We start from the raw sequence: 144,179 nt of genomic DNA, 5'->3' as shown, positions 1-144,179 counted from the left end.
AAGAAATAAATGAAATAAATTTTTTATTGACTACAATTAAATTATGTTTAAGTTAGTTGGTAGAAATTCTCGGCTAATTACATTATCCTCATTTATATTATTTGACGATTTTTAAGTGTTCGTGATACTATCAACCTATAAACTAGTTATAAGTTCTCATGCATGAAATTGACTCAAGTACTAAATTGTTTATTGGATTAAAGTAGGTTTACAAAAAAAATAAAAACTACCGTAAACAAGAAAAAAAAAAAAAAAAAGAGTTGTTTTTTCCCTTTAATTTAAGTTTCTCATTTCTCTCTCTTGTCTCTTGCTCTCTCTCTCAATAATAAAAAAGAGGCCTTTTGGCCATAATAAATAAAAATAAATAAATAATTATTAAAATAAATTAAATAAAACATTATTTACTAAAATAAATTATTTTGGCCACGTAAGATGATGAAGATAAAAAAAAGGTCACCCTATATGACATTTTATACTTGGAGAGAGAGAAACTGAAAAATGTTATCTCATTTGACGTTTTCTTCATAGATAAAAAAGAACAAAAAACGTGATGGAAGAGCATGGACCAAGGGTCCAACTACTAGAGTTATGGTCAGAAGATTACTAGAAGATTTGACTGCTTCAGAGCTTAGTGGGTTCATTGGGCTTGGTGGGCCCATGGTACTCTTCATTTGGGCTTTATATGGATTACACCTTTTTATTGCATCTTGAGTAGTGTAGGATTTCATATTATTTGGTCTTGATTATGGACCTCTAGTATAGGAATTTTGGGCCTTAGGCTTATTAGGCCTAGTTTTGGGCTTTATGGGCTTTTGGGCTTTTGGTACCCAATATTGGGTTCATTTTAATTCTTGTAATTTTTCCTTTCCATTATATTTGGTTGACCATTATATTTAGGCCATTAGATTAGGACTATAGAAGAAATACATTATTAGGTTCATTAGGCTAAATTCAAGTTTCATTTAGGAGTCATTTGGCATGAATTTGGATCACATGTTTTAAGCATGGATGGGCTAAACATGTGTGCACCAAATTCACTTCAAATGAACCTTAAATGAAACTTAAGATGATGCTAGTTGCCTTGATTCACGGATTAGCACATGGCTCACCAAAATTTGAATTTCAAATTCAATTTGAACTTCAAATCTAGGTTGCTAACTTGAATTAACGCCAATTAGCTAGCCTATCCAGATCTATATAATGCCTGCTTCATTCACTTTGTAGACATTTTGAACATTAATGAGAATTTCTGAAATCTTATTCAGTCAAGTTCTCTCTCAAATTCACTTGATCGCAGCCTAAGTTCTAAGAATTTCTCTAGGCTTAAGTTCCTTTTTGTGAGTATCCTTTACTCACTTTGGCAAAGGTGCTTCCCTCCTTTGTTTGGTTCGGATCATCCTTCTTCCCTTGCTGGAATCAGTGTCTATTCATCCTCAAAAAGAAGATCAAGTGGGCATGCAAATCAAGAATAAAGAACATCAATCTTCTTCACTAGGATTTGCCATCAAAACGTTATCCCTTTTGACTTTTTCATAGCCTTGTCTTTCAATTAATTTCGTGGCTCACTTCTCCGATATGCTTAGCTTGATCTCGATGGGTTCGTGGACCAAATCGGATTCCACCATCATGACCTGGTTTCGGCCCACAAAGCATGCGCTTAGTAATACTTGCAGGGCTGCTCAATTAGAGGCTAACAAGGCACTTTTTTTGGTTAAATATAAAAACTAGAAAAAATAAAAATGGACTAATTCTGAAGAAAAAAAATCATACCTTTTGAGTCAAAATATACTTTCAAAACTTTAAAAAAATTATAATATTAATAAATATTTTATATTTAAAAATAACACATACACATATAAGAATAGTTTATGTTAATTTTAAATTAAAAATGGAATAAGTAAAAATTAGTAACTAATCTTTCAAATTATCTAAAAGCATGTAGTAATGACCATTATCAGTATCAATTTTTTTTATCATCATATCGTATATACCTGATAGCTTGTAGTTTAGGAATATATCTGCACCATATATACGCATTTTTGAATGATATCTTTAGCAATAATACTTGATATTTCATTAAATTTTATTTTCTGTAAAATCGTTTCTTTTAATAAAATATATTTTTTTGAGTTTATTTTAAATATTTTTTTAAATAAGCAATTTTTAACTTTTTTTTAAGAAACAACTTTTATTTAGAATGAAATATGTACCCCGTTGTCTCATTCTCGTATGAGAGAAATCAACGGAAATTAATGATGATTTGCTCAGAAATATATGTAATTGCTTTCTTGTGTTTTATTTCCCTCCTTCTTCAAAGTTTGGCTTTTTTTATATTTTTTATGAGAGAGTAGTTTAATACTAACTTTCAATAACAAATTAGTATGTGTGCACAAAACGTCAGGATTGTAACGTAGTAAGTATTTTAGAAGGTCATGGGTGATTTAGTAGCTTAGAACGGGTCGTTCCCAAACTGGAACGGACCGTTCCAAACTACTAAATATGCCTATGAATCTTGGACTAGAACGGGCCGTTCCAAAATGGTCATTGTGAGTTAAATTTAACTCCAGAACGAGTCGTTCTAATTTTAGAACGGGTCGTTCTAGAGGTTTCAGAATGGGCCGTTCTAGTTTCAGAACGGGCTGTTCTGCATGTGAATTTTACACATGATGAAGGAGCCCAGAACGGGCCGTTCCGGATTTGAAACGGGCCGTTCTGGCCACCTCAGACTTCTATAAATAGAGGTTGTGCAGTTGAGGAGAAAGAGAGGTTTTTAGAGAGAATTTTTAGAGAGAAGGACTCTGGACTAGGAAGCTTGCTTTGGGAGGATTGAAGTTTCGGGTTGAGGTTCGGAAAGGAAATTCCACTTCTTTTCAGTTCTTGACTATTCTGAGCCAATCTTCAGGTAAGGGAGCTAGATTGTATGTTGTTTGGTTGTATGTGAGTTTAGGAACTCATATGTAGTTGTATAATTACATTGAGATGTAATGTGAGTAGAATGTGAAATGAAGAGATGCATGTTGAGTATAGCGTTGTAAACTAAATGAGTAGTTGTGCCAAATAGAAAATGCGTTGAATACATGGTATGTTGCTAAAGTTGCTATATTTATGTGTGGATTATTTATATGTTGTAAAATATGATGAAATGATAATGTTGTGAGTTGTGAGAAGTATGATGTGAAATGTGTAGACATGTTGAGATTTATACAAAATTTATTAGTAGACCATGTTGTTAAGTTGTTAGAGAAGAGTTGTATGTTTCTATAAAGTTGTATGTTGTGCCATGTGTTGAAAAGATATTATTTTATGATGATTGAGTTGTAAATTATGAGTTGAGCTAATAAAATGTTGAGTTGATTGTGTTGTTTAAAGTTGAAATGAGATGTTGTGTTGTTAAAATGTGTTGTTAAATAGCGTTGATGAGTTGTGCTGATATACCATGTTGTTTAAGTTAAAAGTTGATTGAGATTATGAGTTGAAAAGTTGTACGTTGTTTAAGTTGTTGAGTTGAGCTGTGCTGTTGAGTTGTAAGCTGATTAAGCTGTGATGATGAGTTGTTGATCACTAGGACTAGGGGAGATGTTTTCGAAGTTGTTCATCCCATTGTGTGGATTGAGATAGTTGTGGTGCTTTGAGAGCCCAATTTGTTGAAAAACCCTCCTTGGGAAGTTGTCCCTTGGAGTGGATGTTGTGTTGTTCTCCTCTAGGACTTAGTTGATCTCGTGTAGGGGCAAGGTCGAACTATACCGATTACAAAGCGATCATGGTATAGGGGAAAGGTCGAGCTATACCGATTACAAAGCGATCACGATATAGGGGCAAGGTCGAGCTATACCGATTACAAAGCGACCAATTTGAGTAAAGTACGAAGTCCGGAACTTAGTTCCTAACCGAGTACTATACTTCCTTGTTTAAGTGGAAAAGTCTGAGAAATCATTATCGTGTTGTGGATTGATATCCAAATTTGTTGTTTACCTAGCAAGCCCAAAAAGGTTATGTGTTGTCGGTTCGGTAGGACCAAGCCACTTAGACTACTCACCACGTTGTAGGAGATCTCCGAGTTGAAATGTGTGACGACGCATAAGTTGTTAATGAGTTGATTTGTATTTGATATGAGTTGTACATATGTTGTTGTGTTGTTAAGTTGTGATTGTGTTGTAGGTTGACCCTGTTGAGGATGATGATAGTGCTGTTATGTTTTAAGTTGCTTAATTGTATACAAGTTGATGATGATGCTAGTGTCGCTAGATTACCTGTGTTGTAAGTTGTTTTAAACATGTGTTGTTGAGAGGTGTGTAATACATGTGTTGGTTTTTGTTATGATGAATATGATAACTATTCCAATGGTTTGTACAGTAGTTGCGTTGAAGTGTTGATATAACGTTGATATGTGGAATCAAGTTAAAATGATGTTAAGATGTATAATATATATGTTGTTTGTCTTATGTGTCGAATGCGAAGATGATTATATAGTTGTTGTATTGCATATTAAATTATTATGAGTTGTTTATTGTCTCTAGCTTACCCTTGCATGTTTCCATGTGGTTTGGACTGTGATGATCATACGTTGTATGGGAGCAGGGTAAGGATAGGCTGGGAGATAGCTGCTAGAAGTCATAAGAGGTGCCTGGAAATGGATATTTTTTTGTAGGCTACCTTATAATAGTATATTTTGTTATATATATAACTAGTTGTTGTTGGTTGCTTGATTAACAACCTATGTTGTAAATATTTTATTATATTATTCTAGTATATATTTTTTAGTAGTGTGTAGTGTTGTTTCGTAGTGTTATAGCTTTGAAGATTTCTTCACTCTGCAGGTGTTGTAGCTTTGACCATGGCAGGAGAAAAATTTGAGAAGAAAACGTCAAATGACATGACGTTTTTATGATGTATAATGTCATACAAAAAACATTAAATGGGATGACGTTTTTCATTTTCTCTCCCTCCATGTATAAAACGTTATATCGGGTAACTTTTTTTTTTCATCTTCGCCATCTTATGTGATCAAAATAATTTATTTTAGAAAATAGTTTTTTATTTAATTTATTTCAATAAATTTTTATTTTTTATTATTTATTGTGGCCAAAAGGCCAATAAAAAAAGGTTAATAATATATTACTTAGAATTCAAACTTTTTAAGATTTTTTAATTAATTTTTTAACTTAAAAAAATTGTAAATAGGTTCTTTCATCTATTTAATTTTCTAAATTTAGTTCCTCAAGTTAGAAATTTGTTTATGATTTATAAAAGTTTATGAAACATTCTTAATACATATGGATAATGTCGTTGAAAAATAATTTAACAGTTCAGATATGCGGATATTAAAAAAAATTGTGAAATTTTATTGATTATAGATAAACTTCTAACAATAGGAACTGAATTACAAAAATATAAAATAAAATAATAATTAAGGACTTAATTACAAATTTTTAATTTAGAAAACTAATTTAAAATTTAAAAAAATTTAGACCAAATAATTTATTAAATCTTAAAAAAAACTACCAATAATGAATCACTAAACTTTAACATTCTCAAAAAATCAATTCAATTATAAATAAATTATTAAAATTAAAAGGTCAAATTTTAAATATACTTAAAAATAATAAAGACAATACACCTTTTAATAACCATCTTCTATGTTTGCTTTTATATAAACATTTTTCTTCCTATTTAGAACTAATTCTAGTGTAGACCAATATTATAAGTGGTGGATGATGCACTACTTTTAATCATTTCAGATTTATCTTATCTATACAAATTTATAGAGCAATCTTTGTATCAAATTATTTCCCCCCTCTTTCTTCTCTCTCCATGATGTTCTCCTTTTTCCCACCTATCTCCAGTCTCCACTGCACAAATGAGATAAAATGAAGAGTTTTTTTTTTTTTTTTTCCAACATTAACATGTAAGTTAGCCATTAAAGGGTCCCATTTTGCACAAAAAGTAGATTGCAAGTGGAAAAGCCATTTTCAACCAAACATAAATAACAATAAAAAAACAACTAACAGCAATTTCACTAACTCTCCACCATAATGTGATTCGTAAAATGTTAGCATTCATGTCTGGTGTATATATTATATAACCGTTAATCAAATGATTTTTTAAAAAAAATTCTAAATCTCCACTAACTGTTCCCTTGATTTACATCTCAAACACTTGAGAGTCATCAAAACATTTCAGCGATAAGATCTCAAATTTCTCATTTCTGTCAATTGTAAAGAACAAAACATGATTATAAAGAAGATTTGGTACTTTATTATCAATAGGGTTTGGAATAATTGAAAATAGCTTAGTAATTTGAACATATCTAGGAGCAAAATTGGTTTTGGAAGTGGCATTGTTGTACATATCTCTACCTAAGTCTTCTATTTAACCTAACTCATAGGTCTAGTAAGATTCTCTTTATGTGGTGGTGTGATGGAAATGGGTCGAGAAGAGAGAACAGTGGAGAGAGAAAGGTAGAAAAGAAAAGTAAAATTGGAAAAATAACAATAAATTTGGTACAAAGGGTGCACCATAAATCTATATAAATGAGATAAATCAAAGGTGGTTAAAAGTTGAACACGGTATACTACCTACAAAATTGGTGGACCCTAAAATTCGTCTCTATTTATTATCCACTTTCTCGTCCAATTTTATCTCTTCAACCGCTCAAAATTGATGGATTCTACCATGAATCGTAGTTTTGGTGATTTATTGATGCACTTTTAATATTTACGGGTGAACTATTAATTGAATACCTTTAAGTTAATAAAATTTAAATCAACAAACTAGATTTAACAATTTTTATTTAATATCTAAATTAATTTATTAAATCAAATATTTGTTTTAATCCTTATTCACAATACCATAGTCACTACTTTTTTATCGAACTTGGATTGTAATTTTTGCACAAGTTTTCATCATATTTCATAATTATGTTAAAGATTTAGACGAAAAAAAATGTTTTAAACTAATTAATTTTGTTTTGTTACAATCTTGTGTTGTGGATTTGAAATTCTTTTTTACCACAAAGTTTCATATTCAAAGCAAAAGTAGCAAAAGTCAGAAAGATTTGAAACCCCTTTTTATGCATACAAATACCATGGAGTAGTAAAATCTGATTTAGCAAGGATAATTGCAGTACTATGAGCTAATGGAGATTAAGATTTCGGTAAAGATAGTGACATGGAGAGATTATGTATACATGGGGGATAGGTGCCTAGTGGTTTCTGCATAGGAAGAGAAAACGAAAAAGAGATTTGAGAATAATAATGAAAACAAAGAGGTAAAAAAAGCATAAAGGGTATAAATGTTAGTATCATTTTTTATTTTTTTTTTAAATTAAAAAGTGTACCGTCCAGGTCGTAATCCGACATGATCTTCCTATCGGCAATAGGGCGATCACAACCTCCTACTCGGTCCTAGCTCGATTCCTCTCGCCTATAAGGGGGCTACTCGGCATTCGCCCGACTGAAACCCCAGTATGGACCTAGTCGGTCAGAACCCGACTCGACTCACTAGCTCGATTCCTCTCGCCTATAAGGGGGCTACTCGGCATTCGCCCGACTGAAACCCCAGTATGGACCTAGTCGGTCAGAACCCGACTCGACTCGCTAGTTCGATTCCACTCGCCTATAAGGGGGCTACTCGGCGTTTACCCGATTGAACCATCAGTATGGACCTAGTCGGTCAGAACCCGACTCGACTTGCCCTCACTCACCCCGCGCCCTCGTGATAAGAACGGTTAAGGAAATCCCTTCATTCTCAGGGCCCAAGAGGCCCATGAATGAGGTACCATAAAACCCAAAACCCTAGAGTTGAGAAAGGCAGATTACACTTTTGAATGCTCTGGCTCTAAGGCTTAACCTAGGAAGAAACCCTAGTTCACCTTTTGGTCGGAACATTTTGGCGACCACCGTAGGGCTACGGTAAAACTTTTCCCACACCCCAAGTCATATAGAAGAACTAGCACTTTACCATGGCGAGAGGCGGCAATAACAACAATGACTCACAGCACCCTACCATGGAGGAGATGATGGCCATGATCAATGGCTTACGGGAGGAGAATGCGCGCTCCAGGGAGAGAGAGGAGGCCATTCAACGCGAAAACGAGGAGATCAGGAGGTGCGCGGACGAGATGCAGGCCAGAATCGCGGCCAGTACCAGGACGCTGGAGGAAGACGTCATGATGGAAGTCCCTAGGGATTTTCGACCTTTCTCGGAAGCCATAGAGGCCGAGATCATCCCTAGGGATCATCGGATACCCCAAGTCGAACCTTTTGATGGAACACAAGATCCCAGCCAGCACTTGACGGATTTCTGAGCCTAGATGTTGATTTGCGAAGGGAGCATGGAAGTCCGCTGCAAATTATTCATGGGCACACTCAAAAAGGCAGCCCTCGATTGATTTAGTGGTCTCCCTGATCGATCAATCACCGACTTCGATGTCTTCAGTCGGCTCTTCATGGCACAATTCGCCGCCAACAAGAAGAAACCGCCGATCACGTCGGACCTATTCGACCTCAAGCAGCAGCGCGAGGAGTCTCTGAAGGACTTCCTGCAAAGGTTCAACGAGGTCGCCTTGAGGATAGCGTCGTTGGACGAAAGGATGGCCGTCATTGCATTCCAGAAGGGCTTGAGGTCTGGAGCTTTCGACATCGCGTTGGAAAGAACAAATTGCCAGACGATGTCAGAGGTGAGAGCCTTCGCACTGAGCCACATTAAGACGGAGGAAGGACAGATTAGCAAACGAGCAGCGGAAAGCCGAGAAGCGGGGGGGCAGCAATAAGGAGGGAAATAAGCATCTTCGACCGCGAACGAATTGGAGTAAACGATGTGACCGTTACAACATGAAGGAGGGCAATTACCGACAGGCCGATCATGGTGGTCGGACAAGGGGCGAGTGGACACGCAACAATGATGAAGAGAAGTTTACTCCACTCAATGTTCCCAGGCGAAAGATACTTCACGATGTCAACAACGCATCGTTGTTTGAATTTCCAGCGGCGACGGAACGACAATTGGGGCCCTTTAAAACTGATTGGTGCGAGTTCCATAGAGCTCATGGACACTCCACTGAAAATTGCTTCGTCCTAGGGAGGCAGATTGAGCGTTTGATCAAAGAGGGGCGACTGAAAAAGTTCGTGGCAAGAAAGCAAGAGGAAAGCTCCTCGGAGAGGCGACGAAAACACATTAAAGGTGGATCAAGGAGAGAACGCTACGAAGAAAGATCTCCTCCCAGGGACACGCCAACGAAGGTGTCGGGAACCCACCAGCAACCCATCCACGGGGATTTCAATACCATCGCAGGGGGTTTCGCCGGCGGGGGAGCTACCTCAGCCTGAGATTTTGTTCTCAAACTCGGATTATGAAGGAGTAGCCCCTCACGAGAACGACCCCGTCGTCTTATCGGCAATTGTTATGGGGTACAATGTGAAGCGTGTGTTGATCGACCAGGGAAGTTCCGCGGACATCTTATTCTGGGAAGCTTTTGAGGGGATGAAAATACCTGACGACCGACTCATTCCTTATGCAGGGACTCTAGTGGGTTTTGCAGGAGACCAGGTCATCGCGAGGGGATACGCCGATATGGAGATGACCTTTGGCCAAGGAGCTCAGATGAAAACGGTGGTCGTTCGGTATTTGGTGGTCAACGCTCAGTCATCCTACAGCATCCTGATCGGCAGACCGACCCTGAACAAGCTAGGAGCGGTAGTGTCCACTTCCCATCTGAAGGTAAAGTATCTGTTGCCGAACGGTGTTGTGGGGGTTCTTAGAGTTGACCAGGAGGTTGCTCGGAAGTGCTACGGGGATAGTTTAAAGGCGCGAAGGCGACTGTATACGGCGCAGGTAGAGAAGGAAGTCCACTCCGTCGATTTAGACCCCAGAATAAGCCATTTCGATCGTCAACCAGCCCCTGCCGAGAACGTTAAAGAAGTGACGATGACGGAAGGAAGGAAAGTAAAGATTGGTACATCCCTGAGCCCGGAGGACGCAGAGAAACTGATAGAGGTATTAAAAGCGAACATGTCAGCATTCGCATGGCACGCCAAAGACATGCCTGGGGTAGACCCCGACTTCATGTGCCACAGGTTGGCCATAGACCCAGGCGCGAAACCGGTGATCCAGAAAAGGAGGAAATTCGGGGAGGAAAAATGAAAAGCCATCGCCGAAGAAACAAACAAGTTGTTAATGGCAGGACACGTACGAGAAATACAATACCCGACCTGGCTCGCAAATGTGGTAATGGTACGTAAAAGTAATGGAAAGTGGAGAATGTGCACAGATTTCACTGATTTAAATAAAGCGTGCCCAAAGGATTCGTACCCTTTGCCGAATATAGATTGCCTGGTTGATGGCGCGTCGGGGTATGAATTTCTAAGTTTCGTGGATGCGTATTCGGGTTACAATCAGATCCGAATGCACTCGGCAGACGAGGACAAAACCGCGTACATCGTCGATCAAGCCAATTACTGCTACAAGGTCATGCCCTTTGGTTTGAAGAATGCAGGCGCAACGTATCAGCGTTTGATGGACAAAGTGTTGGTGAACTAGATGGGTAGGAACGTTGAAGCTTACGTGGATGACATGGTGGTAAAATCAATGAGTCTGAATCGGCATGTAGACGACCTGCAAGAATTATTTGAGACCATAGGCAAGTATCAGCTCAAGTTCAACCCCGAAAAATGTTCTTTTGGGGTCCAAGCGGGAAAGTTTCTTGGTTTCCTGCTAACTCATCGTGGCATTGAAGCAAATCCTGAGAAGTTCTCGGCGATCATCAACATGAGGAGTCCAGCAACGGTGAAGGAGGTGCAACAACTTGCAGGACGAATGGCATCTTTGTCGCGCTTTCTTTCAAAGGCAGCCGACAAAGCCCTCCCGCTTTTTCAATGCTTAAGGAAGAATGATCATTTTACTTAGACGACCGAGTGCGAGGAGGCTTTGCTGGAGCTGAAGAAGTCGCTCGCATCCCCACCGATCTTGACGAAACCATGGCCGAGTATCCCTTTGCTAGTTTACATATCGGCGTCCGACCGAGCTGTCAGTGCAGTTTTGGTCAAAGAGCAGGAAGGCTCTCAAGTTCCTATGTATTTTGTGAGTCGGGTCTTATAGGGAGCAGAAGCGAGGTATCAGAAGATCGAGAAATTGGCTCTTGCAATACTGGTTACAGCGTAGAAGTTGAGACACTATTTCCAGAGTTATGAGGTGGTAGTCCGAACTGATCATCTGATTAGGCAAGTATTACAGAAGCCCGACCTGGCAAGAAGGATGATGAAATGGTCTGTAGAGCTATCAGAGTATTCCATCAAGTATGAGCCGAGAGGAGCAATCAAAGCTCAAACGCTAGCTGATTTCGTGATGGAACTGACCTCACCTGCCGATGAGGGCAGTGTCGGAGAGACGCAGTGGATCCTATCAGTGGATGGAGCCTCGAATCTTAGAGGAAGTGGAGCAGGGATCGTTTTGGAAGGACCAGGAGGAATTTTGTTGGAACGGTCATTACGTTTCAAATTCTGAGCAAGCAACAACCAGGCCGAATACGAAGCATTGTTGGCCGGCATGGCGTTGGCAAAGGAAATGGGGGCGACGAGTTTATCAGCGCGAAGTGACTCTCAACTGATCACGGGGCAGTTAGCTGGCACTTTCCAGGCAAAGGACCCTCAGTTGGCTAAGTACCTGGAAAAGGTAAAGCTCTTATCAGAAAATTTTCGAGAATTTACACTTAACCACATACCACGAGAGGAAAATTCGAGGGCCGATCTACTCTCCAAGCTTGCAAGCACAAAGAAGCCAGGAGCCACTCGGTCGGTCATCCAAGAAACCCTAGCGCAACCAAGTATTAATGAGCCACAGGGGAGTGTTCTTTTCATCCAAGAAGAGCTCGATTCATGGACGGGACCGTACATCGCATACTTGACTCGGGGGGAGTTGCTAGAGGATAAGAAGGAGGCGTCACTGATATAGAGAGAGTCACCCAGGTTCGTAGTCATCAACGAGAGATTGTATCGAAGGGGTTTCAGCTCTCCCCTTTTGAGATGTTTGACCACATCGCAGGCACAGAGAGTGATGGATGAAATACATGGCGGCATGTGTGGAAGTCATATCGGAGGACGAGCACTAGTATACAAAGTTGCGAGGGCATGGTACTTTTGGCCGACCTTGAGAAACGACTGCGTCAATTGGGTTCAAAAATGTGACGGATGTCAAAGACACGCAACGTTTCATCACTCTCCAGCCGAACGACTCCATTCAATCTTGTCTCCTTGGCCATTCAACAAGTGGGGTATAGATATTCTCGGCCCATTCCCGATCGCGGTGAGACAGTTGAAGTTCTTAATTGTGGCCGTAGACTACTTCAGCAAGTGGATTGAGGCGGAGCCTGTAGCAACCATTTCGGCCGAGAAGGTAAGGACATTTTTATGGAGGAATGTGGTATGCAGATATGGTGTCCCCCAAGTACTGGTATCGGATAACGGGACGCAATTCGCGAGTGGACGAGTTCGTGATTTCTGTCGGGAGATCGGCATCCGAATGACTTTCACTTCCGTTGAACACCCCCAGTCTAATGGTCAAGCGGAGTCGGCCAACAAGGTTATACTCTTGGGTTTGAAAAAGCGTGTCCAGGACTCAGGCGCTTCGTGGGTGGAGGAGCTTCCCCGAGTGTTATGGTCATACCACACAACTGTTCATTCGTCGACCCAGGACACTCCTTTCAATCTAGTGTATGGAACAGACGCCATGATCCCGATCGAAATTGAAGAACCCTCAGTACGTACTACAGCTTTTTCTGAGGAGGAATCCGACCAGGGAAGACGAGTTGATTTGGATCTGGTCACAGAAACAATGGAGAGAGCAAGGATAAATCAAGTAGCAGCCCAGAGAAGAGCGGCTTTCAAGTACAATACAAAGGTTGTCCCAAGAGACTTTGTTGTAGGAGACCTCGTTTTGAAGCGCGCTCAGCTAACTCAGATGAGGAACAAGTTGTCACCTAAATGGGTCGGCCCTTATAAAATTGAAGATTTCGTCGGCAAAGGAGCTTACCGACTGAGGACCTTGGATGGAGGGATGATACCGAGAATGTGGAATGCTGCAAATATACGCTTCTATTATAGCTAGTCTCTTTTTCCATTTGTATTAGGTGCACTCTTTTCCTAACTCAGTATTTTTTCCCCGTAAAAATAAGAGGGGTTTTTGCTGAGAAGGTTTTTAACGAGGCACCACTTTTTCAATTCTAATAAATATCATCCCATTGTTTTATCTCATGACTTCTAACATGTATTGTTTTAAAGGGGACAAAAACTCGTGATTGATCGGTAAAAATCCGACTGGGCGAGTATAAATAACTCGAAGACCAAACTCGTGATTGATCGGTAAAAATCCGACTGGGCGAGTATAAATAACTCGAAGACCAAACTCGTGATTGATCGGTAAAAATCCGACTGGGCGAGTATAAATAACTCGAAGACCAAAACTCGTGATTGATCGGTAAAAGTCCGACTGAACGAGTATAAATAACTCGAAGACCAAAACTCGTGATTGATCGGTAAAAGTCCGACTGAACGAGTATAAATAACTCGAAGACCAAAACTCGTGATTGATTGAAAAAAATCTGACTGGGCGAGTATAAATAACTCGAAGACCAAACTTGTGATTGATTAGTAAAAATCTGACTGGGCGAGTATAAATAACTCGAAGACAAAACTCGTGATTGATCGGTAAAAATCTGACTGGACGAGTATAAATAACTCGAAGACCAAACTCGTGATTGATCGGTAAAAATCTGAGTAGGCGAGTATAAATAACTCGAAGACCAAACTCGTGAATGATCGGTAAAAATCCGACTGGGCGAGTATAAATAACTCGAAGACCAAACTCGTGATTGATCGGTAAAAATCCGACTAGGCGAGTATAAATAACTCGAAGACCAAACTTGTGATTAATCAGAATTTGGCCGACTAGTTTGGTAAAAATTCATTAGAAAATTTTCCATTCAAAATTCAAATCGGAGCTTAGGCGATTCGACTTGTTAAAGTCCATTTTACTTAGAAAATTTTTTCACCCGTTATGTGATTCGGAATTTGGCCGACTAGTTTGGAAAAAATTCATTAGAAAATTTTCCATTCAAAATTCAAATCGGAGCTTAGGCGATTCGACTTGTTAAAGTCCATTTTACTTAGAAATAATTTTCACACATTATTCGATTCAGAATTTGGGCGACCACGTGGTTAAAACTCGTTTTAACTTCTCACATTATTTCGATCGGAATTTAGCCGACTAGTTTGGTAAAAAATCATTAGAAAATTTTCCATTCAAAATTCAAATCGGAGCTTAGGCGATTCGTAACTTGGTTGTCTCATTGCAACTTAGAAATTTTTACACTTGGTTCAAAATACACTATCTTATCATTGAGAGTTGAGAACGAATCCCTAAATTTAATAAAGCACAGCGTTAACCAAAAGAAGATATTTCATAAAGTGTTTCAAAACAAGAACAACAAGCTAGTAATGGAAATGTAATAGAAATTGAAAATATAAAGGCAAGTACAAAAGTTTGAAGGACGAGATCAATCGTCTTCTGGGGGGTCCACAAGTTCCCCATCCACAATCTTCTTGAAGTAGCCGATTCCACCAAGATCGATGTCGGCGTGGAGAAACTTCACTTGAGCAGTGGCAGCATCAAAACCTTGCATGAACTTCTTCAGCGAATCCATCTTGACAGCATCAAGATCGAATTGCAACTTCTCAATCTCCGTCTTCATCACTGCCACGTCATTTTCAAAGACTTGAGCGGCGTCGACATGTTTGTCTAGCGCTAGGCGAGCCTCTTCAAGATCCTTCTCCATGACTGACTTCTCGGCCACCCAAGCTTTCCGATCATCCTCGAAGGCACGTCAGCCCTCCAGCAGTTTATCTCGCTCGTTGGCAATCCACTTTAAATCAGCCTTACCTTTGTTGATACTCTCCTCAAGGGTACTGATCTTCTTCCCTTGCAACTTGATCTCCCTGGCCATTCCACGAATCTTGTCCTCATTAATGAGGGACAAGGCCGAGAGGCGATTCGTTAGAGACTCCACACCTTTGGCAATAGAGAAGGTGCTCATCTTCTCTAGGTCGCCCTTGTCCCCTTCTAGCAAATCGGTATGGCGGGTGTGGGAGAAATGGTTGAACTTCTCATCCCAAAAAGATGGGACTCTACCCTGCTCATTCCCATGGTCCACGGGCTCCCAATTTTCAGCTATACACATGCTTATGGTGCGCTCCGCCGATTGAACCTCGGGGTCTTTCTCCACCTCGTCTCCCCCGATCTCGGTTTCCAGGTTCACGAGGGTAACAGGTACCTCGGTCTCCCGGCGACGCTTATGGGGGTTTCGCCAACCACACCCTTCGGGAGGGAGATACTAGTGTCTCTCGCTTTTTCATCGACCACCACAGCCCCGACCTCTTTACAGGCCTCTTGCAATTTCCACAACTTCCTCAATTCCCGATTGCTCATGCTGGCCATGTTCTCTGCATCAATATACATTAAGCATTAGCGAAAAATGAATATAAACAGTGCAAGTTAAACAATTCATAAGGTGATCGGCGAGAAACCGATTACCTATATAGATTTTCAGTTCATTAGGCCTATTTTCTAAATCAAAAAGTTTGGCAGTGCTGAAAATGGTTTTGAGATCCTCGATTTTTTTTATCTCCTCTTTGTCTCTCTCAGAGAACTTCTCGGCCTGGAGCCCACCATACGACACGGTTTGTTGACTCCAATATAGGGGGTACCCTTCAAGGATGCTCTCATTACCCGGAGTACAACGGATCCGGAAATACGCCCTCTTAAAGTCCTTATAGGACGACTGAAATAATGTTAAGAGACCCCGACCAGAAACCCCGTGGACCGATACCCAACTACTCCGTTTGGTAACTCAGCCCTCAAAGAAATAAAAAAAAAAATTCAGAGGTCGGGATAATGCCTAAAGAGTTACATAAAACCTCAAACCCACGAACAAATGTCCAGCTATTTGGGTGAAGCTGAGTGGGAGCCACGTTTAATGATCAAAGCACCCCTTTCTCATAATCGGTCAGGGGCCACCTCACCTTAAGTTTAGAAATCAAGGTGGCATAGCAAAAGGTAAAGCGCTCGGTAGGACCCCCCCCCCCCCGACTCACACAGGCTCGTGGTCTACGCAAGGCTCACACACAATAAGATTACCCCCCCTCACTGCAAACCACATGTTCGCTACAGAAACTATCCATGGCCGCCCAAGAGTTCAGTGAAGACTCACAACAGAGCACATCATCCCTAACCCACCTATATTCTTCCCCACATTGTAAGGCTGCCATTTGAACAAAGATTCCCAACTTTCTAACTTAAAGGGGTACCAAAATTTCTCTATAAACAGAAAGGGGCAAGCAGTTAAGATAGGCGTACCTAAAGCCACAAAAACAACTCTTTCTCACTCAACAAAGGCCACCAAAACGCTGTACACCACCGTGCACCACCGTAGTTCAAAACGGAGCAGAGAGGCTCACCGGAGAAGAGAATGCAAGCAGAAGGAAATGCAAAGGAGTTAAAAAAAAATGAAGGTCACCCCTATTTATAAGAGGCCAAGGGTCGCGCGTGGGGGGGGGAGACCCAAGGGTCGCAGCGCGCGTGGGATGTTGCAACCCTTAACCCAAGGGAAAAAGGGGGGGGGGACACCATTAACTTTAGCAGCAGGTTTCGCCACGTGGCACAATCATTATTCGCACCCCTGCAACGCCGGCTTTGCAATAAATACATGTCCTTTCTCGAGTAAGGTGAAGAGACACATCTTTTCAGGCTCTGGGAAACCACGGTCCTATGTGATGACATGATTCTCGGCCTACTCCCGATACCCATTCTCGGCCTATTGCTAAGGTGACTCAAAGAGAGCAATCACTTTAGCCTTTTTGCCTCATAGGCTTAAGGCTGGAAGGCAAGTGTATCGTCCAGGTCGCAATCCGACCTGATCACCCTATCGGCAATAGGGCGATCACAACCCTCTACTCGGCCACTACCCGACTTGGATGCCAGGCCCTAAGCCCTCTCGCCTTATAGGCTCAGGGCTGGAAGGCAAGTGTACCGTCCAGGTCGTAATACGACCTGATCTTCCTATCGGCAATAGGGCGATCACAACCTTCTACTCAGCCCTAGCTCGATTCCTCTCGCCTATAAGGGGGCTACTCGGCATTCACCCGACTGAAACCCCAGTATGGACCTAGTCGGTCAGAACCCGACTCGACTCGCTAGCTCGATTCCTCTTGCCTATAAGGGGGCTACTCGGCATTCGCCCGACTGAAACCCCAGTATGGACCTAGTCGGTCAGAACCCGACTCGACTCGCTAGTTCAATTCCACTCGCCTATAAGGGGGCTACTCGGCGTTTACCCGATTGAACCATCAGTATGGACCTAGTCGGTCAGAACCCGACTCGACTTGCCCTCACTCACCTCACGCCCTCGTGATAAGAACGGTTAAGGAAATCCCTTCATTCTCGGGGCCCAAGAGGCCCATGAACGAGGTACCATAAAACCCAAAACCCTAGAATTGAGAAAAACATATTACACTTTTGAATGCTCTGGCTCTAAGGCTTAACCTAGGAAGAAACCCTAGTCTACCTTTTGGCCGGAACAAAAACAAATATTTTTTTTATGGTTCACGCATGAACCATTTGAAGCAGTTCTTCACCGTGGAAAGCACCCTCAAAGCTATTTATCAAACTTTCTTTGATTATTAACTGACCACTTGTATTCATTTCCATTACTTTTTATTATTTAATTTACTTTTAAAATAAAGGTGAAATTGTATCGACCTCTTCTAAAGTTTGTCTAAATGACATAAACCACTTTTTAGTTTTTAAAAAACAAAGATCTTTCTTGATGTTAATTCTACTTAACTTCTTAAATTATATATAAAAGTAAAAAAAAAAATTGTCTAGGTAAAAAATAATAAATCATTAATATGTATGACTTTCTTCTTTGTTTATTAACAAACTCCCTCTTCGTTATTATCTCTTCTTTTCGGTATCTTTATTTAAACAACTCTTTTAAGTATTATTTATTTATGCAAACAAAAATGTAGTTTTGTAAATGTTGCATAATTTCTCTTTTGGTAGTTTTAATATTTAACCGAGAAACATCCTATTGGGACTATAAAGTCACATCTTTAATTTATACATCTTTAATTTTTAAGTTTCTTGAACTTAATTGTAAGTGATCAATATCATTAATAAGATTTTTAGATGAGAATAACTAATCACTTGTACTTTTGTGTAGTTCACCAGTAAAAAACATTCCTTTTATGTGCGTATCATGTAACAGGAGAATGAAGCCAAGAACAAAAATATGCACTAATAATTCTATACACTTTTTCAATTGTAGAAAAAATTCAAATAGTAAAAGAGAATGAGTTTTAACATGTAAATGAATTAAACCATGAAAAATATAATATATAAAAATAAATAAGAAAATAAGAAAAAATAAGTCAACTAATGAATAGAATAGAAGTTGGTGTAATTTTGATAAGCCTCATGCGAGGTTATAGCAATTTTTCCTAATTATAAATTTACGTTTAACAAGTTGGAGATACTTTTAAGTTTTACCACTCCAAACATTAATTTGGATCGATTTTGTGCCGTTGACAACAGATCATAAGGCCCAATCTTTCCCTCATGGAAAAGGCTGCGTCCCGCTCCTTTTTTGTTGGGCTATATTTCCGTTTATATGACCCACCAAAAAAAAAACGAACGTCCTCAACAATGGGCCAAAACAAAACAAAACAAAGAAACGGTCTAATAATAAAAATAATTTGTAAAAAAAAAATAAAAAACGTTTAAAAACGCCGTTGCCGGGGATCGAACCCGGGTCACCCGCGTGACAGGCGGGAATACTTACCACTATACTACAACGACTTGGTTGATGTTCAAATTCCTACGTAAAGTCTTATTTTTAGTTTAAGGTTATTTCAAAGTTGAACACAACAATGAAAATCACCTTAATTAGAGTAAAACACTACGTAAATTTATCAACGTAACCATTCTAACCACTTTGCAGTAGGATTAAGTGGTTAAAATCAGGTTTTGATGGTTAACATAGAATGAGAAGCGTTTTTGGGCATAAATTAACAAAAGGGGTGAGTTTGATTTGATAGATACGTGACTGCTAAGTGTAAAGTGTTTTTATAGTATCATGGATTTATAATTAGTTGAACTTTTATGGGCGAAAATAATTTCGCATACTTAAGCAAATCATTCACGCAATTATTTCCCCTAAGTTGTAACGTCTCTTTTATATAATCTGTAATGATTTGAGAATAAAGGACCAAAAAAACAAAAGAATTGGGGAATATGATACTTTACATAACAGGCACACACTCTTCTCATCACTTCCATACCTGTGTGTTTGAGATTTTCTTATTATAATCATAACTACACCCATTGATTATATATAACCCGTTATCAATTCATGAACTAATTAATAATATTGTCTCACATAAACATGAAATAGACTGTTAAAAAAAATTATACGTTTTATGTGTATTAATATTTTTTTTTAATGGTGGATGATGATGCATGTGGGTGGGAAAGAAAAATTAAAGGATAGTAATTAATATGGCTATATCTAACACATTCTTTTAAAAATCATGAATTTATGTAGTGATGTTGTAATTTTTAATTGATAATAAGAAAGAGTTTTGCTAAGAGATGTGTTCTTAGTTACTATTCGTCATGAAAAGGAAACATGGCTAAAAGGGACATGTCCTCTAGTGTATGTACAAGAAAACGTGCCTAGTTGATAAAGGATATAGGGGCATCCCAATTATACTGATCCTCTTCCATTAAAATTCACTTGAAGCACATGCAAACTACTTTCTTTTCTTTGGCTTGCTAAAGGACGCAGTTGCTAAATTCTCTCCTTTTTGCTTCTTTAGATTATTATATGCATAACCATGGTACACTGAAACGGTAGTAGAAGGGGTCGCATGTTATCTTCCACTCACCACCACTATAATATTTTGCTAATTGTTGAGGGGAACCAACTGCCATGCAAACCAAAAACTGTCCCTCTTCACCTATAGAATGTGCTTCATTAAGAAAATATTCCTCATTTTTTTCCCTCTATTTAGACTTTACATTAAACACCCGACAAAGGTAGATGTATGATATTAGAACTCCCATTCTTTTTCGTGTCTTTACCTAACAAACTATTGAAGATGAGTATACCCTATATATGCAGTGATACTACGATGTCCATCAATCTTTGCACTGTTTAGACTAGCCACCGAAATAGTAGAAAAAAGTAGTCATATTCATTTGAAGAATATCATAGAATATACTGGTATCCATGACTAAAAAAATCGGCAAAAGAATGAAACAAAGCAATCAATGGGCTTTAGTTGCTTGTCTAACAGGAAATTCACTCCCTTTCTATTTCATTTCCACCCCCAGTTGATACCTTAAATTATGTCAAAGATTCCTAGTCAACAAGTAAAATGGTTAAAATAATATATACAAGTGAATAACATTCTTTACTTTACAAATTAATTTTGTAAAATAATTAGGCTAACACATTTTTTAAAATAGTAACAAAACTTATCTTAGTAATTATTAATTGTTGTTAAACTTATCAGATCATTTACAATTAATTTGTTATTTAACCACGCGTAAATATTTAGTTCTATAAATTTTATGTTTAAAATATTAATTCTTACAAATTTTATGTTCAAAATCTGACATCAATTAGTAATATAAATAATAATATTTTTACGTGAAAAATATTTTATTTTGTCAAAATTAATTAAAGTGGCTTTTGGTAGGTAACGTAGAGATGTTGTTATAGTTATAACTTCTTCCAAGTGATATTAGTTAAAAAAAAATATATAAAAATAACTTTTGTCATAGTATTATCATTATAAACCCTCGATTCAACAAATAACGTGGTAATTTGTATGTATTATTTTCCTCTAGCTAGTTATGTTATTCAATAAATCATATACATATAAGGAAGCTAATCAATCTATAACTCACAAACCCATATGCATTGCTTAATTATGAGAAATAACTCATTGTGCAATGCGACAACGATAAGACCTGTGCATATTTAATTCTGTTAAGTGTCTAGGATCAAAGTGATTGAAGGCTTTGATAAGCGACGTGGGTGCATTAGGGTGGGAGAGGGAAAGAACAAATTCATAGCCACAAACATAGGAGCTATGTGGGATGATTTGGCAATGATTTTCCACGTACTAATCACTCATTAGTCCACCTTGACGACACTAATTTTTTCTACAACATTCATGGAAGCAACTCTCAATGCCTTTTTGGCCTTCCATGCATGTGCGTGTCCAAAATGACTTCGCCGCAGTGCCGGTGTCCGGTAACTTTCTAATCCCATTCGTGGCATATGCGTTTTTCATTCATCCTTCGTCATTAAGCTAAAGCCATCTTCTTGAGGACCCCATTATTTTACCATCACCAAATCAAAATCAAAAAGATATAAATCCACTAAAATCAATCCCCACCACTAAAGTTTGCATGGAGTTAATTGAAGTACTCCATTGTTTTAGTTTTTACTAAAAGAATGACACTCACCCATCTGAAAAGTCTCTAACCCAATTCTAATTTTATATTCATTTTTAGTAAATACAAAAGAGACTATTGAATAGACCAAGTGTCTAGGCTATCTCAATCTCTATATAATATATATTTATGTTTTTTAATTTACTAAAAATTAGTATTCTATTTTTTTTTTATCAGAAACAAATAATAGTATACAAATAAAATAAAAAATAGAGATAATACATAATTTATTTCTTATAAAAAGGCTAAAAGAAATAATATATCTAATTACATATTATATTGTATAAAAATTCATCATATATGTATTGTGGAGACAATTTGTTTAAAGTAAAATATTTATTTTAGGAATGAATTCAATATTTGATTTGTGTCCTATACAAGTTTCTTTGAGTAGGTTAAAAATGGGCATGATAAGAAAAGAAGAAAAAAAAAAGATAAACTCGTATAATTTTCTGTGATGCCCTACTTTTTCTTTTCTTTGGACAAATATGCCATAGCTTTCCAATTTCTTTTGCCGTGGTGGGTCCCACATATTGTCGCGTTTTTCACTTTTTCACACCTTAAATACCCATCCCCTACAATGCAGTTCTTCCCTTTTCCCCTCCTTTCCTCCCTCCGGTTCATCTTTGAAACAAACCGGTTCAATCATTTCCCTTCTAATTTTCCGCATTGCAACAGCAACAACAACAATGTTCTTCCACGAAGGCGAAGCGGTTCAGCCCTCATATTTCCCGGTTCTCGAAACCACGTTCACGCCGAGCGAAATAGAGGAGCTGTTTTCCCTAGTTAACGAACCGGCCAGCTCCGGGTCCGGTTCGCATGGCTCGAACCGGGCGGTTCGGTCGACGCACGAGAGAAAGCTTAGGCGAAAGGAGTCGAACCGGGAATCGGCCAGGCGGTCCCGCTGGAGAAAGAAGCGGCACTTAGAGAACCTCACAAACCAACTGAACCGGTTCAAAATGGAAAACCGGGAATTAAGAAACCGGTTATGCTTTACCATGCACGACAATCTTCTACTCTCCGTGGAGAATGAACGCCTTAGCTCCGAATACGTTACCCTTATGGCTACACTCTCGGATCTTTATCAAATTTTAGGCACCATGATTTCACAATAGTTGATTTACATAGTCATCACTTTTAATTTAACTAAATAAACTTAACAACATCAAAAAGAGACTATGTGTATAAGGATATCGTTTTAGTTCACTAGCTACGTTTAATAAATTAAGCTCTTCATAGTGATCAATATCGCCCTCACCCCCCATCAACCATTAAAATTGAGATAGTTCTAATTTCAAGCTTTTTCTTTCTCTTTTATTATAAGAAGAGGAAATGTATGTGCATGGGGTGGTTTCGAGAAACCCCACGTTGTTATTGGAAGGAGATTTGGGAGGTGGTGTGTTGTCACTTTTGTCTTATGGTAGCTTTTGTAATTAAATTGTAAGAGATTAGTGGTGAGTGAGGGACAATTATTTGAGTCTCGATGGGTATGTTTGTGGAATATGCTGATGTTTGTGTCGATCAGAATTTAATGTAAATACGCTAGTTATGGGCCAAGGAAGTGTTGTTTCTTCTTTTTGTGTCTTTTGGATAATCGTCAACTATATCGAATTGTTTGGTTGAATTGACTATATATGACTTGATGGGGACAAAGATATTTGGTTGATCATGCCTTCTGCCTTGTCCCTCTTAAAATAAAAGAAAATAAACAAAGCTGCCTCAAGAAAGAAGTGATTAAAGAAAGAAAAGAGACGTGTGGCCAAATTTTCGGTAATGAGGTCACTGGACCCACACACATGTGAACAGCTCTGTTAATCATAAGTCATGGAATTACCTTACTCTAAAGAAAGAAAGAAAAAAACTAGGTAAGGTTTTTTCTTTTCTTCATTCAATTGTATGAGTGCATTGAGCCATAGACTAATTTATTTATCCATCGATTCATAAGTGACAAATATTGAATGAGATTTTTCATTAAGTGAATTGTTCTGATAACATTTAAATACATGATACTTAATTATTTTGTTAACTTAGAGATGATAAAATAGATTCAGATTCTATGAATACTTGTATAGAAATGGATACAAGACAGATATAAATCTGTAAAATTTAATGAATATGGGTGCGAATGTGGATAATATGGTACCCAATATGCCTCATCCCACATTTATATATAAATATAATATAATTATTTAATGATAATTTATTTATTTATATATATAAATATACATTAATTAGTATAATAATATTGTTATTATTTTAAATCCAAGATACAAGTTAAAGTTATTAGAGTATTTTTTCCTTAAGCTTTATGATAGCTCATTTTTAATTTTAATTTCAAAAAAATTATCTTACTCGTTATTTGAAGAGTATCAAACTAAAATTAAGATAAAAATGAAATTTTCAACTTTACGAACAGATGTCAATAAATCAAACTTAGATAATCTAAGTATTAGAAATTTTCTTAGTGATTATAAATTATTTGTGAATGATACAATTGAAACTCAAACAAATTAAAGTATGAAATAGAGTTCTACTTGGAAGAAAAAGATTTGCCTATGAGTGCAACTTTTGACATTCTTGGATGATGAAAAATAAATGGAATCAAGTATCCAATTTTGCAAAAAATTGTTAAAGATGTTGGCAATCTCGATTTCAACCGTAATTTCAGAATCTGCATTTAGCACATAAGATAAATTTTTGAGTCACCATCGTTCTAGGCTCCATGAGTTTACTCTGAAGGCACTTATATATGTACAAAGTTGGTTGAAATATAGATAATAAAATAATAAATAATTAAGCTGTTTACTTAATAAAAGTTGTTTTTATTTTTTATTATATGTTTTAATTATTAACTTAAATTATCTAATCAAAAGTTGTTCATTTATTTTTTGAAATTTATAGTATATAATTTAATCTATAATTTTAATCTAACTAATTTTTGTATATTTTTTTTCATGTCTTGGAGAATATTGTTAACACATGATTATGATGTTAGATGTTTACTTACAACTTTTTTATGTTAATTTTTTAAAAAGTTTATTTACAGTAATAAAATATTTTGTAATATTTATTTATAAGAATTGTTAATTTAAATTTTTCTAATGTTAAAAACCTAACAAATTAATATTATGTTTACTTATGTAAAATATTATCTCTTTTATTTATTTATTTATCTTATACACAAGTAAAATACAAGTTGCAAGTGTGGGTATAAATATATAGATACCAATTAAGTATAGAAATAAATATTAAAATTATTATTAGTACGAATATGAAATTAAATACGAATATTATTTTTAAAAATGGATATGAGACGCAATCGCCAATTTTTATATTAACTTGGATAATGTAAAAGGAATTTTCATCTTAAAGATGGGTATGAGACGCCATCGCCAATTTTACTAGTGGAAAATTAGTATATTACGTCACCTATTTAACGTCGAACATACTAAAATCTGACGTAAAAAAGACGCGGTAGCATTTTTGTAATTTTCGTGAACTTTTTTTCGTCGGACCTAGTAGGGTCCGATGTAAAATGTCAAATCTACGTCGGATGTATGTTGTGTCCGACATAGATTTGACATTTTACGTCGGACCCTATCAAGTCCGACGTAAAAAAGTTCGCGAAATTGAATAAGAGAGTGCGAGGCACACCGCGCGCATTCACTCTTCATCACTTTTCATTTTTTTCTCTGTAAACCATCTCCCTCTCCTTTGTTACTGAATCATTTTTTTGTCTTTTGCAGAGTGGGGTGAACTCTTTGTTACTCATTCGCACACTGTTGCAGCTCATCAAGTATGAATCAAGGTTTCATTAACACCTTTTTGCTTCGCATTGCTATTGTGGCTATCTGTTCTATTCGATTTTTTGGTTGTTCTATTTGTATAGGTTGTTGGCCTTTTCTTTTAGGTTGTTCTACGAAGTAGAACGACCCGTTCTCCAAGCAGCACGGCACGTTCTCCATTCAAAACGGCCCGTTCTCCTTGCAGCACGGGCCGTTTTGAATGAAAACGGGTCGTTCTGCTTGGAGAACGAATCGTTCTGTAAGCACTCGTTATGTTTTTTTTTACTACTTTTTTACGTCGGACCTTGGTAATGTCCGACGTAAATTTACGTCAGTTTTACAAAGCCGACGTAGATTTACGTCTCCTGCATTAACGTTGGTATTTTTTCCGACGTAAAAAATTTAAAATAACCGACATAAAATACCTCTTTTGTACCGGTGTTTTCATATTAACTTGTATAATGTAAAAGGCATTTTCATCATGTAAAAAGAATTTCAGCAACTATATTCACTTACGTATCTAAGGATGGTTGCAACTTGCTACACTATTATTCAATACATATCATTAGATGCATGGATAACCCACACACCAAAGAAACAAAAAAGAAGAGTGTGGAATCGCCATTTTAAAAAGTTAATTATATTCTAATAGTTATGTGCTTTTTAACACCTGAATACTCACAGTTACTAAATTTTTCTTTTACGTTTTTAATTAATTTGGCGTGATTTATTGGCTGCACAAAGTGTTTTCAAACACAGGCTCTTTCACTTGGCAAAAGGAACATATCTAAAGGGAGGAATAATTTATTGCAAGAGGTTATAAGAGCAAATCTTCAATATTAAATGGGATATGAGTTCTAATATTATAATTATTAGTATTTTAACAAGTGTATTACACATATTAAATAAATATTATGTTTAAATATATAAATTATATTTAAAATTTATGATAAATAATTTATATTATAGTATAATATTATTTTTATTTATTAATAATTTATTTTAAAATTATTATAATTTAATTCATAAATAATTAAGATAAATAAAAATTAAATTATATACGAGAAGTTAACAAATTTTGAAAGCTCTTTCATTGAGAAAAAAAATCCCAAAAATATTTTAGATATTCATATTTAATATGTAGGAGTTGATTAAAATTTATAATAAACTATATATATATAAATATTATATTTGAACATATAAACTATATTTAAAATTAATATACATAAATATATAATTTATTAATTAAAAATTTATTTTAAATTGTTAATATTTAATTCGTAAATAATTATAATAAATAAAAATTGAATTAGGTAAGATATTAAAAAAATTCTTACAAATTCTCCTGTTGAAAAAAGTCCCTAAAAACATTATTGGACAAAACACAGGTTTGTGTTTAACACGTAGGGGTTGATTTTTAGGATTTTGCCCTCTACATTAAAAAAAAAAAAGGTTGATTTAAATTTCATTTAACCTCTAAAAAAAAATATTTAGATTTATGTTTTAAATTATTTTAGAATAATAATTTATTTGGTATAGTGAAACAAGCATGCATCTAAACATTTTGTGTTGGATGATGTTCTATGAAAAATTTCGTCAGTTAATTTACCACATAATACTTGAGATGTATTAAAATTACGAGACAGCCAACATTATATTAGTCGTTGACATTAAATTAACACTAGCCAATATAAAATCATATCGTTTATAATTTTCTAATATACAATATAATTTTATATTATATATATATATATATATATATATATATATATATATATATGTAATTCTTCCAAGTTACACTTACATCAAAGATGCATCCCAATCCTTCTAAAGCAGGATATATCCTCTATGATATTTCCATAAAGCAGTGTATTATTCTATGAATTTCATCCACGAATCCGCTCCCAAATGAAGCTTATCAAGCGTCATGCTGGCTTTTCAAAAAATGTACAAAAGGTTTTCATTTTAAAGAGAATTATACTAAAAAAGTATCAATGCTATTTTAACTCTTATATACAGAGAGAAATCTTGTGATCATTTAATCTTTATTACAAACTTGCATCGTACAAAGTAGAAGATGACTTACTAATTTGAAAAAAGAGTAGTAACATCACTTATTAAAGTTGAGACTTGAGAACCAAGACTAGGACATAAACTTCACGATATCTTTTAATCCTTTCTCATATCTTTTTTTTTTTTTTATTAATATCTGTACAATTACAAATTGGTGAATTTGTATTTTAAAAAATTGTCTTATGTAACGATTATGTTTTGTCCACAATAATTTTGTGGACCATAATTTAAAGATGTTACCTACTATTTGTGTACGATTAAAAAAATGATGAAAATATACTATTAAGAAATTAGCGACAAAATTTTAAAGGAAAGATCAAATAAAACAAAGACACGCAAGGATTAATGGTTTGACAATATGTCTACGTTCTCACGAATAGAGTAATTATAAAATTCTTATTCAATCAAAATTAGAGTTACAAGAGTACAATAAATGTCGGAAAAATATTATTGTCCTAGACCATTGCACCCTACACTAGGGTGTTCAAATTGCTAAACTAAACTAAACTATAATAAATAGTTCACTAAACTAAGGGGGGTGTATTGGTTTAGGATTTCGTAGGATTTTAAAAGACTTTTTTTGAGTAAAAAAGTCCATTGGTATTCAATCAGGATTTTATGTCACTTAAAAACAATCTAGTGGTATTCAATCTGGATTTTTAGGATTTTTTAAAGAGTCCATTAAAATTCACTGGTATTCATTTGAGATTTTTTACAACTTAAAAACAATCCATTGGTATTCAAAAATTTAAGGATTTTAAAGGATTGTTGTGTGAGAGGGATTTTGAAAGACTTTATAGTGTTATCTATAAATACTAGATTCATAAAACAATCTCATCCAAACCCATCGGATTTTGAAGGATTGTTTGAAATGATTTTTCAAGTGTTTTAAGAATTTTCAAGTGAGTTTTTCATCTTTTTTTTCTATGCTCCTGTCTTCTCCATTTTTTCTCTACTAATAATACTACACTATTGTTCATTGCTCATATATAATACTATTCTCATACCATTCTCCTATTTTGTGAAACTCTAATATGTAAATGATAGTGTCATTGACTTGTTTTATTTTTTTGTTCGTTCTCTTTAATTGACTTACTTTATTTTATTCTATGTAGTTGAATTTGTTCCTTTATATAACACAAAAAAATACTTGAAATTTTAACTTTTAAGTGGTAATTTTTTTATGACACACGTTAAGAAAAGAAAAAGGTGAAAGATGAAATTGATATCATAATCTCAACAATATATATATATATATATATATATATATATATATATAAAAGATGAATTTGTTAGGGTTTTTGTGAGTAGAATGAGATAAAAATGGATCTTAGTAGGGGGAAGAACCCTCTTAGCATAAAAATTGCGAATTCTCTATTTCCCTTGAATTTGTTACTCTTATCCCTCCTCCTTTTATGACTCAACAATTATTTTATTTTTTTTACTATGAATTTTTCTTTTTTATTTTTATATTATGAAATTAAGATTTTTTATATTTTAAAAAAAGAAAATTAACATAAGACATTGCAATATCTAATTTTTTAGGGTTTAGGATTTATGCCTTCATTAACTTATTTTTTAAAAAAGAAAATATTGTTAAAATATTTGTTAGAATAATTTATATTTATAAATATCGTTAAAAATTATCATATATATATATATATATATATATATATATATATTCTCTATATCTAAATACTTCTGTTTATATAAAAAAAATTATATATCTAAATATTTTTTCAGTATCGAATATACTAATTTTTTTATATAAAAAATTATCTTATGTTTCTATATTTTCGTTTTTACATTTTTTTTTATAATAACTGAGGTATTTGATCTATTTGGATAGCAAAAATATATTCGATCTTGTATGATGTGTGCTTCTAAAAATAATAATATAATTTTATTGATTTTGTCTATTATCCGTAATTATTTATATAACTATTTTTTAACATATATTGTTTTAGTAATTCAAATGGGAGATTCACAAGGAAATAATAAAGAAAAATGAAAAGAGAAAGAAAACTATGAAGCTTGGATTAAGGATGATTCCGATGAATTGTTACAATTGATAGTGGATGCTATAAAAAGAGGATAGAATATTATAGAGAATTATTATTATTATTTATCTAGACATTATTTTTTTTATTTATTATTTTTATCTTTGACTCTTTTTAAATTTGAATGTATAATTTTTTTTAAATCTTATCAAATGTCAAAACTCCACAAAATCCCACAGAATCCATTAAAATCCTAATTTAAAAGTCTTGCAGAATCCATTAAAATCCTGATTTTAAGTCTTGTAGAATCTTGCAAAATCTTAAAAGTCATGAAAATCCTGCAAAATCTTTTAAAATCCGCAGGATTTTTTTTAACTAAAAAAGTCCTTTAAAATCCTAATCCAATACACCCCCCTAAATTGAACTAAAATAAATATTGACTAAACTAAACTAAATTATTACCTAGATTAGTGCACTATAGTTCTAAAAATTTGAACTAAACTATAATATCAATTAAATTAAATTATTATTAATTATAAATTAAATTTATTAATTATAAACTAAATTAAACTACATTAAAAAAATAAATTTAAAATCAATATTTTTAAATTGAGTTACCAAATCATTGATATTAATTATAAATTAAATTTAAAATAATTTGAAATACAAAACAAATATTACATTGACATCAATCCCTTAGCTTTAATGCTGATATGTAATTTATTATTTGCTTTTGGAAAATAATAAAGATATGTTGTCAGTAATGAGATAGAAATAGAATCAATTGGTAATATTTGCATCCTGTGGGTGTGAGAGCACTGTTACCTAAAAAATCTCCTACTCCTTCACATTAACTGGCTACCATGGCATTTGGTTTCCGTGAATGTGCTTCAATGCTTTAGTCCGAACAGAACACCTTACGTTTTCGCAAGTCCGTACGAAGAATGTGGTAGTCTCCGTGAATCAGTGCTTGTATTTGATTTTAGTGAACTAAACTATTAATTTTAATAGTTTAGCTTTATAAACTACACTAAAAGTAATAGTTTGGTTTAAACTATTAAAAAATAATTTAGTTTATTTTAGTTTAGTTATTTAAAAAGTTTAGTTTTAAATAGTTTTGTGAACACCCCTACCCTACACTCCCAATCCATTTATTTCGTAACCGGACTAAAACAAAAATCATGGGCTAAATGTCCACTTATCACAAAAATATAATTCATCCATGATAACCTTTGCCTTCACAAATATCAAACCCACAAGAAAATAATGTAACACGGTTTGTTTTAAAGTTTTAATTTAATTATATTTGGTAATTGATTAAATGGTTGAATTGTTGATTTAACTGTTGTTTTAGAATTTTGAGAGTTAAGGGATTTTGAAAAATTAAGTTGTCTCTAAGATAGTCTTAGAAAGAGTTAAGTTATTTCATCTCTAAGAAGACTATATAAGATTTTCTTAAAACATGAATCTCGTAAGTTCATTTTTAAGAAAATCTAGAGAGAAGTTATCTAGAATTTGAAGAAATTCTCTTCTCCTTCTTCTACTAAAAATCATTTCTCAATCTTTCATATGATTGATCCGTAGTGATTAAGCGGGAGATTTTAGCCTCACGGATTAGGAATCTCAAAGTTGGAGTCGTATGGAGTTCCCTTCTTTCTCCACTTCTCAATTGATTGACCAGAGGTAAGAGAAACTTTGAGAATTGAATTGTTGTGTTGTATACTTGTTGCTTTGATGTTTAATTCATTGTTGCATAATTGAATTGGTGAAAATAAGATATTTTAAACTGTTGTAGAGAAGTGCTCTAGAATGGTGATGTTAGGCGCACTTAGAATGGTGCCAGACATGTGTTGTTTGATGAAGTATGATGTATTAAATTGTTTAATAGTGAAGTATGATGAATTATTGATACGAATGGTGATGTTCAAAGTTGTTTATGATGAGAATTGATGAAGTTGATTAAGTTGTAAGATATATGATGTTTTAAGTTGTATGTTGATAGATGATAAAGTTGTAAAGTGTTATGATGCTATGATTGATTAAGTTGTTAAGTTGTTAAAATGTGGTATAGATACATGTCTTTGCTAAGATACATAAAAATAAGAAAAGAGTAAAAGATGTTTTAAAAATTAAAATATCTCATTATATGAATATAAGTTATGGTGCTCCAAGAACTAAGTTGAGAACTCTTCGATAAGTAAGCTGGCTTTTAAATGAGTATTTGTTTTAAGTTGTCTCTTCTAACTTTTAGCTGAAATCTGTGTATAGGCAAGGTTGAAGCATACATGTATAAAGTGATCAATCGAGTAAAGTATAAGGTCAAGGACTTAGTCTTTAAGTATCAGAAAGGTGTAGTATTTGAAGAATAGTCAATGGATTAATCTCATAAAAGTCTTAATGTTGCAAGCTAATGGCATGGTAGGTTCAAACCCAAGTTGTTTTACCTTGACAGAAGTATTAGACTTCATATTTTAAGTGACGACACTTGAAAAATCAATAAAGTTGTTTAAACAAGTTTTTTGAAAGACCTAAAGTTGTTTATACTTGACCTGATTGCAATAGGTCAGACAATGTGATTTGGTAAGGTTTAGTCATTTAAATTGTTCACCTTTGTTGTAGAAGATTCTTAGTAGTTCATATGGGTGACGATGCATTAGTTGCTTATTGTTATCTATGTTGATGATGTTGTTATGTTGAAGTTGCATATGTTGCTATTTTTATGTTGTACATGTTGAATTATTTCACAAGCTTATCTTGTATTTTTCTTATGGTTGAAATTACTATAATCATACTTGGTAAGAGCATGACATGATTAGTAGGAGGGTTTGGTTAGCTGGTGAAGGCTCATGCTGAGGGTGGCCTGGTTTTAATAATGTTACTTTGATGTAGTATTTTTTTTGTATAGATGCTCAACTGACAATTAGGAATCTTTTGTAACATTTATGTAATTGATGTAGAATGTATATGTGTACAAGGTATGTATATAACCTCATAAGAGAATTTTATATTTTTGAAGTTATGTTTTCTACCCTGTACATGTATAACTTTCATGAATGACTAGATAATTGTTATATGGGAACTCTAGGATTAATTGTATTTATTTAATTATTTCATTGCATAATAATTAAACTATATTAATTGTAGTGATTTGTTGAATCAAAAATAATAATGAATGTTACTAAATAAGTTAGGGTTACAAACATGTCTAAACATTGAAAGACATTCGATAAGTTCAAATAATGCTCAATTTATTAATGATAATTAGCTTGATTAACATGTTAGTTACATTTTGTAAGGTGTAAGTTTTTTTAATTAATATCTACTACTGACTTGATGAATATATTAGTTATATTCTTTAAGTTGTAAATATTTTGAAGTAATTAATTAATATTTGACCAGATGCAATAAACTTTCTAATTGTGTGAAATCTCGCATTAATATGTTTAATTTTTGCAAGATACACACGATTCTTTATTAAATAAATGATATTTCACTATAAGAAATTTTAAAATTATAGACGATCAAAATTCGAGGGTAATCCAAAAAATTCGTGGGTAACACTTTATTTTTAACAGATTACAAACGGATAATAACTCATCGATAAATTGCTCGTTTGAAATATTTACTGACGTATTATAATCCATGGGTAACTTTCCGAAAAAATTACCTACAGATAAAATTTTCCAGAGATTTATCCGTGGGTAATTATCGATGGATAAATCCGTGGGTAAATTACCCACAAATAAAATTCGTGCTGCATCGAGCGATGGGTCGCGGTGATGGTCGACGAGAAAGTGGAAGAGGTCCTCGACAGGCTTGGAAAGGTGAACGTCGGAGTGCGATGGAGGCTATATCTTGCCAAAGAAGAGGATGAGCACGAGGAAGAGCGCGATGGAGAGAAAGAGCGGTCAAAAATAAAGGCTAAGATGTTGAGGAACCTCAGCACAAGGTAGAAAAAAGAGAAGATAGTCACAAAGGTGTAAAAATGAGAAGAAAGGGCGCTCTAAATGCCTTAATATTTTCAATTGATTCACAATCAACCCTCGCATATATTATTCATTCCCCACTAGGAGAGTTTTTATTTAATTTATTATTTAATTAAATATTAAATAATATATTTACTTTTATATAAATAATATAATTATATACAATTTTGTTCTTAAATTTATTTTAATTTTTAATATATTATGAATGATATATTTTATTATTTATAATATTAATATTACATTTCAATCTACTAATTGAATTTTAACATTAAATTTTTAAAGAAAAAGTTACAATTGACTTAAACACTTAAAATATATTTTAATACACAACTTTTATCTTTAGAGATCAATTTTAGGAGCTGAAATTAATAAATAATAATAATAATTAAAAAATAATAATTTTATCTTTATAGTAAAGAATTTAAAATAATAAAATATCATGATCATATTGTAAACTTTCAACTTTAAAATAAAAATATATTAAATTTATAAAAAAATTATTTAAAGAACTTAATTTCTTACATTAATAAATATAATTAACATAAATTATTTAGAAGAGAAGTCTTAATTTATTTAATTAATTACAATTTTTTATACAATTAATTCAATTTTTATTCTTGTTAGATATTTTAAATGATTTAATTTCAATAATAAAGTATGTAATTTCACCATTTAAATAAAATTAACTATATATAATATTAATATATATATATATATATATATATATATATATATATATATTTTGATAGTAAAATATTATTTTATGCTATGTAACAACCCGGCTGGTCACTACACACAGCACAACACCACAACACCACACAGATAAGAGCGAGCATATATATATGAACAACTAAAATATATACACAAGGTCCAATCTAGGGCTAAAAGATCCAAATATACAAAATACAGCCCAATTGCTACACTAAGTAGCTAAAAACAACAAATAAACAAACTCCTTTTGCCAGCTGCAGACCCACTTCAGAACACCAACCTAACCCTGCTCTGCTCCCATACATAGTATGATCATTGCAGTCCAATCCACATGAAAACAACAAAGGGTAAGCTAGTGAAAAGAATCAGCATATAAAACATATATAAGAAACATGAACAGCTATAATTATCAGCACATCATCAGCATACAACTCAGCACATCTACAGTAGGAACAACCATAAACACACAAATGCATCGTCACGCATATCAGCTAGATTTTGTCGCTTGTAAGCGGTATAGCTCGACCTGGCCCCTGTACTGTGGTCGCTTTGTACACGTGTGCCTCGACCTTGTCCACACACGGGACCACTAAGAACTTAGAGGAGAACAGCAGTTACAACTCCAAGGGTCAGCTTTCCAGGGAGGGTTTTCAACAAATTTGGGCTCTAAGAGCACCACATCCACTCAATCCACACAATTGGATGAGGAATTTCGAAAAACATCTCCTCTAGTCCTAGTGATCAACAGCTCAGCCTTACGGCCTACAACAGCTCAGCCTTACGGCCTACAATAGTTTATATCAGCATGCAGCACAACACAACAAATCAGCATACAATAATAACAGCATACAACAATAACAGCATACAGCACAGCTCAACATTATATTCAGCATTATCATCTAACAGCACAACAATACTCATCATTTACAGCTCAACTCAGCATCAATCAACATTTATCAGCAATCCACACTCTATATCATCATATAAATCAACATCTTATCCGCGCCCAGCGTGCTAGGAGGCAGAGACTTCAAAAGGTCTCACACGCCCGGCGTGCAAACCCGCGCTCAGCGCAGGATAAGCAGAGACTTCCCCAAAGTCTCACGCCCGGCACAATACCAATTGCGCCCTGTGCCATCTCTGGCAGAGACTCCCAAGGAGTCTCCACACCCGGCAAGACATGGTCACGCCCGGCGCAGCACCAGTAATCCAAAAAAACATGTCACATACTGATATCACGCCCGGCGCGGTCCTTCCACGCCCGGCGTGCGCCTTCTAGAGGCTCACATTCTCAAGCACGCCCGGCGCACACATCTTTGCGTCCGGCAGATTGCCCAAATGGAGCCCTCTGGTGGTCACGCGCCCGACGGCAAGAACTGTGCCCGACGTGATGCTTAATAGCAACTCACCAAGTTCAAAAATTTCCTTCAAAACCTGCAAAAATCAGCACCCCAAGCACATGCAATCCATCCAAAGTACCATATTTTCACCAAAAAGCTCAAAAACATTTATTTCAACATGCAACCATAAACAAGGAGAATCTCAATTTTCATCAAAACCCCGGAAACCCCGAAAACCCGTTTTCATCAAAACAGCTCATCAATCATCAGAAAATCAGCCACTCAATGAGTTTATGAACTCATTTCCAACAAAATCAGCCAAAGAACTAGCTTCCCTTACCTCGGTACGAAGAAATCTGAGCTCCAGGAAGAAGACAAGCTAGAAAGGGAGAAGACGGATGAAGAACGGAGAAGAAATGGAGAAGAAGGGGAAGCTTAAGAAAGCTCCGCACGGCTCAGCAAGAATCAAACACCTACTCTGCACCTTGAATCCAAGCAACGAGAGTGAATCAGCAAAGTGAGAAGAAGAGAGTGAGAGTTGAGAGTGTGAGGGAGAGTTTAGAGAGAAAGAAAGTTTTGGGGAAAAAGAAATCCGTACGGGTGTCTCACAACCACCCCAACAACAGGAATTTTTTTCCCCGAAAACAAACTTACTTGGGAAGAGAAACGGATACCGCTCCCTGCATTGCTGCTCCACCTCCCAAGTAGCCTCACCAGTAGCTGCATCCCACAACACCTTTACCAGAGCAATGGACTTGCCCCTCAGCTCCTTCAGCTTATGATCAACCACAGCTACCAGCGACTTCTCAAACGTCAGATTCTCCTTCACCCGTACATCATCCAGCTCCACCATATGACCGGGGTCATGAACATACTTACTCAGCTGGGATACATGAAATACATCGTGTAGGTTTGAAAGAGACGGTGGCAAAGTCAACCGATAAGCAACAGGACCCACACGCTGTATGATCTGATAGGGACCAACAAACCTCGATATCAACTTCCTTGCCTTCAGCGCTTTACCCGCACCAGAGGTCGGGGTCACCTTCAGAAACACATGCTCCCCTTCAGCAAACTCCAAAGGCTTACGCCTCTTATCAGCATAAGATTTCTGCCTACTTTGAGCAGTCTTCATCCTCTCCTGAATCAGCTTCACCTTCTCAGTAGTCTGTAGGATTAGCTCCGGTCCCACCACCACTGACTTACCAACTTGATACCAGCACAGAGGAGTCCTACATCTCCTGCTATACAAGGCTTCAAACGGCGCCATCTGATGAAGATTTTCGCAAACCTATCACTTGGCAAGTGAACCAAGTTTCGAAGTAGTATTTAAAGATCGTCCTCAGGGATTTGCGTGTTTAGTAATTCTCGCTCAAATGATTTAAAAGAGAATGAGTTTAAAAATTCAATTGAGTGAAAACAGATTCAAACAACACAATAAAGCAAACGTAGTAAAGACAATGATTAAGAAACAAGGATTGGCTCAGATGTACTTGCTAACTCATAGATCTTCTTAACATAAATGCAATTCTAATTTCATTATTTCCACGTTCATTAAATAATCCAACAAGATTCCTCAAGGTTGAATCCTAAAGTCATTAAGCTCAAAACATGATTCCTCAATGTTTTGAGTCTAACACTTCGCATTAAGAACAATAACTTGAACAATGTGACTAACCAAATCAAGTCTATTCCTAGAACAAGAGGTGATTAGGTGCAAGATTCAGTTCGGGTTTTCGAAAGCATTTTCCAACTGGATTCAAAAGCCAAAATTCATACAACGGTTGATCAAGCCGATATAAGCGTTAAGCGAAGAATCAATACACAAATAATGAGATCAAAATGCATATATTTAAGAAGAAGAGGAGTTAGTAGTTACATCTAACCAATCCTTAAGAAGTTTAGCCACCCATGGCCATTACAGAATCAAAGAGTGAAAAGAAGAAATTACAAAGCAAAGGATGAAGAAATGGAGTTGATCTTCGTTCCCAAAGGATCCAGCTTCCAAGTCTCTGTTCTTCCTTCGTTCTTCCTTCTTCACAAGCTTTTCCCCTGTTTTTCTCTGTTAAATTCGTGCTCTATATGTTATCCCCTGTTTTTCCCTTTTATATTGGCTTCAAAACAAGATCAAAAAGTAACTTTTATTTCCACGGCTGCAGCTGTAGATCCACGGCTATAGCTGTGGAGAGTCCTTCAGGGTGAAGAAACCTCCAAGGCTGCAGCTGTGGGTTCACAGCTATAGCTGTGACAACTCCTTCAATCTTAAGGAACTTCCAACGCTCAAGCGGTGAAGCCACAGCTATGGCTGTGAGTCTCTGGAGTTTTTATTGGGTCCTGGGTGCTTCCACGGCTTTAGCTGTGAGTCCACAGCTTTAGCTTCAACTCTCTGGAGCTTCAAAGTACATTTCAGATTTCCACAGCTATAACTGCAGATCCACAGCTATAGCTCCAACTTTCTGGACCTCTATATTCTTCCCAGACTTCCACAGCTCGAGCTCCAGATCCACAGCTATGGCTGTGGATCTCTGCCTAGCCAAAAATCCTGCAAAATTTGAGGAAATTCCTTAAGATTGCTACTACTCCTCTGCTCTTATAGTATAACTTAATTCTATAGATTAAAGGGGTGAAATAACATATATATTATCTACAATTACCCAAAAAAAGTGCCAAAAGTTGAGTGTAAATCATACATAAAAGACACTCAACACCATCCCAATACTAGCATGAAAGTTATTATTGTAAGTAAACTCAACCAGCGGTAGGACATCCTCCCAGCTTCCCAAGTGGTCTAACACACAAGCCCTCAGCAGATCCTCCAAGGACTGGATTGTCCTCTCTAACTGACCATCCGTTTGCGGATGATAAGCAGAACTCAGCTTCAGCTTCGTGCCTAAGGCTTGATGTAGACTCTGCCAAAATCTGGAAGTGAACCTTGGATCTCTGTCTGAAATAATACTGGAAAGCACCCCATGCAACCATACTATTTCCCTCACATACAACTGCGTCAGCTTCTTCAAGGACCACTTGATGTTGTCAAGCAAGAAATGCGCACACATGGTCAACTGATCAACAATCACCCAGATGGCATCACTATTCCTAGCCGACCTAGGCAACCCCACAACGAAGTCCATAGTGATACTGTCCCACTTCTATTCCAGAATCTCCATCTCCTGCATCAACCCACTAGGCTTCTAATGCTCCATCTTCGCCTTCTAACAGGTCAGACAGGCCGCCACATATTCAGCTATCTCCCTCTTCATACCAGACCACCAGAAAGTCTTCTTAAGGTCTTGGTACATCTTAGTCATACCAGGATATATGTTAAGTCTGGTCTTGTGGCCTTCCTCCAACACAGCTCTCTTCAGCTCAGCATCATGAGGTAGGCAAATTCTACCCTTGAACCTCAAGATTCCATCTCTGCCCAACTCAAAATCAACAGCCTTATTAGTACCCAGCAAACCAAGAAGTTTCACTAGCTCAACATCTTGCAACTATTTCTGTCCAACCTGCCTCAAGAACTCACTAGTTATGGTAATCATCCCACAACTAATGTGATCCTGAGCTAACTCCACACAAAGATTCAAATCTCTAAACTCCTCTACCAGCTTCAGCTCTCTCACCATCATACTAGACATGTGGATGGATTTCCTACTCAGCGCATTTGCCACAACATTGGCCTTTCCAGGATGATACATCAACTGGAAGTCATAATCCTTCAGAAACTCCATCCACCGCCTCTGCCTCATGTTCAGCTCCTTTTGATCAAACAGGTACTTCAGACTCTTGTGATCACTGAAGACGCTGAACCGAGCACCATACAGATAATGCCTCCATATCTTCAAGGCAAACACAACTGCCGCTAACTCCAAGTCATGAGTAGGATAATTCCTCTCATGGTTCTTTAGTTACCTTGAAGCATATGCCACCACTTTCCTATTCTGCATCAGCACACACCCCAAACCCTGGTGAGAAGCATCACAATACACATCAAAAGGTTTACCAGAGTCAGGCAACACCAGCATAGGAGAAGTAGTCAACCTCCTCTTCAGCTCATCAAAACTCCGCTCACAAGCATCAGTCCAAATGAACGACTGCTCCTTCCTTGTCAACTAGGTTAGAAGTGCTACTATCTTGGAGAATCCCTCAATGAACCTTCGATAGTAACCCGCTAAACCCACAAAACTCTGAATATCAGTGACAGTTCTTGGACGCTCCCACTACAACACAGACTCCACCTTAGCCGGATCAACAGCAATCCCCAATCCCCTCAGCTAAAATCACATGTCCCAAGAACTTTACCTCCTCCAACCAAAACACATTTTGAAAGCTTAGCGTACAACTGCTTCGCCTTCAAGATCTCCAGCACCAACCTCAAGTGCTCTCCATGCTCCTCCGGGGTCCTTGAATAAATCAGGATGTCGTCAATAAACACCACCACAAATTTATCCAAGAAGGGCCGGAAGATCCTGTTCATGTAATCCATGAACACTGTCGGGGCGTTGGTCACACCAAATGACATCACAACATACTCGTAGTGACCATACCTAGTCCTGAAAGCAGTCTTTGGTATGTCACCCTCCTTCACCCTGATTTGGTGATAACCTGACCTCAAGTCAATCTTCAAAAAAACTGATGCTCCCCTCAATTGATCCATTAAGTCATCTATCCGGGGAAGTGGATATTTGTTCTTAATGGTCAATTTGTTCAACTGTCGGCAATCAAAACACAGTCGACTACCTCCATCTTTCTTCTTCACCAACAGCACGGGAGCACCCCACGGCGATACACTCGACCGCACCAACTACTTTTCCAACAGGTCCTCCAAATGACCTTTCAGCTCAACCAGCTCAGCAAGGGCCATCCTATAGGGAGCCACCGACACTGGCCCCGCACCTGGAACCAATTCAATGCTAAACTCCATCTCCCTAGTAGTAGGCAACCCAAGCACCACATTAGGGAACACCTCAGCAAAATCCCTCACCACATCTGTCTCAGCAATAACCCTCTCGGTCTCCACACTCATGGCAGCAAGCAAAAGACATCACTCTGCTCCATTTCTCAGCAAGGATTCAGCTTGAACAACTGAAATCAACAGCTCCTCCTCCACCTGAGAAAAGATCAGCCTCCTATTGGCACAATCTATAAGGATGCGATTGGCAGACAACCAATCCATCCCTAAGATTATGTCAATATCCACCAAAGGTAAACAGATCAAGTTCACCTTATACCTGATAGACCATGGGCCAAGGGCCTAGTTACCAGAGCTATGGCTAGAAGAATACAAGAAGAGTTGGACCTCTTGAAGACTAATGGGCTTCTCAAGCCCAAGGTACTCTTCATTTGGGTTACTCTATCATGAAGAGAAGGCCTAGTTCTAATTTTGTATATGTTGTACATAATTCTTTTGTATAGGTTCACTTTTTGCCTTTGTATTTGTGAGACACTTTACTTGCTTTTAATTAGTGATTGTAAATTGTTTTTAGGGTGGGTTACTTGGAGAGTTTAACTCCATTTGACCTCCTTTGATGTTACATTCATTTTATATTTTTTCAGTAGGGAAAAAGGGGTGGCATTTAGCAATTCTTGAGGGTCTGATTAGTAAATGGGCCAGAACTGGGCCTAGGCAAAATTTTGCATATTGGACTCATTTTGCTCCTAATTTTTCATAGATTTGATTTAGCTAGGTCTCATCATCATATGATGAACCTAACTAAACCAAATCAAATATTTTTGAAATAAAACTTGGAGCAATTTGGAGACTTGGCCGCCTAGCATGTTGTCTTGTTCTTGGCCGAAATTTACTAAGCCTTCCTTCTAGTTTATGAAGCTTCCCTTCCAAGTTTCTAAACCTTGGTAGGTTGGGCTGACCTTACCATGGTTCTTAAGTGAACCATGGTCAAGGATAGCTTCTCCTACAAGTTTTAGAAACCATGGATGGTTAGCTACACCTTACCATGGTTCCTAGTGAACCATGGTTAAGGTTAGCTTCTCCTAGAAGCTACCTCTCCCTATATATTTGTAAAACCCTCTCTTGTATTCACTTTTGAGCATTTGAGAAATAAAACTTCAGATTTCTCTCCAAAAGTCTCTCCTAAAAAACGTAGAGAACTCTCACTCTAAGGTTTCTCACCAAAGGTTTTCAACCTTTGCTTGGTTCCTCAAGCTTCCTACACAAGCTAAGGAGAACCGAATCTCTTCAAGGCTTCTACTCCATGAAGAACACTTCGTGGAGCTTCAAGTTTCTTTGAAGGTTACCTCAAGAGAACTCACGGTCCTTTGCATGGAATACTTGAAGAACATGAACCTTCTCCAAGTAGTTCCATCATTTTTGGTATCTAGAGCCTAGTGCTCTTGAGGTTTTGTGTTCTAACTTTTTTGTATGAATCCGTGTTGTGTCTTCCTTCTCCTATGTCTAAACTTGTGTTTGCTGCATGAATCTAGTTCTAATGCAATGTTTGATGAATCCTATATGTCAAGTATGACTTAATTGATTCATTTTTGCTTGTTTCCTACTCTTGTGAATCAATTTCGATTTTGTGCTTTTAGGACTCTTGTTCTTGTGCGTTTTTGATGTTTGTTTGAGTCTCTCCATTCATTCACATGTGTCCGTGATTGGACAACATTCATTCTACATTAGATTTGTTTTTGAATCAATTATTTTGTCTTAGAAGTCATGTGTAGTCCTTTTACTTGTTGAAACTTCCTAGACTTGCTTGTTTGACCTAAATTTTTTGTGTTGATTGTGTCCAAAATTTTTGTGTACTTTTCTTAGTGAATCTGAACCTTACCTATATGTGCTTTTGTTTTACATATTTGAATTCATAATTTGCTATTAGTTCTAGCAAATTTCCTAGAGTTAGGTTTCTATTATGTCTTGTTAAAAGTTTTGTCAAAAAAAAAATTCATAAACACTAATTCCTATTAGATTTTCCTTGAGTCTTATGTGTGACTGAAACCTATTGCAATTTTTAAAACATTAAAACAGAGACAAAAAAGAGGTGTAAGTGTTCTAAATGCATGAGAAAAACAAACGAATGAGTGCTTAAAAATTTGACCTATAAACACTACAAAAATTGTGAAGCACTAGTTACAAAATGCATGTGAACACCTCTTGTTTTGTGTGAAATTTTGCTGCAGTTTTTAGTAGCCTAAAACCGAGACTTATATGTGTTAAAAAGGCATTTGAAATCCTGATCATTAAAAGAAAAAGAAGTGAAAAAATATTTTGCAAAAAGAAAAGAAAGAAAATAGCAAAAGAAAAGCCAAAAGGAGTGAAAAACCTAGTGAAACTAGCTCTCGATTTTGGTGAAGCTTTGCCTTAAAAAATTTTCTGTCCAGCCACATATTTTGTGTCTTATTTTTGTTTCTAATCTTAGCTTTGTTTTTGTAATCCATTCTAGTGCCTTTGATAGGTTATCCTTTGTGTGCTAGTTTTCTAAATTTGTCTTAATTTTTGCTTGTCTTTTTTGTGGATCTCCTTCTAGTTTGTCTCATTTCATTCTACCAATTGGTGTAGCCATTATAAATTGTGCCTTTTCAATTTTAGCACTAATATTCCAGCAATTGAAGGTGGTTGAGTGCTTCTTAAAAGGTGTAGGAGGCCAAGTCAAAGGAAGTCAACTTGAAGGCTTTGGTGATTGCTTAGGGAGCTTGTTCTCTTTTGGTGGAAGGCTTCTTGAAAACACCTAGGAGTAACCATCATCAAGGTTGCTTCTAAAAGAGGAGTGAAACAAATTGTGAGGCTGCAAGCTAGGTGGCTGAATTGGAGAAAGAAGGAGCAAATTTTTTGTGTGAAAATTTTGTGAAGGATTTAGTATCAAATTTAGTGACGGAAATTTTTCTTCAAAATTTTCTATACCAAATCCGTCACTAAAGTTGTCACTAAATTAGTGGCTGATTTTTTTGTTTCTAAAACTCTTGGTGCAGCCACTAAATTTTCTTTAAGTGAATTTACATTTCATTTGGTGTAAATTTGCATTTCATTTGAATGTGAATTTGCATTTCATTTGGTGTAAATTTACATTTCATCTTTGTAATCCTTTATTAAGGAGTGTCTTGGAGTGCCTTTGGTGTATCTCTATCTCTCCTTAAGTGTTCTAATAGTAATTTCGTTTAGTACTTGTGAGAGGGTCCCTGAAGGTCTTTGGTGCCTTTCAAGCTCTCACCTAGGTTTAATTGCTTTCAACGCCTAGTTTATGTTTTCTTGTCTTTAAGTTTTCATGCAATTTACGTTTTAAGCAATCTATGTTTTCAGCAATTTAAGTTTTTAAGAAATTTATGTTTTCTTGTCATTTATGTTTTCAAGCATTGTTTAAATTGTACACTTAGGCACTTGTTTGTTATTTTTCTTTGAAAAATATCTTTGTGAAAATTGCTTTGTGAAAGGCAAACGTACAAGGGGATTTAGAGATTTTTACTTGAAGAGGCTTGGTTATTAAGTGGCTCTTTAGTAGCTCACTCCCTCCAAAGTTCAATTTGTACTCTTAGACCTCCAAGTGTCAAGTCTAAGCACTTCCCAAAAATCTTATTTTCTTAAAAAATATTTTTGTGTGGAAGATCTTTTTGTGTTAAAATTTCTCAAAATTCCTCCAATAGTGAAAGTGATGGACTCCAAAAAGTCTTTCATACATTACAAAAGAGCTCAAATCACTTAAACTATAGAAAAAGCAAGAGTCTCTTCAAAGAGAAAGAGATAAAATTGAAAGAGAAGGACAACTTGCTTACCTTGAGGAAGAATTGAGAATTTTAAGACAAGAAGAAGAAAAGTTGAAAGAAGATATGAAGAAACAGAGAAAAAAAAAGTAGGAACTCATAGTCCCACTATACATCCCCTAGTGAAAGCATGAATCAAGGGGATCACTACCAACCTCCACCTAGAAGGTCCACAAGACCTAGGGAAGTCAAAGTTGACCTCCCAGAATTTTTTGGCAAAGATGATGTGGAGATATACTTAGATTAGGAGATAAAAGTTGAGCAACTCTTTGCTTGCCACAGGTAAGTGAAGAGAGAAAAGTCCCTCTAGCTACCTTTAGCTTCCAAGGGCATGTCATGTATTGGTGGACAGCTCTTGAGAGAGAGAGACGCCTCCACAATGATCCTCCAATTCAATATTGGAATGATCTTAAAAAGTGCAATGAGAAGGAGGCACATTCCCATTTACTATGGTAGGGAGCTTATGAATAAGCTCCAAAGGCTCCAACAAAGGGGTATGTCTGTAGAATAGTACAGGTAACAAATTGAGCTTTTAATGATGAGGGCATGCATTAGGGAAGAAGAGGCTACAACTGTAGCTAGATTCTTAAGTGGTCTTAATTTAGAAATAAGAGACCAAGTGGAGCTACTACCCTACAGGGACCTAAATGACTTGGTCCAACTTTGTGTAAGGGTAGAACAACAAAGAATAAGAAAATCTTATAAAAAAGATAGCTCCCACTCTTCATTTCTAAAGAAAGATTCCAAGAAGGAGGGAAAAACTTTTGAGAAAAAGAAAAATTTTGAACCCTCCAAGAGTCTAGCAACAAAAAAAGATAAGGGAAAAGGGAAAGACACTTCACACACTAGTTCTAGGACTAGTGATATAAAGTGCTTTAAATGTTTAGGGGCATGATCAATGCCCCACTAAAAAGGTCATGATCATGGGGGGGCATGATATTTATAGTAGCCAAGATGAGGCTACTACTTCCTCTAGTAATAGTGAGGAAGAAGCAAGTGAACATGAGGAAGGTGTGGAGTTTACTTTTCCTTATAAGGGGGAGCTCTTAATGATTAGGAGACTCCTCAACAACCAACCTAGTGGTACTCTATCACAAAGGGAGAACATCTTTCACACTAGATGCAAAGTATCAAATAATGCATGTTCTCTCATTTTTTATAGTGGCTCATGGTGCAACTGTTGTAGCATTAGGCTGGTTGAGAAGTTGAGTCTAACTACTAGTCCACATCCTAAACCTTATCAACTCCATTGGATTAATGAGGATGGTGACTTAGTAGTTGACCAACAAGTAAAGGTCAAGCTTTCCATTGGGAATTATGAAGATGAGGTGCTATGTGATATAGTACCAATGGAAGCTTGTCATATCTTATTAGGAAGGTCATGGCAATTTGATAAGAAAACCATGCACAATGGCCTTACTAACGAGATTACCTTTACTCATAAAGAAAAGAAATTTGTGCTTCATCCTCTTTCTCCTCAACAGGTGGCTGAGGATCAAGCACAAATGAAACTCAAAAGAGACAGTGAGAAAAGATTTATAAAAAAAAAAGGAAAATAGTGAAAAAAAAAGTCTGTGAAACCTAAGGATAGAGAGGAATCTAGGGAGAAGGGAGTTCCCTCCATAGAGGTTGTTGTTCAAGAGAATGTCATTTCTAAACAAACCCTTTTGATTCAACAACCCTCTTATATCCTTCTCTGTAAAGGAACTCTCACTTGCACTGCCACAATTAGTGGACATGAGACTCTACCTAAGGGGGTAAAAGCTATTTTAAAAGAGTTTGATGATCTATTTCCTCCCGAGGGTCCAATGGGCCTTCCCCCTTCAAGAGGAATAAAACATCAAATTGATTTGGTGCCTGCAGATAGCCTACCTAATAGGCCTGCCTATAGGACCAACCTCCAAGAAACAAAAGAAATAGAATCTCAGGTCCAAGAGTTTTTGGAGAAGGGCTGGGTTCGAAAGAGCTTAAGTCCTTGTGCTGTTTCAGTGTTGTTGGTTCCTAAGAAAGATGGCAAGTAGAGAATGTGTTGTGACAGTAGGGCCATCAACAACATCACTGTGAAGTATAGACATCCTATCCCTAGACTTGATGACATGTTAGATGAGCTTCATGGAGCCATCATATTTTCTAAGGTTGATCTTAAAAGTGGTTATAATCAAATAAGAATTAAAGAAGGTGATGAATGGAAAACCGCTTTCAAGACCAAGTTTGGATTGTATGAATGGTTGGTGATGCCTTTTGGACTCACCAATGCTCCTAGTACTTTTATGCGTCTCATGAATCATGTTCTAAGGGATTGTATAGGTAAATTTATTGTAGTTTATTTTGACGATATTCTCATATATAGTAGGAGCCTAAGTGATCACATAGGACACTTAAGGCAAGTTTTCAATATTCTTAGGAAAAATCAACTTTTTGGTAATTTAGAGAAATGTACATTTTGTGTAGATAGTGTTGTGTTCCTAGGTTTTATCATTAGCAAAAAAGGGGTTCATGTGGACCCCGAGAAAATCAAGGCCATCCAAGAATGGCCCACTCCTAAAAGTGTTGGAAATATTAGGAGCTTCCATGGTTTGACAAGCTTCTATAGGAGGTTTGTTCCTAATTTCTCCACACTTGCCTCCCCATTAAATGAATTAGTCAAGAAAAATGTGGAATTTATATGGGGAGAAAAACAAGAAAAAGCCTTTCTAACCTTAAAGGATAAGCTTACCCATGCACCACTTTTAGCTCTACCTGATTTTTCAAGAACTTTTGAGCTAGAATGTGATGCCTCTGGAGTTGGCATAGGGGCGGTTTTGTTACAGGGTGGGCACCCAATTGCTTATTTCAGTGAAAAACTCAAAGGTGCGTCCCTTAACTACCCTACCTATGACAAAAAGATTTATGCTTTGGTTAGGACCCTTCAAACTTGGGAACACTATCTTATTCCCGAAGAGTTTGTCATTCATAGTCACCATGAGTCACTTAAATATTTGAGGGGCCAAGGCAAACTAAATAAAAGGCATGGTAAGTGGGTAGAGTTCTTAAAAAAATTCCCATATGTGATTAAATACAAGAAAGGGAAAAATAATGTTGTGGCTGATGCCCTTTCTAGGAGACACAATTTGTTAGTCTCCCTTGGATCTCAAATCTTGGGATTTAATCACATTAAGGAATTGTATACTAATGATCTCGAATTCAATGAAAATTATACCCAATGCTTAGCAAAGCCTCAAGGAGGTTTCTATATTTCTGAGGGGTATTTGTATAAAGAAGGAAGAATTTGTATACCCCAAGGATCTATAAGGAAACTCCTTGTGAAAGAAAGTCATGAGGCTGGTCTCATGGGGCACTTTGGAGTTGAAAAGACTCTAAGCTTTATAAAAGAAAAATTCTTTTGGCCCCATATGAGAAGGGATGTTGAGAGGTTTTGCTCTAGATGTATAGCTTGTTTACAAGCAAAGTCTAAAGTAATGCCTCATGGCTCCTATACACCCTTACCTGTTGCTAGCTCTCCATGGGTTGATATCAGTATGGACTTTATTTTAGGCTTGCCGAAGACCTAGAGAGGCATGGATTCTATTTTTGTGGTAGTGGACAGATTTAGCAAAATGGCCCACTTTATACCCTGTCACAAAATAGATGATGCAAGCAACATAGCAAGACTCTTCTTCAAGGAAGTGGTTAGACTTCATGGTCTTCCCAAGACTATTGTTTCAGATAGGGATACTAAGTTCCTCAGCCATTTTTGGAAAACTCTATGGAGTAGGTTAGGAACTAAATTGCTTTTCTCTACTACTTGTCACCCACAAACTGATGGGCAAACAGAAGTAGTTAATAGATCCCTATCTACAATGTTAAGGGCAGTCCTTAAGGGTAACCATAAGTCTTGGGATGAGTACTTGCCCCATATTGAATTTGCTTATAAAAGGGTAGTCCATAAGACTACCAAAATCTCACCTTTTGAGGTTGTGTATGGTTTTAACCCTCTTACTCCTTTGGACCTAATACCCCTACCAGATTCTTCTCACTATTTTCATTAAAAAAAAAGGGTATCTAGGGCTGAATTTGTTAAGAAATTACATGAGAAGGTTAAAACTCATATACAACAACAAAATGAGAGAACTGATTTGGAAAGAAGCAAAGGAAAGAAAAACCTCATTTTTGAGGAAGGAAATTGGGTTTGGCTTCATTTGAGAAAGGAAAGGTTTCCTTCTCAAAGGAAGTCTAAACTCAACCCAAGAGGAGACGGTCCCTTTCAGGTCCTCCAAAGAATCAATGATAATGCCTACAGGTTAGATCTTCCTAGTGATTATGGAGTAAGCAACACTTTTAATGTGAGTGATCTTATTCCCTTTGCAGGTTATGATGAGGAAGATGAACCTATGAATTTGAGGACAAATCCTTCTCAAGAGGGAGGGGATGATAAACCATGGGCCAAGGGCCCAGTTACCAGAGCTATGGCTAGAAGAATACAAGAAGATTTGGACCTCTTAAAGACTAATGGGATTCTCAAGCCTAAGGTACTCTTCATTTGGGCTACTCTATCATGAAGAGAAGGCCTAGTTCTAATTGTGTATATGTTGTACATAATTCTTTTGTATAGGTTCACTTTTTGCCTTTGTATTTGTGAGGCACTTTACTTGCTTTTAATTAGTGATTGTATATTGTTTTTAGGGTGGGTTACTTGGAGAGTTTAACTCCATTTAACCTCCTTTGATGTTACATTCATTTTATATTTTTTCAGTAGGGAAAAAGGGGTGACATTTAGCAATGTTTGAGGGTGTGATTAATAAATGGGCCAGAACTGGGCCTAGACAAAATTTTGCATATTGGACTCATTTTGATCCTAATTTTTCATAGATTTGATTTAGCTAGGTATCATCATCATATGATGAACCTAACTAAACCAAATCAAATATTTTTGAAATAAAACTTGGAGCGATTTGGAGACTTGGCCGCCTAGCATGTTGTCTTGTTCTTGGCCGAAATTTACTAAGCCTTCCTGCTAGTTTATGAAGCTTCCCTTCCAAGTTTCTAAACCTTGGTAGGTTGGGCTGACCTTACCATGGTTCTTAAGTGAACCATGGTCAAGGATAGCTTCGCCTACAAGTTTTAGAAACCATGAATGGTTAGCTACACCTTACCATGGTTCCTAGTGAACCATGGTTAAGGTTAGCTTCTCCTAGAAGCTACCTCTCCCTATATATTTGTAAAACCCTCTCTTGTATTCACTTTTAAGCATTTGAGAAATAAAACTTCATATTTCTCTCCAAAAGTCTCTCCTAAAAAATGTTGAGAACTCTCACTCTAAGGTTTCTCACCAAAGGTTTTCAACCTTTGCTTGGTTCCTCAAGCTTCCTACACAAGCTAAGGAAAATCGAATCTCTTCAAGGCTTCTACTCCATGAAGAATACTTCGTGGAGCTTCAAGTGTCTTTGAAGGTTATCTCAAGAGAACTCACGGTCCTTTGCATGGAATACTTGAAGAACATCAACCTTCTCCAAGTAGTTCCATCAATACCGCTTCTCATTCACAACAATCAGACAACCAGCACACAGCTCAGAAGCAACTACCGAAATAGAAGCGGGCGTCGACACTAGCAGTCTCAACCCCAAATCACACACCGACACACCCAACATAGCAGCATAAGCATAAGAAATAAATGAATGAGAAGCTCCAGAGTCGAAAAGAATCATCACATCCTTACCAGCAGCTCCACCCTTCCCCTTTACAAGATTTGAGGAAGTAGAAGCTTCAGCCCCAGTCAAAGCGAACACTCTGCCAGCTATAGTAGGTCTGTCACCCCTCTAAGCGTTGCCTCTTTGAGTATCTCTCCTCTGAGCACCCCTCTCCGGTTTGTTTCTGGTGGGACAGTTGGTCGACTCATGACCCATTTGATGGCACCTGAAACACTAGCTCTCCGTGTGTGGACAATCCCTAACAAAATGGGACCCAGCACACTTGTAGCATCTAAGAGTGGCACCTCCACCCTGTCTCCCACCTCTGGCAACATTAGTAGGTTGCCTTATGACAGGACCCCCCTTGCTATGGTTGAGGCCTATCATATGGCTTCCTCTGATTTCCTCCTCTCTTGGACCCAGCTAGTCCCTCAACAGTCTTCATCACACGGTTGTCACCTTCTAACCGCTCAACAACCTTCGCCTTCTCAACTAAGGCCGGAAACTTAGTGATGGCCATAGGCACCACCACCCTCTTCAGCTCCTGTCTCAAACCCTCAGCAAACTTCCTGCATTTCCAAGCCTCAGAAATAGCTTGCGAGTAGAAATGAGCCAGGTACTCGAATCTCATCGCATACTCTGATACAGACAACCCACCTTGGTGCAACCGCATGAACTCAGCCTCCTTGGCATGCCTCACGCTTTCCAGGAAGTACTTCTCCAGAAACACCCTCTTGAAGCACTCCCAGTCAACAGCAACTCCCCTAGTAGTTAGCATGTGATGGGTACCTCTCCACTAATGCTCAGCCTCTCCAACCAACATGTATACCGCATATGCCAGCCTCCTCTCCTGAGAATATCCTAGCACAGTGAAGATCTTCTCCAGCTCACAGATCCAGTGGTCAGCTACCTCTGGGTCTATATCTCCCTTGAACTGTGGAGGATGGCATTTTCGGAACTCAACAAGATCCTGGCTCTCCTATGACCCCACGGGCCTTGCTGCACCAGCTGCAGCTCTATCAGCGTCCATCCTAGCAAAATAAGCATTTTGCTGCTGCATAGCCATAGCCATTATCTCCATGGCACGGGCTATCTGCTCATTGGTTCTAGTCATTGTCTACAAAAGTAACAGCATCTTCAGTACACAATAACTAAACCAAACAACAATCAACAACACAACAAGCAACAAGGAAATCAGCACAACCCAGAGTTCAGCACAACAAAAGCCTAAAGGAACCACCCCCAAAGAGTGTCCACTAGACTCGAACTGCTCTGATACCACTAAAGTGTAACGACCCAGCTGGTCACTACACACAACACAACACCACGGCACCACACAAATAAGAGCGAGCATATATATATGAACAACTAAAATATATACACAAGGTCCAATCTGGGGCTAAAAGATCCAAATATACAAAATACAGCCCAATTGCTACACTAAGTAGCTAAAAACAACAAATAAACAAACTCCTTCTGCCAGCTACAGACCCACTTCAAAACACCAACCTAACCCTGCTCTGCTCCCATACATAGTATGATCATTGCAGTCTAATCCACATGGAAACAACAAAGGGTAAGCTAGTGAAAAGAATCAGCATATAAAACATATATAAGAAACATGAACAGCTATAATTATCAGCACATCATCCGCATACAACTCAGCACATCTATAGCAGGAACAACCATAAACACACAAATGCGTCGTCACGCATATCAGCTAGATTTGGTCGCTTGTAAGCGGTATAGCTCGACCTAGTCCCTATACTGTGGTCGCTTTGTACACGTGTGCCTCGACCTTGCCCACACAAGGGACCACTAAGAACTTAGAGGAGAACAACAGTTACCACTCCAAGGGTCAGCTTTCCAAGGAGGGTTTTCAACAAATTTGGGCTCTAAGAGCACCACAGCCACTCAATCCACACAATGGGATGAGGAATTTCGAAAAACATCTCCTCTAGTCCTAGTGATCAACAGCTCAGCCTTACGGCCTACAATAGCTCAGCCTTATGACCTACAACAGCTCAGCCTTACGGCCTACAACAGTTTATATCAACATGCAGCACAGCACAGCAAATCAACATACAACAATAACAGCATACAGTGCAGCTCAACATTATAATTCAACATTATCATCTAATAGCATAGCAATATTCATCATTTACAGCTCAGCTCAGCATCAATCAAAATTTATCAGCAATCCACACTCTATATCAGCATATAAATCAACATCTTATCCGCGCCCAGTGCACTCATGGTCGCGCCCGGCGTGGCCCAACCAGAGAGCATCAGGGCTCAAGCGCGCCCAGTGTAATTTCCATTGCGCCCAGCATACTAGGAGGCAGAGACTTCAAAAGGTCTCACACGCCTGGCGTGCAAACCAGTGCTCGGCGCAGGGTAAGCAGAGACTTCCCCAAAGTCTCACGCCCGGCGCAATACCAATTGCGCCCAGCGCCACCTCTGGCAGAGACTCCCAAGGAGTCTCCACGCCCGGTGAGACATGGTCATGCCCGGCACAGCACCAGTAACCCAAAAAAAACATGTCACATACTGATATCGCACCTAGCGTGGTCCTTCCACGCCCGGCGTGGGCCATCTAGAGGCTCACATTCTCAAGCACGCCCGATGCACACATCTTTGCGCCCGGCGGATTGCCCAAATGGAGCCCTCTGGTGGTTACGCGCCCGGCGCCAAGAACTGCGCCCGGCGTGATGCTCAGCAGTAACTCACCAAGTTTGAAAATTTCCTTCAAAACCTGCAAAAATTAGCACCCCAAGCACATGCAATCCATCCAAAGTACCACATTTTCACCAAATAGCTAAAAAACACAATCTATTTCAACATGCAACCATAAACAAGGAGAATCCCAAATTTTTATTAAAACCCCGGAAACCTCGAAAAATCGTTTTCATCAAAATAGCTCATCAATCATCAGAAAATCAGCCACTCAATGAGTTTATGAACTCATTTCCAACAAAATCAGCCAAAGAACTAGCTTCCCTTACCTCGGTACAAAGAAATCCGAGCTCCGGGAAGAAGACAAGCTAGAACGGGAGAAGACGGATGAAGAACGGGAAGCTTAAGAAAGCTCTGCATGGCTCAACAAGAATCAAACGCCTACTCCGCACCTTGAATCCAAGCAACAAGAGTGAATCAATAAAGTGAGAAGAAGAGAGTGAGAGTTGAGAGTGTGAGGGAGAGTTTAGAGAGAAAGAAAGTTTTGGGGAAAAAGAAATTCGTACGGGAGTCTCACATGCTATCATTTAATTATAAATTTTATATATGTAATAGTTGGTATGGAAAATTAATTAGCATGATAAAAATTGTTAAGTATTTAACAATTTAATTTATTAATCTTTTATCATCATATTTTTTAAAGTTACCGACGAACATTTTTAAATTTTCGATGAATGACATTTTAGACGAATAATCCATGAAAAATATTTGCTTGAAACATCATAATTTTCCCACAGAAAAAATTCGTGAATAATATCTATATAAAATTTTATATGGTAAAAATTCGTGAAAAATATCTATCTGAAACATCATAATTTTCTAAAGAAAAAAATATGTAGGTAAGACCATCCGAAATTTCAGACGAAAAAAATACGTGAATGATATCTATCAGAATTATTTATATTTTAGACGGACACATACTCATCAAAAAATTCCGTCAATAATATCATTTTTCCCACAAATATTTATTTGTGAAAAAAATTCTAGCAATAATAAATATTTTTTTGTAGTGTTTAATGGTGACAAAGCAACTGAACTTCACCTTAATCAATATATGATTCCTTTAATAACGTGGAAGTCATACAACTTCTTTAATGACCTCCACTACTACCATGTACTTTACTTAAGTAATGGTATTGTTACTATAGATTGAATTGTTGATTTTCAAGAAATAATTCCTCTTGTAAGAAAAAAAATGCTTTTTACTTTTATTAATAAATTTATATTTTAAAAATAACATTATATTCTTGTTTCCTAATATCGATCATTGACTAGATAAATAAAGATGACCTAGTGAAGTCCGTCTCGCAAAGTTACAATCACTTTTTGATGATTGGTTGTTTTTTTATCCAAATGCAAAGAATCTATTAGGAATTCAGATTTGTAGCCCCCATGAAATCCACAAAGAATCAGTATCCAGAAATTTAAAAAAATTAAGGAAAAAAACATTAAAAAAAACTCGTGTATGATAAAATAACATGTGTATATTTAAGTGAACGTTGCCAAATATTATCATCTCCTAATTTTTTTTCTCCTATTTCTTCATAAGCAAGTTCCAAGAACTTACCATAAAATCTTCGTTTTGTTGGAAAGATTAAAGAAAGAGCCGTCATCTTTTGACCTGCAGAAATGCAGATTAGACACATTAATTAATAATAAGACAACTTTAGTTCTAGAAAAAGGATAAACAACACAATAATATCTTATATGTGCATGATTGTGCATTATTTATCTGTGGTATAAACTTTCCTTCTTTCAAATTTCCTATGGATAAGAGATTATTTTATTGTTATTTTTTTTGCCTTTCTTGTGTGTTAAAAAAACTGTGTATATAGAAATTTAGTTGAAAAAAAGAAAAACTACGCTGTGAATAAGAGAATGTGAAAAAAAATTAGCAGCAAAAAAATATTAATATCAAGGGATGGCTGTACCTGCAAAATCAAGCTAGTTTTTTTTCTTCAACAATAATAATCCGGATTTAGGATTTATAAATTTACAAGTGGAAAAACTTTGTTGAGCTCTTATTTAACAAATTATAAAAACTAGTATTTTAATTTCCATAATATAATAAATATTTTTAAAATATCTAAATTACATCATATTAAAATTTTTAATAAATATTTTTTAATATTAATTATATTTTAAATTTATAATAAACTATTTATAAAATAATACATGATCATTTTAAATATTGATAATTATGATTTTGGTTTGTGTAATACACATGACACATTTTTATTTTAATATTTTTGCATAAAAATCATAACAAATATATATATATATATATATATATATATATATTATCATATAAATTATATATAAGTTTGATTTATGTTGTCACCAAATTTTGAGAATGTTGCAACTTGTAAATTTCCCTTTGTCAATGTTTGCTAAAATAGAAATACAACATTATATTTAATTGTATTTTATCATGAATCTTTTACCTAACATTTTTTTTGTGAATTATAATTCTCTCAAAATTAAACTAAACTTAATCTTAAACCCTAAATCATAACTTCTAAACCCTAAATTTTAAGTCATAAATTCTAAATTATGAACCCTAAATTTAACACGATTTTAAATAATTATTTTTAAATTATATTAATATTTATATAAAATATATTTAAAATATAATAATTAAGAATTTCAACACCTCAATGCAATGATAATTTATTTAATTATTATTCAAATTGAATCCAAAAAACTTTAATTTTTTTTAAAAATAATGATAGTCTTCTATAAACATTACACCCCTTTACAAAAAAAATTAAAATTTTAATATAGTTTAACACTTATAGTGAGACATTGTTTTTTCATTTGTAATATTCCTTCTGACACTTTTATTTCAAGAGAAAAAAAAGTCATGATCATTAATATACAATTAATACAATACTTTTTTAATTCAAAATTTTTATTTATCAAAATTAATATATAAATAATAAAAGCTCGGAGAGAAGCACATTCATCTATTGGTATTTGGTCTTCAACAATGACTATTATGATAAATTTAATTGTTATCATTATCATTTCGTAGAATAAAATTTAATTTTATACACCAAAGAGTAAGATTTAACCCCAAGCGTGTGGTTCAGCGGTAGGGGTTGATCCACGCTTAAGCAAGGTCAGGGATTTTAAATCTTGGGACCAACTATCCCACCCTTTGAAGTGCCTCCAACGTAGCGAGAAGATTAGTCACTGCTATCGGCCCTGGATACTCCAGGGACGAAAAAAAAAAGTATAAGATTTTAAATTATTCTTCTTATTATTATTATATAACTCACACGATTATTATTATTTATATTAAATAACATTATTATAAATAATAAAATTCTTCTTTCAAATATTTAATACAATTCTATTTTCAAACTTAAAATTCATTTGTTTAGTCGAATGATCCTACATCAATCCAAAATCGGGGATAATTATTTATCATTTTATACACTTAGTGAATAATTTTTTGAGATAATTATCATAAAGTTTCACACACACAGGTAACATCGTTGATTTTAAAAAAGCAAAACTGAAAAGGCAAAACGAGGAGTGCCAGATGTTACATACATTAGTGAGGGGAGAAAAAACCATTCACAACAAACATCCAACAGCGAAGTTCTTAAGGCCAAGACAAGCTGTCAACGTTAACAAAACAAACAGGGACCGCTCCTTGTAGGCCCATGAGTTGTTAGAACAAGGCCCAGATATAAAATAGAGCCGTTGGGCCAAGATCCGCGAGGGCATTTCCGTCAATTCATAAAAATTCAAATGTAGTAAAAGAGAAAAGGATTGAAGCAGAGCCCGCTGCTCTATCTGGTGCAGAAGAACCACTGAGAGAAAAAGCAAATGGAGAAGATCTGCGTCGCCGTTCGTCTTCGCCCTCCGGTTTCCGAAGACGCTTCTTCTTCTGTTGGAACCTTCTGGAAGGTCGAAGATAACCGCATCTCTCTCCACAAGATCCATGGCACTCCTCTCTCGGCCTCTTCTTACGCTTTCGGTACGTATTCAATTCTCACGCCTCTTCGTGTTTCTCTTTCTTCAATTCTCAACTGTTAATCATTTCGCGCTCTTTCAGATCACATATTCGACGAAGGAAGCACCAATGCTAGCGTCTACGAGCTCCTCGCCAAGGATATCATTCACGCGGCGCTCGACGGCTTCAACGGTATCTAAATTCGATTCTCGCGTCGAATCTACTTCATGTTGTTATTATTTTAATTTAATAATAATCAGTTAAACACTTTGTCTTAGCTTTTAGCTCAAGTGCTAACTCACTAAACAATGTGACGAGTATTCAGATTTATTGTATGTTTGAGTGTAGGAAATATTTTTTTTAAGAATTAAAAAGTTTGTTAAAATATTCATTTTCTTCTTATAGTTGTTTTGATTTTAAGTTTTAGTATCTGTACATGAAAATAGTTAGATTTAATTTCTACTCATAGAAATTAAGTTTCAGTCTCTGTAGATTTTTTTTTGACGGTATAAAACCATTACAAAAACTTTTTGGTAGAGATAAACTTGTATAGAGGCTAAAATATTACGATTTTCTTGGGACTAAAACTTAAAATTGGGATGAATATTGAGACCAAAGTGAATAACTAAAATTCATTTTAAAGTAGAATGATTTGTGTTTAGATGTTAAGTTAGCAGTAAAATTCATTATCCAAATTTATTTTCAATTATTTAAACTCAAAGTCAATTTCATTGTCCATTAAGAAAGTGAGATTGGATCTGACTCAACCTTAGGTTCCTTAATCCACTTTTTTAAGATGGTATCGTTATGTTATCTGGTCATCTGTAGATGTTTAGTCTTGCAAACTTCACTCCCAAGATGTTTATGTGTGCGGGAGTGTGCTCGAGATCTCGCACCAACTAATGAGATGACCATATTAATATATAAAAGTGAAGAGTAATCCTTAAAGTTGGTTTTGTAAAGTTGAGTTGGGCTCCATAATCCACTTTCTTAGGAAATGTGTTAACATTTACTTAAAATCAATGGTATTTTAATGATAGTTTGGATGATCCAGCGCATGCACTTACTATCAGAATTTATTATTTGCGTTTTCTAAACATAAACGTTGATATATTGAGATTGTGTTGCATGCTATGCTCAGGAACTGCATTTGCGTATGGGCAGACCAGTAGTGGAAAGACTTTTACCATGAATGGTTCTGAGACTGACTTGGGAGTGATTCCTCGTGCAGTTAGAGACATATTTGCGACAATTGAGACGGTAGGTGTAGGGTTACAGTACGAGGTTGTTTTATTTTGTGGTTATTCATGTAACGCTCGATTCCATCAATTTGGTGCTTCAGATGTCTGATCGAGAGTTTCTGATAAGAGTTTCCTACATGGAGATCTACAATGAAGAAATTAATGACCTTCTTGTTGTTGAAAATCAGAAATTGCAAATTCACGAGAGTTTGGAGGTTGCCTACTTGCTATTTGAATTCTTTTTTATATTTGATGTGCGTGTATATTGTATACAATACATGTATAATATAATGGGCTAATTTTTATTTTTAATTTTAATTTTTACCAGCGTGGAGTATTTGTTGCCGGACTGAAAGAGGAAATTGTAAATAACGCTGAACAAGTACTTGATCTCATTAAAGCAGGGGAAGGTTTGTGTTTATACTGATACATTATTATAATCTTGTCTGTAGTTTGAACATACATGCACGCTAAATTTAAGTTGAAAATGGTTCTTTGATATTTTTACAGTTAACAGACACTTTGGTGAGACAAATATGAATGTAAGGAGTAGCAGATCGCACACAATATTTAGAATGGTATCATTCAAACTTTTTGTTTGCGATACATATGTTTCTTAGAAAACCTTTCCATGTAAAATTACACCTAAATCATATGCTACAATCAAATATGCAGGTGATTGAAAGTAAAGGAAAAGATTCCATTTCTTCCAATGATTCAATTAATGATGTTGTTCGAGTTTCAGTCTTGGTTTGTATCCTTTTCTTTCACCTTTCTTGTACACTAGAATTTCTTTTGAGTAAGTTGAATGCTTATTGTTGAGTTTGTGGAATTAGAATTTAGTAGATCTAGCTGGTTCTGAAAGGATTGCTAAAACTGGAGCTGATGGGGTACGTTTAAAAGAAGGGAAATATATTAACAAGAGCTTGATGGTTTTGGGAAACGTTATTAACAAACTAAGTGAGGGTTCGAAGCAAAGGTATATTTTCTTTCCCTGACTTCTGTAAAGCATTTTAATTTTAATAGCTTAATGGCTTTAAAAGGTAATAATGTTCCACCCTTTTTGTTTTATGGCAGGGGGCATATCCCATATCGTGATAGTAAATTAACTCGTATACTCCAACCTGCTCTTGGTGGTAATGCCAAAACGTCAATTATTTGCACCATAGCCCCAGAAGAGGTAGAGGCTGTGATTTCGGTTGTGTTGCTCTCTTTTCATCTTTGGAGATCACTAATATTTTAATAGCAATATTCATCAAATCATTTAGATTCACATCGAAGAAACAAGGGGAACTCTTCAGTTTGCTAGTAGAGCCAAACGCATCACCAATTGCGTTCAAGTGAACGAGGTCCGTGTATTTTTGTGCACTTCAAATTTACCATCTTGTTACCCTATTTTATTTTATTTTATTGCCGTAAATTTTTCATATTGCTTAATGCTTAATTGCTTTATAAATATGAACTTGATGCAAGTTTTGTAGGTGCATGTGTAGCCACTGCTAGGTTCCATTAATTGTGGCAGATCAGTTTCCACCTTGCATACAGAGCATGCACGTTGGCTAATAAGATAGTGATTTGTGTTCTTAAATCTAAATAAATTTGAAGAAAATTGAAAATAATTTATACATTCTGGCAAGACTTGCCCATCAGGATATATGCAGCAGATTAAAGTTTTCTGTTACCTAGTATCAGATGATTCACTTGAGTGAATATTCTTTGTAACTAACCATCAGAGAATGAAATAATGGAAATTGAATATTGAAAATGAGAATAATATTACGAGGCTTAGTCAGATCAAAAGGTATTTAAATTTAATGAAGAACGAACAAGAAATTCGGCTAAGCCTCTGCATTTTACTTGTTTTTGTTAGGAAATAGTTAACATAGGTGGTTCAATAATTAACCATCAATCTATCCCTAGCTAGCTTTATGCGTATATGGTTGCTTCCATTTGCATGATGGTACTTCATTTCTAGCCCATATTTGGCCAAACTGTGTCTTGACAGTAGGAATTTTACAGATATTGACGGATGCAGCTTTGTTAAAACGGCAACAATTAGAGATAGAGGAGCTACGTAAGAAGCTTCAGGTAATAATCTCCTGATGATAATGAGTTCATTCAAATCAGAAAACATTACATAATAAAAAATTCTTTTTAGGGATCCCATGCTGAGGTGCTCGAGCAAGAGATTTTTAAACTCAGGAACGATTTGCTCAAGGTAGGTCTTACCTTTCAAGTTTCTATGTAACTCTGAAGATGTTAGAGCCGTTAAAATTCATTCTAAAGCATCAAATGGACTCTATTTTATCTTTTTGTATTAATTAATTATCTTTTCATTTTCCACTGTATAGTTTGAAATGGAGCGTGGGAAGCTTGAAATGGAACTACAAGAGGAGAGGAAATCTCGTGATCAATGGATTAGGGAGCAACGGATGAAAATCGAAAATTCCACTACTAAATCTTTCTCAGACTGTGGGACGAACGACAGTCAGGTGCACCTCATTTATTCATTGACCATTTTTGTTCCCCTGGAATATTTCACAGTTTTCCTCTATGTAGTCAACTCTTTCCCACTCTTGCTGATTTTTATTTTTTACCATTTTCTCCATTAGGGACCGGGATTTTTGAGGCACGGATTTATGGAAGAATTCAGTGACATTAGTAGTATATCTCAAGGAGGTATTTTTAAATCTCCTAAGGTAGATCCCAGTGCTTTTGTAGCAAGGCGATCAAAGTGTTCAACATTGCCAGATTACAGCCCCCTTCCCGATGCTTTCAGTAATGTGGTTGATGAAGATATGTGGTTGAAAATGAACAACGGTTATGTTGCAAACCTTGATTCCCTTCAAGATACTCCCAATAGAAAAGTTCAGTCATTCCCGACAAGTGATGCTACTGCTGTGAGTTCATATTTACTAATTTTTTACCTAAGTAACTTTCTTTTATGTCTTGCTCTTGCATTTCTGTTATTTCACATCCATCCACATCCCCCAAAAGAGACAAAGATAAGAGTAAAGGAAGAGTGGCGCTAAGCACAGGTCTCCACAACTGAAGATACATAATATAGAAGAGAAATCGGTGCCTTAGTCGAGATTATTTTTTTCTTCATTTGGCTTAATGGATTTTGCAACATTTCCTCTATTGTTGAGCTATTCTTTTCGCCAAATGGTATTCAACTATTAGAAACTCACCTTACCATGATCATGTATTAAAAGGTTTTACGAAAACTGGAATTTTTGTAAACCATTTTTATAGTTCAATTGTTCAATGTTTTGATCACAGTTTATGCTCCTGTGGCTTGTAGCCTTATACGTGGTTATCCCTTTTTTTTTCCCCAATTAAGTAGTATATGATGCATTTCTTTGTGGTTGTTACTTATTTTCATTTGGATTATGTTTGTCAGGGTTGTACAAGTGAAATTGAGAAGTATGAACGAGAGGTTCATGATTTGAGGAGACAACTGGAACTTGCTAAAGAAAGGATAAATGAACTCGAGGTCAGAATCTGATAGATTTCTTCTTACATTTGTGAAACTGAAATTTTGACTTTGTAGAATTGTGATCAATCCCGAAGATCACTAAAAGAAATTGTTTAACTTCTATGAATAAAAATGGACACTCTTTTTCTAGTATGAAGTTACTACTTTCAATTATGATAATATGAATTATACATAGGGATGGCAAAAATACCCGCACCCGCGGGTATTTGTGGATAAAATCTGCTACGGATAATAAATGGATAGGCTAATTGGGTACCTGCGAATAATGAGGACGGATAATTTTTTACTCGTTTATAAATGGGGCGGGGGCGGGTATGATGATATCCATACCCGAGGGTACCCGCTTAATATTATTTCTTAAATATCCTAATTATCCTTGTACTACATAACCCTAAAATTACACTCTCTCATCTTATTTTCTTATAAAAGTGAGATTGATGAAGTTACCGACATGTGTTAAGCATGTTATAAAATTATGTTAGATGTAATTTGATTAATTTTCTAGCTTTGATTGGACCAATAAGATTTATGTATTTTAAGTTGTTTACTTTCATTTGGAATTATGAGATTGAATTATTGTAGCTTTGTGATGAGACTTTAACTTACTTGTGAGATTGATGTATTTTAAGTTATTGATTATCTTGAATTTTTATTATTATTTCAACAAAATTAACGTTAAATAAAAGTTCAAAATTAACATTGAATTTTTATTTTTAATATTTCAATGACATTAAAATATAAACTTAAAATTATTTGTAATTAATTTTTTTAATTTCTTAAAAATTTTATAAATATCCATAGATATCCGTGGGTATTCAAGAAATTCATGGATACCCGCTTAATGGATACCCGCGCGGATATGGGGTGGGTATGAGGCTAATTTTCATTCAGCGGGACGGGGGCGAGTTTACTATTACCCGCCCTTGTAACGACCCGCCCTAGGCCGTCACATCAATAACCAACCAAAATAAAATATATAAAATAAAGAAAATAGAGCAAAAGCCAGCTACGCTAGAGTGTAATTATACAATAACATATAAATTGTTTCCAAAATATATAATATAATCTGCTATAGCAGAGTCATCATCCTTAGTAAAGTTATACAGTAATCCAAAAGATAATATAATATAGACACCCTAGGTGCTGGTCAAGCTCTAAACCTTGCTACTACTCAAAGCAGCTATCAGAAGACTTCTTGCTATCCCAAGCCTCACACCTGATCTGCTCCCCCACAAAGTGAGATCATCATAGTCCAAACCACATGGAAACATGCAAGGGTTAGCACATATAAAACCAACCATAGTACAATAAAATGAAATATCATTAAACAGATATTTATCCATAATATATATATATATCCGCACCAAGGAAATAAACCTTATAAATAGTTATTTCCATGCCAAATATAAATCAAATCTAAAATCCAATGCATACAATCCACACCATTTGTATACATATTCCACATCCAGAAACAAAGTCACACCACTGTATAATTATTCCATGATCTCACACCAACATATCCTCACAATGTTGGCCTCAACACCATCCACCAAGTGTTGACACGCACGCTGAAACATATCAGCAACCCAGGAATCACACCTGACCTCTCATGGAAATATACAGCTGGAATTACGTCGTCACGTAACCCTGGTGATCATGGCCACTTCATCCATCGGTATGACTCGGCCTGGCCCCCATACCGGTAGCAAATAGAATACTTAAAGGAGTACTTCAGAATCCACCTAACATCTGAAGTGGTTTATCATATAACCTTTGGAAAAGTTCCACATTGGAATCCTCACCATGGGATTCCCAATTTCACATTTTTCCAAAGATTATATCCTGATCTCACCAAGAGATCTAATCCATACCATAACCTTACTCCTTTAAGTCCTATTTACTTTTCCAAACCACATACACAGCATATTCCATAATTAAACATAACCATAACCATGCCAATTTGTCAATATAATAATAATATAAATATCCAAAACAACCATCAATTGATCCAAATTATACTATATGAAATGAAAATCTCCACATAAAATAGCATATTAAAATTATACTATTCCTATCATGGTCATACGCACTAGATTAATTTTATAAGCACTACCCTTACTTGTATAAACCTGAACTGAAACTCGGGCAGAACCTCCACCTCTCTCCTTAAACAAGAACCGAAACTCGGGCAGAATCTCCTCTACTGGATTCTTCTTTCTCTCTCTTTCCTCTTTTCTTTCCCCTCTTCTCTCTTTCTCTCTCTAGGAATTCTTCTCTCTCAAGGCATGCATTTCCAACACCCCAAGGCCCCTATTTATAGAAATTTTCGCCACCTAACCCAGAACGGCCCGTTCCGAAAATGGAACGGCCGTTCTGAATCCTTCAGAACAACGTAAAATTTTCGACTGGAACGGCCCCGGAACGGCCCGTTTCGAAACCCAGCAGAACGGGGCGTTCTCCTTGCAGAACGGGCCGTTCCGAAAGGAGAACGGGCCGTTCTGCTGGGTTTCGAAACGGGCCGTTCCGGGGCCGTTCCAGTCGAAAATTTTACGTTGTTCTGAAGGATTCAGAACGGCCGTTCCATTTTCGGAACGGGCCGTTCTGGGTTAGGTGGCGAAAATTTCTATAAATAGGGGCCTTGGGGTGTTGGAAATGCATGCCTTGAGAGAGAAGAATTCCTAGAGAGAGAAAGAGAGAAGAGGGGAAAGAAAAGAGGAAAGAGAGAGAAAGAAGAATCCAGTAGAGGAGATTCTGCCCGAGTTTCGGTTCTTGTTTAAGGAGAGAGGTGGAGGTTCTGCCCGAGTTTCAGTTCAGGTTTATACAAGTAAGGGTAGTGCTTATAAAATTAATCTAGTGCGTATGACCATGATAGGAATAGTATAATTTTAATATGCTATTTTATGTGGAGATTTTCATTTCATATAGTATAATTTGGATCAATTGATGGTTGTTTTGGATATTTATATTATTATTATATTGACAAATTGGCATGGTTATGGTTATGTTTAATTATGGAATATGCTGTGTATGTGGTTTGGAAAAGTAAATAGGACTTAAAGGAGTAAGGTTATGGTATGGATTAGATCTCTTGGTGAGATCAGGATATAATCTTTGGAAAAATGTGAAATTGGGAATCCCATGGTGAGGATTCCAATGTGGAACTTTTCCAAAGGTTATATGATAAACCACTTCAGATGTTAGGTGGATTCTGAAGTACTCCTTTAAGTATTCTATTTGCTACCGGTATGGGGGCCAGGCCGAGTCATACCGATGGATGAAGTGGCCATGATCACCAGGGTTACGTGACGACGTAATTCCAGCTGTATATTTCCATGAGAGGTCAGGTGTGATTCCTGGGTTGCTGATATGTTTCAGCGTGCGTGTCAACACTTGGTGGATGGTGTTGAGGCCAACATTGTGAGGATATGTTGGTGTGAGATCATGGAATAATTATACAGTGGTGTGACTTTGTTTCTGGATGTGGAATATGTATACAAATGGTGTGGATTGTATGCATTGGATTTTAGATTTGATTTATATTTGGCATGGAAATAACTATTTATAAGGTTTATTTCCTTGGTGCGGATATATATATATATTATGGATAAATATCTGTTTAATGATATTTCATTTTATTGTACTATGGTTGGTTTTATATGTGCTAACCCTTGCATGTTTCCATGTGGTTTGGACTGTGATGATCTCACTTTGTGGGGGAGCAGATCAGGTGTGAGGCTTGGGATAGCAAGAAGTCTTCTGATAGCTGCTTTGAGTAGTAGCAAGGTTTAGAGCTTGACCAGCACCTAGGGTGTCTATATTATATTATCTTTTGGATTACTGTATAACTTTACTAAGGATGATGACTCTGCTATAGCAGATTATATTATATATTTTGGAAACAATTTATATGTTATTGTATAATTACACTCTAGCGTAGCTGGCTTTTGCTCTATTTTCTTTATTTTATATATTTTATTTTGGTTGGTTATTGATGTGACGGCCTAGGGCGGGTCGTTACAGCCCTCATGGTGCCTCATTGCCATCCCTAATTATACATATCTCTTGTGCCTTCTTCTAGAATATTTTCAATTTTTTTATATTTTGAATCCATTTTGAACTACTGATACAGAGATATAAAGCATCGTTTCTATAGAGTTTAACTATCTTGAGCTTGCTTCATAATGAGAACTATAGACATACTATATTCTTCTCAGTCCTTGTTGGGGCATGATGTTATGCATTTCTAGCATTTGCTGTTTGAGCTTTTTTTTTGTAACCTGTTATCTGTATTATGCTTGGCTCTGTGTTAATCCAGCAAAGGCATTTAGAGGAAGTGCCATCAAACAAGCAATTAATGAGCGAGCCACCAAATAATCAACAAGAAACATTACTAAATCATGAATTGCCTCTGAGGTTATCTGAATCTGTGGGAAACTTCAAAGATAGCTTTGAAGAGGTTTTGTCAGTAATGCAGGTTGAATCAGTGCACCATATCAGTTTCCTTCAAATTTTATTTGCCATGATCATTTCAAGAAATAGTAAAATATTTTTCTTGTATTTTTAACAGAGATTTGCATCGGGTGGCACATTATCGACTGCCAAGATACTTTCAACCATGAGTGAAATTGGAGCTCATCTATTTGCAACTTTGGAAGGTCATGTTGCAGTGAATATGAGTGGTGAAAGGTCTTCCACTGGGAACTGTACTTTAATCAATGAGCAACAGAAAGTGTTTCGTGAGAGGATTGGTAATATAATTACATCGCTGGAGTCATCGGAAAGCTCAATAACAGAAGGACAGGAGAGGAAACATAAGTGCAGCTGTGAACACAAGGTAGTTGTCTGCTCACAAATATCAAGATATCAATCATCAATCATGGTTTTATTCTTTGTCTTATTTTTAGGGTCACTTGTGTCGTTTTTTAGAACTTCATTTCCACTAGTACAATAGTAACTGAAGTCTTGACCGGCACTTGTCAATAGCTGAAATTGAGCAAATGATTAAGAAATTATAGACAAGTAGCTTTTCACGTGGTTTCCTTTTTAATAAAATGAAAAGAATCATTGATGATTCATTTCGTCCTTCCTCGTGGAATATGCGTGTATCATAAGAATTGTAAGAAATAAAGTGTTACCTTGTTGCAAATAGCACATGGCCTTCAAATAGTACATGATCTCCATATGGCTGATTTATTTTTAGCAGTAAATTATTTTACTTATAACAACCTCCAAATGATGGGACCGGTGCTTGGCTTCCTTTGAAAAATAAAATGATTTGAGAAATTTGAAATAGCTTCTTTTGAAAAAACTTATTAGGAAGATTACAAAATTTCATTCCCTGAATGTCACTTGTAGGTCTCTAAGAGTCGAGTTTCTTATGCTTCATATTGTGCTAGCTTGTCCTACCCTACCCATAAGAATTGTCAGAACCTCCAAAGTGAACTTATTGAATGTGCGTAAAGCTGAGGAATTTCTATTGGGTAGGAGTAAACAGTGAGGAAAATCACTTTATGTAGTTACAGATTGTATTGAACTATTGGTTTCTCTCTTCAATTCAGTCTTTTATTCTTTTCAATAGCACCACAGGTAAAGCCAATGAATTTCTATTGGGGGTAGGAAAAAACAGTCAGGAAAATCACTTCATACAGTTACAGATTGTACTGATTTCTCTTTAGCTTTTTATATAATCAAATGCCATTGAAGAGAATAAAAGATTGAAAGACTACAAGATAATTTTCACTAGTTTATGCACAGATCTGTGCACTCAGTTAATAAAAGCACCATTAGTGGAAAATATAGAACTGCATTCTAGCATAAAATTTGAGACAAAGCATAGTAGGTTGTTCTTGATTATCCTAAACTAAATTTTTGTGACAAAGGGCTCTGGTTTGGGAGGAGAAACTGCTTACTCAAAGGAGGATTTAAATGAAAGATATGAAAACCTGGAAAGGGAGTTACTACTTTTGAAGGGGGAAAGAGACTCTTTGCTGCAGAACTACTCTGAATCATCGGAGAAACTAGCCATGGTTTCCAGCCAAAAGGAAAATGTTTTGAAAGATTTAAATTCTGAAGTAGAGAGAAGGAAAAATCTAGAAGGGGAAGTTAAGAAGTTTACTGCAGCTTTTGCTAGTCGTCAGAAATCACTCATTTCTTTCCATAGTGATCTTAAGACCAAAATTGAGAAATGGAGAGCCCAGACTCCAATCTCAGTGCCCAAATCTTTTGGGTGTCAGGACTAGATATGTATGTTGTATCCCTTGAATGTTTGAGTCTTCAGTGGCTAATGTGTTAAATTTATTATACAATTATTTAATTCTAGCCAAACCTAAACTATTCAGGATTTAAGTTTGTACTTATTCCACTATTTATCAATGATTAATATCACAGCACGTTTAACAAAGAAGAATCATTTCTCTTCTGCAAGTAATGCCAATAGCAGAAGGAAATGGATTCCATGCATTCACGAATTCGGAATTTATATTCTAACTGTATTTCAAGTTGAATTTACCGAGATGTTCTTATTGACTAAACTAAGAATATGTATTTAAAAATGTGATGAAACTGTCTAATGAGTGGATATGCTTTCTCTTTGTGCGAAAACTGATCGTGGTTTGCATCGATCAAGTTCAAAATTGCTGAGTTGATTTAGCTGAAGGCAAGGAAATTAATATCATGTTTGCATATATTTTTGAATAAAGTGGAGTGAGAAAACCCCACATAAAAATGTACCTAATGATCTATTGTCAAAGCCCGTGACTGAGACAAAAAGTAACAGACAATGGTTGGATTAGATTTGGATTTGGTAGGCGATAGTACAAGATTAGTGGTTGGATCCATCTCGAAAGTTGATTCCATTTAATAATTGCATAATTGCATTGCCTTTGATCAAGCTTCTTCCACTTCTAATTAAACCAAATGCACTCCTATTCTTTCAACTTTTCCTTAAACAATCCCAGCTAGTTACACCATTTTCCTACTATTCTTCATGTTCCATTTTCGTACTCTTCGATTGTAAATCTATACTTATATATAAAAGTAATTTTCTTATTTTTATGTATTTATTTTTAAATTTTTAAATAATAAAAATAATATTAAAAATTAACTATTCGTACAAATTTAAAATTTTAAAATTTGATGTAACATTAGTTAATTTAATAAATATTAGTAATTTTTAGATATCTTTTAAACAAATATAGAAACATCTAATACTTTAACACCATTAGTAAAGAGAAAGGGAATGGAAAATAATGGAATTGGAATTTTTTTTTAAGAAGAAAAATACTACCTCTATCCTCATCCTTACGTATAACATTTTTTTAACTGTTTTGTATGTCATTTCTATAAGACCTTGCAATTTCAGTTATATTAATTATATTTTTTTAAAAATATATTTTTATTTAATTAACTTTTTTTTATATAAAAGATAATAAATATTTGAAATTAAGTGGATAAAAAAATTCTCTCTCTTGTTAAGATTAGAGAAGATAAATAGACATATAAATATATATATTTTTTAAAACATTGATTAATTAAGTGAAAAGGGAGAAAATTAATTTAAGAGATGTCAAAAGTAATTTTGTAAATATAGTTTAAATTATTGATAAATTTAATGTTCACAACTAAATTAACTAATCTCGTTAAATATTGTAAATTAGTTAAAAAAAAGTCTTATAGTTAGGAAACACGGATGAAAATATTTTCTGCGGGTATGCTGTATAATTTTTTCCCCTTAATTTGTTGGAGAAAAATATTAATTCTTTCATTTTTTTTTGTTTTACTTTTTTAAATCATATAATTTTTATAACAAAAATTCATTAAAAAATTTATTAATAAAAAATAGTACAAGTTTAAATTTCATAAGTTAAATTTATTTACTTTTAATCATAAAGTTTGTATGATTTATTTATTTTTATCATTCTTTCACTCATCTATATGTGTGTGTATTAATAAATGATTTAATGAATAAGCATGTTTAATGACACTATAATTTAAGAAATAATATTTATTTGTATATAAAATAAGTTAATATCTCGTTTAATTTTTGAACAATTCAACAATTTCGTAATTGTATTTAAATAAAATATTTGGCAAGTAAAACATTAAAAAAACTGTTAATAAGAGTTGGTTTTAGGCATTGGACTTATAAAATACTTTTGTATTTATGCTTAAAAAGTAATTTTATTAAATCATATATTTAAACAAAAATCTGTTCTTCTGAAATATTTTCAAAATATCATTTTTAAATTCAAATTAATTTTTTGATTTTTTTGAAAAAAATCAATTATACCAAAATCTAAAACAAATGGACTCTGAGTAGGGTTCATAACTTTCATTCTCCTCAGAAATTAACATTAGTCTCGGAAGAAATTAATATACTTATCATGGGAATAAAAGAATAAGAAATAAAACTAACAAGTGGTTAATTTTAGATGTTACATGTTTATTTTGTTTAAGTACAGTTTCTAGTTGAGCATCATATGTAAAAGAAATTCATTGCAAGAATTACTGAATCAGCCCCACTTTTTTTTTTTTTAGTTCGTCCTTGGAGTATCTACTGCCGATAGCAGTGACTAATCTCCTCGCTACGTTAGAGGCACCTCAAAGGGTAGGATAGCTGGTCCCAAGATGTAACCCACCTCAAAGGGTGAGATAATTAGTCCCAAGATTTAACGCGACTGCATACACAAGGCAGGATTCGAACCCCTGACCTTGCTTAAGCATGGATCAACCCTTACTACTGAACCACACGCTTAGGGTTAATTAGCCCCACTTTGTGGAGAATACATGTGGTCCCAAGTCAAGGGGGGAAAAAATTAAAAATAGTCAAATAAGAGCATGTTCCTTTTTAAGTTTTAAGAATAAACTCTCATGTCAATCCTTCATTATATTAGCTATCTAAAAAGTTGATTAACCGAAATAATCTTTTAAATATTTAAAATATCACTAAATTAGTCATTTAAAAATTACTATTAAATTTTTCTTACAAATATTTTTTAGGTCACAACATCTTTTATTAGGATGAACACATAATATTTTCATTTTTTAAAAATAACTTGGTATAAAATTTTAAAATACTAAGATAATAACATCTTAAGTCGTTAAAGAACTTCTACCAAACATATGTGTCATTTCTAAGTTCACTTTTTCAAATGCTGGTAAACAAACTATTAATTTTTAATTTAAGGAACATGCTAAATCCAACCAATTATTTTTGCAAAGAGTGGTGTACATGGGGCCATGCTACTTGTTGATCTTGAGAGTGAAAATAAAATTCCAACAACCCTAACTATACAAATTGACCAACAGCCAAACTTACTCATCGTTCGTAAAACAATGCATGATTAGAAAGCACTTTTTTTTTTCTTCCATTAAATTTATTTTCAATCCACATTTGTTGACTAATTCTTTTTCACCTGTAAAACTTACCCAATTTATCTTATCTCTTCTAACAACTTTTTCTATTCACAAAATTAAGAGAAAGAACAAACTTTAATCAACATACTAAAGAAATTATTCACTATTAACATATTTTTTTAATCAGTGAGAAAGAGTTACCACATGCCTCTATTATTTAAAAAAAGAAAAAAAATGAAATAACAGATTAATCGGAAATTTACAGAAAGTAGAAAAATAAAATATTAGAAGAGAAGAATGTGAGAGTGGTATGAAAATAATTATAAGAAAAAAAAATAGTCTATAAAAATTTGTATATACAAAAATAAACAATCGTCTTTATATATTTATATAGATACTAATTATTGAGTGAAGCTTAATACTCTCTAAGATTACTAATACTTTGAAAATTTTAAAATGTTTTGTAAGTTTATAATTTTTTGTTATAGATTATGGTGTAAATTTTCAAATAAAACTAAAAAAGATGTTAGGAATAAAAATGAACTCCAATGACTAATGATATATACTGAGGTTAGCACATTATTTTATCTTATTATTTTTGGTGGTGGGGGGGAAATTGTGATAATACTTATTCTGAAAAAATGCTACAATTTCGCTGGAAAAAGTTAAAATGGTAACAAGTTTCAATTATTAAAGTAATTTGGTCATGTAGACAAGACCAGTAAAAAATTTCTATTAAAAAAGTAGATCATAGTCATATCGCAAGTGGCAGAAAAGGACAAAGAAAATCACAAGCATAAAAAAATCTTATTGTTTGTTACTTTGTTACAATACAAAATTACAAACTTAAAATAAAAAAAAAAAGGTAATTATATTTTATTTGTCAAACTATTCATTTAAAATTTACAATTTTCTTTAGTTTTGATACGAGAAAATTGTAAGTATTAGTCTTCATGCAATTTTCGCAACAATTGATTACCATTAGAAAGTTTTTGAAGTGATTTTACACTGCCTTTGGATAGGAGTTCTAGACTCTAGCACATCCTTATAGATAGGAGTTTGATTTTCTGACCGAGTATTAAGAAGACTATGTATAATATCCAAGTCCTAAAAATAATTTGTTTTTGACTAAGAATATCTTTGATGCAAATTAAAAAAAAAATAATAATAAAAAACTTGCAGATTTTTTGGGTACGGAGAATAAAACATAAAAATGAGTACAATTGTAAGAGGAAGCAAGTAGAGTTATTTTTAATTTATGTGTGTTTTGTCAGTTGTAGAATTTGTATCCTATCTATGAATCTGTGTGGTAAGAGAGCATCCAAGCTCAAAAACTGCCAAAGCTTCCTTGTATGGCTGCTCTCAAACATGCTAACTCTCTCTATCCTCTTTTTAACTTCAACATCTTCCTTAGTCCTTACCAATTCACACCAACTTCAAACCCTTCAACATAGACACCTCAAATGGCTTCAGCAACACCAAAACCACAGAAAAGACTAACAGATTTTCTCAAAGAGCAACAAGAGCCTTTCATCCTAGAGCTTTTCCTTCCAGAAAGAGGGTATTCAAAAAGGTGGAGTTTGAATGGAGATTCAGAGACAGCTTCTAAAAAGAAAAGGGCTCTACTCCCATTTTACCAACTTCTAAAAGCTCTATATAACAAGCTTGCTATCCACAAAGAGACGAAAAATATTCTAAGCAAGGTTCATGACCAAAGGAACAATCATGAAGCCTTGGTCGATCATATTGTTCAGTTTTCATCTCATAGAAGCTCGGATACTGATGAAGAGGGAACTTCCATATTGTCACGTGAAGACCAGCACTTGTTTTATTCTCACACTTTATGCAACATGGGACCGCACAGGTACGAACTCAAATTCTTAAGTATTTGATAGTCCTCAAATCTTTACGATGGGAAAAAAAAAGAGTATTAATTTGCTCTTACTAATTATAGAAGGCAGCGGCAGAGATGCATAGAGGGTGGTCCTGAATTACTGAGAAAGATTCCTGGATGCAGAGTTCCAAATGGTAAGTTTTTATGTTGTAATAAACATTGCTGAGAAATTATTGTCTGGTCTTGTACTGTTTATGGTCTCAATCAATCTTTGCGTGTGAAATGTAGTCGACTTTTGTTAACATTTTCTTGGTCTTGACTACATGTCACGTGGAGATTAGCCGAAATCATGGACATGTGAGAATAACATGGTTTTACAAGTGAGATTATTGTGCTGATGGAACAGTGAGGGAGGATGTTAGGAGAATGCAACAGAGAATACGGAGCTGTGGTGTTATTCTGCCAAAGAATATCAGAGAGGACTCATTGTTATCAGCTGCTATCTGGAGTGGCTTACTTGATGAGTCAATAACGAAAGGGAATTGTACTAGGGAGTTGGGAGTGCTTCTTCGTAGGACTAATGATGTTTCCCGTATGCTGAAATCTAAAAGGGTATTGCATAGGATAAAGAAGATGGTGTTTGATTGTGTGAAAGATATTGCGATAACTCTTCCAACAGAAGAAGACAGAACGAAAAGTTATAAACAAGTCATGGGGCCTCCAGAGATTCGTCAGAGAACAAAAGAATGGGACCAACAAGCCTTTGGTGGAGGAAACCGTACTAACTTATTGACTTTGGATTACTTGAATTCAATCATGGAATGGAGCAACTTCGAACCGCACGTGAAGGACATTAGCGTTGAGATCACCGATGCAATTTTGGATAACATCAAAATTGAAATTGTAATAGAAATGATTGGAACTATGACACCAATAACCCCCTCAGAATTTGGATTTTAGTTATCATCTGGATATTTTCTATTTTTCGCTTGACTCTTCAATTTGCATATTTAGCTTCGAGAATCTTAACCATTCACTGGATAAACAGCCTCTTTTCACATCAATAGACGATCCTTTCGCCATCATGAATATTTATGATATAAATAATTTAAATTTGTAGATGCAGTATTCTTGGTACAAATTAAGGGCCATAAAAATTGTCAAAACTATAACGAGAACCCAAAGATTTCTTTACATTCAAGGATCCTGAATTCACAAAGAAAGAGAATATTGTCCAAAAGATGCAGGTGAAGTTTTGTTTGTTATGTCATCACTACAAAAAAGGTTAGGGAAAGAAGAACTAGTTCTCTGCATCATCCCCAAGCTCCCCATCTTCAAGCTCCTCAAGCCCCCCAATTTTCCTGGAACCATCCCAGTGCTCCCTCTTGTGTCTTCTATGCCGACTTTCATTGTCTGATTCAGGAGAGTTCGCATGCTGCAATACCCACACATTTCAGATGCCTATTCTGAAGCATATAATGGAAAATTTAACTAAATAAAAAATGAAAAATATCTATATACCTTCCTAGACTTCTTGCGTTCACTGCCATGCCTTCGTGATTTTTTAGATTCTTCCTTCTCTTCCTTTTCGGAATCCACATCCTCCATACTGCTCTGATGTCTTTTCCGATGTTTCCTCTCCTTGTCCTTTTCTTTTTTCTTCTCCTCTTTGTAACCATGGCTATCAGTTATGTCCTGATTATCACTATCCGTTTCATCCTTCCTATGGCGATCCTTAGACTTTTCCTTTTCACGTTCTCTATCCTTTTCTTTTTTCTCCTTCTCCTTCCGTTTCTCTTTCTCTTCTCTTTCTTTCTCCTTTTTGGCCTGCAAACAATTATTTATAATTTAAAATGTTGTTCCCAAATTAGTACTAAACTGCAAATAATAATGAATTTCAATGCAGTTCCCCACTAATTTCAATTGGTATTTGGTAATATGAAGGTGACTGGAAACAAATTTTTCACAAAAAAGGTTCAAGTAGCTATGATTGTCTAAACCTGCAACCTATTATTTTCAGTTTCTAATAAGTAAAAAATTGCTACAGAAAAACCAACGGCAACCAAAGTACACGGGTGTCAAGAAATAAGAGTTGAAGACCAATGGCCATATGGCATAATTGTCTGGCCTAACAGCCAAACAGTTATAATGATAAACATAAAGAACAGAACTCACAATTCACAAACAATAAGTAGAAACATATTTAAATTTTAACCTCATCTATTCATATAGTGAAACCAGTATCTGTAGGGAAACTTTTATAACCATATCTACTAAGACATGGAAAGTGTATTGTAGTTGTAGGAATAAAAGAATGAGTTCTCTATCTATTCACTAGACTTCTTTACAATCATCTCCTTTTCCTTTACTTTGTTCTTCCTGTTTGTTCAGTACTCTTTTATTTGATTTTCATCTGAATGTACACTGTTAAAATTGGACAAAAGATTCAATAACTAACCTAAACTGTAAATAATACCACCACTGAGCCGTTTCAACAACTAAACCAGATCATCAGTGCAAATAAAATTCGGGCTTATGAAACCAAATTGTCTTAGAAAAAGATATCAAAACATGTATGGATGTTATTATTATGAAACCAAAAACTCTGACAAATAAATTATGGACCTTCTCCTCTTCTCGCTTGCGTTCCTTCTCTTTAGCTTTTTCCTTTAAGTATGTGATGTATTCCTCAAAAATTTCTCTACTATAGCTTTCGTCTCCAATTGACCTATAGGGCAGTACAGTATGTTAAACATCAAGCAAAATTTCCTCCATCATGGACACACTGTGCTAGGAACATTGCTTCCGGTACGACGGTACCTAAGCCTAAAAGTAATAAATATACCTGTACTCCTGAGTCTCCTCAAAAAGGGGCTTGCAGTCCTCCCATTTTGAAGAAGTAGTAATATCCTACAAAAATAAAATATAAAGCTTAATATCAATTTTTTAACCAAACAATGTGAAACATAAATCAGTACTGGAAGAATATTGGTTTACCTTGATTGTATATAACATGTTAGTAAAGTCATCAGCAAGGCGTTGGCGCTTCTTGGCTTCTTTCTCCTCCTTCTCCTTAGCTCTCTCTAACAACTCTTCAAATATAAGCTACAAAAGATAAACAAATAACCAAATTCTGATAATCCATGTTTCAAAGGCATAAACAACATTAAATAGGACATAGGGTTAAGAAGAAACTATTAATAGAAATTTGCTCCAACATGCACAAGCGACTCCATATTTTTGAAGTTGATCAATAACATCAGAAGGAGACAAATATAACAATTGATAGAATGAGAATAAATTTAACATTGAAATTACAAACTTGAGTAATAACTACAGACTTTATATTTGTCAATAGATATAATTTTATATCAATAACCTGTCAAAAAGAAAGCCTCATATAATTATATCCAAAATGTTGAAACTAATGCAACAAACTGTTCTCTTTTCTTGCTGATATATTCTATCGGAGCTTAAGGAATGTCGTTTAAGAAACTAACTGTTAAAACACCAAGAGAGTAACTGTTAATTAGAGATGTCAAAACAAATAACAATTGTCTACCATTGCCTTGCCTTGTAATAAATTAACTGTTAAAACACCAACAGAGTAACTGACAGTCGGTCATTTGTATAACTACTCTCATACATTACATAATTTATACTTTAAGAGCAAGAAATGTAATAAAATGAAAGATTACAACAAAATTATATTACCTTCAAATTGATTTCAGATATTGTTTGGCATGCAGCTTCTTCCAAGACAGCAACCTTAAAGTCCTCAAATATTGATGTAGTCACTACAATGATCTGCTTGAATGAGACAGGAAGCTTGGGTAAGCAGAGTTTGTCACCAAACATGCTAAATATAAAATGCAACGAAAATCTTTTTGATGCCTACCTTGCCTGACTTAATTGTATCTTTTATGAGCGTCTTGTCTTCATGATACTGTAAAAAAATATCATGTTAAAAAATGAGATTTCAGCAATCACAACACTCTATAGCTTCACATTACTCAAAATAATATCAAAATCTAAAAGTTCAGTACATCATTACCTAAATCCAGGTCATCCAAGAAACATTCAATCATAACATTAAATTTAAAATATAAAAGCAATCTTACTTTCTTGAAGTTATTTTAAATCATAAAAACAACAAGCTCAAAATATAAATGGACATAATTTACTTTTCTGTTGTCTATAGCCCAAATCCTCAGAACAAAACATGTAGGATGTAGTCAATGTCAAAACACAATTTCACCCCAGATAGGGATGTTGCCTGAAGACAGATTGCTTCAAATAAAAGTAATCCAGCAGCACAATAGCATAGACCATAACAATATCCTTCTAGTTTCCAACAGCAATACACATCTATAACAAACACATCGTCAACATTTAAAAGAAATTACTAGACACAAATTAGATAACCTGTTTTTCAAGTTCCTCAGCAACATCCTCAAATAAATCCTTTGGTGTGGAACCAGATGTATTTGACGCAACAGCTTGATATTGAGGTAAATCCCTGACCTACAAGTAGAAAACACAAATTATTTCTCTTTCCATATTATTCCAGCTTTCATTGTAACCAATGCAAAGTTTTACTACCTTCAAGCAATATTCTCTCCATTGAGTTTTAGCAGTCAGATTTCCAGCAGCAACATGTTCTTCAAGCAACTTGCGAAATGCATCACGGTTTTTCCTTTCACCCCGGCGGATTCGATCCTATATCATAGTCATAAATGCATACACAAAAAAGGATATGGACTAAATCATAACCAACAACCATACACTTAGGTTCTACCTTCTGTATTCTTTTTTGTTCCTCTTCTTCTTTCTCCAAGTCCCGAATATAGTCCTGCCAAAGCAAATATCAGCTCATACTAGATCCATCTAACATGACAAACTAAAAAAATGTACCTGGAAGACTAGCAAGCGGTCAATTTTTTCAAGTCGCAAGTATCTATCGTCATCCTCTAGCCGATCTTGGATTTTTCGCCAATGACTATTCACCTAAAATAAAATGAAAATAGTAAGGAAAAGGTTCGACAGCATAGCAACAATAATGACAAATGCAGAAAATATACCTTCACATAATCACAGGACTCCAGAAATTTTCTATATTCTGCTATATTTCGACGGTGCTCCTCTGCAGCATTTTCTTTTTCCTAAATTTTGCACAGAAAGGATAGCATTAAGAATGTAATGAAATAAAATTTGGCATACGTCTATTGCAAATTTTAGCTGATAAGTTAAATTTAAAGAGGAACTAGAATTATATTGTTAGTTTCATCTAACACGAATTTACATTAAGTGGTTCAGCCAAAACTTTAGTGGCAATAATGATATATTTAATAAACTTAATGTCCTCATGCAATGTTACAGCCAGAAAAATAAAGTAACCATAATATTGCACACAAAGTCACAGTTCCAAGAAAAGGGGCAATCAAATAACAGCCTACCACTTGCCTGCCACTACCCACCAAATAAAAACAAGATTTTCCCAAAATAAAATGCAAAAAAATCCACAATTCTAAGCAAAAGGTTTTGTAGCTTCATTGGGCACAAGATCTAGACTTAATGATTTGCCGTGATTGCAAAGGTTCATAAGAAAGAAAAATGTAACAACATATCACCTTCCTCTCAAGTTCCACCATATAGCTTTCAAATAAATCTTCTCGGTCTCTTGGTCTTTCGACAGCATTGAATCGTTCATCATTCTCAAACATACTAATAGCTTTGCTGATTACAGTAAATAATTATTTAGAAATTTTAAGATGGATTATTTCAACCTAAGGAGACCAACTAAAATCAAATTCTTCACCAAACAAGCAAAGGCATACCTCCATCTCATGGATGATGTAAGTTCCTTGCACTCCTGTAAAGATAATATGAGTAAAGAGTTAACTAATAAAGCACAAATTAATCAGGTATTTTATTCAACATACTTCCAACATCTTTGTGAATTCTTCACGGGCTTTTTTCTGCTTCATGCGCCTCTCTTCAGCCTCCAGCTTCTTCCTTTGGCCCAAATACTGAATGAAAGATTAAATTGATTCAATGTTGTTACAGAGCCACACACGACAGTATAACAAACAAATTCATAGAAAATCATATGCAACCAAGGTTATCGATAACAAATAATGGCCTATGGCGGTGAGCATAAATATGCCATAAACATATGGCTGATGGCATGGAAGATAAAAAGAATAATGTGTAAAAATAAAAAAATAAAAACAAATAATAAATAAATTAAAAACAGTTTGAGGATGCATGACATTAATTTTGGGTGCTTGACATTGTACTATAAGTGAATAAGAATTGACCGACATTATAAGTTTAACAAAGAAAGCAGAGTACGCAGAACAGAGAACATGATTCTGCAATTCTAAAAAACAAAGAACAAGGACAGTCACACAGAGAATAAGAGAGAAAAGAAGATGAAAAGCATCTGAAGAAATGAATAACAGAGAGAAAGAAATAAATAGAAGGAAGAAGAAAAAACTGTTACAGCCACCGACTTTGTTCACCGGAAAAACTGTCACCAACAAGGGTGGTAGCTTGAGAAGACTTGCCAGTGCAACTTAGTAGCATTACAAGAGAGAAGACAAGAGAAATCCTAGGCTTCCCACTTTGTCGACAATGACAAGAGACCGAGAGAAAGTGCAAATACGAAATTGGGGCCGATATGTTTTAAGATTGCAAAAACCTTTAAAAGTGTTTTTTTTTTAATGGAAAAAGAAAGGAGGAAATTTATGCACGTCCCAAAACACCATGGATCCATCACCCATAGCAGATAAGGTGGCCAGAGCCATAAAACGGGAAATAACAGATGGCCAAAAACACCACATTGTACCTCTGGCAGTGCCACAACAGTTATTTGATAACATTGTATGCAACTATATCATGCCACTGAATTAGGTGATGCAAACTTAAGTAACCACTTCAATGTATTGCATACAATTTGCCCTGTAAAGCCTGCTCCTCACCTCATTAAAAGCCTGTTTTCGCTCACCAAGTGTTTTTAGGGCATTATATCTTTTGTCATTGATGATTTCTCTCATTGCCTGAATTACAATTAAAAGACAATAGTTAGCATTTGCAGCACATAAAAAAAGAGCGGAAAAGTTTTAAGGTGCAACATCTACCTGTTCCCATGTCCAATCAGACTGAACATTCACAGATTCCAAAAGCGCTTTAAATGCATTTTTTGCTTCCTAAAAGAGCAATTTAATGTGGCATTATATATAATGATAGAAAAGGATAAGATACCTTTGATTTTTTAATAAGAGACTTTCCATGAAATGAATTCTTACCAGCTTATTTGCATATACCAAGGTTTCATCTTCATTGGTTTTCTCCTCCGTTGGAATCACATTGTTTTTTCCAACCAAAGGCAATCCTCTTTTGGCTTCCTGCAAGAGTTGCAAGAAAAATTAATATGCAAATTAAATACAGGTTCTTAATTGGACAAGTTAATGAGATTGTGAAATGGTTTTTCCATGTATATTAACAGTAGCGCAAAAAATAAATCTTGATGTCATAAACACTTCCATGAAAATTAGAATTTTTATTGGCACATATCCTACTACCCATGGTTGATCCATTTTCTTAACAGTTTAGTTTTTTAGGTGGTTGAATATCTGACATGGTACTGAACCAAAGTTTAAAAAGTGATCAACCATGAATTAAGACTAAACATTACAAAGTTATTCTACTATTCTGTTTCATGAATTTGTTCTTGTAGGCTTGTTTAAGTGCATGGATGTTTATGTTGGCTTAAATATGCACAGTAGACCAGACTTTTGGAATGATTCAAAATACAAAAAAGATGGATAGATTTCAGATTCAGAAGCAGAGCCTCCGAGATCAGGAGCTTTAATACCAACTTGAAAACTAAAATGATTTGAAAGAAAGAGATTGAGAGTATTTTTTATTGTGTTTTTTAATTTTAAATTTTTAAGAACTATTTTATAAAACAGTTCTCAAAAACTATTTTTTAGAGAATAGGAGTGAGGATGGGAAGATGTGAAAGTGCAAGGAAGAACACTAGTAATAGAAAATTGAAAGCAAAAAACCAGAACATCTCTGTTGTTTTTAAAACTAAAAAGGAAATATTAATTTTGAAAACAGATTTCAAAAATTACTCTTTGAACAATTTTGTTTTTAAAAGCATTAAACAGTTTCCAAGCTTAGCAAACTAACAAAAGAGATATTAATCTTGGAAACAGTTTTCAAAAAATTACTTGTCAAACAATTTTAATTTTGTCAAGAATGTTAGACATCATTTTATCTTTAATATTATCTTATCTTGATTTTAAATATAGTATGTAGAGATAATATCTTAAAGATTATAGGAAATCATATCTTTTATATTCATGTGTAATCTATGAAAAACCTATATACACATTCACCTAGTGTGTATTTAGACACACGGTTTCAATCAATTATTTTTCTCTATTCCCTGATTCTTAATATGGTATCAAGAGCCTAAGAGTGGTTCACCTTGAAACCTTATTTTGCCCAATAGACCCAATATCTCCAGAGAACAATTTTTTTTTTCAAACTGTGTTAATTTCCAATTTGCTTCCATTTGGTGAGAACCCGGCTCCGGTAATATTTTCAACGACCACTGTTGCCACTACCGTGTCCACACTTTTCTCTCTCCTCTTTTTGAGGTACCATGGCTATAGCAAGACCCCCTTCGTCTACCAAGCCAGACCTGACAATTTCCTCTAATATTCCACTCCCTATTGAGAAATTAGACGGAACAAATTATTCCACTTCGGCCTCTAAAATCACTTTGTGGATCACTGATTTGGGCTACAAAACTCATCCCACTACTAATGTTGACTCATTACCTGCTACTGAACGTGGTTCATGGAAGAAGGTCCTTGCACAACTATGTAGTATTATTAAGTCCACCATTCATTCTTCTCTCAAACCGATATTTCTCCTATACAACACTTGTAATTCAATTTGGAGTGAGGCGCGTGCGTGCGTTGTACACCAATGACACGCAATGCTTATATGGAGTATGTAAAGACTTGATAACATTGGTGGCATCGCAAGGACTTGAAGGCACTATGTCTCCATACATTGGGCAGATACATGCAACTCTCCATGCATTCAATAACCTCCTTCCACCTACTGCACTCCTTAGGGTTCCCTCCAAGCAGGTGGTTGAGGCCTCGCCTTCTACTAGAGATACCTTTGTTATGGTCTCTCATAGCAATAACTCTAGTCACTCCGCACAGGACCCTCTAGTTCTAAGGGACATCATAAATGTGACCATTGTCATTGTATTGGCCACACCATTTATCGTTGCCACAAATTACATGGCAAACCACCTCGTCTTGCTAATGTAGCACATTCACCTACCTTTGATTCTCCATCGCAAAATCAAACTCGGGCTACATTGGCTTCCTATGAGGACTTTCTCCAATGGTTTGAGAGTCACCAAACCTCGAAGGCTCGAACACTACTGCCTCAGTTGCATAATCTGGTAAATCCATTGCTTGTGTATCCCAATCCCTTTCCTTGTGTCCTTGGGTACTTGACTCGGGGGCATCTAATCATATTTCCAATAATCATTCTCTTTTCTTTTACTACATCTGAGTATTTACCCACCATTACTTTTGCTAATGGATCTCAAACCCAATCCAAAGGCATTGGCACTACTCATCCCCTTCCCTTCCTCACCGTTGACTCTGTTCTTTATGTTCCTAATTGTCCATTTAACTTGTTACTATGTGTCGTCTAACCCAGTCCCATGACTTAGTTATCATCTTTACTAAAAAAATTGTTATCTTGTAGGAACAGATTTTCAGATGGACAATTGGTATTGGATGTGAGTCACATGGCTTATATTATCTCTCTGCAAAAATATGTTCATCCACCATATCTCCCTTGGTAATGCATGCTCAATTAGGACACCCTAGTTTACCAACACTTTAGAAGATGGTACCCAATCTTTCCAAATTAGAAAATCGACATTATGAGTCATGCCAATTAGCAAAACATGTAAGAGTTTTGTTTCCTAATCGTGTCAATAAAAGGGATGCATCCCCATTTCAAGATGCACATGGCTTTATTTGATGAAGAATAGATCCGAATCGTTTCTTATTTTTGAAAAATTTTATAATGAAATCAAAATGCAGTTTGGTATTCCTATTTGATCCCTTTGAAGTGATAATGCACGTGAATATTTATCTCGTGTTTCAGCGCTTTATGGCATCAAAGGGAATTCTTCATCAAACATCTTGCACACATACCCCAGAACAAAACAGAGTTGCTAAACGCAAACATCGACACCTTATCAAAACAACTCACACCCTCCTTATAAATGGTCTTGTTCCCACACACCCTCCTTACGTGCATGGTTCGACCATTTTCGCACTATAGTACAACAATTTGGCATGACTCGCAGTGAAGCTGACCATTCAGTCTTTTATCACCATTCACCTAAAGGATGCATCTACTTATTGTTTATGTGGACAACATTGTTATTACTGGCAACAATCAACAAGGAATTAGAGACTTGAAATAGTATCTTCGTAAGCAATTCCAAACTAAGCACCTTGGCAAATTTTGATACTTTCTGGGAATTAAAGTTGCTCAATCCAAGGACGGTTTGGTGCTATCTTAGAGAAAGTATGCACTCGACATCTTGGAAAAAACTAGCCTTCTCAATGCTAAATCAATTGACACTCCTATGGATCTGTTGTGATTCAGGAATTGTGTGTGTTGTTATACGCACACCAATCTTATTTATAGAGTGAATACAATAAATGATAGAGATACTAATCTCTTATATTATGGAAACTAATCTAATCATATCCCTAATTGATAGTAAGGATAATAATCATAATATATGTATCCACAATATTTGTAATATATTCACAATATCTGTAACACTCCCCCTCAAGCTGGAGCATATATATCATATGCACCAAGCTTGTTACAAATATAATTAATCCGTGGTCCTTTAAGCAATTTTGTGAACATATCTGCTAACTGGTCACTGGAGGCAGCTAGAGGCATCGGTCAGAGACGGCGATCGGAGGCAGCGACCGGAAGCGACGATCGGAGGCGACGGCCACCTGAAGCGACGGTCGGAGTCAGTGACTGGAAGCGGTTGTAGGTGGTGACCGGAAGCGACGGTCGAAGTTGGCGACCGGAAGTGGCAGTCAGAGGTGGCAATCTGAAGCGGCAGTTGGAGGCGGTGACAGGAAGCGACCACTGGCGGCGGTGTGACGACCCAAGGTGGCGGTCGGAGGCAACAACTGAAGGCAGCAACCAGAGGCGACGGTCGGCGGCGTGGCAACTGGCAGCACGACGACCGGAGGCTGCAGTCAGAGGTAGCAACCAGAGGCGGTGGTCGGCGGTGCGACGACCGGAGGTGGTAGCCGCCGGCGCAACGGCCGACAGCGGTCAGAGTGGGCGACCGGAAGCGGTGGTCTGCGGCGCAGCGATCGGAGGCGGTAGCTGCCGGCGCGGCGGCCGGCGACAGCCGGTGGTGGCAGCAAGGGCCTTTGCAAGAAGAGAGAAAAATATATCCTAAAAGAAAAACCTAAGCTCTGATACCATGTTGTGATTCAAGAATTGTGTGTGTTGTTATACACACACCAATCTTATTTATAGAGTGAATACAATAAATGATAGAGATACTAATTTCTTATATTATGGAAACTAATTTAATCATATCCCTAATTGATAGTGAGGATAATACCCATAATATATGTATCCACAATATCTGTAATATATTCACAATATCTGTAACAGGATCCAAGTGTAAAATTGATACCTGGTCAATGGGAGCCATATGTAGATCCTAGAAGATATAGAAGGCTGGTTGGAAAGCTAAATTACCTCACAATCACTCGACCCGACATTATCTTTGTTGTTAGTATTCTTGAATTCTCCTTGCCAAGACCATTGGAATGTCATTATTCGGATTCTTAAATACATTAAGAAATTCCTAGGCAAAGGTCTCATTTATGAGGATAAGGGACACTCTAACATAGTTGGATATTCAGATGTTGATTGGGCATGTTCACCCAGTGACAGGAGATCCACATTTGGATATTGTGTGTTGATTGGTGGAAACCTAATTTCTTGGAGAAGCAAGAAGACAAAATGTTATAGCAAGATCAACTGCTAAAGCAAAATATAGAGCCATGGCATTAGTAACTTGTGAACTCATATGGTTGAAACTTGAAACAGCTCCTTAGAGAACTCAGATTTGAAGAAAAGATAAAGACGACTCTCAGGTGTGATAACCAGGCTGCACTTCATATTGCCTCTAATCCCGTTTTTCATGAAAGAACCAAGCATATTGAAGTTGATTGTCACTTCATCAGAGAAAAAGTCGAGTCAAGGAATATTGGTACAAGATTTGTCAACTTTGCTAAGCAACTGGCAGATGTCTTCACTAAACCCCTAAGAGGACCTAGAATTGAATACATTTGTAACAAGTTGGACACATTTGACTTATATGTTCCGGCATGAGGGGGAGTGTTAAGAATCTTAGATATCATCTTATCTTGATATTATCTTATCTTGATTTTAAATATAGTATGTTGAGATAATATCTTAGAGAGTATAGGAAATCATATCTTTTATATTCATGTGTAATCTATGAAATAAATCTATATAAACATTCATCCGGTGTGTATTGAGACACACGGTTTCAGTCAATTATTCTTTTTCTATTCTCTGATTCTTAATAGTTTTTAATAACATAAAATGATTCCAAATATAGCAAACAGACAGGCCCTCAAAACTGTTTAGTTTGAAAAAAAAAACAAAGGAAAAAGGCACACTCACCAAGCCCATGTCTCACCACATGCAGCACCACACACTCACCCTTGAGCTAGGACCATGAAACATCTACCATGTGTTTCTGTTTTTTGGTTTTTAAAACATTTGTCATGGAAACTGATGGAATCACACTAAGGCCAAGAAGACCAAGAGGTGATATTTTGAAAGAGATAAGAGGAATGGGTTAGTTTTGAAAACCCTAAGAGGAGTGGGCCTACTTTTGGGCCTTAGCTCCTACGTTTTTATTAGCATAAAATTTATTCCTATTTTGCCCTTATCTTTAAATTTTCCATTTTCACCCTTGTATTTTGGGTATCTTAGACATAGGATTTATTTTCTTTTGTATTTCCCATTTTACCCTTGTATTATGGGGTTTCTTAGTCATAAGATTTATTTTCTTTTGTATTTCTCATTTTATCCTTGTATTATGGGGTGCTTTAGATCATAGGTTTTTAATTTTGGGCTAAGGTATTTAATTAGGGAGCTAGACGTATTTTTGGTGGTGTTTGGACTTATTTTTGGACTTAGAAAGGCTTAGGCCCAAGTGGAGGGCAAAGGTTGCATGGTCTTATCATGCACCTAGATGTAGCCTAACTAAACCCAAAGATTTCATCCTTGACCACCAAGTTGCATCTAGGGTTAATTTGGGTTTCATTTGGTGTGCATTTGGCATTGTAAATTTTGGCCAATGCAACCCTAAATGCCTCTCACTCCTATAAATACCCTAGGCACCACACCTTGTAAAGACTTTGGATATTGAATATAAAGAGAACCCTTTGTGTCTTTATATCTTTCCTTAGTCACCCTTGGCTATTTTTGGCCAAACCCTACCATCTCCACCTTGAGAGAAAAAAAACCCTAGAAGTGGCCTAAGTGAGTTAACCCTAGAGTACCCTCCTCAAGCATTTCATCAAACACCTACCCAACCTCCACACTTCCATTTCCACCCCATTCCTCCTTTAAAAATGCCCCTTGAGGAACTTTGATCCAAGGAGTTCAAGCATCCCTTGCCATTGTTCAACATTCCTTCTTCAATGGAAGCAAGGATGTCATCATGTGGTATCTAGAACCTTAGTTCTTCAAGGGTAACTTTTCCATCTTTAGTATTTTCGGTCATGTCATTTGTGTCTCCTTGAATGTCTAAATTGTTGTGCGTGATTGCGTCATCGTCTTGTCATATGTCATGATTCTTATTCCTCCTTTCCATGTATTGATTCATGCCTCATCATTCTTGTGAATCATCTTGGTGCTTTAGGCTTCCTTGCTAGCGTTCCTACCATTTTTTCTTTAAAATTGAGTTGCTGGAAATTTTTGGGTTGCATGATATAATGATGTTTTTCATTTTATAATCCATATGGTTTTGTCATAAGCTTGTTTCCTTTGAACTACCTTGAAAGAAATTCCATGTTTTTATGCTTAGCCTTTGAAATGAACAAAAAATGACATGCATACCACTTGTTTGATAAAATGACCGTGAGTCCTTGATGTGTTTTAGAAAGTCAATCATGCATGCTAATTAGTTCTAGCATGTTCTACATTCTTAAAATATCATGTGTGATTAATTTCTTTGCACATACTTGTTTTAAAATTTTCGGCCACTTTGTGTATTCCTTGGTGCACTTAACATGCCTATGTATTGTTTGATGTTTTGAGTATGAAAATGACTTTTATGTGCCAATTCTTGTTGCTGGACATTGCACATTAAAAACTTTAAGAAAAAACTCAAAATTTGTCTCTTTAAGCCATTGTAAGTTGATAAGAGGATACTCCAAGGACTTACTCATCAAACTAACAAACACAAGTGTAAAACCCAAGCAAAGGAGAACTATAAAATTCAAAAAAAAAAAGAGTATTGGCTGGACTTTTGGACCTCAAAACCGTGACCTAGTCAAGTGTCAAAAGGAACAAAAGAAACAAAATCAAAAGAATCAAAGACAAAAGAAAAAGGGAACCTTTGCTAGACTTGTGGGATTTGGACCCAAAATTTTCCATACCTTGGCACTTGGAGTTAATCTTGGACCATTGGACAATGCTTATTTACCTTATGAGACATTTAATCAAACACCTTAAGTGCATTATTTTCTTTTACGCCTACTTGTTGAATTCTATTCTAGTGCCATTCTAGGACTTACTCTTTTGTGTGCTTGCCTTTTGTTAATGTGCCTTAATTTTAGTTTTTGAGTCTTTCTTTCTACTCTTAAATTTGTCTCAACAAATCCACTTGAGTTTAGCCTTTTTAATTGTGCCTTTTTAGTTTTCTTCCTTGGCCTCTTGTACTCTTGGATTGTGTTTTCTTCTTGACCTAGGTGAAGAAAGCTTCTAAACACCACACACTTTCTTGGTGGATTGAGTGGAGGGACTGTCCGATTTGAGTTCAAGGAACTTTGGAGGATCACACCAAATCAAAGAGTGCAAACACCATTAAAAGGCTAACCTTGGGTGTTCATTGTGAAGGGGTGGAGATTTGAAGACTTGGAGACTCAAAATTTTCGTTTCTTACTTGTCCTTTCTTGATTAAATTTTTGGCCTTTTTATTTTGGGCTTTTGCTTTCATTCATTTTGGGTTGTAATTGGCCATTTTAAACCTCTTCAATTTGGTAATAATTTCGTGTAATTTGAAGGTGATTTGAAAACCTTCACCTAGGAATTCGACTAGTATATATTTTAAGTTGCTTTCCTTTGCATGTTTTAAAGCTTTTGGTAGTATAATTGCTTAGATCTTTATTTTGTCTAAATTTTCGTTTAGAAGGTTTTCTTTTGCCTACTAGGGGGGCGTGCACACACACACAAGTATCGTGAAAAAATTGTTTTGTGAGAAAAGTTTGAAAAGGCTTAGTGATTTTTACTTGAAAATGATTGGTTTTTAAGTGATTCTTAATAGTCCACCTCCCTTGATAGTTCACTTTGTACACTTAGGCCTTTTCATACCAATCTTGCATCTTGAAAACCTTTTTGTGAAAACCTTTTTATCACTCATTCTTTGTGAAAACCTTTTTACCAACCTTTTGAAAACAAATTTGTGAAAACCTTTTCTTGATCAAAGATGAGTGATCATTCTAGTGTACATAGTCATAATTCTTGTAGTACTAGGTTTAGTGTTAGAGATGAGATTAGAGAGTTAAAAGAGTACATAAGAAAAAAAGAGGAACACATAAAAAGAGAGGAAGAAATTAGAAAAAGGGAAAAAGAAAATGCTAGGAATAAGGAGAAAATAAAACAATTACTTGCAAAATTAGTTGAGGGGAGAGAAACTAGTGGATCCAAACCTAGGGTTGTCCCAACTAGGTATCAAAAATCCAAAGAGGTTAGAATTCCTAAGAGTATGCATGAGAAAGAAAATACAAAAAGAGAGGAAGAACTTAGAAGAAAAGAAAAAGAAAAGAAAGAAAAAAAGAAGAAAAGTATAGAGAGGGTTAAAGAGTGGTTAGAACAAGAAAAACAACAACCAACGCTCTTAGAGAAGAGTAAGGAGCATAATGTTTCTTCCAAAGGGCTTATGCTTGAGGAGAGTCACTTTCTCATTGAAAATGATTTAAAAAAGACTCTCTTCATTCATCAAGACCTTAACTCTTTCTCACGTTGCCACTAGTCATGAAGTGGAGATTCAAAAACAAATCTTTTTTAAAGAAAAAGAATCTCAACTTCAAGATTTAGTAAAGAAGTGGACTTCACTTAGTCTCACTTCTTGTGCTACTTCCTTGGTGGTGCCCAAGTTAGATAAGTCTTCTTTCTTTAAGACTCTTTCTACTTTAGTTCTCTTCATAAAGCACCCAACTTTTGGTTTGTATGGTTTGTTGGATACATCTGATGGTGTTGTATCTTCTATTTTTGATCTTGAAGGAAGTTCACACTTATTTGAACTTAACTTAGTTACTTCCCTACAAGACAAATTTAGATTATATGAGTTTTCTAGACTCCTCCTAACACCTTTTTCTCATATGTATCTAACAAATTATGCAATACAAAGTTGTTTAGGTAATTTTTTAGTTAAATTTTCTTTATTTTCCAATACATACCTAGGTCACTACATTAGGTACCTCCAACAAGATATTTTAATTTTTAGGACTAATGCATTAGTGTGCTATAGTTTGTCTTTTTAACTTTTTAGGCTTTAGTTATACACCTAGACTTCATCATAGGGAGGATCCTATCCTTAGCATTAGAGAGTCTAGTCCTTTTAGTTTAGAAAATCTTTTTAGCATTTTTAGTGGAACTCCTCTTAGGATGCACTTTCCATCTATATCATATACTATTGTCTCTCATGCTTATATCTATGTTTTTGTTGGTCATGACGAAGAACCTCTTGATTTGAGGTCAAATCTTTTTCAAGAGGGAGGAAATGATGGAATCACACTAAGGCCAAGAAGACCAAGAGGTGATATTTTGAAAGAGGCAAGAGGAATGGGTTAGTTTTGAAAATCCTAAGAGGAGTGGGCCTACTTTTGGACCTTAGCTCCTACGTTTTTATTAGCATAAAATTTATTCCTATTTTGCCCTTATCTTTAAATTTCCCATTTTCACCCTTGTATTTTGGGTATCTTAGACATAGGATTTATTTTCTTTTGTATTTCCCATTTTACCCTTGTATTATGAGATTTCTTAGTCATAGAATTTATTTTCTTTTGTATTTCCCATTTTACCCTTCTATTATGGGATACTTTAGATCATAGGTTTTTAATTTTGGGCTAAGGTATTTAATTAGGGAGCTAGACGTATTTTTGGTGGTGTTTGGACCTATTTTTGGACTTAGAAAGGCTTAGGCCCAAGTAGAGGGCAAAGGTTTGATGGTTTTATCATGCACCTAAATGTAGCCTAACTAAACCCAAAGATTCCATCCTTGGCCACCAAGTTGCATCTAGGGTTAATTTGGATTTCATTTGGTGTGCATTTGGCATTGTAAATTTTGGCCAATGCAACCCTAGATGCATCTCACTCCTATAAATACCTTAGGCACCACACCTTGTAAAGACTTTGGATATTGAATATAAAGAGAGCCTTTTGTGCCTTTATATCTTTCCTTAGTCACCCTTAGCTATTCTTGGCCAAACCCTACCATCTCCACCTTGAGAGAAAAAAACCCTAAAAGTGGCCTTCATTATCATGAAGTGAGCCAACCCTAAAGTACCCTCCTCAAGCATTTCATCAAACACCTTTTACCCAACCTCCACACTTCCATTTCCGACCCATTCCTCCATTAAAAATGCCCCTTGAGGAACTTTGATCCAAGGAGTTCAAGCATCCCTTGCCATTGTTCAACATTCCTTCTTCAATGGAAGCAAGGATGCCATCAGAAACAATTTTCAAAACTTTGGAAATTTGGGATGAGAGATTGATTGTTGTGTAGCATAAAATTATTTTACAGAACAGATTTTAAAACAAAAAAGAATTGAGAGGAAATCAAGCAATCACTTAATACTGTACAACTCTCAAAAGTCTAAGAATCTGTACAGGCTACTTAATGATAAAAATAAACACTTAATTATAATAAATATACTCTACAAGAATTCTAAAAGATAGAAAGAAAATTACCTCAATATCTTGAAGAGAAGATCCATTTACAGAAGCAAAATCTTGAGATGCTTGATTTTCAACACTGTGCAGGTAAATTTTCAATACATAAATCAGTATGGAAAACTATAACTCAACTATACAACAGAGAAAAAACAATGAACAGAACAGAATTTTATACATGGGTGGCATTTTGGATTGTTGAGGTGAATTCTCAGCCAGTCCAGAGCTTCCTGCAACTATTGTAGGTGCAGCACTCGTAGTTGCCACAGTGCTTGGTTCAGCTCCTGTAGTGTTTGAGGTAACTACAGAGTGAGAAACAGATGTCCCAGATAACCCAGAAACCAACTGTTGAGAATCGGTTGCTGCAATTGGTGTGACAGAAGATGGGCTAGATTCAAGCCCATTTGATGTCAAAGAAGTGATTGAGCTAGCTGCATTAGCTGCTGTTGATGTCGCAGTGGAGGAGACAACAGCATTGGATGTATCAGTTGTTTCTGACTGCATTCCCTGGTTCGCTTTCTGTGCCTGCTCACGAGCCATCTGAATGGAAATATTACAATTTGTGGTAAGAAAACAGATGCTTTTGGGAAGAAAACTAAAAACAATAACAAATATAATCATTATTAACAGACCTTAAGCTCCTCTGGTATTGACCACGTTGATTGCTGAGTAACCTTGTTGTAATAATACCTGCAAGATGTCAGACAAAACATAAAACCTTACATCAAATTATTACGAATTAATGATGCAGAAAGGGTACAGAAAAAAGGTGTAGTATATTATAGATTGTTATAAAAATCATAAATAGGAGAGAAAACGCACTTTCTTCCTTCTGAAGAAGTGAATTCTTTCCAAACAGTTGATGCATCAGCTCTCTGTCACATCCAGCAGAATTAGTGGGATTTGAAAGTGCTAAAAGTATACCACCCAATAAAGATCACCATATAAAGGTTATAATAATTAAACACATGCTGCTGCAAGAAACTATAGGTAAGGATTAAACAAATGGAAGGGAAAAAAACATCCCTCAAGAGTTAATTATGGTTATATGATAATATTGCCACAATTAACACATAAGAAGAAATTACACAATAAAGCAAAATTTGTATATTCCTATACATAAATATGTAAGCATGCCCCACTGCAATAATGTATAAGCCACCACAAGATCATTAAAGAGGGTAAAGAATCAGAGAGATGGAGAAAAAAAAAGGAAAACAAGATAATAAATATAGACACAATCACACACCTTATATCTCGTGTGTGGGAATGTGCAAAGAGAGCAAAAAAACTTACAAAAGAGACAATTGAAATCACACAAACACCATAAAGATTATCCTACATAATTGCTGGAGGGGCATGGGAAGGGTGCTGTCAACCACCAACTAATGGTATTGCAGAACTACAGCTATACACCAATCTCACATTTTATGTTCTTAAAAAACAAAAAGATTGTAAATAGCAAACTGTTGCCTGCCTTGAGAAAGTGCTACCCCGCCTTCACAGTGACCATATAGAGCAGTTGTTAAAATTTCTCCTGACTTGCCATGATATCTACAAATCAGTGGAAGCACATGCACATAAAAGGATATTCGCACCATAAACCCTTTATGATCATTGAAAACATTGTAGAAATGATCAACATCCATATAAGATACAAGTTTGATTGACCACATTACGTTTTCAAAGCATTCCAACAGATAATAAAAGTGGCATTCACAGAAACAGCAACAAATTATCGAAACAAACTCACCTCAATGGGTGACATCAATTCCAAAGGTTTATCCCAACTTGATTGCCTCGTCCTCTTGTTGTAGTAATACCTGGTTAATTTGAGAAAACAAGAACAACTCATTATGATTTTAAAAGTTTTGAATTACATAAGCACAAGATAATTAGATTATTTTCACAAATAGATAATAAATATATAAAAGATATTTAGTGTTTTCTAGCAAAGCTAAATATGATTATGTTAACCAATACCTTCTCCCATCAGCAGAAGTGTGTTCTTGCCAATCAGATAATGACTGCTGGTTAGTAGCATTAGTTACCTAAAATTTGTCAGAGTAAAACACTGAGAATAATAATAATATAACTCAAATTTCTCTGAAATCAAAATATAACAGAAGAGGAATATATTATTAACATAGAAGAAATGTAATTCATTGAATCACATTTAATGTAAGGCATTATCAGAAACACCATGAGGTACTGACATTTAACATGTATATAATTAATAATAAAAATTAATAGTTAAACAAAATAAAAAAAAATATATAGAAAATTATGAAAACAAAATGTTTAAGGTTTTATATTAAATTGTTTATTACTTAAAATATTATCTGAATTATAATAATTAAAAATAAAGAAAAGTTACTACCCTAAAAAATAGAGAAGTAAAAATAAACTTTGCTTAAATTAGGCTCGTCAACCAAACCAAAATAGAAAATCAATAAATTTGGGCCCATTGCCCCAACTTTTCCAACCCTAATTAGTTTACTATAACCCTCTAACCCTAAGACCCATTAGCCACCGCCTCCCTCCCCTCTTAGAAGAAGAAGAAGAAGAAGATCTGCAGACAATCCTCCAGAGAAGACAGAGCCACCACCATCTCCGGAGAAGACGGATCCAGCACCCGCCAAACAAGAAGACAGATCTACGAAGATTTGCCGGAGAAGAAGACAGATATGCAGAGATCCGGCAGAGAAGAAGACAAATCTATAGGAGATCCGCTCTAGCTGCTCCTTTAAAGCACTCCGCATCAAGTTATCTATAGCAGCACTAAACCGCTCCACTCTACTCCGCCGCTATTCATAACTATGAATAGAACTTAAAATTCCCTCATATGTCTAATTAAAAGATTAATTACAAATAGCATCTACTTCATGATGTTATATTTTGACAATCTATACTCCAGAGGCATGAAATGAGGATCACATTAGCATATTTGCTTAACCTACGTAAAATCAAGGAACATATGGATACAATCAACTGAATAAAAATATTCCTACTGCTTTATAAACCACAAGAAAAAACACGCATCTACAGAAAAACATAATAATGATAATATAACACTATGACACAAGAGAATCACCATGTTATTGGACAGTATTGATGCCAATATCATACAAATAATAATTAAAATACAATAACCATTAGAAAAGGGAACTCCACCATAGGAATTCCAAACAAGATTTATTATATATCTACCGCTTGAATAAACAAAAGCATTTGAACTTTGAAGTCGAAATTTCTAAATAATGATTGTAAAACCAGTAATATGCATTAAAAAAAAGTATGGATAAAACACTTACTGCATCAGTTGATGTAGTAGCAGATGATTGTACCCCAGCTGGCTGCACAGATGTAACAGCTGCAACACTCTGAGATGCAGAGGATGGCCAAGGTTGTCCAGCAGGAGGAGCATGCATTTGAGGTGGATGCTGGTATTGAGCCAATGCATTTGCATTATCTTGCTGCTGACCATAAGATGGTGTGAACTGAAAATGTTTACAATGATGTTAGTGCAGAAGGTACTAAATAACTCAAAATCTAGTAATCAAATCAAGTACAACAGTAAAGCTCTAAAAACTAAGGCAGCCCATACAGTATATGAAGAATGAGGAGCTGCTCCTGAAACAGCCATGCCAGGCATGTGATTGCTTAAGGGGGGACCAGTCTGCTGCGAATGTGGTGGAATGGATGTCAGTGGCCTGTTTGTCTGAATATATGGCATAGGTATAGCTTGAGATGAAGGAGCAGGATGACCAGGCTGCATTGGTCTTGGAGTCAACTGCTGCATTGGTTGAGAATACTGCAATTGCTGACCTTGAACAGGCATTCCCATATGTGGTGGAATAGCATGTCCTGCATGTCCAAATGGTTGCCCTTGCTGAGCTTGAATGACCGGCCGAAACTGCAGATGAATAGATGTAAGAGTGATGGAAAACTTATGATAGATTCTTATTTGAGAGCAAGAAATAGTAGTTAATAACATGAAGTAAGAAATCATTTGCATAAATAATGGTGAACCAAAACTTTTAGTACCCAACAATTACACATGCATGGAGAGATAGTGTGGGAGAGACAGAGAAAAAATTGAAAATTAAAAAGCATCACATTCTGCAGAAAATCAGGACAGCATTAACTCTAAAAATGAAAGAAACAAAACAAAAGAAGCCAGATATTAAAACCCTAACTAGGACCACTAGGGTTGGCTTAGTGGTCATTATAATCTTTCTATCAAGGTTAATATACACAAGGTCTTAGGTTTAAACCTCGATGTCGTCATTATAATCTTTCTATCAAGAAATAACTTAGCTATTCTTTATATCAACATTCAATATTCTCATGGTCAGACTGTCGGAGCAAGCATGTTATTAGACACAATCAAAAAAGTTACTAGACAAACATTGCATTGTAACAGGATTCTTGGTTAGTATTAAGAAAGAAATATGTTACCTGCATACTCGAGGGCTGAGAATTATTGGCCATTTAACACAAATGGTTCCCGCAAACTGCAAAGAACAAATAGATGCAAAAGTCAGCACAAAAAACAATTGCTTCTTGATGAATTATTACATTGCTAAGTTATAATGTATTTTTGATACATGGTACAAAAGTTTGTTGAAAAAATGAATATTTCCAGACAAAATAGCAGCTATCACGCAATACCCTATTTCCATTCAGGGAAAAAAATTATAAACTATATAAAAAAATTCAAAATAGCAGCTATCACGCTATACCCTATTTTGCAATAGCATTTTTTGAGCCAGCTGCTATCCATAATTTAAAACATGGATTTTGCCCCTCAACCATTATTGATGCGGTGTCACTACACACTCCAGTTTCAGAATCCTTTTTGAAGTAATACTATGCTGTAAATTAATTTTTCTCATTCTCCTCAACAAATAAAAGACGCAAACAGACAGACTCAATTACCGCTAGTAATAACAATAATATTGGTAACAGTAAACAAAATAACAAGTGCGCAACCACTGTTCAATATATACAAGACTATTTCAGCAGGAAAAATGCGTCTCAAGTTCTCAACTGATCCTGGAATTTCACAAAAAATAAAAAACGAAAGGAAACTCAAATTTTACAATGCCCCTAACCACATCGCACAAACCAAGCACGCTAGGTAACTTGTTTTCTATCTTCAATCCTATCAAAGCCTAATCGTAAACAACGCACAGGTATCATTCATTTAAAGAAAAAAAAAATAAGAGAATTCGAAATGCATCAAAGAGACGTTCGTCCATTTCTGGATTTTCCAATTCCGCAAGAACCTTAACCTAATTAAGCCATTTAGCATCGAATTTTATGGAGATTCATTGCAACAAGAATAATCACGTTTTGCGAGCAATCAAAGAATTTACGAAACAAGAAAGCAATTGGTGAAGGAATAGGGATGAATAACTTACAGGCGGTGCGAATTGGAACGAAAGGTGGAAGGTATTGGTCTCGCTGAGTTCACAGAAACTTTGTTGTGGTTTCGAATCGAACCCCAATGTGCTAGGGTTTAAGAGGGAAAAACCACAGTATAGAGTACAGAATTTGGGGAAGAAGAATGAGATACTCCACTAAAACGCGCCTATTTTTATTTATGGAATTTTAATTACTCCACTAATATTTAGTTATTTACATTCGATGCCATTGCCACCCACAGTTTGTGTTTGTTTGCATTGGAATTGGATTTGGATCCTAGGAAGTGATTGAAAAAAAAATTAAAAAAAAATACCTACAAATATTTGTAAATAAAATAAAATGTGTTATAAATTATAAATGAATAATTAAATAGATATTTATTTAATAATAAAGTGGAGATGAATAATAAGGTATTCTTACTTGTCATACTTTAAAAATGTATTAATTAATTTTTATTATACATATATGTCATTATTATTTATTTAGTATAAATATATATTATAAAATTATTTTTAATATAAATATTTTTAAAATTATTTATTTTTAGTTTTAATTATTTTTTACATTTTATTTAAAATTTTACATTTAATAAATATTCGCATATACTTGTGGATGTATAGAAAATTTATAAATATTTACTAAATAGATACTCGCATTAGCAATTATATGCACAAAATATCATTGAATTGTGAAAAGAATGAAATAAGTTACCATAACATTGTACTTTTTATTAATTATTGTGTTTTATTGATAATTATGTGGTGTGGAGAGTGTTGTTGAGAAACTTTGGGAGTTAAGAAATTTTTTTAGGAATTTTTAGATGTACAAGAGGTTTACCTGGGTAGAGGTCCAGTTTGACCTAAAAGGAAAAAAATACATAAGGTTTCTTTTAAGACTTGAACTTCGTAAGTTCAGTTTTTAAAAAAAAACATAGAGAAATAAACTAGAAAAAATGACTATGGAACCCTAACTCTTCCTTTCTTCTTTATAGACCTCCTGAGTGTGTGAAGATTTTTGTTGGGTGGTGATTTGAAGCTATTAGCTAAGAATCAAGGTCATGGTGTGGTGTGGAGCATGTGGAGCTCGGAGCTTTGAATCATTTCTTATTCCCCTTCCTCTTTTTTGGAATAATCTTGAGGTAAGGGAAGCTAAAACTACAATCCTTGTTGATTTATTGAATTGTTGTGCTTAGATGTCGTGGAATTCGTGGTTGTATGGATGAATCTAAGGTGTTTTGTTGAGTTTTGAATGTTTGAGCTTGTAGAGATGAATCTTATTGATTTTGGTTGATCTTTGGTTGTATGTTGAATTTCATGTGCAAAATGAGTTGTGGATGATGTATATGTGTGATACTGTGATATATGCCTTTGCATGTTGGAATTTTCTGGATTTCAGGTAGTCTTGAGTCAATTTGAAAATCTACTAAGTGCAGAACTTATCATCACCTTGGACGCACATTAATGGCATCAATCGTGGCTCGAATTAGGGATCCTTTATCTCACTCACGTTAGATGTAGGATTGGTGGCGTCAAGTGTGAAGAGAGAGACCTTCCTTTAACTTTAACACATTAAGCATTAAGTTGAATGGCGTTGGGTGTGAGAAGAGGGAATCATCTCTACTTGAATTGACGTCAAGCACCAATGGAGTGACATAGCAAGACTACTAAACTTTATAGTTTAAGTGGAGACATTTGAGAAACCATGTTGTTGGGGGTTGATATCCCTATAAAAGAACATTTAGTTTGGTAGAGTCAAGTCATTTAAACTGTTTACTGTTGTTGTAAGAGATCTTCGTAGGTGAATGCGTAACAAAACATGTTGAGGTGTTATGCATATGATGTGGTGAATTTGGTGTTGTTCATATGTTGTATGGTTTTGGTTGTTGAATGACATTATTGTTGATGTATGATAAAAATATTGTTTGCCTTTTATGTTTTTGAATGTCATGTGTTTGAGGTGCATTGTTATGTTGTAAGCCATGACGTTGCTTGCCCTTGCATGTTTTCTAGTGATTGAACTACGATAATCATATTTACATGGGAGCAAGATAAGGTTAGCCTAGAAGGGTATAGCAAGTTGAGGGCCATATTGGATGGCGGTGTAGCTTAATGTTATCTCTGTAAAATTTTGTAGAGTTACTTGATCGACAACCTATGATTTTTATTTTATAGTGTTTGATTACTATACACACGCACGCGTACATACATACCTACACACAAACACACACACACACACATATATGTATTGGTGCATATATTTAGGAATTATGATTATAATAATCTTAGGTAATTGTGAGAACCTGAAAAATTCCGATCTTGCCCACAAATGGTTTGAACCTCCGTTTTGAAAATTTCATCAGTTAGGGAATGCCCGGAAATCAGACTAATCCTTAATCAATAGTTTTTGAAAATTCAAAGGAATCGCCACCAATATTTTAATCAAAACAGCAAAAAATGAAAAGATTTTGAAATTACAACATTGGCTTTCATAGCCAGAATTGGGTTCGTGAGTCGATTACGTGTGGGGAAGGTGATAGGCACCCTACAACACTCTAAATCGGTACCTTATGATGATAATAGCATAATAATAAATAATAGTTTAAATACCTTATCCCCTTTTATTATTCAATATTATTTACATGACAAAAAATACCTATTATTTATTTACATATAAGAATTATAAATAAAATAATAAATAAAAAATAAGAATTTAGAACCTCCGAAACAAGCCTTTTATAAGGGAATTTTTCCAAATGTGTGCGGGGCGCGTTTTGACAACTAATCACTCTACAAAAACTTTACTATCACTCAAAGATTTATATAGAGAGGGGGAAGTTATACAGCTGGAGGTCCCCTAATCCCTTGGTGAAAGGGTTTCTTATATAGCCAACTAGGAGTCAGAAGCATAAGAGAGTTATTCGACATGGAACTAAATTTTATAAAAATACAATTTTTTTCTAAGCACCATGCAAGACTTCTAGAGAACTTGTTAACCATCAGATCGTGCTGGTTTTTTTGTGGTATCCTCACAATTTATTGATCTTCAATTTCAATGGTTGGATCGTTGAACTTAGCTCTGTAGTGAGAGATACTATCATAGCAAAAACATTGTCTGGTATAAGACTCCTATTTTCCAACTACAATGCGAGGCCTCAAGAGAATTCATTAACCGTTGGATCATGCTGAAAATTTGATGATATCTTCTTAATACATTGATATTTAGTTTCAACGGTTGGATCATCAAAATTAGGTCTTTAGCAAGAGATATTACCAAAACAAAAATGTTGTCCAATGTAAAATTTTTTGGAAAGGGGAACAGGCCATTCCGATTTTGGAACGGGCCGTTCCAACACTGGGAACGGTCCCTTCCAATTTGGGAACGACTGTTTTGCACCCCAAATTAGTGTTTTTGAGTTTTTTGGGCCTTTCGGAGCTATCTTGGCCCGTTTAGGAGCTTTATTGGACCTTTAGGGGTCGTGTGTGTTGATTTTTTTGTTACAGTGTGAGGCCTCTAGAGAATTCGTTAATCATTGAATCATGTTGAAATTTTGATGATACATTCTTAATACATTGATCTTTAACTTCAACGATCATATCGTAAAAATTACATTTGTAACGAGATATATTATATATATCAGAACAAAAATGTTGCTCAATGTGTTATCCCCTCAAGGACCTTTTGTCTCACTCTAGTAAACTTTTGTCCTTGGTTTAGTACCCTAGACAAAATTAGGTGTCTACAGTAATTAGTTATTTTTGCTACTAGTAGTTTATTTATTTAATGTAGTGGTCATGGAAGGTTGTTACAATTTTTATTTGTTTTATATAGTGGTAATGTGCAAAATAGTAAAGAAATGCAAGTAAGTTTTGTTATTGTTTATTTTTCTACAAAAATAAGTGGAAGTGTGACAAAAAATGTTACAGATGCAACATAATTGATTATGATGTCTTTATATAAATTAATAATTATTATTATATAATAAAATTAAATGAAATATTAATACTAATAATAAAAAAAATAATTTTATATTAAATAATCTTTCTAAATTTTTATCATTTCTCTTCTACTTCTCTCCTACAAAACAACCTCGTTTTTACTCTTTTCTCTACTTCTTCCTATCTTTTCTCTTCTCTATATGTTTGTTTCTCTACCAAACATAATATAAATGAGGCAATTGATGGTAGTTACTACCCGCACTCTTCCCACCTCATTGTCATCTCTAAATTTCAATCTCTTTAGGTCATATTAAACTATTCATATTAAAAATATTTTATGAGCAAAACTTTTATATTTTAGGCATTATTTGGGAATATTAATTATTTTTAAGTATCTGAATTATTTATTTATTATGGACTAAAGTTTGTATATATATTTATTGTAAAACTCTTTAAAGTGTAAAACCAACCCACCATTCATCGCATGAAAGCATGGTGCACCTTACCATCCATCTTGTTACATACATTCAATATTAAACAAAATATGTGAGTATCATTTATAAATTAGCAAGATTTATTTCAATCAATAAAAATTATATGTTAAAAAATAAAAAGTATAAGAGAAAATGTTAGTAGCATTCTGCTTCAAGAAAAATGATATCCTTAATGTTGCTAGCTTGCATTCATTGGCTTTGTGTATACATTCTTGTAAACAATCTTCTGTATATACTTTATCTTCCATTTATTAACGCAAAAGATGACTCATTCAAGGAGTTTATAGTTGAAGAGGTAAAATGGGTCCTATACTAGATGAACCTAACAAAGGCCCTTGGGTTGGATGGAACTCCCACTTTCTTCTATAAGGAGTTTTGGCACATAGTGGGGGAAGATGTTGCGAGCATGACCCTAAATGTTATGAATGGCTTAGGTGAGTTGGTAACTATAAACAAAACCTTAATTTTCTTAATTCCTAAGGTAGAAATTTCATTCCTTAGTTCTAATTTTCGTCCAATTAGCCTGTGTTCTATTTTGTATAAGATTTTCTTAAAAACACTAGCTAATAGGTTGAAAATAATTTTTTCTAATATTGTTGAGGAGACCTAAAGTGCCTTTTTCCTTAACAGTTTGATCACAGGTAGCACTCTTATAGCTTTTGAGTGTTTCCATTTTATGAAAAGTAGAAATATACAACCTCAGGGACTAATGGTGCTGAAGTTAGACATGTCTAAAGCATGTGACAGTATTGAATGGTTTTTCCTGAATCAATTCCTTAGGGCCATGGGTTTCCTTCCAAGGTGTAGATAATTTATCATGAAATGTGTTCAATCTATTTCTTTCTCGGTAATGCTCAACAGAGTCCCAAGTAAAGATTTTCAACTACAAAGAGGCCTTTGTCAAGGAGAACCCTCTGTCCCCTACCTTTTTATTCTTTGTGCATTGGCTCTATTGTCAATGATCCATAAAGTTGTGTCTTCTAATGCTCTTCACAACTTAAGGATTGTCTAAGAGCCCCTAGTATCTCTCATATCTTGTTTGTTGATGATAGTGTGGTTTATAGTCATGTTACCTCTGCAAAAGCTAACCACCTTGCTGGAATCTTGAAGGCCTATAAAGACATGTCGGGTCAACAAGTAAATTATCAAATTTCATAAATCTCTTTTAGCCAAAATGTGCCAACCACCAAAAGAATTGAGCTTACTCAACTACTAGGATTATGACTGTTGAGAAACATGACAGGTACCTTGGTTTGCCAACCTTAATAGGTAGATTGAAGACTCAAATTTTCAATTTGTTAAGGAAATGGTTTGGAAGAAAGCCAAGGGCTAGAGGGAAAATCTTTATCCCAAACAAGGAGGGAAGTGCTGATTAAAATAGTGATACAAGTCATACCCATTACATTATGGGGTGTTTCTTCCTTCCAATGTCATTTGCAATCATATTGAGAGCTTGACTGCCAGTTTGTTTTAGGATAGTTTCGTGGATCAGGAAAAAAAAATTTGTTGGGTTAATTGAAGAAATTTGACAACAACAAAAAGTAATGGGGGAATCGACTTCAAAATGACAAAATCCTTTAATAAAGCTCTGTTGGCTCGCCAATGGTGGTGCATCATTTATCTCGAGCAATCCCTCTTGTCTAAGGTCATGCGCACCAAATACTATCATAAAACACACCCTATAGGCAAGCAAGGGATACAAGCCAAGTTTTTTGTGGTCCAATATCATGTCAGTAAGAAAGTATATGAGAATGGCCAGATTTGAATGATTTATAATGGTCAACATGTTAGAGTTTGGAAGGAGCAATGGATTCAAAAAATGATGGATAACATGTTAATTGTGGAGCCAAATAAAATGGTAAATGAGAACTTATATGTTGCTGACTTGATCAATCCAAATTTTAGAAGGTGGAACATGCAAGTGTTGACTAAACATTTTAGCACATCTAAACAACAACTTATATCAACAATTACTCTTAGGCATCATTTTCATCTCAACACCCTATTTTGGAGGGAAAATGCTCATGGCTACTATGTTGTTAAATCAGGTTATAAAGTGTCTCAAGCTATTTGGGAGAGCCACATTGCATGTCCTAGTTAGGTTCCAAGAGATGTATGGAAAAAGATATGAAAAATTAAGGCCATCCCAAGATGCATCAATTTGATGTAGAGGGCAACAAAAAATGCCTTGCCTACTAGACTAAATATGGTAAAAAAAAGGCATGCAACTAGACACAACGTGCCCCAAATGTGAGTAGGCTAATGAGTTGATTACCCACACTTTCTTATCATGTGAACAAGTAAAATGGTGGTGGTTTGCATCACCCATGGCTATTAGGATTCACGTTGATGATAGGGCTCACTTCATGGAATGCCCACAACAAATTATGAAAATTAGAGATGTAGAGATTTTAGCAAAGATAGCAAAATTCTTCTATACTGTATGGCAGACATGAAATTCACTATTTTTTTAGAACAAACATTATAATATTAATCAGATTCTGACACATGCAAATGCTCTTCACGATTCCCAACTTTTCTTGCACCATCCATCGACAACAATACCACCTCTTTAGAAACCACCTTCAATTGGCTTCCTCAAGGCAAACTTTGATGCCTCAACTAGAAAAGGAAGAGGGACAAGGTTGGGGGTTATTTTCAGAAACCATCTAGGGGAAGTAATGGCTTCAACAATCTCCTGGGAACCTCAATGCTACCAACCTATGCTAACAAAAGAAATAGCTTTCAAATGGGCAATTTAATTGGTTAATCAACTACTTTTACATAATGTGTGCTTTGAATCTGATTATCAAGTTCTTGTAAGTAGTTAGAGGAAGGGTGAGGACCAGATTTGTACATATTTGGGAGCTATGTTGTAGGATTGTAGAGAAATGTTGTTTACTATACAAACAATAGGTTTTTGTTACATACCAAAATGGGGGGATATAGTGGTTGGTTCTTTAGCTAAAATAGCCTTTTCTTCTTTGGACTAGGTATGAATAGAGGATATCCCATATGAAATTGTCTCTAATGTAAACCATGACTGGGAAGTCTTTTCTTTCTCTAATCCTTGAGTGATATTTGTCTTTTAAAAAAAAAACTTATATTTTTTTGCTTCATAACAAATTTGGTAGATAAGAAAATTATTTGGAAACCAATATAGAATTAATTTTGAGAATTTGTTCACTAAAAAAAATATTTTTTTGCTAATAGAAAAGTTATCAAAAACACTTATAATTTATATCGAAACAAACTGAAGGGATCTTTTGCTCACTCACTTGAGTTACCTCCTATTCAATGTTGATTCATCTTTAGATTTCATCCTTAACACTTCAAAATTATGAGCATCCCACTTATTGGAACCCATGCTAATTTTTTAATATAAGTTGTTGACTTTAGATAAATTAATCATTTGCAATTTATGTTGACAAACGATTTTAAACTATGAGATGAAGTTGGTAAATATTTTTATGTCACTAATATTATTAGAGCGAAATATCTATTGACTCTGTCATTCATTACAAGGAAAAGAATGAATTATGACGGATAAATTGCGACGATTATCATGAAACCGTCGTTGGTTCGATATTACGACTGTTCATACGACATTTACTCCAAACCGCTACAAAATGTTTCAATATTGCGACAGTTCATGCGACGGAGCCAAATAACTGTCGCAAAATATTGAGGCAATTTGTAGTAAACTGTCGTAATCTACAAGGCAAAAATTGAAGAAAAAAAATCACACAAAGCCATACACACTCCAAAATTCTATAATTTTACTTTCAATAAAAAAATAGAAAAGTAAAATCATAATGACATTTAATTACATTTAGAAATGTTAAAACGGAAAAAATACATTAATATACTATATTAATTTTATTTCTCTGTCTTTTAAATTATTTTAGAATAAAAAAATTTTATTTTAATCATGGAAAACTAAAAATAAAAAAAATAACTATTACATTTTTTTACGTGTTAGTGAAATTAGTAATACATCTGAATTAATTGTGGATTAAATCGAGAATATTGAACAACTAATAAATAATTTATGAAATTTATTATTTTAATCGTTAATTAAATATAAGATATTTGATAAATTAAATTATCTTTTCATAAATATTAACTTAAAAATCACTTTTAGGTTTGAAAGTATATATCTAACCTCTATTTAATTAGAATTTAAAACCTATTTTTAGTGCAGATTAAATATTATTCCGTTCAAAAGTTACAGTGAAATTTGATAAAGTTTAGGATTAAAAATACATTAAATAGTCGACTAGACCAAAAGTAATATTTTTCTTTTGGAAGTATTGTATTATCTTAATAAACTTGTATTTTATTAACAATTATATATATATATTTTTTTCTTTAACATGATTATTATTATTTCTATAATTTCAAAATCGTGACTCAAAATTATAAAGTTAAGAGTAATTATAAAATTATTTTTTTGAAAGATTACAATTAAAAAAGAAGAAGAAACTGGAAATATTAAAATGTTAGTGTGACACACAGAAAAATAAATTAAAATATAACATTAATAAATATATATTAATTTACATGTGAGGGGGTGGGAATGAAAAATTAATTGAAGCCGCAAATTGAAATATTGTCTAAGGCGTGTGCAACCCCTTCTTCTCATTGTTTCTCAACCATGCGCGCACACAAATTCATGCTCAGGTCTTGGGTCATCCCAAACGGAAAATGCAACGCACGGTCTTGGTGTTCATTATATTGAGGTATGGTTTCCTTTTCTGCTAAAATTCCTATTTTTCGTTTTTTTTTTGGATTCGTTCTACATTAAGTAGTCTTGGAGATGGGTTTTGTCTTTAATGATAAAGCTAATAAAAGAAAATGTTAAATCACAATATTGTAGTAAAGTGGGGAGCTATGAATGTTTATGAATTTTATTTTATTTTATTATTAGCTTATGTTATTTAATTTTGTCTAATTATATTATAGTTTAAATAAAAATAATAGATAGATAAGTATTATAACAAAAAATATATAAAATGATTGTTGTATATATTATTGTAATAATTCCTAAATTGTAATCTAATTAATGTTTAATTGTATTGTAATATATAAAATATTAATAAGTATACATTAATATCTACTAAATTGTGATGCAAAATATTTATAAAAATAAAAATAAAATAATGATTGAAATATTTTTAAAAAGTGATATGAAATTTATTTTAAAAATGATTTAAAATTTAATTTTAAAAAATAAATAATAAACATCGCATCATTTAAATAACTGTCACAATGTTAATATAGAGACAGTTTTTGCGATAATTGATTGAGGGGTCGCAATATTAATATAGAGGCAGTTCGTGCGACGAATATACAAAGGGTTGTAATATTAATATAGAGGCAGTTTAGGCAATGAGTGACACAAGGATCGCAATATTAATATAGAAGTAGTTGGTGTGACGGGTGATGGAATGGTCGCAATGTTAATATAGAGGCAATTGGTATGACGGGTGCTATAAGGGTCAAAATTCCGATTTTGCGATGGTTTGTGCGATGATTCCGGTAACCATTACAAAATTCATTCGTGACGGACATTTTTGCGACGGTTGGTGAACTGTCGCAATGACGTCTTTGCGGTGGTTCTAATCAGTAGATCATATAACCGTTACAAAATCATCATTTTCTTGTAATAATTGATTAATTTTCGTTAAAAAAACATGAATGATATTTCTAACGAGTCTCCTTTCTTAATTATCTTTTTCTATCTATAATATTCAAACTTGAACCTTTGCTTAAGAAATATAAACTTAATTCCACTTGAAAAAAAATGTTAAAGTAAAAGTCTACTATATTTAAATCATGAAAAAATTTAAAGTTTTTGAAATATTAACGAGGTTGAAATTCTTAATATATCAATTATAAATGGTTTAAATACTCATTTGATCCATATAGTTTTATAAACTTTATCTTCTAATTCTTCTTATTTTTTTATTCTAATCCTTATATATACTATTTTTAGTTTTCCTTTACTATTATCATCATCTATTTGTTATAAGAAAAAAAAAACTAAAAGATAAAGTTTATTATGAAATCAAATTACATGTAATAAATAAGTATTTAAACCAATATGAAATTTAAAGCCATTTAAATACTAAGTTGAATTTCCTTTATTTAAATTCACGAAATAAGAAAAATAAAACTCAAGAGGCCACCAATATTAAGAGAAGGAATCATACTTGAAACTGTAACCTCATTTGATTGGCTATTATGATATAAAATAACTTTACCATGGGTTATGATTTGATTTTTTTTTTTTTTTTTACCTTACCCCTTTATTTGACCTTTCTTTTTCTCTCTCTATATATATATTATAGGTCATAGATAATTCAATCTAGTTTTTTGGTTAACATATCACTATAATAATTTATCTACGATCCGAACTTAATTTGGTCCATTCAAGAATAACTCCTATGTTACTAACTTGAGGTAACCAAGTGTTATTCTAGTAGGCTTGTATATATATATTTTTTCTTAACACATTCTTCTATGAAATAACACAGTAAAATACAGCGAAGAGATATCGAACCAGCTTCAATATTCTTGTAAAAATAAAGCATTGGTTAAATATTTTTATAATGCTTATCCTTTTACTTCTTTTATTTTTAATCCTTATAATTTAAAATATACATTTTTAATTCATATATTTATCTTTTTCAATTTTTTAGTCTCTATAATTTCATATAGATATATCATTTTAATTATACACTAATAACTTTTTACTCCTTTTAAATTTTATCATTATTTTTTTTGTAACGAATATATATTTTGTGTTAACATGATAAAGATCTTTAATTTTGTGAGTGTAAAAAGAGAATTTATCAATAATGAACGTTGTATATAAGGATATAAAAGATACATGAAACTTCAAAATACCTAATTTAGAATAATTTTAATAAAATAAATTCGACACAAAGTTAAATTAATATTTTGTCATACCAGTGCAAGAAAAACAAAGTTATAAAAAAAAATTAACGACGGAACTAAAAGGATAAAATAAAAAATTACAAGTATAAAGACTTAAAAAAATTATCTTAAATTATTAAAAAAATTGAAAAAATAAGTAAAAATGCTAAAAAATCTATTTTTAATTTTAAGAACTAAAAGATAAAATAAATGAAGCTATAATAATTAAAAAAATATTTTAACCAAAAATATTTAACAAAAAAGAAAATGTAAAATTACTAAAATTTCTCCCACATATTATAGCCAGCCTTTAACTAATCTATTAAGATCCATCTAACAGTATAGGTCAAAATAATATACATAAAATAATATTGTAATTTTTGTAGATAAAGAAAAAATTATTACTTAACTTTTAAGAAGTCCTCTTATATATCTAACTTTTCTAAAGGACCTTAGTTAACGAAAACTAATCATCAAAATGTTTAATGAATAGTAAAATGGACCATAACAGTTTTTTTCTGAATACACGTACAAGTATGCAGCTAAATATATATATATTTTTTAAAATAAGGTATGCGTGCAAGAAAAAAGCTACCGTTTGCAAAGTCATACACGGTTACGTGGAGTCAACAATGGCCAGCATATGAATCAGCTAACCATAATTCACTCAATCATGAACAGAAAGCGTGCAAAACAGTTGCAGAATCATTCTCAGATTATTCCTCTTCACACACCTTAGTATACTATACTAGATTTTGACTTGTACAGAAATCTCCCAATAGACCATAACTTAAGAAAGTTATTAAAACACATGATCAATCTTTATCTATATGAGAGATGGTGACCAAATTATTGTCATGAACTGAGCATGATCGGCTACATGTGAAAAAGAACATGCTCTTTCTTACCCTTGACTCAATTCCATCTTTGATCGACTTTTTGTTCTTCACCTTAGCACTTTTCTGATTCTTGGTGCACTCTTTGATAGCGGCTAGGAAGGGATCTTTGTCTTGAACCCAAAGGCCCCTCTTTGAGGAAGTTCTATAATAAGGAGGCTGAAAAGCACAAGGAGGAAGTGGAATTTGGAAATCATGAAGAGGGTTTTTGTGAGTTAGTGATTCTTCTGGTGTGCAAGGAGGGGGTGGCAACTTGGCCAAAAACTCATGCTCTTTTGGGATGATCAAACTTTCAACATGAGCACTACTTGTTATTACTTTGGACACACCAGGCTTCTTTTCCCATGAGAAGGTTATCTTCCTTGATGAACGATCCTGTGGTGGTTGACTCATTCTCTCAGAGTTTTAGCTAATGGAATAATGACATGACCCTTATATATATGTGGTCTTGAAGTGGGGTGGTGGTGAAGTGTTATTCGATGATGAGGCCACTATATTTTATATATAGATTTACTTGGTCCACTTTCATCACTTGATTCTAATTAAATGGCATAGTCTCAATGGACAACCACATAAAACGTAAGCACAGGGAAATTTAGTTTTGGAATTGAAATAAGCTTGGAAAAAAATGACACAAGATAGTTGCTAAAAGAAGACTAGGTTCACACACAAGGGTTTGCATCACTCAAAAGAAGACAACAGAAAAAAGTTAGAAGAATATAAGACAAACCCATGATGGTTGACTGAATTCCTCCTCTATTTAATCCCAAGATTTTATATATTACCAATAAGATAGTCAAATTAGTGTATATAAGTGGGAGGTTGATAGAACCTAAATCAAGAAAACAGAAAAAGAAGGAAAAACAATATTTGTTGATGATGGTTAAAACAAAGAGAATAATGTTACATTGGTAGTTCGAGGGATTAGGAACCTCTTAAACAATACTCAATATTTTTCTCACCTCTTCTCTAATTATTTTTTCCTATTTATAGATTTTGTCTCCCTTATCTAATCCTAATTAAGTCATAGAAAAATAAATATAATTTTTCTAAAAGATTAAAAAACAATTATCTTAAAAGTAAAGATAACTATTTCCTAATGACAAAAGATAAAAATAAAGATAATAATATCCTAATAATAAAAAGATAATGATAATGCTTGCTAAAATAATTGAAAAGATAATTATTTCCTAACTCCTATATGCCTTCCTCCTCCTGTAGACTTGCCTGACAAGGGCCTACATCCTATAAAAACAATCCTAATTTTATAAGTTAGTTTTTAATAGTTAGTTAAAGTCTGTTTAGATATAAATTTATAAATGTTTTTTTAGAGTTATTCTATTAAAAAATATTCTTTATTTTTGATAAATAAGCTTGCAAAAGTGCTTCTAACTTATATGCAAACAGGTTCATACACTTAATTATACTTTCTTAAGAATTAGGTCAAAACATTGCATGAAATTGGACAAAAAGACATTGCAAGGGATATAACAAATTGAACTGAGAAATTAGTTTTTAATCAGATTACATACATAGCCGTTTTGTTTTTATTTGGGGAAAGAAAATCCATATTTCTGTAAGATCACATGTTTTGGGTAATAAGATCACAGAGAAACATTGAATCAGTTAGCTATTTGTCGTTTTCATTAGGGAATTTTCTAAATCTACTGCGGCTGATATATGATTTTGGTTTGGACCGTATACTAGGAAGCAGCCAACATTCGTGTGTACATTTTATTAGCTCCATCGAAGTCAAAACACATAAAAATGTTCATAGCAGGCCAAAGTTATAAATTAGACAAAAGGGAACAATCTGTTTTGAGTCGTGTATTATATATGTTTAGGCTGCAGAAAATTATAAACTAGTTCGAGACTATGCTCTTGCTTCCTTGTTTTATTTTCACCAATCCTTTTCTATACAAAATAACTATGATACTTTAACTGTCATATAATACATACATAAAAATGCCTCACCCCTCATAGGAAAAAAGAAAAAAAAATGCAATAAACAAACAATTGAAGATATCATCTCAATTTTTATAAGAACCAATATGTTGAAGTATGACTGACCAGTAAGTCATGTCTCTTAAGCATGTGGTCAAGTTTGGTGTTCAAGTCCATGTGCATAGAATAACATCCGACACGAGAGATCAATCTCTTAAATGAATTTCATGAGGGGCTAATCTCTGGCTTTTGGTAGGGAGATACCTTGATTTCAGCAAAAAAAAATCCCAACTTTGTGACTACAAAACATCATTGGAGTGCTTGCAAGAGAGAATATGAATATACTTCCTTATGGTAGGCCAAGATCTATTGCTCTTTTGGACCCTACGACTCTGTTGATGTATAAAGGGACTTTGAGTGCATTTCTTGTAAGCTTCAACAAAAGGGTCTTCTTCCTTGTGAGTCTCAATCCGGAAAGAGCTGATTCTGAGTGAGTTCTGCACTGCACATAGAATCTGTGACTCCTCCTCCACTTTGTGTCTGTGAGTGTCAGTTCCAGATCCAGATGATGAACATGGAGGAGGCTGAAGCACCAAGCTAGCACCATTGTGGCCATTGGTGACTTTAGAGAGACCAGGCTTGTGTTCCCATGAGAAAGGAACATTTACTATGGTCTCTTCACAAAAATGAACATCATTGTAACTATAGCCACTGCTGCTGCTGCTGCTGCTGATGTTGTTGTTGTTGTTGAAATTGGTGTGTTCCATGGTGATAATGATGATGGAGTTATTGCTTGCAACATACAAGTAGTAGCAGTACCTATAGGTTCTTAATTAATAAAGGGGTATCATATCATATATGATATATGCTATGTCACGTGATTTGTGATTAATGATAACGGCTAATCTAAATTCTGGTGAAGAGGGTTTATAGCTTGTGGATTAATCTACAGGGAGAAGACAAAATGTACAAGTATGCACTTCACACAACACAGGTTCCTGTCATGAATTAATCATGATTGGAACTTGGAACTAGGAAGCGTAGAAAAGGGGTTTTCTTGTTAATTAACCGCAACAGAATTATGGCCAAACCAAAACCACGTTTTCGTGAAGAATAATTCTAAATTTTTCAGCCACTTTCTTGGCATAATCATCTTAAAAACGTATATAATATAACATTATAATTTCTTCAATTATCAAGGGTCTTCTCTGTTTTTATTTTATTTTCTTGTTTGCTCCAAATTATTTCTCTCTCTTTTTTTTCTTCATTAGAATGCAACGATCTATAGCAGAAGTTAGAAGTGCCATGAACACTTCGGAAATATATCAAATTCAATGGGCACCAGAATGATTAGATCCTGAATTTCTCCATGCAGAGGGAACTTATTGTTTTCTTTTGGGGTACCAACGGAATAAATAATCAAGTGCACTAATATCACTTGTCTCGAAGAAAAGCAGAATATTGGTACGTTGAATTGAAACCTGAAATTGAAGGTGAATTGATAAGTATTTAAGTAATAATCATTGTGATCAATTTGTTTATTTTAGAATCTGATAAAATTGATTTCACAAGAAAAAAAAATTAAAAATTAGCCAAATACAAATTTCACCAAGTATACACGATTAGACGCGCGTTTGAAAAGTTATGTTAACCAAAATGGACGTTGATAGGGACGTGCACACTTTTGTTGCGTTTTGTTAGATTTTTTATGTATTAATATTTAGAAAGTTTTGTTTAAGAGCCTGCAAGGTTGGTTAAAAGATAATTTTCAAAATGCATGAAAGTGATAGATTTTGATTAATTTGGAGTATATAAGCTGGCTTGCATATGTATTAGGTAGTTTGCTTCATCAAGGAACATAGCAACAATGGTTTTGAATTTAATATTTGTTTTCCTTTTAATTCTTTTGTACTTATATGCTAATAAAATCTAGCTCTATAGATCTATACAAGTACCTATGTTATGCCGTAATTGTCATAGGCTACTACTTTAAATTTTCATTTAATTGTGTGGAGAAGTATTATGGCATGTGTGAATAAACTTTTATTTTCTTAATTGCATTTTTAATCCCAATTGTAAGATTTTGATATTCTAAATTTTAATTAGACAAATTAAGTTTCTAAAGTATTATAATTGTATAATTTTGTTTTTTTTTCCGTAAAACTATAATTAAAAATCTTAAAATTTTGTTTGCCAAGTGACATGTTAGGAGGAAAACACATAGTAATGTAATAATAGTGCACATAGTTCCAATATGGAGTTATGATGAAATAGTAATTTCCACAATCACCATGTGTGGTTGTCTTTACATGACATAATATTGCTTGCGATGTTCTACCCACTAAGTAGAGCATGTGGAGCATTTATTCATGGGACTTCTCGTATTGTCAAAATGCTAATACTAGTACTATTTTGAATGTGACCTTGTCAAAGGAGGACAATATATTGCTTGTGGTATTAAAATCATTGCTACAACACATGTTGGAAGTGCTTTCATGGTGCTTAGGTGAAGAATCTCTTTGACATAATTGATGGTCACAAGGTGAGTTTCTATAGTGGCAAAAGAAAGGCTATGCTTAAATGAATGGTGAATTGGTCCTGCACTAATAATATACAAACCTAGCCATTATTTGGTAAGTGCAAATCGTTACTTTATTTTATTTTTTTGAATGTGGGGTATTTATTCAAAAGCTAACAATATTATAGGATATTAAGATTTATTTAAAAGATACTTAATTCAGCTAATAAGTGAATTAAAAGAAAATAATCGAGAAATAATTGGCTATTGAAGCATCAACATCGATTATTGAAACCTTAGTTGGTAAAACATAAACTTGGAAATAGTCAAATGGATCAATTTAAACACAGGCTAATTAACTAAGTCTTAGCTGTTAATATTGAGTGTTTATTGAAGTATCAAATATCGGAATAGTAACAATTATTTTAAATAGTTATGTTAAATAGAAAAACTTGTTACATAGTATTTAAGTTCCTAACGGTATAAATGTCTAGATTTTTTAATTTTTAATGACTCCCCCAATCAATCAAATACCGGCCTATATATTTATCCTTTTCACTTTCCTTTGAAACTTTTATCACAATAATATTGTGAGTTTGAATTAAAAAATAGTTGTATATAAAACTAAGTAATTAAGAGGGGATAATAAAGTATGCATGCATTATTTTAATTAAAGAACTGTTGTGTGGAAAACCGCAAGTGTACGGTTGTCGTCAAGTAATAAATATCGAATCACAGGGACTACGTGTTTGACCTAGAATTACTAGTATTTTAATTTGAATTTTAAAACAGATAGAATGTTTGTTTTGAGATGATAAGATCAGATTCGCTGGTAAAAGAGATAGTAATGCAATTAATGAATAAGATAAAACTTTAAGATAAGATAAGGAGATTTCCTGGAATCTAGGGTTCGCACAAAGAGTTCCAACAATATTGAATTATTATTTTCATTAATTAATTCTATTCCATCTTGAAGGTAGTCTTAACCTAATTTAATCCTTGCACCTTCTCAGGCTACGAGGACGTGTTCAATTAAAATTAATCCCTACTCTCGTGGTAATTACGTTCAATTAAACCCATTAAGATCTTTGTTAATCTATTACTCCTCGAAAGCTTAAATCAACTCTCGTGATTTAACACTCAAGTCTGTTCCTTTAGGTTCCGATAATTAGGTTCTCCTCTCAGTTCATCCCTAATTATCTATGATTATGAAAATTAAGATTAATTGTTTATCATAATTATAATCAAGTTCTCCTCTCAGTTCATCCTTAATTAATGTTATTATGAAAACAATAATGTTAAAGTTCATATATAAAATATAAAAGAACAAATCAAGAATTGGAATAAAATTAAGAAACTGAATAATGCATTAATAAAGAGGTTCTCAGAGGCTAAGCCCTGATCCCAGAAAAAGGGAAACTACTCACAGGAGTTCATAGTAGTTCTCCAAGAAAAGAAGAATAAAAGAAAAGCAAACCTTCGAGTCGATGGCACAGGCGCCCAACCTTCTCTCAGTGTCAAAAACTAAAAAACTGTCTCCGAAAACAAAAGTCCCCGTTCTAGGCTAACCTCATCTAATTTATAACCTAAAAGGGTAAAAAGGTAAAACTACCAAGATAAAAAATTACAAAGATAAAATAAAAATAAAACATAAAACTTAAAAAGCTGGGACGCGAAGTGAATCACGGCCGTGACTGAGAATCACGACCGTGATCTTCTCTGGAGCACATCTATGAAGGGTCAATGGCGTTCACGGGTGTGATTGGGAGTCACGGCCGTGATTTTCTCTGGTGAATCACGGGCGTGATTTAGAATCACGGCCGTGATTTTCCCTGTAGCTCAGCATTTCCTCTTTAATTCTTAAATCTTGATCCTGCTCAGAGAAAACACAACACATACCAAGAAAAGCATAAAATAGGAAAATGATATAAAAATTTATTAAAAACATGAAAGATATGCATGATTATGCTATGAATTCTTGTGAATTAAAGTGCTAAAATACGAGTAAAATACACAACATCAAATAACCCCAAACTTGAACTTTTGTTTGTCCTCAAACAATAATTAGCACTTTGAAAAAAAAGAATCATCAAGAATTAACTGAGCATTTAAAATCTTCACTCTTAGTCTCACAAGGTCCAATTAGAATCTTAATCTTTCATTACTAGCGCCAACTCTTAGTTTCTAAGAGTTTCATGATGTCAAATCTTGTAAAGCTCATTAGTCAAACGAAGATAATTTAACAGAAATAATTTTTCAATGCTTGTGACACAAATAGGGGTAATATTTTTATTTTTGTTTTTGTCTCACCTAAAACATTTCCCCAGTAGCCAATCAGTGTAGAGAGGATGATAATTTCAAGAACACGTAGCCTCAAAGGGGGTCTAGCTATTTTACTAAACAATTCCCCAGTAGCTAATTAGTTCCCTTAGTTTTCTAAGGTTAAGAATATTCTCCCTCTAACCTATGACCTCAAAGGGGTGCTAGGTGATATTTTTTTTTTTTTATTACCCCCCAAAAGCTTTTAAGCACGAATTAAAAAGAATTTATCTTCAAGAGACTATTTTTATAATTCTCGATCATTTCAAGTCTCAATACTAAGAACCAAGTGCTAGCCACAAAACCAGCTAATTTTTCAACCTTTTGTTCTGAGACTTCAAGATTCAATTCATCACATTCAGTGTTTTCAAAGATGAACAATTTCATTAAAAATATTTACTTTTCAAACACAAATTCAAGCTGGGATTAACTGAATATGTATATATGCATGATTTTTTTTTTTTTTTTTTTTTTTTACTTTGCATGAATGAATGAAATGCGTACATCCTCCTAACCCCAAACTTAAAGATTTGCTTGTCCCGAAGCAAAGAGCTAATGAATGCATGATAGATTATTTTGACAAAATTATAAAATGCATGAATATGCAACCAACCCACAACAGAAAGGAATGCTTGTCCCTAAGCATCAGAGTAAAATAAGGAATAAGAAAGATCTCACTGTGGTGGAAAATCATCTGGATACCGTTGAATGTGCCATTGATACATTTGATCAACCATGTAATTATAATGCTGCTGGCGTTCATCCATTTGTTTCAGCCGGTTATCCATTGATTGAATAGCTGCCAGGATAGCAGCATTGTCCACCTCAGGTCCAGGATGTAGAGGGGGTTGTTCAGGAGCTGCTTCCTCATCTGCAGGAGCCGCTTCCTCAGCTGCTGGAGGTAGGTCCTCTAATGGCTCCAGTGGAAACTGCCGTGTAGCCCGGTTCTTCACGGTGTATGTTGGATTTGGTAACTGGTGGTGCACTCCCGACTGGGTTACTACAAAGTAGTATTTATCATCTTCATCTTTCGCAATGCAGTTCATAGAAGAGCAGGTAGCAAAATTAATAGTACGGCTTCCAGGGAGTGGTTCTAACTGGTCCAGCCAAGCGTGATAGCCAAGGTGTTTGGCTATAGTGGTAATGAGGCCGCCGTTCACAATCGCACCGTGGCTGGTATTGGAAATACTCTGGAACTGTCGTGCCAAATGACTGCCAGAATCAATAGGCTCCTCTCTGTTTTCCATCATAGCCCATAAAAGTAAAAGGTCGCTCAAACGAACCTTTCCTTCAGAATCACCTCGGGCCAAAACAGTAGAGGCAATAAAGCGGTGCATAATACGGATGGCGGGATGGCGGAAAGCAGAGGAATTACATTTTCCAGCGACCCAATTACTTGTACCTGTCAAACTATACCAAAAAGAACCAGGGTTGAAAGAACTTGGGGTTCTCGTGCTCCCTCCAGTGGGAAATCCAAAAATATTATTGAACTGAGCCAGGGTTAATTCGTGTTCTTGGTTAAACATACGGAAAGAAATCAAACCTTCAGAACAATTTGGCCCAGATAATATTTCCGTGTGGAGAGAGCTCAAGAACTCAAGAACTAGTCGAGGATAAACAACATCATTATGCACGGTAGCAAAGGTTGTCCACCCAATGTTAGTTAACATGAAATTGATATCAGCACGTAAACCCAACTTACGAATAAATGGGAAGTCGAGATACCTGGTAGGATGGATAGTGCGGAAGCGTAATACCTCGTTCCGCTCACGCTGTTCATCGTTCCGATAGAACCTCGGAGGAAGGTGCGGAATTTCACTTGCTTCTTCCTCGTAACTGTGGGTATCGGAAGCGGTGGAGGATGAACCAACGGTACGGGTGTGCTTGGGAGCCATGGATGAACGGAAGGAGTGAATGTGGGAGGAAGAGGGAAGAAGAGGAAGAAGAAGTGAGAAGCTAGGGTTTGGGAGAGAAGAAAAGAGAGAATGGGCAGAGTTCGTGAGAATGTAAAAGGAGGGGGAAAAATATATAAGGGAAAGGGGAATTTCAAAAATCACGGGTTGTATCGGTTGAGCCTCAGCAGGGAATCACGGGCGTGATTGGAAATCACGGCCGTGATTCTCTTTGTGAGTTTTCAAAAATTCAAACAGAGGAGATCACGCCCGTGATTTATAATCACGGTCGTGATTCTCTCTGAAGTTTTCCAAAAAATTTTCCAGAGAAGATCACGCCCGTGATTTAGAGTCACGGTCGTGATTCTCTCTGGAACTCTGAATTTTTTTTTTTTTTTTTTTTTTTTTGGAATAAAATTAATGAAATGCGTACATCCTCCTAACCCCAATCTGTTGAAGGCTCAAGAAGACTTTCTACTAGAGGATCTTTTTCTTTACACGGGGGACTTGAATCGATCAAGCAAGCATAATTAGGTTGAATCCCCTCAAGATCTATGTGCTTTCCTCCAACTAGAAAATTCTCCAAGGGATCCCTCAAAATAGATCTCATGACTTCTTCCTCCATGTCTTTAGGCAATATATCAACCCTGCAGCAAATATTTTCAAGAGAAGGTTGTCTAACAGATTTAGCAATATTAAATTCCATTGTTTCATCATTAATGGATAAGGACAATTTTCCATGTTTGACATCTACTATCACGCCTGCTGTAGCCAAAAATGGTCTACCTAGTATGATTGGTATTTGTTTGTCCTCTTCCATTTCTAAAACAACAAAATCTCCCGGAATTAAAAATTTACCTATCTTAACTGGAACATCTTCTAAAATTCCTATGGGATATTTTATAGATCTATCTGTTAACTGGATTGACATTGCTGTAGGCTTTAATTCTCCCATATCTAATTTCTTGCAAATTGATAAAGGCATTAAACTGATACTTGCCCCAAGGTCACATAAGGCTTTTTCAAACCTTAGATTTCCAATGAGACAAGGTATAGAGAAACTACCAGGATCCTTAAGTTTTTTGGGCAAATTATGATGGATCAATGTAACAGTCTCTCTATCATCCAATTTCCTTCGGTTAGCTAAAAGATCCTTAAGAAATTTAGCATATGTAGGCATCTGTTGTAGAGCTTCTACAAATGGAATGTTTACATACACTTGTTTGATCATATTTAAAAATTTTTCAAATTGTCTATCAAGTTTAGTCCTTGCTAACCTTTGAGGAAAAGGAATTGGAGGGTGATAAACAGTTTGAGGCTTTGATGAAGATACTTTTTCTTTTTCTAATCTCTCTTTTTCAGGTTTTTCAACCATAGGAGAAGCGTCTTCATCAATCTCAATATTATCATTTTGATTAGACACAGGTCCGTCTAATTTCTTCCCACTCCTTAAAGTAACAGCATTAACATTTTCAGCTGGGTTTGCAACTGTTTTACCTGGGAACTTACCTGGAGAATTGTTTGAACTAGGCATCAACTGTGCAATTTGATTTTCCAGCATCTTGTTGTGGAGAGTAATATTCTCAACCTTGACAGCAAGGTTTTGAATAGAATTTGCCATTGAATCATTGGTCTGTTTTTGATTAGTGACAAAATTCTCCATAAGGTTTTCTAATCTTGAAACACTTTGTTGAATTGAGGGTGTCTGTACTGGATTTCCTTCCCCATTAATGAAGTGATTGGACGGACGGAAATTAGGTTGCTGATTGCTAGTTCCTTGAACTGGGTTATTCTTCCAAGAAAAGTTGGGATGATTCTTCCAACCAGGGTTGTATGTGTTGGAATATGGATTACTCTTCTCTCTTCGAGGAGTGTCATAGAAATTATGAGAAGCTGCCACTTGTTCAGTAGTATCTTCTTTTTCTCCAGTAAAAATTGAGGTACAATCTACTGCAGTGTGCCCTTGTTCCCTACAAAGGTCACATACTTGATTTGTAGCCACTGAATTAACCTTAGCTTTTTCCATCTTGTCTAATCTTTGATTAAGAGTATCAAATTTTGCTAAGAGTAACTCAATATTGTTCACTTCATATCGCCCCGGAGTTCCTTTCCTTGTTGTGACTTCTCTTTCACTGTATTGGCTGTGATTTGAGGCTACATTTTCCAAAATAATCATGCAGTCATTAATAGGTTTCCCCATGAAAGATCCTCCAGCTGCTGAGTCTAATATCATGGTGCTTTGTTGGTCCAATCCTTCAAAGAAAAATTGGATGGTAAGCCAACGGTTGAAGCCATGTTGTGGGCATGCTTGAAGATATCCTTTGAACCGCTCCCATGCTTCATAAATAGTTTCTCCAGTGCCTTGTTGGAAATTAGTGATTTTCTTCCTCAATTCTTTAGTTTTAGAAGGAGGAAAGAATTTCTCTAGAAAAGCTCTTTCACATAATTCCCAAGTTGCTATCTTTTCTCTAGGCACTGTTCTTAGCCACACCTTTGCCTTATCTCTCAAGGTGAGTGAGAATAAGCGGAGTCGCATTCCATCAGAAACTTCATCATCAAATTGCTGGGTCTCACAGATTTCCAAGAACCCCTCTAAGTGGTCATTAGGATCTTCTGATGGTAGTCCTCCAAAGGTGTTCTGTTTGAGCATATTCACCAGAGAAGCTGGTACAGTAGCTCCAGTTCGCATCTCCCCTCCAGGTATCCCACGAGCTACGGGTGCAGAGTAATCCCGAAGCGGTAAATTATCTCGTTGTGCAGCCATGTCAAATTCTCTAGAAAGGTTTCTTTTCCTTCTCAGGAGAGTTCTTTCAATCTCAGGATCAAGTGGTGTTGGTTTCCCAAGACGTAGAGATCTCTTTTGCATTAATCCTAAGGCACTGCAAAAAAAAAAAAAAAGTGACCCGTGAAATCTGAATTGGAGAAGTAAACACTAAAAAAAAAAAAAAAAATTATTTATTAATTTAATTTTTTTTTTTAAATTCGAATTAAAATAATTGTAATTTAAATCAAGAGACGTAGTCCCCGGCAACGGCGCCAAAAACTTGTTGTGTGGAAAACCGCAAGTGTACGGTTGTCGTCAAGTAATAAATATCGAATCACAGGGACTACGTGTTTGACCTAGAATTACTAGTATTTTAATTTGAATTTTAAAACAGATAGAATGTTTGTTTTGAGATGATAAGATCAGATTCGCTGGTAAAAGAGATAGTAATGCAATTAATGAATAAGATAAAACTTTAAGATAAGATAAGGAGATTTCCTGGAATCTAGGGTTCGCACAAAGAGTTCCAACAATATTGAATTATTATTTTCATTAATTAATTCTATTCCATCTTGAAGGTAGTCTTAACCTAATTTAATCCTTGCACCTTCTCAGGCTACGAGGACGTGTTCAATTAAAATTAATCCCTACTCTCGTGGTAATTACGTTCAATTAAACCCATTAAGATCTTTGTTAATCTATTACTCCTCGAAAGCTTAAATCAACTCTCGTGATTTAACACTCAAGTCTGTTCCTTTAGGTTCCGATAATTAGGTTCTCCTCTCAGTTCATCCCTAATTATCTATGATTATGAAAATTAAGATTAATTGTTTATCATAATTATAATCAAGTTCTCCTCTCAGTTCATCCTTAATTAATGTTATTATGAAAACAATAATGTTAAAGTTCATATATAAAATATAAAAGAACAAATCAAGAATTGGAATAAAATTAAGAAACTGAATAATGCATTAATAAAGAGGTTCTCAGAGGCTAAGCCCTGATCCCAGAAAAAGGGAAACTACTCACAGGAGTTCATAGTAGTTCTCCAAGAAAAGAAGAATAAAAGAAAAGCAAACCTTCGAGTCGATGGCACAGGCGCCCAACCTTCTCTCAGTGTCAAAAACTAAAAAACTGTCTCCGAAAACAAAAGTCCCCGTTCTAGGCTAACCTCATCTAATTTATAACCTAAAAGGGTAAAAAGGTAAAACTACCAAGATAAAAAATTACAAAGATAAAATAAAAATAAAACATAAAACTTAAAAAGCTGGGACGCGAAGTGAATCACGACCGTGACTGAGAATCACGACCGTGATCTTCTCTGGAGCACATCTATGAAGGGTCAGTGGCGTTCACGGGTGTGATTGGGAGTCACGGCCGTGATTTTCTCTGGTGAATCACGGGCGTGATTTAGAATCACGGCCGTGATTTTCCCTGTAGCTCAGCATTTCCTCTTTAATTCTTAAATCTTGATCCTGCTCAGAGAAAACACAACACATACCAAGAAAAGCATAAAATAGGAAAATGATATAAAAATTTATTAAAAACATGAAAGATATGCATGATTATGCTATGAATTCTTGTGAATTAAAGTGCTAAAATACGAGTAAAATACACAACATCAAGAACAAAAAAAATGTCACAAGTTTAATTTTTAACACTATTTATATATTTTTAATTTATTTATATTGTATTAATATATATATATATATATATATATATTAAATTTTACAATAATTACATATTATTTGATAATAAATTTTTAATATGTATAGATTTTTGTGAAAGTTCATATATTTAAAAAATATACAGAGTAAAATAAACTATCCGATAACATTAAATGACATACTAATTAATTATAATATATAGTCAAATTATTAAAGATAAAACTTAATATATAAATTATTAGATATACACACTGTGAGGACCTTATTTTTCTTTTATTTTCCCATTTTCACCCTTACATTTTTCTTCTCTCTCAGCCTCACTCACCCTTCCCCGCACAACTCATTTTCTCTCCAAAATACTCATTTCTCCTTTTCTCTCTTTTGCTGGTGACGATTCTTGGCAACTGAAGGTGCTTAGGGGGTGTGAACTGATTTCCTCCAGCTGATTTCTTCTCCGTCCACTTCCAAGCTTCTCTTCTCCTTCATTCTTTTCCACCCGAAGCTCGGAATCTTAGGCCGAGGTAAGGGAAGCTAGTAATTTTGCTTCTTTTTCGCTGTTTTTGACTGTGGACGAGTTCTATAAATTCATTAGATGCTTGTTGGTGTCTGATTCATGGCTGGATTTGAAAGAAAGCTTGTCTTCTTTGGGGGTTTCGGGGTTGTTGAGAAATTTTGGGGAAAATCCTTGAATTGTTGTTGCATGTTGAAAAAGGTGGTATTTTTGGACTCTTGGATGAAATTGTAGTGATTCGAACCGATTGCATGTGAAGTTTCTGGTTGTTTTGCAGATTGTTTGAAGAGTTTTTCGAAAATGGTTGGCCGCTACTGAGCTTCGCGTTGAGCGCGGTTCTTCGCGCCTCGGCGCGTGGCCACCAGGAGACCCCATTTGGCCAAGCTCGCTGAGCGCAATGATGAGTGCGCTGAGCGCGCTTGAGAATGTGGGTCTCTGGCTGGCCCGCGCTTGGCGTGACTTGGACCGCGTTGGGCGCGATACCAGTTGTGGCAGGTTTTGGTTCTTCTTTTGGGCGCTGAGCGCGCCCCTTGTCGCGCTGGGCGTGAGACTCCTCAGGAGTCTCTGCCTTGTGGGCGCTGAGCGCAAATTTAAATTTCGCTGGGCGCGAGACCAAGGGAGGTCTCTGCCTTCCCTGCGCTGGGCACGGGTTTTGGTGTGTCGGGCGCATGAGACTCCTTGAGTCTCTGCCGGCCAGCGCTGGGCGCAAAGAATATTGCGCTAAGCGCGAGATAGTTTTGGGTTCTCTGGTTGAGTCCCGCTGGGCGCGGGCATACATGCGCTGGGCGCGCTGGCCCCCTGGTGCTCTCTGGTTGCGCAGCGCTGGGCGCAGCCACGTGTGCGCCGGGCGCGGAGAAGGGATGTTCGTGTATGAAATTTTGTGCTGAGTTGAATTGAAATAGAAGGTTATGAAATGATGTATAGCAGATAAAGTTATTTTTGATATTAAATTGTATCTGATGAATGTGTTGAGAAGTGAGGTTATGTTGTGGCTGATTTGTTGAACTGTGAGTTGATATGTTGAGATGTATAAGTTATGTTGTGCTGGAATATTGATGTGAGTTGTTGTAGGCCGCAAGGCTGAGTTGTTGTAGGCCGCAAGGCTGAGTTGTGGTAGGCCGTAAGGCTGAGTTGTTGTAGGAGATCTCCGAGTTGATATGTGTGACGACGCATTGTATGCTCATTGATAATCATGTTGAAAAACCGATGGGACGTATGTTGATGAAGTGTTGATAGTTGTAGTTGTTTATATTACTTAAATCTTTCTATATGCTGTTTCTTTTTATGCTAGCTTACCTTTTTGTTGTTTCCATGTGGTTGGACTGCAATGATCATACTATGTATGGGAGCAGAGCAGGGATAGGTGGTGGATAGTGGTGAGTCTGCAGCTGGTAGGCGGAGCTGACTCCTATGGATGTTTTGTTTTGTTTTGTTACGGCTACTTGATATAGTGGTTTTTGGATGTATTTTGTACTCTACACTCTAACTCTAGTCGAATGTAGGACATTGTATATACTTATATTCTAGACACTATATTTATATACTCGTTCTATCCTGTCTCGAGTTTTCGGTGTATTGTGATGGTGAGTGTGGTGACCTGCCGGGTCGTTACACTTTAGTGGTATCAGAGCAGGTCGAGTCTAGTGGACACTCTTTGGGGGTGGTTCCTTTAGGCTTTTGTTGTGTTAACTCTATGATGTGTTGCCTTGTTGTGTTGCTTGCTGTGCTAATTGATGTGATGAATTACTGTGTTGATAGTTGTTGTTTGGGTGATTGGTAGTGTACTAAAGATACTGTTATTTTGTAGACGATGACTAGAACCAACGAACAGATAGCCCGTGCCATAGAGATGATGGCTATGGCTATGCAACAGCAGAATGCATATTTTGCTAGGATGGAAGCTGAGAGAGCTGCAGCTGGTGCAGCAAGGCCCACGAGGTCACAGGAGAGCCGGGACCTAGCTGAGTTCCGGAAGTGTCATCCCCCGCAATTTACGGGTGAAGCGGATCCAGAGGTAGCAGATCGCTGGATACGTGAGTTAGAGAAGATCTTTAATGTTCTGGGGTGTTCTCCAGAAAAGAGGTTGGCATATGCTGTGTATATGATGGTAGGAGAGGCCGAACATTGGTGGAGAAACACTTACCAGATGCTTACTGCTCGGGGAGTTACAGTTGATTGGGAGTGTTTCAGAACCGTATTCATGGAGAAATACTATCCGGAGAGCGTGAGGCACGCCAAGGAGGCCGAGTTTTTGCGATTGATTCAGGGTGGGTTGACTGTATCAGAGTATGCATTGAAGTTCGAGCACTTGGCTCGTTTCTATTCACAGGCTATTTCTGAAGCCTGGAAGTGCAGAAAATTGCGAAGGGGCTGAAATATGAGTTGAAGAAGGTGGTGGTGCCTATGGCCATCACCGAGTTTCCCGCCTTAGTGGAGAAGGCGAAGATTGTAGAGAGGTTGGAAGGGAGTAGCCGGGTGATCAGAGCTGCTGATGGACCATCTGGGTCCAAGAGAGGAAATGGAAGTCAGGGGAAGCCGTATGATAGGCCCCAACCACAACAAAGGGGTCCTGTTATTAGGCAACCTACTGAGACTACTAGAGGGGGAGGACAGGGTGGAGGTGCTGCCCTTAGGTGTTACAGATGTGGTGGATCCCATTTGATCAGGGATTGTCCACACACTGAGAGCAGGTGTTTTAGATGTCAACAGATGGGACATGTGTCTTTCAACTGTCCCACCAGGGGTAGACTGGAGAGGAGTACTCAGAGGAGCGATGCGCAGAGAGCCGATACTTAGAGGAGTGGCGTTCAGAGGAATGTGACTCAGAGGGGTGACCGACCCACTACAGCTGGTAGGGTGTTCGCTTTGACTGGTGCTGAGGCTTCGACTTCTTCTAACCTAGTGAAGGGGAAGGGCAAGGCTGCTGGTAAGGATGTGATGCTTTTGTTTGATTCTGGGGCTTCCCATTCTTTTATTTCCTATTCTTGTGTTGCTATGTTGGGAGTGCCTGTGTCTGATTTGGGATTGAGACTGCTAGTGTCGACGCCCGCTTCTGCTTCAATCGTCACTTCTGAGCTGTGTGCTGGCTGCCCCATTGTTGTGAATGGGAAGAAGTACAAGGTAAACTTAATTTGTTTGCCTTTGGTTGATATTGACATAATCTTGGGGATGGATTGGTTATCTGCCAATCGTATTCTCATAGATTGTGCCAATAGACGGTTGATCTTTCCGCAGGAGGGAGATGAGTTATTGATTTCAGCTGGTCAAGCTGAATCATGGTTGAGGGATGGAGCAGAAGGTTGCCTTCTGTTTGCTATGATGAGTGAGGAGACTGAGAGAATCATTTCTGAGATAGATGTGGTGAGAGACTTTGCTGAGGTATTCCCTGATGAGGTGCCTGGGTTACCTCCTGTTAGGGAGATAGAGTTTGGCATTGATCTGGTTCCAGGTGCGGGGCCAGTGTCGGTGGCTCCCTACAGGATGGCTCCTGCCGAGCTGAGTGAGTTGAAGGGTCAGTTGGAGGACTTATTGGAGAAGCAGTTGGTGCGGCCGAGCGTTTCACCGTGGGGTGCTCCTGTGTTGTTGGTGAAGAAGAAAGATGGGGGCAGTCGTCTTTGTGTGGATTACCGGCAGTTGAATAAGTTGACCATCAAGAACAAATATCCTCTTCCCCGGATAGATGACTTGATGGATCAGCTAAGAGGAGCATCGATGTTTTCTAAGATCGATTTGAGGTCGGGGTATCACCAGATTAGGGTGAAGGAGGGTGACATACCAAAGACTGCTTTCAAGACTAGGTATGGTCACTATGAGTACGTCGTAATCCCGTTTGGTGTGACCAACGCCCCTGCAGTGTTCATGGATTACATGAACAGGATCTTCCGGCCGTTTTTGGATAAATTCGTGGTGGTGTTCATTGATGATATTTTGGTTTATTCAAGAACCCGGGAAGAGCATGGAAAGCATTTGAAGATAGTGCTAGAGATTTTGAAGGCGAAGCAGCTATATGCTAAGCTTTCTAAATGTGAGTTCTGGTTGGATGAAGTGAAGTTCTTGGGCCACGTGATTTCAGCTGAGGGGATTACTGTTGATCCGGCTAAGGTGGAGTCGGTGTTGCAGTGGGAGCGTCCGAGGACTGTCACTGATATTCGGAGCTTTGTGGGGTTGGCGGGCTACTATCGTCGGTTCATTGAAGGATTCTCTAAAATAGTAACGCCTCTGACCCAGTTGACGAGGAAGGAACAGCCGTTTATTTGGACAGATGCCTGTGAGCGGAGCTTTGAGGAGTTGAAGAGGAGGTTGACTACTTCCCCTGTGTTGGTGTTGCCGGATTCTGGTGAGCCCTTTGATGTGTATTGTGATGCTTCTCACCAGGGTCTTGGGTGTGTACTGATGCAACATGGGAAAGTGGTGGCCTATGCTTCAAGGCAACTGAAGAACCATGAGAGGAATTACCCCACTCATGACTTGGAGTTGGCAGCTGTTGTTTTTGCCTTGAAGATATGGCGACATTATTTGTATGGAGCCCGGTTCAGCGTCTTTAGTGATCATAAGAGTCTGAAGTATCTGTTTGATCAGAAGGAGCTGAACATGAGGCAGAGACGATGGATGGAGTTCCTGAAGGACTATGACTTCCAGTTGATGTATCATCCTGGTAAGGCCAATGTTGTGGCGGACGCGTTGAGTAGGAAATCCATCCACATGTCGAGCATAATGGTGAGGGAGATGGATCTAATTGAGAAATTCTGAGATTTGAACCTCGGTGTGGAGTTAGCTCCGGATCACATTAGTTGTGGGATAGTCACCATAACTAGTGAGTTCCTGAGGCAGGTTGGACTTAAGCAGTTGCAAGATGCCGAGTTGGTGAAGCTTCTTGGGTTGTTGGGTACCGAGAAGGCTGTTGGCTTCGAACTAGGAGGAGATGGAATCTTGAGGTTCAAGGGCAGAGTCTGCCTACCTCAGGATGCTGAGTTGAAGAAAGCTGTGTTGGAGGAAGGCCACAAGAGTAGACTTAGCATACATCCGGGTATGACTAAGATGTACCAGGACCTCAGGAAGACTTTCTGGTGGCCTGGCATGAAGAGGGAAATAGTTGAGTATGTGGCGGCCTGTCTGACTTGTCAAAAAGCAAAGGTGGAGCATCAGAAGCCGAGTGGGTTGATGCAGCAGGTGGAGATTCCGGAGTGGAAGTGGGATAGCATTACTATGGATTTCATTGTCGGGTTACCTAGGTCAGCGAGGAATAGTGATGCTATCTGGGTGATTGTAGACCGGTTGACCAAGTGCGCTCACTTTTTGCCTGTCAACATCAAGTGGTCATTGGAGAAGCTGACGCAGTTGTATGTGAGGGAAATAGTACGGTTGCACGGGGTGCCTTTCAGTATTATTTCAGACAGAGATCCGAGGTTCACTTCAAGGTTTTGGCAGAGTCTCCACCAGGCCTTAGGCACGAAGTTGAAGTTGAGCTCTGCTTATCATCCACAAACGGATGGTCAGTCAGAAAGGACAATTCAGTCCTTGGAGGATCTACTTAGGGCGTGTGTGTTGGACCACTTGGGTAGCTGGGAGGAGGTCCTACCATTGGTTGAGTTCACTTACAACAACAGCTTTCACGCAAGCATTGGGATGACACCTTTTGAAGCATTGTATGGCAGGAGATGTAGGACTCCTTTGTGCTGGTACCAGGATGGTGAATCAGTGGTGGTAGGCCCGGAGCTAATCCTACAGACCACTGAGAGGGTAAAGATAATTCAGGAAAGGATGAAGACTGCTTAGAGTAGACAGAAGTCGTATGCTGACAAGAGGAGGAAGCCTTTGGAGTTCGCCGAAGGGGAGCATGTGTTTCTGAAAGTGACTCCGACCTCTGGTGTGGGAAGAGCACTGAGGGCAAGGAAGTTGACACCAAGGTTTGTGGGTCCCTATCAGATCATACAACATGTAGGTCCAGTCGCGTATCGGTTGACCTTGCCACCGTCTCTTTCAAACCTACACGATGTATTTCATGTATCTCAGTTGAGGAAGTATATTCATAACTCGAGTCATGTGGTGGAGCTAGACGATGTGCAAGTAAAGGAGAACTTGACGTTTGAGAAGTTGCCGGTAGCGATGATTGATCATAAGTTGAAAGAGTTAAGGGGCAAGTCCATTGCTCTGGTGAAGGTGTTATGGGATGCAGCTACTGGTGAGGCTACTTGGGAGGTGGAGCAGCAGTGCAGGGAGAGATATCCGTTTCTATTCCCAAGTAAGCCTGTTTTCGGGGACGAAAACTTTTGTTGTTGGGGAGGTTGTGAGGACCTTATTTTTCTTTCATTTTCCCATTTTCACCCTTACATTTTTCTTCTCTCTCAGCCTCACTCACCCTTCCCCGCACAACTCATTTTCTCTCCAAAATACTCATTTCTCCTTTTCTCTCTTTTGCTGGTGACGATTCTTGGCAGCTGAAGGTGCTTAGGGGGTGTGAACTGATTTCCTCCAGCTGATTTCTTCTCCGTCCACTTCCAAGCTTCTCTTCTCCTTCATTCTTTTCCACCCGAAGCTCGGAATCATAGGCCGAGGTAAGGGAAGCTAGTAATTTTGCTTCTTTTTCGTTGTTTTTGACTGTGGACGGGTTCTATAAATTCATTAGATGCTTGTTGGTGTTTGATTCATGGCTGGATTTGAAAGAAAGCTTGTCTTCTTTGGGGGTTTCGGGGTTGTTGAGAAATTTTGGGGAAAATCCTTGAATTGTTGTTGCATGTTGAAAAAGGTGGTATTTTTGGACTCTTGGATGAAATTGTAGTGATTCGAACCGATTGCATGTGAAGTTTCTGGTTGTTTTGCAGATTGTTTGAAGAGTTTTTCGAAAATGGTTGGCCGCTGCTGAGCTTCGCGCTGAGCGCGGTTCTTCGCGCCTGGGCGCGTGGCCACCAAGAGACCCCATTTGGCCAAGCTCGCTGAGCGCAATGATGAGTGCGTTGAGCGCGCTTGAGAATGTGGGTCTCTGGCTGGCCCGCGCTTGGCGTGACTTGGACTGCGTTGGGCGCAATACCAGTTGTGGCAGGTTTTGGTTCTTCTTTTGGGCGCTGAGCGCGCCCCTTGTCGCGCTGGGCGTGAGACTCCTCAGGAGTCTCTGCCTTGTGGGCGCTGAATGCAAATTTAAATTTTGCTGGGCGCGAGACCAAGGGAGGTCTCTGCCTTCCCCGCGCTGGGCACGAGTTTTGGTGCGCCGGGCGCATGAGACTCCTTGAGTCTCTGCCCGGCCAGCGCTGGGCGCAAAGAATATTGCGCTAAGCGCGAGATAGTTTTGGGTTCTCTGGGTGAGTCCCACTGGGCGCGAGCATACATGCGCTGGGCGCGCTGGCCCCCTGGTGCTCTCTGGTTGCGTTGCGCTGGGCGCAGCCACGTGTGCGCCGGGCGCGGAGAAGGGATGTTCGTGTATGAAATTTTGTGCTGAGTTGAATTGAAATAGAAGGTTATGAAATGATGTATAGCAGATAAAGTTATTTTTGATATTAAATTGTATCTGATGAATGTGTTGAGAAGTGAGGTTATGTTGTGGCTGATTTGTTGAACTGTGAGTTGATATGTTGAGATGTATAAGTTATGTTGTGCTGGAATATTGATGTGAGTTGTTGTAGGCCGCAAGGCTGAGTTGTTGTAGGCCGCAAGGCTGAGTTGTTGTAGGCCGCAAGGCTGAGTTGTTGTAGGCCGCAAGGCTGAGTTGTTGTAGGCCGCAAGGCTGAGTTGTGGTAGGCCGTAAGGCTGAGTTGTTGTAGGAGATCTCCGAGTTGATATGCGTGACGACGCATTGTATGCTCATTGATAATCATGTTGAAAAACCGATGGGACGTATGTTGATGAAGTGTTGATAGTTGTAGTTGTTTATATTACTTAAATCTTTCTATATGCTGTTTCTTTTTATGCTAGCTTACCCTTTTGTTGTTTCCATGTGGTTGGACTGCAATGATCATACTATGTTATGGGAGCAGAGCAGGGATAGGTGGTGGATAGTGGTGAGTCTGCAGCTGGTAGGCGGAGCTGACTCCTATGGATGTTTTGTTTTGTTTTGTTACGGCTACTTGATATAGTGGTTTTTGGATGTATTTTGTACTCTACACTCTAACTCTAGTCGGATGTAGGACATTGTATATACTTATATTCTAGACACTATATTTATATACTCGTTCTATCCTGTCTCGAGTTTCCGGTGTATTGTGATGGTGAGTGTGGTGACCTGCCGGGTCGTTACACACACTCATACGGATATATATTTATCAATTTATTTCTATATATAGTCAAATTATTTACAGTATATATTTATCAATTTATTAATATTTATTTAAAATTTTATATTTTATAGTATGTTTAACGACAACTCCCTTTAAAGTTTTGTTGTTCCATTCACTTGTTTAATAATGTAAATTATCAAAAACTTAGTTTTCTAAAATATTTTCACATTAATTTAGTCCCTTTAAAGTATGTTATACCTATTTTTAGTGTCTGGCAAAGAATGGGTAATTTGACAACATTTTCAAATGAGATAGTAAATTAAAAATAAAATAAATAAATAAAAAAGAAGTGACGAGGATATATGTATTTATTCTTATTTTTTGATCTAAAACTTATATGGGTATAAAAAAGACCATTGGATATTGAGTTTCTGAAAAGAACAAAAAAATAGGAAGGCGAGGTCCTATGTTGAAGCCCAAATCCGCAACGATGGCCCATAAATAAACACATTTTGTTGTTACGGGAACCGATACTCTCATTCTAATTTTTTTTTTTACAAATTCAACCCAATGCTATTGTTTTTTATTTTGTGGGAACATTGGTCTCCGTTATTATTTGGGTTTTGAGCCCAAGAACACAACCATGTTGAATAAAATCATGAACAATATCTTTTCTATAACTGGACTAATAATCATTCAATAAAAGATAAATTGATTTGTCAACGTTATTTTAAAAATGTTGTAGGTTTGGGTTTTGATTATTGTAAAATAATTAGTATTTTCGTCTTTGTAATATACAGGTTTAATGTTTATTATATATGATTAAAGTTTGTAGTAAATTATATAAATAAATATTATGTTTGAATTTATAAATTATATTTAAAATTTGTATAAACAGATATTTTTAAAATATATATTATATTTTAGATTTATGGTAAATTATTTATATTATAGTTCAACATTATTTTTATTTGTTGATAATTTATTTTAAAGATATTAAAATTTTATTTATAAATAATTATGATAAATAAGAATTGAATTATACAAGAAGTTATAAAATCACTAAAAATTCTCTCATCCAATAAAAGTTCCTAAAAACACTTTCTTATAAGATAGAAATTCTTGTTTAATATATAGAAATTGATTTTGATTATTTTCTTAAAAAACTAAATACAATTTTTTATTAGTTAAACTAGATACTTACTAAAACTTGGTGTAAGTGTTTGATTTGACAAAATAAAAATATGAAATCATTGTAAATTTGTATTAATATGATTATAAATTTATATTTTTATATAATATTTTTATAATTTCTTAATTTCAAAGACTAATATATAACATCTTTTAAATTCAAAGCCAATTTAGACGTTTACTTGTTTATAAATAGTCAACTTAATCAAGCATTTTTTCTCATTAAATAATTGAATTAATGACCTGATATTTAAATACATTTTTACACCCATGTACAATTAAATTATTAAAAGCAAAAACTAATGCGTAACTGTTTTTAAAACACAATCCAAACCATTAACAAAAATTAATATTTTCCTCTTCATAGAACAATAAACCAATAATTGATTTCTTTTTCAGAGATACTCAATCAATCACATGGCCATCCTCTTCCTATGTTCATGGTGGTCGTTTTGTGTACAAAAAGCCAAATCATTCACAGTGCACTAAAAATGGAAAATCAAGTACCATTCCTTTTTAGGCATTTTTGAAACAATGGTCTATTGATTATTTTTGAAAAATGATTGTTGCATAGAAAAATGACAAACAGATAACTTTTAGTACACAAATATTCCGACATTTTTATAGTTGTTTCCCTCTTATAGAACATGATTTCAACTTTCAACTCATCAAACAATGCATGAACAATCTCAATTAGGTTGGAAGATGATGGCAAATCTTTGTTGTTGTTATATTTAGGAAGTATACTTTTTTTTTTCACCGAAAGATTTAAATATGATTTTAGTTTCTCAAATTTAAGATAAATTTATTTTTGGTCTCTCAAATTTAAAACTGTTATTTTTAGTTTATGTAATTTTTAAAAATATTATTTTAGTCTCTCAGATTACAAATAACATATATGAAAGTGACTAATTAAGACGGTTATACAATACCAACAAGATTTAATATGAGTTTTTCACTAACAAAGACACTAATAGATAAATATTATGTAATAATGTTTGATAAATTTCTTAATAAAATTTGAATATAAGGACTAAAATATGATTTTTTTTGAAATTACAGAAATTAAAAACAACAATTTTAAATTTGAAGGATCTAAAACAAATTTACCCTAAATTTAAAAAATTAAAAACATATTTAAGCCTTTACCGAAATTATAAAAGTAAAATGATATATTGAGTTGTGATTTTATATTTAAGTTAATAATCAAATATTAGTTTTTAATTAAAGAACACAGATATTAAATTAATTGTGACAATAACTTTTAGTGAAATGATTAACTTTAATTTAAGGGTAAAGATAAATATTGGTGAATAGTTTTTTTTTACACCAATATTTATGAATAGTTAAGGACTAAGATCTATTACATTTCTAAAAATTACATGCGAGGCACATATTTTTTGAAGTATATATATTTGTAGTGACTATTAGACCTACTCTTTCATTAAGGCTATATGTACTTCATGAAAAATTTTAAAAATATACATATATTAATTGATGAAAACTTAAAATAATAAAGATTCTGCATAATTGATTAAAATTACAATTTAAGTTTTAAATAAGATAAATTAGAAATGACATGCCTTTCTTAATTTATGATTTGTCTAGAGGGTGTAAGAGCAAAATTGAATGTAAAAATTAAAAATATGAAAGGAATTCATCAATTTCATCAAAGAATATATGCAGATATTTGATGGAAAATAATTTTAATGTAAAAAATAAAATACTCTAGTGAAAGTATTTTTAAGAGTTAGATACAGTATTAAACCAAGTATTTTAGTTTTTTAATCCAACGAAATTATAATGACTAAAATTTTATTTTATATGATTAAAATTATAAATAAGAAATATTTTTAAATATTCAAGTTGTATAATAATTAAAAATTTTAGTAAATAAATAATTTTATCATAGATTATATTTATTTTGTGATATATAACTTAAATTTTCATCCATGGTTATTTTTAACTATTCATATTTTTAAAATATTAATTTTTAATTTAATAATAAAACAAAATTAATATATTAATAAAAATCTCTAAAGACACTTGTAGCTAAAATTATATTTATTGAAGAATCGTTTCTAAAAACACTTTTATTTAAGAAAATTATTTTAATTTATATATAGAAAAAATAAATAGATGCCTGAGATTAAATGATTCTTTCGTTAAGCATGACTTTGTATTAAATTTAATATATCAAATGTTTAAAAATATCCACACATGGGTGAGATTCTTTTTTTCTTTCTCACCTTAAAATTCGTCATCTTGATAATGTAAATAATTGAGATTTTTTTTTTTAAAAAGTAAAGCTTTTAATGTAAAAAAAAAAAGTAATTAAATAGTTTTTAAAGCATTAAAAATGTTAAATAATAGTGAAAATTTTAATAAAAAAGAGAACATTGTAAAAAATTGTCCCAAAGGAAAAAAATGTGAAATAATATGATTCTATTAAATCCCTTTTACATATTATCAATGAAAAATTTCAATTCTAATTAAAAATCATATGAACAATACTTATGATACTATATTATTAAATATTTTTACGTATTAAAAATACTATAAACTTCAATTATGATCCAAGAATAATACTAACAAAACTTATAATATTATATCAAAGTTTTTCCTTGATTGAACAGTGAATTGGACCAACAAATGAATCATGACAAATCTCTTTATTTTTCTTACCCCTCATCCATTTAAGTTGTATAGCTTTTATTCCTTATATCCTTTTCAAAACTCTAGGAGATAATATAAAATTAAAGATGACCTAGAATAAGGACAGTGTCCTCCTTATCTTCATAGCAAATTCAGTCCAAATACAAAGCATGGTTTTAGTGACAGAAACAGAGGTATGGATAAAAGTTTTTATGGTCAAGTTGTGTTGTGTGCCCAAGTAGCACTTCTACCCCCCAAAAAGAAACCAAAATGGGTATGGACATACATTAAGTCACTCACATGCATGCTGTTTCTTTGAATTTTGGAGTGTCGTGTGGCTGCAATCTTCCAAAGTGACAATAACCAAATGCATCGAATTCTTCCCAACAACAATTTTTTTTTGTCTTTTTCAGACTTACATGCTCAAATTATGTTAGGTGAATTTGTGGAAGTTTCATGCCTCCCCATAACTTTCAAGAATATTGTTTTCACATTTTAATTTGTATGATTTTTTTTATCATATATATATATATATATAGAGAGAGAGAGAGAGAAGGGATCTGTTTACTTTAAGAGTAAGTCTATCTAGACTTACTCCGTTCAATAACTCATGTTCTATATTAAATTTGAACGATCCAACCATTGAATTTAAAGTTCTTAATGTATAGATTAAATCTGTAAATTTTTAAAAAATTTGAAAATCATTTGATACTCCATTTCATTGATTCAAATTGACGGATATTCATAAAATCATTTTATACGTTGATTTGACCTAATAAAATGAAGTATTAAATGATTTTCAATTTTTTTAAAAAATTTGCAGATTTGATCTATGCATTAAGAACTTTAAATTCAACTGTTGAATCGTTCAAATTTGATGTAGAACAAGAGTTATTGAACGGAGTAAATTTAGGTAAACTTACTCCTAAAATAAACTGATCCCTCCTCATATATATATTCTTAGAGAGTCAATCGCATGAGATTCAAATATTGATTCATTACATTGCAAAAATTTAACCATTTTTTTTTTGTTAAATTAATTTCCTTTTATTTTACAAAGAGTTTAACTTATATTCACTTACTTTTTTTTTACCCCAATTAACTAATTAGATAGCATAATAGGTATGATTTTTAAGAAATTTTTTGTAAAAGTCTATTTATAATTAAATAACTATAAAAAAATTTCATACTTTAATTTTATAAAAACTATTTACTCATATTGTTATATGAAAAGGGGAGAGAAAAAGAATAACAATTTTATCTTTATTCAGCTTTAACATAAAAATAAGTGCTAAAGAAAAGTATACACATAGAAATAGTGTTTCTATGAAAGATTTTGAAACAAAACTCACAAAAATGATAATATTATCATTCATATGTATTTAGTTAGTTTGTGTCTTTTTCAGAGTTACATGCTCAAAAGTTTGATTATTTATTTTTTAGTTTGTATAGTTATTTTTATAGAAAGCTATTCAATAAAAAAGAATTATACTTTTTTTTATTATTATTATAATAAAAATCCGATAAAAGTTTCTTTACTAACTAATTTTTATTTTTATCCCAATTAATTGGTTAAATAATCACACGCAAATATATCATTCTTTGTCAAGAGTTCATGTCAACTTCTTGCTAACGTATAGCTATTTTACAAAACCATAATTCAATTATTGACCTCCTTCAGCATATTGAATAAAAGTACATTTTTTTTAAATATGTTAAATTTCTTAGTCCATTGTCTCCTTTAAAATACAACACATTATTTAAAATTTTAAAAAAAATAATTATACAGATTTTTAACAAAGTTGGCTTCGAAAATGACAAGGGCAAAATCAGAGGAAGATTTATAAACAAAAAATTGACAACCTCTTCTCAGCAGAAGGTTGCTAGAAATCTTGTAGGCACAGCAAAAGAACAAATCTCTTCCCATGATGAAAAGATTATTGTTCTTCTCTTTGTCTATAAACAATTTAGGACAAAACTTTCCGGAAGATTAAATAGTCCACAGCTACAAAAAGATGAAAAAATAAATAAAAGTAAATTTTTTTTTATAAAAAAAGGATGTTACTAATGCATTCTTATTGTAATTTTTAACACACTTTATGATAAAAACTCTATACTTGTTTTTTTTATTATTTAATATCAATAATTAAATAAATATATTATATAAAACATTGAAATATAGTTGAAATGTCAAAAATATTAATAATTTTAATTTTTTGTATTAAAAATTTATTTATTTAATTATAGTTGATAAGGTAATATGTATATTTTTTTTATTATATTATATAAATAAATAAGTTTATTTAGAAACTTAACAAACTTTTTTTATAAGCTTAAACTTCATCTTTTTAAATAAATTAATGTTTTTAAAAAAACTTAAATCTATCATTTTTCATTAAAAAAATTCATGTTAAACTATATTTTATACAAGTCTAAGTTATAGACATCTACTTAAGATCTGCCTATATTCATTCTTATATAATATAGTCCTATCAATACTTGTTGATATTTATAATTTCTACTTAATGTATTCTACTAAATTTCACAGAAAATTATTTTTCATCCTTCACAATTAAATTTATGAAAAAATCTCATTTTAAAGGAACCTATTAAATGAACTTTCGATTAACTTTCACCTAAAATGTTTTGTTTACACCAATTGCAAGCTAAATGGACAAATTGTGTTTACAAATATGAAAAACTCGTGACTAAAGCAGCAGTGATGTTTCAAAACACCCGACAAATATAAAAAGTAACATAAAAAACAAAGTTGAGATAAAATTAGAAGTAAATTTGAAGTTAAACAATCACATTCAAAACCAGACTAGTACACCCCGTGAAACCAAAAGATTTAAAAGACGTTAAAGAGAAAGGGACAGTAGCTAAGCTCGTGGACCACATTACTCCGCAAACGCCAATTCATTCCCAAACAAATTTTTTCAGCAAGAGTCACTTCAAACTTCAAAACTAGGAATCAGAAATCTCCATTCCATTTAAGATGACAACACAATTTTTGTTCCTTGCATTAACTTTTCTTACGTGAGTCCCACCAATTAGACATAATATTTACTATGGTCATGCAAAATCAAAGCCTCCCACTTGGTTCCAAAACCTGTCCTCCTTAAAACAAAACCATGTCCACACACACTTCAACCAACATCATTCACTTACTGTTGAATACAAACTTTGCAAAAACATAAATGATAGGGGAAAAAAAAAACCACAACCAAACTAAAAGCCTAAGGTTATGAGGGCAAGGGAAATTAATTAACAAGAACACATCTTTCCAAATTCTAAGATTACCAAATATATATGTAATAAACTTCACTAGTAAAAAAACTCAAAAGAACTAGAGTCTTTTCTTTTCTTCTTGCATGCATCATGGCTTCAAAGTTGTTCTTCTTGTATGGACTTTACAAGGCATTGCCCAAGGTGGTGGCTCCTTCTTTGTTGTTCTCTGACCTTGGACTGCTCTCAGCACTGCTATTGGAAAGTGATCCAAATGCTGTTTTTTGCAGCACCCCAGTTGGGGATGACCCTAGTGGAGGACTATTGTCCCACCCATCTTTCATGAGGTTGAGGGCTGAAGTGATGTTATTGCCACCACATTGATCACTTGCATTGTTGTTATTGTTGCTACAATTACTAAGGTTCAAAACCTCTCCGAGAGGGCCTTCCATAGAACTCTCCCAAGTGATTGGAATCCAATTGGCTTGCCTAATGTTTGATTCATTGGGAGCACTTCCCACTCCCAACCCCATTTGGATGGGGTCCAAGTCTAACTCCCTTGAAAGCCTCAGTGGTGACAATGTGAGTTTCTCATTGGAGGGTGAGGAAGTGGTGAATGACATGAAGTCTGAGGAGGATATTGGTATGGAGATTGATAACTGAGTCTTGTCTGGCTGCATGTCAAGCTCAGGCCAAACGCCAGAGAGATGATGGTGATGGTGGTGGTGATGAGACTCTGGTTTGGGAGAGTCATCAATGAAGTGCCTTAGGGGATGTTGTTGTTGGGACTCATAATCCTTTCTTTTATGTGAAGGGTTAAGCAAGGAATCAGAAGTGACAAGGCCAAACTCATTGTTGCTCCTTGAGGATGATTCATCATATGAGGGGATTTGGTGTTTATAAATCATGAAAGGGTTGTTCTCCTTTGGTTTCAGCTCAAGAGTGGGAGGTAACATGGGAAGGGCAGGGCCATCCGGCATCCTCTCACTTGCATTGTTGTTCTCTTTGTTGCTCACAAACATCCTGCATGAAAAAAAAACAAAAAAAAAAACCTCATTCATAAAGAATCAAAACTCAAAAGCAATCTTTATATAAAGAACCATAATTTGAACTATCTTTTCTTTTACCCCTAACACAAATCTCAACCACTATTTAACATTGACCTGTCACTTTCTGCCCAAAAGGATGAAATACTAGATTCCTGGATTTTCTTCTATGCAAACTCCTAAAGTCCTAAACCAAGCAAAAAGATATGACATAAATCTGCATACACTACCTAAACCAACCACAACGAGGAAACCCCTACTTTAGTCCCCGAGTCCCGACTTTATAAAAACCACTTTACCCCTTCACTTTAGAAAACATTAATGTCCCAAGTTGGAAAACACAGAAAAGTACTTAAAATGAATGATAATCATCAAAACTACAAACAAATTTTCAATATTCCCATAGAACACCCACATGCATCATAAATGAATTTTACGCTATCATTCAATTGTACCATTATATACCCTAAATTTCTTAACTATTATAATAAATAATTTAGAAAACATACACATCACGATTTTTGATTAGTTGACAATCACATACTGGCATATATGATAAATTTATTGACTTTTATAATAAGTAACTTAAAAGTGGTATGTAGCATGATTTGATTGATTTCTGATTAGTTGACAAAATAGAATGCATGAAAGTTAAACTCTAGAAGGTGTTTGAGTTGTTGTGACTAACCTATTGATGGTGTTGGCAGAAGAGGAGTGTGCAAAGGTGGTGGTGTTGTTGCCGGGCACCACAATGGAGTTAGAGGAAGCATTAGGAGTAGTGGTGGTGTTGAGGGCATGGCCTGATTGGCCTTCCACAGGCTTTCTTGAACGATGGCGTCCTCTGTTCATGTGTCGCTCGCAATACTTCTGATCCACTACGGCATCTCTCGAGCACCGCCATTTCTTACCATCTGTTCTCCTACACCTCCCTGGCTCAGGATCTGTGTTGTTCGAGAATCCCAGATGGAAACCTCCCCATCCCACTATACAACAACATCATCAAAACATTCAAACCAACCCCATCTTTTCTTTGCATCAAGTACAAAACTTAAATTTAGTTGGTGTTGTTTGAAGTTTCACCGTGCTAATTTACTTGGAACCTGTCTGAATACAAGTTTAAAAGAGTTTTTGAAAGTTTCTCTACAAAAAAAATAAAGAATTTTTTCTAGTAGAGAAACTTTATAAACATTTCTAACTTGTATCCAAACATATTTATAATTATATTAAAGGGTAAGGTAACATAAACTCATTAGAGAACAAAACCAATATCTAAGTTACAAGAAATCATTGTATGATCAGAATGATTAAGTGTCCATGATCCTAATCAAGATATAGTTGAATTTTATTAACTTTTTCATGATTTAAAAAACTGGATTCCATTTGCATAGAGTTTGACTGTGACCATGAATATACGGTGGTTTCATATCATACAAAAATTCCTGGTAATAGTTGTATATAAGTTGTCTTTAAATTAATTGAAAAAAAAAAAACTTTTATTTTTTCAAGTGTTTTGGTCTTGTATAAGAATAAGAGTTTGAACTTGGTCAGCTATGCTTTCTTTTTCTTCAAAAAAGTTTAGTCCAAGAATTCCCTAGGATGGAAACAGGTCTCAAGGTCCAAGAATTCACAAATGCTTCCCTTTAATATTGTAAACTTTTAGTACAAAAACAGACTTAAATAACAGTACCAAAAACACTGGGATAAGTTTTTTGTGCTTCTTTTATTTTATCCCTCATCTTTATAACCATTAATACATTAAATCAAATTAGTCCTTCAAACTATACCAAAATAGTTTAAGGCTATGTGAACCCAAAATAGTACTGTTTTAAAATTTAAATTTGGAGATTAGTTTTAGCATGGTGTAACTATTGAAAGATCAAAGTTATTAAAAAAAAAAAACAAAGATATCTATGTACAGCACTAGCCACTAGTGACTACTACTACATGGCTATTTGATTCGTAAAAGAAGAGTTACATACATGTGTTAGGTCTGAGGAGCCCGGTTGAGAAGTTGCAGAAGGAAGCAGAATCAAGTGCTTTTCTGATTGGTATGAGAAGATGAGAGGGTACAGGCACGTTTGCTGTGATGTACTTGTAGATCAAAGCCTGGTGTTCAAGCTCCATCCACTGTGATGGAGTGAATAGCCCTATAGCACCAACTAATGCCCCATGCATGCTATTGCTTCCCGAATTGTAACCTACACACACATGCCCCACAACATAATAATAATAAGGTAAAAGAAAATGCCACACAACACAACTCCAAATTATTCACATTTCCAAAACATTAAAAATATTATACACAGCGAAAAGAGGGAAGTTCAATCAATGGCATGGTTGGTTTTCCCTCCTTTGGTTTCAAGAAACAACAGAAGTCAAGTCAACCTTTTCTTTCTTTCTTTCAAGACATGAAAAAAGTGAAACGGAGATTTTATTTTTAGATAAAAAGAGACCATATGAAACAACCAATCAAATTTTGGACCTTTATTTTATCCTTGTTCATTCATATATTTTTCTCCTTTGGTACCCTTTAATCCACAGTGCAAAGTTTTTACCAAAACCCCTCTTCCTAAAGCGGGAAGAGAAGGAGAATTTTTGTTTTACTTTCCCTTGACATGACTCACAAACAGAGACCACTCCATGAAAAGACCCTCCACCGGTACTGTAGAATGAGACAGTAACAACCCACATAACATATTTTGGCTCCCCACAACGGATACCATATTCCAAATCCAAATCAAAATCCAAAAACACCCCTTTTTATAAAAAAAAAAAAAAAAAATGCTTAATTGATAACCAATATCTACTATACTCCCCTCTAAGATATGCAAGTAAGTACCTGTACTCCTGTTGTAATTACTAGACAAAGAAAAAGGCAATGTGGCATTTGAGGAGGGCTTATTATCCAGCAACAAAGTTTCTGACTTTGGAGAGGAAAAGCTCAGCATTTGTGAGTGATGATGGTCAGAGAAGAGAGTGGCAGCATTAGATCTCAGCAAGGAGTTTCTGTGATGAAACAGCATTGCTTTGGATGATGCAGAAGACATGTCATGAGTTTTAGCCACTTTTGAAGCTCTCCACTCATCACCATCATCTTCACTTGTGACAGTCCTCTCTTGCTTGAGCACCCCAGATCCGTACCACTTGTGCTTTGCCTCAGGATCTGAAGCAAGAGATGAACAACCAAAGGAAGCAACACTGTCCAACCCCTCCAAACCCATCACCCCAAGATCCATCAAAGAGAGAAGAAAGCTAGACAACAACAATGTCAATGACACTACTAGGCATCAAGAAGTCATCATGGGGCATCTCTTCCTCAAGGAGAATGGTACACAAGTTGTTGTTACCTTTGGAAAAGTAAGGCACATCTCATGTGTGGAGAGAGAGAGAGAGAGCACAAGTGGAAGAAGAGAGCTGAAGTAGAAATAGAAGATATGCTTGACACCTTAAAGCTAAGCTGAATCTGGAAACCGGAATGGTTTTGTTTTTTTTTTTTTTTTTTTTTTTTGGGAGTTGATGTCTTGGCAAAGATAAAATAATTGGAGAGATAGATAGAGAGAAAACTTGTGGGGTGAGGTAGCAAGATACTCACTCCACATCGTTTATAAAATTATAAATATTTTTCATATTCTATATTCACAGATAATTTAATTTTTCAAGTGTTTATTGATCCTATAATTCAAACTCAAAATTACTTGTCAAACTTGTAACAATTATGAGTAAATATTTTCTGCAAGATTCATGTTTCATCAATAAGATTATTGTAATGACAAACATTTTTTTTATTATTAAAGAAACTCAATTTCAAGACTACTAATTAACTAATTTATTGATTTATTCACAAATTAGTGTAAAATAAATTATGATTTTTTTCTTGCTTGAATTAAGAATATTATGTAGCTGATAATTAGAAACTAACTTATTTAAATATTTAAAGATTATTAATATGCTGAGGGAGAAAATTGAATTTTTGTTAATATACACTAAAATCTTTACCGTTTGTATTAGACATTGTTGGTATAATAATATACAACAATGTATGTGTATTAGTATATTGTGATATTTATTATTATTATATGATTATATTTATTGTTATTATAGGATGGTATAGTGGTTTTGTTTTGAGTCACGGTCTACTCTACTCTAGTCTAGTCTGTCCTGGGAGAGGGCATTTATGGAAACCTACAAGAGGGAAGCATGGGATGTAGCTGGACTGAGAATGAGAAGGATGTGAATGTCTTTTCATGTAAGAGCAACTCATGAACAAGTTCGACAACCTTTGTTCTTTTTCAATTCACCATGCAAATCCCAAATTCTTCTTTCAAAAACTTTGTACTCTACAAAAATAACTTCAAAATTAATATATAGGACTATTATTAGATAAATGGATGATATATAGTCCGTGGTAGTTACTTTTTATTAGGTAGGAATGAATAGTAATGAAAGAAGAGAGAGATAGTAATCATAGTATGATAGTAGTAATAGTTATTAACATAATTAATTTCTATAATAACAATAGTTTTAGTTTGGCTTGCGAATTCCGCTAGCGGTTTCAAAGAGACTTGAAATGAAATCTCTAACTCTTCTTAAAGTTAAAAAGGGCAAAGCAATGCAATGGTGGGTTGCATGAACAAAGATGCAATGGCACGTGACACAGTCGTCACTTCAAAAACTCTACCTCATCTATGTCTTATTCTCATTTCAATGTTCACTACTCCTCATTCTCTACGATAGAGATTAAGGATGGCAACGGGCGGGGCGGATACGGGTTTCATGATATTTGTCTTGTTCCCGTAAGTCAAATTTATCTATGTTCCCGTTCCCATATCCGTCGGGTATGTGATTTCATCCTATCTCCGTCTTCGTCGAATATCGGGTATACTCGTACTCGTATCCGTCAATTTTTTTATTTTTTATTTTTAAAAAAATATGATATTTTTAAATTATTTTTTTTATTATATTATAATTATAATTAAGTTATTTATCTATCTCATACTATAATAAATAATAACACATAAAAAAATATTAAAATTCTTTAATATAATTAAATTGAAAGTAGATATTAAATTAAAAATAAGAATGGGGACGGGTACGGGTACGAGTACGGGTACAGGGCGGATAAGTACATATACATACCCGTACCCGATTTAATATATCGGGTTTTACCTGTACCCGTACCCGGTCAAATCGGGTATTCTCCATTAAAATCGGGACGGATTCGGGTATTACTCACGGATACGTGTATATTTGTCATCCCTAATAGAGATCTCTTTCATGGTCTTTCTAAAATAAAATATATTATATGGTGCAATGAATAATAAAGAAATAGAGGCTCCCCATAACTTTGTAGGAAGAATATTAGGATGCACGTAGAGTAGATCTATCTATGTATCTTTCTTTTTCTATGTCTTGCCCTTCATTGGGTAATGACATAACTTGAGGGCAAAGGTATACACTTGCTTAGCTAGTGTTCCTACGATTACTATAATATAATACATCACAGTTTTGTTCTTCTTTTCAGGAGAGGAAAAGATACCCGTTTCATCTTTATTCCATCACACTATCCCAACTCAAACTCAAATTTGGAACTGGGTTTAAATTTTTGTGCAACATGTAATTAAATGCGTGGAGTGGTATATGATTAGTATTGGTTCTTTTAATATTTTAATATTTTTAATTATATTATTCGTATAAAGTATTTAATTATTTATCAACTTTGTCTATGAGTATTTTACATTATAAAAT

The 144,179-nt window shown here is 35.1% G+C and overlaps 6 protein-coding genes and 2 non-coding genes across 10 annotated transcripts; 5 read left to right on the top strand and 3 right to left on the bottom strand.

Annotated features, from left to right (window-relative positions):
- Nucleotides 1-9,402: 9,402 nt before the first annotated feature.
- LOC145952148 (uncharacterized) lies at nucleotides 9,403-10,140 on the top strand. Its single transcript, XM_083064377.1, has one exon. It carries the CDS (start codon nucleotides 9,403-9,405, stop codon nucleotides 10,138-10,140), a length of 738 nt encoding a protein of 245 aa, XP_082920503.1.
- Nucleotides 10,141-11,541: 1,401 nt separating this feature from the next.
- Nucleotides 11,542-11,946, top strand: LOC145952147 (uncharacterized). Its single transcript, XM_083064376.1, has one exon. It carries the CDS (start codon nucleotides 11,542-11,544, stop codon nucleotides 11,944-11,946), a length of 405 nt encoding a protein of 134 aa, XP_082920502.1.
- Nucleotides 11,947-18,828: 6,882 nt separating this feature from the next.
- TRNAD-GUC (transfer RNA aspartic acid (anticodon GUC)) lies at nucleotides 18,829-18,900 on the bottom strand. Its single transcript has one exon. It is a non-coding gene; the product is annotated as a tRNA-Asp (tRNA).
- Nucleotides 18,901-56,360: 37,460 nt separating this feature from the next.
- ZCF125 (P-loop containing nucleoside triphosphate hydrolases superfamily protein) lies at nucleotides 56,361-67,686 on the top strand. Of its 2 annotated transcripts, XM_020380533.3 has the most exons (18): nucleotides 56,363-56,564; nucleotides 56,643-56,732; nucleotides 57,682-57,800; nucleotides 57,883-57,996; nucleotides 58,110-58,191; nucleotides 58,292-58,359; nucleotides 58,457-58,531; nucleotides 58,618-58,760; nucleotides 58,859-58,961; nucleotides 59,050-59,130; nucleotides 59,801-59,869; nucleotides 59,940-59,999; nucleotides 60,133-60,273; nucleotides 60,394-60,681; nucleotides 61,185-61,277; nucleotides 65,596-65,754; nucleotides 65,848-66,114; nucleotides 67,160-67,686. In XM_020380533.3, exons 1-18 carry the CDS (start codon nucleotides 56,414-56,416, stop codon nucleotides 67,517-67,519), a joined length of 2,463 nt encoding a protein of 820 aa, XP_020236122.2. In that variant the 5' UTR covers nucleotides 56,363-56,413; the 3' UTR covers nucleotides 67,520-67,686. The 2 variants fall into 2 exon arrangements, with proteins under 2 accessions (XP_082919300.1, XP_020236122.2); XM_083063174.1 differs by lacking the exon at nucleotides 65,596-65,754 and having other exon boundaries at nucleotides 56,361-56,564.
- Nucleotides 67,687-71,879: 4,193 nt separating this feature from the next.
- On the top strand, nucleotides 71,880-73,461 carry LOC109815744 (uncharacterized). 2 transcript variants are annotated; one of them, XM_029274853.2, is made up of 3 exons: nucleotides 71,880-72,498; nucleotides 72,592-72,662; nucleotides 72,875-73,461. In XM_029274853.2, exons 1-3 carry the CDS (start codon nucleotides 72,098-72,100, stop codon nucleotides 73,426-73,428), a joined length of 1,026 nt encoding a protein of 341 aa, XP_029130686.1. In that variant the 5' UTR covers nucleotides 71,880-72,097; the 3' UTR covers nucleotides 73,429-73,461. The 2 variants fall into 2 exon arrangements, with proteins under 2 accessions (XP_029130686.1, XP_020236130.1); XM_020380541.3 differs by having other exon boundaries at nucleotides 71,882-72,498; nucleotides 72,589-72,662.
- A 135-nt stretch (nucleotides 73,462-73,596) lies between these two features.
- On the bottom strand, nucleotides 73,597-96,381 carry PRP40A (pre-mRNA-processing protein 40A). The gene is made up of 28 exons (XM_020380540.3): nucleotides 96,222-96,381; nucleotides 95,257-95,312; nucleotides 94,403-94,711; nucleotides 94,110-94,295; nucleotides 92,779-92,846; nucleotides 92,549-92,618; nucleotides 91,618-91,670; nucleotides 91,428-91,485; nucleotides 90,974-91,335; nucleotides 90,814-90,877; nucleotides 79,779-79,877; nucleotides 79,611-79,679; nucleotides 79,452-79,529; nucleotides 78,411-78,497; nucleotides 78,306-78,340; nucleotides 78,099-78,204; nucleotides 77,550-77,630; nucleotides 77,383-77,475; nucleotides 77,267-77,320; nucleotides 77,071-77,187; nucleotides 76,894-76,992; nucleotides 76,367-76,414; nucleotides 76,183-76,275; nucleotides 75,466-75,573; nucleotides 75,314-75,378; nucleotides 75,094-75,196; nucleotides 73,990-74,295; nucleotides 73,597-73,903 (listed from the first exon to the last, which is right to left on the bottom strand). The coding sequence occupies exons 2-28, from the start codon at nucleotides 95,287-95,289 to the stop codon at nucleotides 73,769-73,771; spliced, it is 2,979 nt and encodes a 992-aa protein (XP_020236129.1). The 5' UTR covers nucleotides 95,290-95,312; nucleotides 96,222-96,381; the 3' UTR covers nucleotides 73,597-73,768.
- A 23,072-nt stretch (nucleotides 96,382-119,453) lies between these two features.
- LOC145952234 (small nucleolar RNA R71) lies at nucleotides 119,454-119,560 on the top strand. The gene has a single exon (XR_014429913.1). It is a non-coding gene; the product is annotated as a small nucleolar RNA R71 (small nucleolar RNA).
- A 17,699-nt stretch (nucleotides 119,561-137,259) lies between these two features.
- Nucleotides 137,260-141,961, bottom strand: LOC109815749 (growth-regulating factor 1). Its single transcript, XM_020380547.3, has 4 exons — nucleotides 141,274-141,961; nucleotides 140,414-140,632; nucleotides 139,123-139,417; nucleotides 137,260-138,411 (listed from the first exon to the last, which is right to left on the bottom strand). Exons 1-4 carry the CDS (start codon nucleotides 141,668-141,670, stop codon nucleotides 137,574-137,576), a joined length of 1,749 nt encoding a protein of 582 aa, XP_020236136.2. The 5' UTR covers nucleotides 141,671-141,961; the 3' UTR covers nucleotides 137,260-137,573.
- Nucleotides 141,962-144,179: the final 2,218 nt, after the last annotated feature.

The sequence above is a fragment of the Cajanus cajan genome, chromosome 9 (assembly GCF_000230855.2).
Source record: "Cajanus cajan strain Asha chromosome 9, NIPB_CcT2T_4, whole genome shotgun sequence".
NCBI classification, from domain to species: Eukaryota; Viridiplantae; Streptophyta; class Magnoliopsida; order Fabales; family Fabaceae; genus Cajanus; species Cajanus cajan.
The sequence above is the reverse complement of the archived record's forward strand: the minus strand, read 5'-3'. Positions and strand labels throughout refer to the sequence as shown.

What these genes read in the sequence shown, in the direction of transcription:
- LOC145952148 (XM_083064377.1), top strand. Translation starts at nt 9,403, where the DNA reads ATGGGGTACAATGTGAAGCGTGTGTTGATCGACCAGGGAAGTTCCGCG.
- LOC109815749 (XM_020380547.3), bottom strand. Translation starts at nt 141,670, where the DNA reads ATGGATCTTGGGGTGATGGGTTTGGAGGGGTTGGACAGTGTTGCTTCC. An exon ending in TAATTACAACAGGAGTACAG is followed by an intron (nt 140,633 to 141,273) that starts GTACTTACTTGC and finishes ATGTGTGTGTAG; the next exon opens with GTTACAATTCGGGAAGCAAT. An exon ending in TCTGCCAACACCATCAATAG is followed by an intron (nt 138,412 to 139,122) that starts GTTAGTCACAAC and finishes TTTTTCATGCAG; the next exon opens with GATGTTTGTGAGCAACAAAG.
- ZCF125 (XM_020380533.3), top strand. Translation starts at nt 56,414, where the DNA reads ATGGAGAAGATCTGCGTCGCCGTTCGTCTTCGCCCTCCGGTTTCCGAA. An exon ending in AAATTCACGAGAGTTTGGAG is followed by an intron (nt 57,997 to 58,109) that starts GTTGCCTACTTG and finishes AATTTTTACCAG; the next exon opens with CGTGGAGTATTTGTTGCCGG. An exon ending in CGCACACAATATTTAGAATG is followed by an intron (nt 58,360 to 58,456) that starts GTATCATTCAAA and finishes TCAAATATGCAG; the next exon opens with GTGATTGAAAGTAAAGGAAA.
- LOC109815744 (XM_020380541.3), top strand. Translation starts at nt 72,098, where the DNA reads ATGGCTTCAGCAACACCAAAACCACAGAAAAGACTAACAGATTTTCTC. An exon ending in TGCAACATGGGACCGCACAG is followed by an intron (nt 72,499 to 72,588) that starts GTACGAACTCAA and finishes TACTAATTATAG; the next exon opens with AAGGCAGCGGCAGAGATGCA. An exon ending in TGGATGCAGAGTTCCAAATG is followed by an intron (nt 72,663 to 72,874) that starts GTAAGTTTTTAT and finishes CTGATGGAACAG; the next exon opens with TGAGGGAGGATGTTAGGAGA.
- PRP40A (XM_020380540.3), bottom strand. Translation starts at nt 95,289, where the DNA reads ATGGCCAATAATTCTCAGCCCTCGAGTATGCAG. An exon ending in TGGTATATGCAAATAAGCTG is followed by an intron (nt 79,680 to 79,778) that starts GTAAGAATTCAT and finishes TTGCTCTTTTAG; the next exon opens with GAAGCAAAAAATGCATTTAA. An exon ending in AATTCACAAAGATGTTGGAA is followed by an intron (nt 78,341 to 78,410) that starts GTATGTTGAATA and finishes TTATCTTTACAG; the next exon opens with GAGTGCAAGGAACTTACATC.
- LOC145952147 (XM_083064376.1), top strand. Translation starts at nt 11,542, where the DNA reads ATGGCGTTGGCAAAGGAAATGGGGGCGACGAGTTTATCAGCGCGAAGT.